Genomic DNA, 144179 nt, shown 5'->3' with positions numbered 1-144179 from the left:
GCTATCTGAATAAACATGGAAATATCTACACCGCTATCTGTATAAACATGGAAATATCAGCACCGCTCTCTGTATGAACATGGAAATATCAGCCCCTCTATCTGTATGAACATGGAAGTATCTACACCGCTATCTCTATGAACATGGAAATATCTACACCGCAATCTGTTTGAACATGGAAACATCTAAACCGCTATCTGCATGAAAATGGAAATATATACACAGCTATATGCATATACTTGGAAATATCTACACAGCTATCTCTTTACATATGGAAATAACTACACCGCTCTCTGTATGAACATGGAAATATCTTCACCGCCATCTGTATGAACATGGATATATCTACACATTCATCTGGATGAACATGGAAATATCTACACCGCTATCTTTATGAACATGGAAATATCTACACCGCTATCTGTGTTAACATGCATACATCTTCACCGCTATCTGTATAAACATGGAAATATCTACAACGCTATCTCTATGAACATGGAAATATCTTCACCGCTATCTGCACGAACATGGAAATATCTAAACCGCTATCAGCATGAAAATAGAAATATCTACACTGCTATCTGCATATACTTGGAAATATCTACAAAGCTATCTCTTTACACATGGAAATAACTACATCGCTATCTCTATAAGCACGGAAATATCTAACCGCCATCTGTATGAACATGGAAATATCTGCACCACCATCTGTATAAACATATAAATATCTACACCGCCTTCTGTATTAAGATGGAGATATCTACACCGCTATCTGTATAAACATGGAAATACTTACACCGCTATCTGTAGGAACATGGAAATATCTACACCGCTATCTGTATGAACATGGATATATCTACACTGCCATCTGGATGAACATGGAAATATCTACACCGCTATCTGCATGAACATGAAAATATCTACACCGCTATTAGTGTAAACATGCATACATCTTCACCGCAATCTGTATAAGTATGGAAATATCAACACCGCTATCTGTATGAACTTGGAAATATCTACACCGCTATCTGTTTGAACATGAAAATATCTAAACCGCTATCAGCATGAAAATGTGAATATCTACACAGCTATCTGCATATACATGGAAATATCTACACATCTATCTCTTTACACATGGAAATAACTACACCGCTATCTGTAGGAACATGGAAATGTCTGCACCGCCATCTGTATGAACATATAAATATCTACACCGCCATCTGTATTAAGATGGAGATATATACACCTCTATCTGAATAAACATGGAAATATCTACACCGCTATCTGGATGAACATGGAAATATCTACAAAGCTATCTGAATGAACATGGAAAAATCTACACCGATATCTGTTTGAACATGGAAATATCTACACCGCTATCTGCATGAAAATGGAAATATCTACAAAGCTATCTGCATATACATGGAAATATCTACACAGCTATCTCTTTACACATGGAAATAACTACACCGCTATATCTATAAACATGGAAATATCTACACCGCCATCTGTATGAACATGGAAATATCTGCACCGCCATCTGTATGAACATATAAATATCTACACCGCCATCTGTATTAAGAAGGAAATATCTAAACCGCTGTTTAAACATGGAAATATCTACACCGCTGCCTGTATAAACATGGATATATCAGCACCGCTCTCTGTAAGAGAATGGAAATATCTACACCGCTATCAGTATGAACATGGAAATATCTACACTGCTGTCTGTATGAACATGGAAATAGCTACACCGTTATCTGTATGAACATGGAAATACCTACACCGCTATCTGTATGAACATGGAAATATCTACACCGCTATCTGTATGAACATGGAAATAGCTACACCGTTATCTGTATCAACATGGAAATAGCTACACCACTATCTGTATGAACATGGAAGTATCTACACCGCTATCTGTATTAACATGGATATATCTACACAGCCATCTGGATGAACATGGAAATATCTACACCGCTATCTGTATGAACATGGAAATATCTACACCGCTATCTGTTTGAACATGGATATATCTACACAGCCATCTGGATGAACATGGAAATATCTACACCGCTATCTGTGTAAACATGCATACATCTTCACCGCTATCTGTAAAAACATGGAAATATCTAAACCGCTATCTGTATGAACATGGAAGTATCTACACCGCTATCTGTATGAAGATGGAAATACCTACACCGCTATCTGTTTGAACATGGAAATATCTACACCGCTATCTGCATGTAAATGGAAATATCTACACAGCTATCTGCATATACATGGAAATATCTACACAGCTATCTCTTTACACATGGAAATAACTACACCGCTATCTGTATGAACATGGAAATATCTACACGGCCATCTGAATGAACATGGAAATATCTGCACCGCCTTCTGTATGAACATATAAATATCTACACCGCCATCTGTATTAAGATGGAGATATCTACACCGCTATCTGTATAAACATGGAAATATCTACACCGCTATCTGTATAAACAGGGAAATATCTACAACACTATCTGTATAAACATGGAAATATCAGCACCGCTATCTTTATGAACATGGGAATATCAGCCCCTCTATCTGTAAGAACATGGAAGTATCTACACGGCTATCAGTATGAACATGGAAATATCTACACCGCTATCTGTATGAACGTGGAAATACCTTCACCGCCATCTGTATGAACATGGATATATCTACACAGCCATCTGGATGAACATGGAAATATCTACACCGCTATCTGTATGAACATGGAAATATCTACACCGCTATCTGTATGAACATGGAAATATCTACAACACTATCTTAATGAACATGGAAATATCTACACCGCTATCTGTATGAACATGGAAATATCTTCACTGCTATCAGTATGAACATGGATATATCTACACAGCCATCTGGATGAACATGGAAATATCTACACCGCCATCTGTATGAACATGGAAATAGCTACACCGCTATCTGTATAAACATGGAAATATCTACACCGCTATCTGTATAAACATGGAAATATCTACACCACTACCTGTATAAACATTGAAATATCAGCACCGCTCTCTGTATGAACATGGAAAAACCTACACCGCTATCTGTATGAACATGGAAATATCTACACCGCTATCTGTATAAACATGGAAATATCTACAGCGCTATCTGTATAAACATGGAAATATCTACACCGCTACCTGTATAAACATTGAAATATCAGCCCCGCTATCTGTATGAACATGGAAATATCTACACCGCTATCTGTATGAACATGGAAATATCTACACCGCTATCTATATGAACATGGAAATATCTACACTGCTACCTGTATAAACATTGAAATATCAGCACCGCTATCTGTTTGAACATGGAAATATCTACACCGCTATCTGAATGAAAATGGAAATATCTACAAAGCTATCTGCATATACATGGAAATATCTACACAGCTATCTCTTTACACATGGAAATAACTACACCGCTATATCTATAAACATGGAAATATCTACACCGCCATCTGTATGAACATGGAAATATCTGCACTGCCATCTGTATGAACATATAAATATCTACACCGCCATCTGTATTAAGAAGGAAATATCTAAACCACTGTTTAAACATGGAAATATCTACACCGCTGCCTGTATAAACATGGAAATATCAGCACCGCTCTCTGTAAGAGAATGGAAATATCTACACCGCTATCTGTATGAACATGGAAATATCTACACTGCTATCTGTATGAACATGGAAATAGCTACACCGTTATCTTTATGAACATGGAAATATCTACACGGCTATCTGTATGAACATGGAAATATCTACAAAGCTATCTGAATGAACATGGAAATATCTACACCGCTATCTGTTTGAACATGTAAATATCTACACCGCTATCTGCATGAAAATGGAAATATCTACAAAGCTATCTGCATACACATGGAAATATCTACACCGCTATCTCTTTACACATGGAAATAACTACACCGCTATATCTATAAACATGGAAATATCTACACCGCTATCTGTATAAACATGGAAATATCTACACCGCTATCTGTATAAAAATGGAAATATCTACACCACTACCTGTATAAACATGTAAATATCTACACCGCTATCTGCATGAAAATGGAAATATCTACAAAGCTATCTGCATACACATGGAAATATCTACACAGCTATCTCTTAACACATGGAAATAAGTACACCGCTATCTCTATAAACATGGAAATATCTACACCGCCACCTGTATGAAGATGGAAATATCTGCACCGCCATCTGTATAAACATATAGGTATCTACACCGCCATCTGTATTTAGATGGAGATATCTACACCGCTATCTGTATAAACTTGGAAATATCTACAACGCTATCTGTTTGAACATGGAAATATCTACACCGCTATCTGTATGAACATGGAAATATCTACACCGCTATCTGTATGAACATGGAAATATCTACACCGCTTTCTGTTTGAACATGGAAATATCTACACCGCTATCTCTATGAACATGGAAATATCTACAATGCTATCTGTATGAACATGGAAATAGCTACACTGCAATCTGTATGAACATGGAAATATCTACACCGCTATCTGTATGAACATGGATATATCTACACAGCCATCTGGATGAACATGGAAATATCTGCACCGCTATCTGTGTAAACCTGCATACATCTTCACCGCTATCTATATAAACATGGAAATATCTACACCACTATCTGTATGAACATGCAAATATCTACACCGCTACCTGTATAAACATGGAAATATCAGCACCTCTATCTGTATGAACATGGAAATAGCTACACCGCTATCTGTATGAACATGCAAATATCTACACCACTATCTGTATGTACATGGAAATATCTACACCACTATCTGTATGAACATGGATATATCTACACAGCCATCTGGATGAACATGGAAATATCTACACACTATCTGTATGAACATGGAAATATCTACACCGCTATCTGTGTAAACATGCATACATCTTCACCGCTATCAGTATAAACATGGAAATATCAGCACCGCTATCTGAATGAACCTGGAACTATCTACACCGCTATCTGTATGAACATGGAAATATCTACACCGCTATCTGTATGAACATGGAAATATCCACAAAGCTATCTGAATGAACATGGAAATATCTACACCGCTATCTGTTTGAACATGGAAATATCTACACCGCTATCTGAATGAAAATGGAAATATCTGCAAAGCTATCTGCATATACATGGAAATATCTACACAGCTATCTCTTTACACATGGAAATAACTACACCGCTATATCTATAAACATGGAAATATCTACACCACCATCTGTATGAACATGGAAATATCTGCACAGCCATCTGTATGAACATATAAATATCTACACCGCCATCTATATTAAGAAGGAAATATATAAACCGCTATCTGTATAAACATGGAAATATCTACACCGCTGCCTGTGTAAACATGGAAATATCAGCACCGCTCTCTGTATGAAAATGGAAATATCTACACCGCTATCTGTATGAACATGGAAATATCTACACTGCTATCTGTATGAACATGGAAATAGCTACACCGTTATCTGTATGAATATGGAAATAGCTACACCGCTATCTGTATGAACATGGAAACATCTACACCGCTATCTGTATGAACTTGGATATATCTACACAGCCATCTGGATGAACATGGAAATATCTACACCGCTATCTGTATGAACATGGAAACATCAACACCGCTTTCTGTATGAACATGGATATATCTACACAGACATCTGGATGAACATGGAAATATCTACACCTCTATCTGTGTAAAAAAGCATACATCTTCACCACTATCTGTATAAACATGGAAATATCTGCACCGCTATCGGTATGAACATGGAAATATCCACACCGCTATCTGTATGAACATGGAAATACCTACACCGCTATCTGTTTGGACATGGAAATATCTACACTGCAATCTGCATGAAAATGGAAATATCTACACTGCTATCTGCATATACATTTAAATATCTACACAGCTGTCTCTTTACACATGGAAATAACTACACCACTATGTGTATGAACATGGAAATATCTACACCGCCATCTGTATGAACATGGAAATATCTGCACCGCCATCTGTCTGAACATATAAATATCTACACCGCCATCTGTACTAAGAAGGAAATATCTAAACCGCTATCTGTATAAACATGGAAATATCTACACCGCTGCCTGCATGAAAATGGAAATAGCTACACCGCTATCAGTATGAACATGGAAATATCTACACCGCTGCCTGTATAAACATGGAAATATCAGCACCGCTATCTGTTTGAACATGGAAATATCTACACCGCTATCTGTAGGAACATAGAAATAGCTACACCGCTGCCTGTATAAACATGGATATATCAGCACCGCTATCTGAATGAACATGGAAATATCTACACCACTATCTGTATGAACATGGATATATCTACACAGCCATCTGGATGAACATGGAAATATCTACACCATTATCTGTATGAACATGGAAATATCTACACCGCTATCTGTGTAAACATGCATACATATTCACCGCTATCAGTATAAACATGGAAATATCTACACTGCTATCTGTATGAACATGGAAATAGCTACACCGCTATCTGTATGAACATGGATATATCTACACAGCCATCTGGATGAACATGGAAATATCTACACCGCTATCTGTGTAAACATGCATACATCTTCACCGCTATCTGTATAAACATGGAAATATCTACACCGCTATCTGTATGAACATGGAAATATCTACACCGCTATCCGTATGAACATGGAAATATCTACACCGCTATCTGTTTGAACATGGAAATATCTACACCGCTATCTGCATGAAAATGGAAATATCTACACTGCTATCTGCATATACATGGAAATATCTACACAGCAATCTCTTTACACATGGAAATAACTACACCGCTATCTGTATGAACATGGAAATATCCACACCGCCATCTCTATGAACATGGAAATATCTGCACCGCCATCTGTATGAACATATAAATATCTACACCGCCATCTGTATTAAGATGGAGATATCTACACCGCTATCTGTATAAACATGGAAATATCTACACCGCTATCTGTATAAACATGGAAATATCTACACCAATGTCTGTATAAACATGGAAATATCTACACCGCTACCAGTACAAACATGGAAATATCAGCACCGCTATCTGTATGAACATGGAAATATCTACACCGCTATCTGTATGAACATGGTAATATCTACACCGCTATCTGTATGAACATGGAAATATCTACACCGCTATCAGTATGAACAAGGAAATATCTACACCGCTATCTGTATGAACATGGATATATCTACACAGCCCTCTGGATGAACATGGAAATATCCACACCGCTATCTGTGTAAACATGCATACATCTTCACCGCTATCTGTATAAACATGGAAATATCTACACCGCTATCTGTATGAACATGGAAATATCTACACCGCTATCTGTTTGAAGATGGAAATATATACACCGCTAACTGCATGAAAATGGAAATATCTACACAGCTATCAGCATATACATGGAAATATCTACACAGCTATCTCTTTACACATGGAAATAACTACACCGCTATCTGTATGAACATGGAAATATCTACACCGCCATCTGTATGTACATGGAAATATCTGCACCGCCATCTGTATGAACATATAAATATCTACACCGCCATCTGTATTAAGATGGAGATATCTACACCGCTATCTGAATAAACATGGAAATATCTACACCGCTATCTGGATGAACATGGAAATATCTACAAAGCTATCTGAATGAACATGGAAAAATCTACACCGATATCTGTTTGAACATGTAAATATCTACACCGCTATCTGCATGAAAATGGAAATATCTACAAAGCTATCTGCATATACATGGAAATATCTACACAGCTATCTCTTTACACATGGAAATAACTACACCGCTATATCTATAAACATGGAAATATCTACACCGCCATCTGTATGAACATGGGAATATCTGCACCGCCATCTGTATGAACATATAAATATCTAAACCGCCATCTGTATTAAGAAGGTAATATCTAAACCGCTATCTGTATAATCATGGAAATATCTACACCGCTGCCTGTATAACCATTGAAATATCAGCACCGCTATCTGTATGAACATGGAAATATCTACACCGCTATCTGTATTAACATGGAAATATCTACACTGCTATCTGTATGAACATGGAAATATCTACACCGTTCTCCGTATGAACATGGAAATATCTACACCACTATCTGTATGAACATGAAAATATCTACAAAGCTATCTGAATGAACATGGAAATATCTACACCACTATCTGTTTGAACATGTAAATATCTACACCGCTATCTGTATGAACATGGAAATATCTACAAAGCTATCTGAATGAACATGGAAATATCTACACCACTATCTGTTTGAACATGTAAATATCTACACCGCTATCTGCATGAAAATGGAAATATCTACAAAGCTATCTGCATATTCATGGAAATATCTACACAGCTATCTCTTTACACATGGAAATAACTACACCGCTATATCTATAAACATGGAAATATCTACACCGCCATCTGTATGAACATGGAAATATCTGCACCGCCATCTGTATGAACATATAAATATCTACACCGCCATCTGTATTAAGAAGGAAATATCTAAACCGCTGTTTAAACATGGAAATATCTACACTGCTGCCTGTATAAACATGGATATATCAGCACCGCTCTCTGTAAGAGAATGGAAATATCTACACCGCTATCTGTATGAACATGGAAATATCTACACTGCTGTCTGTATGAACATGGAAATAGCTACACCGTTATCTGTATGAACATGGAAATAGCTACACCGCTATCTGTATGAACATGGAAATATATACACCGCGATCTGTATGAACATGGAAATAGCTACACCGTTATCTGTATCAACATGGAAATAGCTACACCACTATCTGTATGAACATGGAAGTATCTACACCGCTATCTGTATTAACATGGATATATCTACACATCCATCTGGATGAACATGGAAATATCTACACCGCTATCTGTATGAACATGGAAATAACTACACCGCTATCTGTGTGAACATGGATATATCTACACAGCCATCTGGATGAACATGGAAATATCTACACCGCTATCTGTGTAAACATGCATACATCTTCACCGCTATCTGTAAAAACATGGAAATATCTAAACCGCTATCTGTATGAACATGGAAATATCTACACCGCTATCTGTATGAAGATGGAAATACCTACACCGCTATCTGTTTGAACATGGAAATATCTACACCGCTATCTGCATGTAAATGGAAATATCTACACAGCTATCTGCATATACATGGAAATATCTACACAGCTATCTCTTTACACATGGAAATAACTACACCGCTATATCTATAAACATGGAAATATCTACACCACCATCTGTATGAACATGGAAATATCTGCACAGCCATCTGTATGAACATATAAATATCTACACCGCCATCTATATTAAGAAGGAAATATATAAACGGCTATCAGTATAAACATGGAAATATCTACACCGCTGCCTGTGTAAACATGGAAATATCAGCACCGCTATCTGTATGAACATGGAAATATCTACACCGCTATCTGTATGAACATGGAAATATCTACACCGCTATCTGTATGAACATGGAAATAGCTACACCGTTATCTGTATGAATATGGAAATAGCTACACCGCTATCTGTATGAGCATGGAAACATCTACACCGCTATCTGTATGAACTTGGATATATCTACACAGCCATCTGGATGAACATGGAAATATCTACACCGCTATCTGTATTAACATGGAAATATCAACACCGCTATCTGTATGAACATGGATATATCTACACAGCCATCTGGATGAACATGGAAATATCTACACCTCTATCTGTGTAAAAAAGCATACATCTTCACCACTATCTGTATAAACATGGAAATATCTGCACCGCTATCGGTATGAACATGGAAATATCCACACCGCTATCTGTATGAACATGGAAATACCTACACCGCTATCTGTTTGGACATGGAAATATCTACACTGCTATCTGCATGAAAATGGAAATATCTACACTGCTATCTGCATATACATTTAAATATCTACACAGCTGTCTCTTTACACATGGAAATAACTACACCACTATGTGTATGAACATGGAAATATCTACACCGCCATCTGTATGAACATGGAAATATCTGCACCGCCATCTGTATGAACATATAAATATCTACACCGCCATCTGTATTAAGATGGAGATATCTACACTGCTATCTGTATAAACATGGTAATATCTACACCGCCATCTGTCTGAACATATAAATATCTACACCGCCATCTGTACTAAGAAGGAAATATCTAAACCGCTATCTGTATAAACATGGAAATATCTACACCGCTGCCTGCATGAAAATGGAAATAGCTACACCGCTATCAGTATGAACATGGAAATATCTACACCGCTATCTGAATGAACATGGATATATCTACACAGCCATCTGGATGAACATGGAAATATCTACACCGCTATCTGTGTAAACATGCATATATCTTCACCGCTATCTGTATAAACATGGAAATATCTACACCGCTATCTGTATGAACATGGAAATATCTACACCGCTATCTGTATGAACATGGAAATATCTACACCGCTATCTGTTTGAACATGGAAATATCTACACCGCTATCTGCATGAAAATGGAAATATCTACACTGCTATCTGCATATACATTTAAATATCTACACAGCTATCTCTTTACACATGGAAATAACTACACCACTATCTGTATGAACATGGAAATATCTACACTGCCATCTGTATGAACATGGAAATATCTGCACCGCCATCTGCATGAACATATAAATATCTACACCGCTATCTGTATTAAGATGGAGATATCTACACTGCTATCTGTATAAACATGGAAATATCAACACCGCCATCTGTATGAACATATAAATATCTACACCGCCATCTGTATTAAGAAGGAAATATCTAAACCGCTATCTGTATAAACATGGAAATATCTACACCGCTGCCTGTATAAACATGGAAATATCAGCACCGCTATCTGTTTGAACATGGAAATATCTACACCGCTATCTGTAGGAACATAGAAATAGCTACACCGCTGCCTGTATAAACATGGATATATCAGCACCGCTATCTGTATGAACATGGAAATATCTACACCACTATCTGTATGAACATGGATATATCTACACAGCCATCTGGATTAACATGGAAATATCTACACCATTATCTGTATGAACATGGAAATATCTACACCGCTATCTGTGTAAACATGCATACATATTCACCGCTATCAGTATAAACATGGAAATATCTACACCGCTATCTGTATGAACATGGAAATAGCTACACCGCTATCTGTATGAACATGGAAATATCTGCACCGCTATCTGTATGAACATGGATATATCTACACAGCCATCTGGATGAACATAGAAATATCTACACCGCTATCTGTGTAAACATGCATACATCTTCACCGCTATCTGTATAAACATGGAAATATCTACACCGCTATCTGTATGAACATGGAAATATCTACACCGCTATCTGTATGAACATGGAAATATCTACACAGCTCTCTGTTTGAACATGGAAATATCTACACCGCTATCTGCATAAAAATGGAAATATCTACACTGCTATCTGCATATACATGGAAATATCTACACAGCTATCTCTTTACACATGGAAATAACTACACCGCTATCTGTATGAACATGGAAATATCCACACCGCCATCTCTATGAACATGGAAATATCTGCACCGCCATCTGTATGAACATATAAATATCTACACCGCCATCTGTATTAAGATGGAGATATCTACACCGCTATCTGTATAAACATGGAAATATCTACACCGCTATCTGTATAAACATGGAAATATCTACACCAATATCTGTATAAACATGGAAATATCTACACCGCTACCAGTACAAACATGGAAATATCAGCACCGCTATCTGTATGAACATGGAAATATCTACACCGCTATCTGTATGAACATGGTAATATCTACACCGCTATCTGTATGAACATGGAAATATCTACACCGCTATCAGTATGAACAAGGAAATATCTACACCGCTATCTGTATGAACATGGATATATCTACACAGCCCTCTGGATGAACATGGGAATATCCACACGGCTATCTGTGTAAACATGCATACAGCTTCACCGCTATCTGTATAAACATGGAAATATCTACACCGCTATCTGTATGAACATGGAAATATCTACACCGCTATCTGTTTGAAGATGGAAATATATACACCGCTATCTGCATGAAAATGGAAATATCTACACAGCTATCAGCATATACATGGAAATATCTACACAGCTATCTCTTTACACATGGAAATAACTACACCGCTATCTGTATGAACATGGAAATATCTACACCGCCATCTGTATGAACATGGAAATATCTGCACCGCCATCTGTATGAACATATAAATATCTACACCGCCATCTATATTAAGATGGAGATATCTACACCGCTATCTGAATAAACATGGAAATATCTACACCGCTATCTGGACGAACATGGAAATATCTACAAAGCTATCTGAATGAACATGGAAAAATCTACACCGGTATCTGTTTGAACATGTAAATATCTACACCGCTATCTGCATGAAAATGGAAATATCTACAAAGCTATCTGCATATTCATGGAAATATCTACACAGCTATCTCTTTACACATGAAAATAACTACACCGCTATATCTATAAACATGGAAATATCTACACCGCCATCTGTATGAACATGGGAATATCTGCACCGCCATCTGTATGAACATATAAATATCTACACCGCCATCTGTATTAAGAAGGAAATATCTAAACCGCTGTTTAAACATGGAAATATCTACATCGCTGCCTGTATAAACATGGATATATCAGCACCGCTCTCTGTAAGAGAATGGAAATATCTACACCGCTATCTGTATGAACATGGAAATATCTACACTGCTGTCTGTATGAACATGGAAATAGCTACACCGTTATCTGTATGAACATGGAAATAGCTACACCGCTATCTGTATGAACATGGAAATATCTACACCGCTATCTGTATGAACATGGAAATAGCTACACCGTTATCTGTATCAACATGGAAATAGCTACACCACTATCTGTATGAACATGGAAGTATCTACACCGCTATCTGTATTAACATGGATATATCTACACAGCCATCTGGATGAACATGGAAATATCTACACTGCTATCTGTATGAACATGGAAATATCTACACCGCTATCTGTGTGAACATGGATATATCTACACAGCCATCTGGATGAACATGGAAATATCTACACCGCTATCTGTGTAAACATGCATACATCTTAACCGCTATCTGTAAAAACATGGAAATATCTAAACCGCTATCTGTATGAACATGGAAGTATCTACACCGCTATCTGTATGAAGATGGAAATACCTACACCGCTATCTGTTTGAACATGGAAATATCTACACCGCTATCTGCATGTAAATGGAAATATCTACACAGCTATCTGCATATACATGGAAATATCTACACAGATATCTCTTTACACATGGAAATAACTACACCGCTATATCTATAAACATGGAAATATCTACACCACCATCTGTATGAACATGGAAATATCTGCACAGCCATCTGTATGAACATATAAATATCTACACCGCCATCTATATTAAGAAGGAAATATATAAACCGCTATCTGTATAAACATGGAAATATCTACACCGCTGCCTGTGTAAACATGGAAATATCAGCACCGCTATCTGTATGAACATGGAAATATCTACACCGCTATCTGTATGAACATGGAAATATCTACACTGCTATCTGTATGAACATGGAAATAGCTACACCGTTATCTGTATGAATATGGAAATAGCTACACCGCTATCTGTATGAACATGGAAACATCTACACCGCTATGTGTATGAACTTGGATATATCTACACAGCCATCTGGATGAACATGGAAATATCTACACCGCTATCTGTATTAACATGGAAATATCAACACCGCTATCTGTATGAACATGGATATATCTACACAGCCATCTGGATGAACATGGAAATATCTACACCTCTATCTGTGTAAAAAAGCATACATCTTCACCACTATCTGTATAAACATGGAAATATCTGCACCGCTATCGGTATGAACATGGAAATACCCACACCGCTATCTGTATGAACATGGAAATACCTACACCGCTATCTGTTTGGACATGGAAATATCTACACTGCTATCTGCATGAAAATGGAAATATCTACACTGCTATCTGCATATACATTTAAATATCTACACAGCTGTCTCTTTACACATGGAAATAACTACACCACTATGTGTATGAACATGGAAATATCTACACCGCCATCTGTATGAACATGGAAATATCTGCACCGCCATCTGTATGAACATATAAATATCTACACCGCCATCTGTATTAAGATGGAGATATCTATACTGCTATCTGTATAAACATGGTAATATCTACACCGCCATCTGTCTGAACATATAAATATCTACACCGCCATCTGTACTAAGAAGGAAATATCTAAACCGCTATCTGTATAAACATGGAAATATCTACACAGCTGCCTGCATGAAATTGGAAATAGCTACACCGCTATCAGTATGAACATGGAAATATCTACACCGCTATCTGAATGAACATGGATATATCTACACAGCCATCTGGATGAACATGGAAATATCTACACCGCTATCTGTGTAAACATGCATACATCTTCACCGCTATCTGTATAAACATGGAAATATCTACACTGCTATCTGTATGAACATGGAAATATCTACACCGCTATCTGTATGAACATGGAAATATCTACACCGCTATCTGTTTGAACATGGAAATATCTACACCGCTATCTGCATGAAAATGGAAATATCTACACTGCTATCTGCATATACATTTAAATATCTACACAGCTATCTCTTTACACATGGAAATAAATACACCACTATCTGTATAAACATGGAAATATCTACACTGCCATCTGTATGAACATGGAAATATCTGCACCGCCATCTGTATGAACATATAAATATCTACACCGCTATCTGTATTAAGATGGAGATATCTACACTGCTATCTGTATAAACATGGAAATAACACCGCCATCTGTATGAACATATAAATATCTACACCGCCATCTGTATTAAGAAGGAAATATCTAAACCGCTATCTGTATAAACATGGAAATATCTACACCGCTGCCTGTATAAACATGGAAATATCAGCACCGCTATCTGTTTGAACATGGAAATATCTACACCGCTATCTGTAGGAACATAGAAATAGCTACACCGCTGCCTGTATAAACATGGATATATCAGCACCGCTATCAGTATGAACATGGAAATATCTACACCACTATCTGTATGAACATGGATATATCTACACAGCCATCTGGATGAACATGGAAATACCTACACCATTATCTGTATGAACATGGAAATATCTACACCGCTATCTGTGTAAACATGCATACATATTCACCGCTATCAGTATAAACATGGATATATCTACACCGCTATCTGTATGAACATGGAAATAGCTACACCGCTATCTGTATGAACATGGAAATATCTACACCGCTATCTGTATGAACATGGATATATCTACACAGCCATCTGGATGAACATGAAAATATCTACACCGCTATCTGTGTAAACATGCATAGATCTTCACCGCTATCTGTATAAACATGGAAATATCTACACCGCTATCTGTATGAACATGGAAATATCTACACCGCTATCTGTATGAACATGGAAATATCTACACCGCTATCTGTTTGAACATGGAAATATCTACACCGCTATCTGCATGAAAATGGAAATATCTACACTGCTATCTGCATATACATGGAAATATCTACACAGCTATCTCTTTACACATGGAAATAACTGCACCGCTATCTGTATGAACATGGAAATATCCACACCGCCATCTCTATGAACATGGAAATATCTGCACCGCCATCTGTATGAACATATAAATATCTACACCGCCATCTGTATTAAGATGGAGATATCTACACCGCTATCTGTATAAACATGGAAATATCTACACCGCTATCTGGATGAACATGGAAATATCTACAAAGCTATCTGAATGAACATGGAAAAATCTACACCGATATCTGTTTGAACATTTAAATATCTACACCGCTATCTGCATGAAAATCGAAATATCTACAAAGCTATCTGCATATACATGGAAATATCTACACAGCTATCTCTTTACACATGAAAATAACTACACCGCTATATCTATAAACATGGAAATATCTACACCGCCATCTGTATGAACATGGGAATATCTGCACCGCCATCTGTATGAACATATAAATATCTACACCGCCATCTGTATTAAGAAGAAATATCTAAACCGCTGTTTAAACATGGAAATATCTACACCGCTGCCTGTATAAACATGGATATATCAGCACCGCTCTCTGTAAGAGAATGGAAATATCTACACCGCTATCTGTATGAACATGGAAATATCTACACTACTTTCTGTATGAACATGGAAATAGCTACACCGTTATCTGTATGAACATGGAAATAGCTACACCGCTATCTGTATGAACATGGAAATATCTACACCGCTATCTGTATGAACATGGAAATAGCTACACCGTTATCTGTATCAACATGGAAATAGCTACACCACTATCTGTATGAACATGGAAGTATCTACACCGCTATCTGTATTAACATGGATATATCTACACAGCCATCTGGATGAACATGGAAATATCTACACCGCTATCTGTATGAACATGGAAATATCTACACCGCTATCTGTTTGAACATGGATATATCTACACAGCCATCTGGATGAACATGGAAATATCTACACCGCTATCTGTGTAAACATGCATACATCTTCACCGCTATCTGTAAAAACATGGAAATATCTAAACCGCTATCTGTATGAACATGGAAGTATCTACACCGCTATCTGTATGAAGATGGAAATACCTACACCGCTATCTGTTTGAACATGGAAATATCTACACCGCTATCTGCATGTAAATGGAAATATCTACACAGCTATCTGCATATACATGGAAATATCTACACAGCTATCTCTTTACACATGGAAATAACTACACCGCTATCTGTATGAACATGGAAATATCTACACGGCCATCTGAATGAACATGGAAATATCTGCACCGCCATCTGTATGAACATATAAATATCTACACCGCCATCTGTATTAAGATGGAGATATCTACACCGCTATCTGTATGAACATGGAAATATCTACACCGCTATCTGTATAAACATGGAAATATCTGCACCGCTGCCTGTATAAACATGGAAATATCAGCACCGCTATCTGTATGAACATGGAAATATCTACACCGCTATCTGTATGAACATGGAAATATCTACACCGCTATCTGTATAAACGTGGAAATATCTACACCTCTATCTGTATAAACATGGAAATATCTACACCGCTACCTGTATAAACAGGGAAATATCAGCACCGCTATCTGTATCAACATGGAAATATCTACACCGCTATCTGTATGAACATGGAAATATCTACACCGCTATCTACATGAACATGGAAATATCTACACCGCTACCTGTATAAACATGGAAATATCAGCACCGCTATCTGTATGAACATGGAAATATCTACACCGCTATCTGTATGAACATGGAAATATCTACACCGCTATCTGTATGAACATGGAAATATCTACAAAGCTATCTGAATGAACATGGAAATATCTACACCGCTATGTTTGAACATGTAAATATCTACACCGCTATCTACATGAAAATGGAGATATCTACAAAGCTATCTGCATATACATGGAAATATCTACACAGCTATCTCTTTACACATGGAAATAACTACACCGCTATATCTATAAACATGGAAATATCTACACCGCCATCTGTATGAACATGGAAATATCTGCACCGCCATCTGTATGAACATATAAATATCTACACCGCCATCTGTATTAAGAAGGAAATATCTAAACCGCTATCTGTATAAACATGGAAATATCTACACCGCTGACTGTATAAACATGGAAATATCAGCACCGCTATCTGTATGAACATGGAAGTATCTACACCGCTATCTGTATCAACATGGAAATATCTACACTGCTATCTGTATGAACATGGAAATAGCTACACCGTTATCTGTATGAACATGGAAATAGCTACACCACTATCTGTATGAACATGCAAATATCTACACCGCTATCTGTATGAACATGGATATATCTTCACAGCCATCTGGATGAACATGGAAATATCTACACTGCTATCTGTATGAACATGGAAATATCTACACCGCTATCTGTATGAACATGGAAATATCTACACCGCTATCTGTATGAACATGGATATATCTACACAGCCATCTGGATGAACATGGAAATATCTACACCGCTATCTGTGTAAACATGCATAGATCTTCACCGCTATCTGTATAAACATGGAAATATCTACACCGCTATCTGTATGAACATGGAAATATCTACACCGCTATCTGTATGAACATGGAAATATCTGCACCACTATCTGTTTGAACATGGAAATATCTACACCGCCATCTGCTTGAAAATGGAAATATCTACACTGCCACCTGCATATACATGGAAATATCTACACAGCTATCACTTTACACATGGAAATAACTACACCGCTATCTGTATGAACATGGAAATATCCACACCGCCATCTGTATGAACATGGAAATATCTGCACAGCCATCTGTATGAACATATAAATATCTGCACCGCCATCTGTATTAAGATGGAGATATCTACACCGCTATCTGCATAAACATGGAAATATCTACACCGCTATCTGTATGAACATGGAAATGTATACACCGCTATCTGTATAAACATGGAAATATCTACACCGCTACCTGTATAAGCATGGAAATATCAGCACCGCTATCTGTATGAACATGGAATTATCTATACCGCTATCTGTATGAACATGGAAATATCTACACCGCTATCTGTATGAACATGGATATATCTACACAGCCATCTGGATGAACATGGAAATATCTGCACCGCTATCTGTGTAAACATGCATACATCTTCACCGCTATCTGTATAAACATGGAAATATCTACACCACTATCTGTATGAACATGCAAACATCTACACCGCTACCTGTATAAACATGGAAATATCAGCACCTCTATCTGTATGAACATGGAAATAGCTACACCGCTATCTGTATGAACATGCAAATATCTACACCACTATCTGTATGAACATGCAAATATCTACACCACTATCTGTATGAACATGGATATATCTACACAGCCATCTGGATGAACATGGAAATATCTACACCACTATCTGTATGAACATGGAAATATCTACACCGCTATCTGTGTAAACATGCATACATCTTCACCGCTATCAGTATAAACATGGAAATATCTACACCGCTATCTGTATGAACATGGAAATAGCTACACCGCTATCTGTATGAACATGGAAATATCTACACCGCTATCTGTTTGAACATGGATATATCTACACAGCCATCTGGATGAACAAGGAAATATCTACACCGCAATCTGTGTAAACATTGATACATCTTCACCGCTATCTGTATAAACATGGAAATATCTACACCGCTATCTGTATGAACATTGAAATATCTACACCGCTATCTGTATGAACATGGAAATACCTACACCGCTATCTGTTTGAACATAGAAATATCTACACCGCTATCTGCATGAAAATGGAAATATCTACACTGCTATCTGCATATACATGGAAATATCTACACAGCTATCCCTTTACACACGGAAATAACTACACCGCTATCTGTATGAACATGGAAATATCCACACCGCCATCTGTATGAACATGGAAATATCTGCACCGCCATCTGTATGAACATATAAATATCTACACCGTCATCTGTATTAAGATGGAGATATCTACACCGCTATCTGTATAAACATGGAAATATCTACACCGCTATCTGTATAAACATGGAAATATCTACACCGCTATCTGTATAAACATGGAAATATCTACACCACTACCTGTATAAACATGGAAATATCAGCACCGCTATCTGTATGAACATGGAAATATCTACACCGCTATCTGTATGAACATGGAAATATCTACACCGCTATCTGTATAAACATGGAAATATCTACACCTCTATCTGTATAAACATGGAAATATCTACACCGCTACCTGTATAAACAGGGAAATATCAGCACCGCTATCTGTATCAACATGGAAATATCTACACCGCTATCTGTATGAACATGGAAATATCTACACCGCTATCTACATGAACATGGAAATATCTACACCGCTACCTGTATAAACATGGAAATATAAGCACCGCTATCTGTATGAACATGGAAATATCTACACCGCTATCTGTATGAACATGGAAATATCTACACCGCTATCTGTATGAACATGGAAATATCTACAAAGCTATCTGAATGAACATGGAAATATCTACACCGCTATGTTTGAACATGTAAATATCTACACCGCTATCTACATGAAAATGGAGATATCTACAAAGCTATCTGCATATACATGGAAATATCTACACAGCTATCTCTTTACACATGGAAATAACTACACCGCTATATCTATAAACATGGAAATATCTACACCGCCATCTGTATGAACATGGAAATATCTGCACCACCATCAGTATGAACATATAAATATCTACACCGCCATATGTATTAAGAAGGAAATATCTAAACGGCTATCTGTATAAACATGGAAATATCTACACCGCTATCTGTATGAACATGGAAGTATCTACACCGCTATCTGTATCAACATGGAAATATCTACACTGCTATCTGTATGAACATGGAAATAGCTACACCGTTATCTGTATGAACATGGAAATAGCTACACCACTATCTGTATGAACATGGAAATATCTACACCGCTATCTGTATGAACATGGATATATCTTCACAGCCATCTGGATGAACATGGAAATATCTATACTGCTATCTGTATGAACATGGAAATATCTACACCGCTATCTGTATGAACATGGAAATATCTACACCGCTATCTGTATGAACATGGATATATCTACACAGCCATCTGGATGAACATGGAAATATATACACCGCTATCTGTGTAAACATGCATAGATCTTCACCGCTATCTGTATAAACATGGAAATATCCACACCGCTATCTGTATGAACATGGAAATATCTACACCGCTATCTGTATGAACATGGAAATATCTGCACCACTATCTGTTTGAACATGGAAATATCTACACCGCCATCTGCTTGAAAATGGAAATATCTACACTGCCATCTGCATATACATGGAAATATCTACACAGCTATCACTTTACACATGGAAATAACTACACCGCTATCAGTATGAACATGGAAATATCCACACCGCCATCTGTATGAACATGGAAATATCTGCACCGCCATCTGTATGAACATATAAATATCTGCACCGCCATCTGTATTAAGATGGAGATATCTACACCGCTATCTGCATAAACATGGAAATATCTACACCGCTATCTGTATGAACATGGAAATGTATACACCGCTATCTGTATAAACATGGAAATATCTACACCTCTACCTGTATAAGCATGGAAATATCAGCACCGCTATCTGTATGAACATGGAATTATCTATACCGCTATCTGTATGAACATGGAAATATCTACACCGCTATCTGTATGAACATGGATATATCTACACAGCCATCTGGATGAACATGGAAATATCTGCACCGCTATCTGTGTAAACATGCATACATCTTCACCGCTATCTATATAAACATGGAAATATCTACACCACTATCTGTATGAACATGCAAACATCTACACCGCTACCTGTATAAACATGGAAATATCAGCACCTCTATCTGTATGAACATGGAAAAAGCTACACCGCTATCTGTATGAACATGCAAATATCTACACCACTATCTGTATGAACATGCAAATATCTACACCACTATCTGTATGAACATGGATATATCTACACAGCCATCTGGATGAACATGGAAATATCTACACCACTATCTGTATGAACATGGAAATATCTACACCGCTATCTGTGTAAACATGCATACATCTTCACCGCTATCAGTATAAACATGGAAATATCTACACCGCTATCTGTATGAACATGGAAATAGCTACACCGCTATCTGTATGAACATGGAAATATCTACACCGCTATCTGTTTGAACATGGATATATCTACACAGCCATCTGGATGAACATGGAAATATCTACACCGCAATCTGTGTAAACATGCATACATCTTCACCGCTATCTGTATAAACATGGAAATATCTACACCGCTATCTGTATGAACATTGAAATATCTACACCGCTATCTGTATGAACATGGAAATACCTACACCGCTATCTGTTTGAACATGGAAATATCTACACCGCTATCTGCATGTAAATGGAAATATCTACACAGCTATCTGCATATACATGGAAATATCTACACAGCTATCTCTTTACACATGGAAATAACTACACCGCTATCTGTATGAACATGGAAATATCTACACGGCCATCTGAATGAACATGGAAATATCTGCACCGCCATCTGTATGAACATATAAATATCTACACCGCCATCTGTATTAAGATGGAGATATCTACACCGCTATCTGTATGAACATGGAAATATCTACACCGCTATCTGTATAAACATGGAAATATCTGCACCGCTGCCTGTATAAACATGGAAATATCAGCACCGCTATCTGTATGAACATGGAAATATCTACACCGCTATCTGTATGAACATGGAAATATCTACACCGCTATCTGTATAAACGTGGAAATATCTACACCTCTATCTGTATAAACATGGAAATATCTACACCGCTACCTGTATAAACAGGGAAATATCAGCACCGCTATCTGTATCAACATGGAAATATCTACACCGCTATCTGTATGAACATGGAAATATCTACACCGCTATCTACATGAACATGGAAATATCTACACCGCTACCTGTATAAACATGGAAATATCAGCACCGCTATCTGTATGAACATGGAAATATCTACACCGCTATCTGTATGAACATGGAAATATCTACACCGCTATCTGTATGAACATGGAAATATCTACAAAGCTATCTGAATGAACATGGAAATATCTACACCGCTATGTTTGAACATGTAAATATCTACACCGCTATCTACATGAAAATGGAGATATCTACAAAGCTATCTGCATATACATGGAAATATCTACACAGCTATCTCTTTACACATGGAAATAACTACACCGCTATATCTATAAACATGGAAATATCTACACCGCCATCTGTATGAACATGGAAATATCTGCACCGCCATCTGTATGAACATATAAATATCTACACCGCCATCTGTATTAAGAAGGAAATATCTAAACCGCTATCTGTATAAACATGGAAATATCTACACCGCTGACTGTATAAACATGGAAATATCAGCACCGCTATCTGTATGAACATGGAAGTATCTACACCGCTATCTGTATCAACATGGAAATATCTACACTGCTATCTGTATGAACATGGAAATAGCTACACCGTTATCTGTATGAACATGGAAATAGCTACACCACTATCTGTATGAACATGCAAATATCTACACCGCTATCTGTATGAACATGGATATATCTTCACAGCCATCTGGATGAACATGGAAATATCTACACCGCTATCTGTATGAACATGGAAATATCTACACCGCTATCTGTATGAACATGGAAATATCTACACCGCTATCTGTATGAACATGGATATATCTACACAGCCATCTGGATGAACATGGAAATATCTACACCGCTATCTGTGTAAACATGCATAGATCTTCACCGCTATCTGTATAAACATGGAAATATCTACACCGCTATCTGTATGAACATGGAAATATCTACACCGCTATCTGTATGAACATGGAAATATCTGCACCACTATCTGTTTGAACATGGAAATATCTACACCGCCATCTGCTTGAAAATGGAAATATCTACACTGCCACCTGCATATACATGGAAATATCTACACAGCTATCACTTTACACATGGAAATAACTACACCGCTATCTGTATGAACATGGAAATATCCACACCGCCATCTGTATGAACATGGAAATATCTGCACAGCCATCTGTATGAACATATAAATATCTGCACCGCCATCTGTATTAAGATGGAGATATCTACACCGCTATCTGCATAAACATGGAAATATCTACACCGCTATCTGTATGAACATGGAAATGTATACACCGCTATCTGTATAAACATGGAAATATCTACACCGCTACCTGTATAAGCATGGAAATATCAGCACCGCTATCTGTATGAACATGGAATTATCTATACCGCTATCTGTATGAACATGGAAATATCTACACCGCTATCTGTATGAACATGGATATATCTACACAGCCATCTGGATGAACATGGAAATATCTGCACCGCTATCTGTGTAAACATGCATACATCTTCACCGCTATCTGTATAAACATGGAAATATCTACACCACTATCTGTATGAACATGCAAACATCTACACCGCTACCTGTATAAACATGGAAATATCAGCACCTCTATCTGTATGAACATGGAAATAGCTACACCGCTATCTGTATGAACATGCAAATATCTACACCACTATCTGTATGAACATGCAAATATCTACACCACTATCTGTATGAACATGGATATATCTACACAGCCATCTGGATGAACATGGAAATATCTACACCACTATCTGTATGAACATGGAAATATCTACACCGCTATCTGTGTAAACATGCATACATCTTCACCGCTATCAGTATAAACATGGAAATATCTACACCGCTATCTGTATGAACATGGAAATAGCTACACCGCTATCTGTATGAACATGGAAATATCTACACCGCTATCTGTTTGAACATGGATATATCTACACAGCCATCTGGATGAACAAGGAAATATCTACACCGCAATCTGTGTAAACATTGATACATCTTCACCGCTATCTGTATAAACATGGAAATATCTACACCGCTATCTGTATGAACATTGAAATATCTACACCGCTATCTGTATGAACATGGAAATACCTACACCGCTATCTGTTTGAACATAGAAATATCTACACCGCTATCTGCATGAAAATGGAAATATCTACACTGCTATCTGCATATACATGGAAATATCTACACAGCTATCCCTTTACACACGGAAATAACTACACCGCTATCTGTATGAACATGGAAATATCCACACCGCCATCTGTATGAACATGGAAATATCTGCACCGCCATCTGTATGAACATATAAATATCTACACCGTCATCTGTATTAAGATGGAGATATCTACACCGCTATCTGTATAAACATGGAAATATCTACACCGCTATCTGTATAAACATGGAAATATCTACACCGCTATCTGTATAAACATGGAAATATCTACACCACTACCTGTATAAACATGGAAATATCAGCACCGCTATCTGTATGAACATGGAAATATCTACACCGCTATCTGTATGAACATGGAAATATCTACACCGCTATCTGTATAAACATGGAAATATCTACACCTCTATCTGTATAAACATGGAAATATCTACACCGCTACCTGTATAAACAGGGAAATATCAGCACCGCTATCTGTATCAACATGGAAATATCTACACCGCTATCTGTATGAACATGGAAATATCTACACCGCTATCTACATGAACATGGAAATATCTACACCGCTACCTGTATAAACATGGAAATATAAGCACCGCTATCTGTATGAACATGGAAATATCTACACCGCTATCTGTATGAACATGGAAATATCTACACCGCTATCTGTATGAACATGGAAATATCTACAAAGCTATCTGAATGAACATGGAAATATCTACACCGCTATGTTTGAACATGTAAATATCTACACCGCTATCTACATGAAAATGGAGATATCTACAAAGCTATCTGCATATACATGGAAATATCTACACAGCTATCTCTTTACACATGGAAATAACTACACCGCTATATCTATAAACATGGAAATATCTACACCGCCATCTGTATGAACATGGAAATATCTGCACCACCATCAGTATGAACATATAAATATCTACACCGCCATATGTATTAAGAAGGAAATATCTAAACGGCTATCTGTATAAACATGGAAATATCTACACCGCTATCTGTATGAACATGGAAGTATCTACACCGCTATCTGTATCAACATGGAAATATCTACACTGCTATCTGTATGAACATGGAAATAGCTACACCGTTATCTGTATGAACATGGAAATAGCTACACCACTATCTGTATGAACATGGAAATATCTACACCGCTATCTGTATGAACATGGATATATCTTCACAGCCATCTGGATGAACATGGAAATATCTATACTGCTATCTGTATGAACATGGAAATATCTACACCGCTATCTGTATGAACATGGAAATATCTACACCGCTATCTGTATGAACATGGATATATCTACACAGCCATCTGGATGAACATGGAAATATATACACCGCTATCTGTGTAAACATGCATAGATCTTCACCGCTATCTGTATAAACATGGAAATATCCACACCGCTATCTGTATGAACATGGAAATATCTACACCGCTATCTGTATGAACATGGAAATATCTGCACCACTATCTGTTTGAACATGGAAATATCTACACCGCCATCTGCTTGAAAATGGAAATATCTACACTGCCATCTGCATATACATGGAAATATCTACACAGCTATCACTTTACACATGGAAATAACTACACCGCTATCAGTATGAACATGGAAATATCCACACCGCCATCTGTATGAACATGGAAATATCTGCACCGCCATCTGTATGAACATATAAATATCTGCACCGCCATCTGTATTAAGATGGAGATATCTACACCGCTATCTGCATAAACATGGAAATATCTACACCGCTATCTGTATGAACATGGAAATGTATACACCGCTATCTGTATAAACATGGAAATATCTACACCTCTACCTGTATAAGCATGGAAATATCAGCACCGCTATCTGTATGAACATGGAATTATCTATACCGCTATCTGTATGAACATGGAAATATCTACACCGCTATCTGTATGAACATGGATATATCTACACAGCCATCTGGATGAACATGGAAATATCTGCACCGCTATCTGTGTAAACATGCATACATCTTCACCGCTATCTATATAAACATGGAAATATCTACACCACTATCTGTATGAACATGCAAACATCTACACCGCTACCTGTATAAACATGGAAATATCAGCACCTCTATCTGTATGAACATGGAAAAAGCTACACCGCTATCTGTATGAACATGCAAATATCTACACCACTATCTGTATGAACATGCAAATATCTACACCACTATCTGTATGAACATGGATATATCTACACAGCCATCTGGATGAACATGGAAATATCTACACCACTATCTGTATGAACATGGAAATATCTACACCGCTATCTGTGTAAACATGCATACATCTTCACCGCTATCAGTATAAACATGGAAATATCTACACCGCTATCTGTATGAACATGGAAATAGCTACACCGCTATCTGTATGAACATGGAAATATCTACACCGCTATCTGTTTGAACATGGATATATCTACACAGCCATCTGGATGAACATGGAAATATCTACACCGCAATCTGTGTAAACATGCATACATCTTCACCGCTATCTGTATAAACATGGAAATATCTACACCGCTATCTGTATGAACATTGAAATATCTACACCGCTATCTGTATGAACATGGAAATACCTACACCGCTATCTGTTTGAACATAGAAATATCTACACCGCTATCTGCATGAAAATGGAAATATCTACACTGCTATCTGCATATACATGGAAATATCTACACAGCTATCCCTTTACACATGGAAATAACTACACCGCTATCTGTATGAACATGGAAATATCCACACCGACATCTGTATGAACATGGAAATATCTGCACCGCCATCTGTATGAACATATAAATATCTACACCGCCATCTGTATTAAGATGGAGATATCTACACCGCTATCTGTATAAACATGGAAATATCTACACCGCTATCTGTATAAACATGGAAATATCTACACCGCTATCTGTATAAACATGGAAATATCTACACCACTACCTGTATAAACATGGAAATATCAGCACCGCTATCTGTATGAACATGGAAATATCTACACCGCTATCTGTATGAACATGGAAATATCTACACCGCTATCTGTATAAACATGGAAATATCTACACCTCTATCTGTATAAACATGGAAATATCTACACCGCTACCTGTATAAACAGGGAAATATCAGCACCGCTATCTGTATCAACATGGAAATATCTACACCGCTATCTGTATGAACATGGAAATATCTACACCGCTATCTACATGAAAAAGGAAATATCTACACCGCTACCTGAATAAACATGGAAATATAAGCACCGCTATCTGTATGAACATGGAAATATCTACACCGCTATCTGTATGAACATGGAAATATCTACACCGCTATCTGTATGAACATGGAAATATCTACAAAGCTATCTGAATGAACATGGAAATATCTACACCGCTATGTTTGAACATGTAAATATCTACACCGCTATCTACATGAAAATGGAGATATCTACAAAGCTATCTGCATATACATGGAAATATCTACACAGCTATCTCTTTACACATGGAAATAACTACACCGCTATATCTTTAAACATGGAAATATCTACACCGCCATCTGTATGAACATGGAAATATCTGCACTGCCATCTGTATGAACATATAAATATCTACACCGCCATCTGTATTAAGAAGGAAATATCTAAACGGCTATCTGTATAAACATGGAAATATCTACACCGCTGCCTGTATAAACATGGAAATATCAGCACCGCTATCTGTATGAACATGGAAGTATCTACACCGCTATCTGTATCAACATGGAAATATCTACACTGCTATCTGTATGAACATGGAAATAGCTACACCGTTATCTGTATGAACATGGAAATAGCTACACCACTATCTGTATGAACATGGAAATATCTACACCGCTATCTGTAGGAACATGGATATATCTTCACAGCCATCTGGATGAACATGGAAATATCTACACCGCTATCTGTATGAACATGGAAATATCTACACCGCTATCTGTATGAACATGGAAATATCTACACCGCTATCTGTATGAACATGGATATATCTACACAGCCATCTGGATGAACATGGAAATATCTACACCGCTATCTGTGTAAACATGCATAGATCTTCACCGCTATCTGTATAAACATGGAAATATCTACACCGCTATCTGTATGAACATGGTAATATCTACACCGCTATCTGTATGAACATGGAAATATCTACAACGCTATCAGTATGAACAAGGAAATATATTCACCGCTATCTGCATGAAAATGGAAATATCTACACAGCTATCAGCATATACATGGAAATATCTACACAGCTATCTCTTTACACATGGAAATAACTACACCGCAATCTGTATGAACATGGAAATATCTACACCGCCATCTGTATGAACATGGAAATATCTGCACCGCCATCTGTATGAACATATAAATATCTACACCGCCATCTGTATTAAGATGGAGATATCTACACCGCTATCTGAATAAACATGGAAATATCTACACCGCTATCTGTATGAACATGGAAATAGCTACACCGTTATCTGTATCAACATGGAAATAGCTACACCACTATCTGTATGAACATGGAAGTATCTACACCGCTATCTGTATTAACATGGATATATCTACACAGCCATCTGGATGAACATGGAAATATCTACACTGCTATCTGTATGAACATGGAAATATCTACACCGCTATCTGTGTGAACATGGATATATCTACACAGCCATCTGGATGAACATGGAAATATCTACACCGCTATCTGTATTAACATGGAAATATCAACACCGCTATCTGTATGAACATGGATATATCTACACAGCCATCTGGATGAACATGGAAATATCTACACCTCTATCTGTGTAAAAAAGCATACATCTTCACCACTATCTGTATAAACATGGAAATATCTGCACCGCTATCGGTATGAACATGGAAATATCCACACCGCTATCTGTATGAACATGGAAATACCTACACTGCTATCTGTTTGGACATGGAAATATCTACACTGCTATCTGCATATACATTTAAATATCTACACAGCTGTCTCTTTACACATGGAAATAACTACACCACTATGTGTATGAACATGGAAATATCTACACCGCCATCTGTATGAACATGGAAATATCTGCACCGCCATCTGTATGAACATATAAATATCTACACCGCCATCTGTATTAAGATGGAGATATCTACACTGCTATCTGTATAAACATGGTAATATCTACACCGCCATCTGTCTGAACATATAAATATCTACACCGCCATCTGTACTAAGAAGGAAATATCTAAACCGCTATCTGTATAAACATGGAAATATCTACACCGCTGCCTGCATGAAATTGGAAATAGCTACACCGCTATCAGTATGAACATGGAAATATCTACACCGCTATCTGAATGAACATGGATATATCTACACAGCCATCTGGATGAACATAGAAATATCTACACCGCTATCTGTGTAAACATGCATACATCTTCACCGCTATCTGTATAAACATGGAAATATCTACACCGCTATCTGTATGAACATGGAAATATCTACTCCGCTATCTGTATGAACATGGAAATATCTACACCGCTATCTGTATGAACATGGAAATATCTACACCGCTATCTGCATGAAAATGGAAATATCTACACTGCTATCTGCATATACATTTAAATATCTACACAGCTATCCCTTTACACATGGAAATAACTACACCACTATCTGTATGAACATGGAAATATCTACACTGCCATCTGTATGAACATGGAAATATCTGCACCGCCATCTGTATGAACATATAAATATCTACACCGCTATCTGTATTAAGATGGAGATATCTACACTGCTATCTGTATAAACATGGAAATAACACCGCCATCTGTATGAACATATAAATATCTACACCGCCATCTGTATTAAGAAGGAAATATCTAAACCGCTATCTGTATAAACATGGAAATATCTACACCGCTGCCTGTATAAACATGGAAATATCAGCACCGCTATCTGTTTGAACATGGAAATATCTACACCGCTATCTGTAGGAACATAGAAATAGCTACACCGCTGCCTGTATAAACATGGATATATCAGCACCGCTATCTGTATGAACATGGAAATATCTACACCACTATCTGTATGAACATGGATATATCTACACAGCCATCTGGATGAACATGGAAATATCTACACCATTATCTGTATGAACATGGAAATATCTACACCGCTATCTGTGTAAACATGCATACATATTCACCGCTATCAGTATAAACATGGAAATATCTACACCACTATCTGTATGAACATGGAAATAGCTACACCGCTATCTGTATGAACATGGAAATATCTACACCGCTATCTGTATAAACATGGAAATATCTACACCGCTATCTGTATAAACATGGAAATATCTACACCACTACCTGTATAAACATGGAAATATCAGCACCGCTATCTGTATGAACATGGAAATATCTACACCGCTATCTGTATGAACATGGAAATATCTACACCGCTATCTGTATAAACATGGAAATATCTACACCTCTATCTGTATAAACATGGAAATATCTACACCGCTACCTGTATAAACAGGGAAATATCAGCACCGCTATCTGTATCAACATGGAAATATCTACACCGCTATCTGTATGAACATGGAAATATCTACACAGCTATCAACATGAACATGGAAATATCTACACCGCTACCTGTATAAACATGGAAATATAAGCACCGCTATCTGTATGAACATGGAAATATCTACACCGCTATCTGTATGAACATGGAAATATCTACACCGCTATCTGTATGAACATGGAAATATCTACAAAGCTATCTGAATGAACATGGAAATATCTACACCGCTATGTTTGAACATGTAAATATCTACACCGCTATCTACATGAAAATGGAGATATCTACAAAGCTATCTGCATATACATGGAAATATCTACACAGCTATCTCTTTACACATGGAAATAACTACACCGCTATATCTTTAAACATGGAAATATCTACACCGCCATCTGTATGAACATGGAAATATCTGCACTGCCATCTGTATGAACATATAAATATCTACACCGCCATCTGTATTAAGAAGGAAATATCTAAACGGCTATCTGTATAAACATGGAAATATCTACACCGCTGCCTGTATAAACATGGAAATATCAGCACCGCTATCTGTATGAACATGGAAGTATCTACACCGCTATCTGTATCAACATGGAAATATCTACACTGCTATCTGTATGAACATGGAAATAGCTACACCGTTATCTGTATGAACATGGAAATAGCTACACCACTATCTGTATGAACATGGAAATATCTACACCGCTATCTGTATGAACATGGATATATCTTCACAGCCATCTGGATGAACATGGAAATATCTACACCGCTATCTGTATGAACATGGAAATATCTACACCGCTATCTGTATGAACATGGAAATATCTACACCGCTATCTGTATGAACATGGATATATCTACACAGCCATCTGGATGAACATGGAAATATCTACACCGCTATCTGTGTAAACATGCATAGATCTTCACCGCTATCTGTATAAACATGGAAATATCTACACCGCTATCTGTATGAACATGGAAATATCTACACCGCTATCTGTATGAACATGGAAATATCTGCACCACTATCTGTTTGAACATGGAAATATCTACACCGCCATCTGCTTGAAAATGGAAATATCTACACTGCCATCTGCATATACATGGAAATATCTACACAGCTATCACTTTACACATGGAAATAACTACACCGCTATCAGTATGAACATGGAAATATCCACACCGCCATCTGTATGAACATGGAAATATCTGCACCACCATCTGTATGAACATATAAATATCTGCACCGCCATCTGTATTAAGATGGAGATATCTACACCGCTATCTGCATAAACATGGAAATATCTACACCGCTATCTGTATGAACATGGAAATGTATACACCGCTATCTGTATAAACATGGAAATATCTACACCGCTACCTGTATAAGCATGGAAATATCAGCACCGCTATCTGTATGAACATGGAATTATCTATACCGCTATCTGTATGAACATGGAAATATCTACACCGCTATCTGTATGAACATGGAAATGTCTACACCGCTATCAGTATGAACATGGAAATATCTACACCGCTATCTGTATGAACATGGATATATCTACACAGCCCTCTGGATGAACATGGAAATATCCACACCGCTATCTGTGTAAACATGCATACATCTTCACCGCTATCTGTATAAACATGGAAATATCTGCATTGCTATCTGTATGAACATGGAAATATCTACACCGCTATCTGTTTGAAGATGGAAATATATACACCGCTATCTGCATGAAAATGGAAATATCTACACAGCTATCTGCATATACAAGGAAATATCTACACAGCTATCTCTTTACACATGGAAATAACTACACCGCTATCTGTATGAACATGGAAATATCTACACCGCCATCTGTATGAACATGGAAATATCTGCACCGCCATCTGTATGAACATATAAATATCTACACCGCCATCTGTATTAAGATGGAGATATCTACACCGCTATCTGAATAAACATGGAAATATCTACACCGCTATCTGTATAAACATGGAAATATCTACACCGCTATCTGTATAAACATGGAAATATCTACACTGCTACCTGTATAAACATGGAAATATCAGCACCGCTATCTGTATGAACATGGAAATATGTACACCGCTATCTGTATGAACATGGAAATATCTACACCGCTATCTGTATGAACATGGAAATATCTACAAAGCTCTCTGAATGAACATGGAAATATCTACACCGCTATCTGTTTGAACACGTAAATATCTACACTGCTATCTGCATGAAAATGGAAATATCTACAAAGCTATCTGCATATACATGGAATTATCTACACAGCTATCTCTTTACACATGGAAATAACTACACTGCTATATCTATAAACATAGAAATATCTACACCGCTATCTGTATAAACATGGAAATATCTACACCGCTATCTGTATACACATGGAAATATCTACACCACTACCTGTATAAACATGGAAATATCAGCACCGCTATCGGTATGAAGATGGAAATATCTACACCGCTATCTGTATGAACATGGAAATATCAACACCGCTATCTGTATGAACATGGAAATATCTACAAAGCTATCTGAATGAACATGGAAATATCTACACCGCTATCTGTTTGAACATGTCAATATCTACACCGCTATCTGCATGAAAATGGAAATATCTACAAAGCTATCTGCATATACATGGAAATATCTACACAGCTATCTCTTTACACATGGAAATAACTACACCGCTATATCTATAAACATGGAAATATCTACACCGCCATCTGTATGAACATGGAAATATCTGCACCGCCATCTGTTTGAACATATAAATATCTACACCGCCATCTGTATTAAGAAGGAAATATATAAACCGCTATCTGTATAAACATGGAAATATCTACACCGCTGCCTGTATAAACATGGAAATATCAGCACCGCTATCTGTATGAACATGGAAGTATCTACACCGCTATCTGTATAAACATGGAAATATCTACACTGCTATCTGTATGAACATTTAAATAGAAACACCGTTATCTGTATGAACATGGAAATAGCTACACCACTATCTGTATGAACATGGAAATATCTACACCGCTATCTATATGAACATGGATATATCTACACAGCCATCTGGATGAACATGGAAATATCTACACCGCTATCTGTGTAAACATGCATAGATCTTCACCGCTATCTGTATAAACATGGAAATATCTACACCGCTATCTGTAGGAACATGGAAATATCTACACTGCTATCTGTATGAACATGGAAATATCTACACCACTATCTGTTTGAACATGGAAATATCTACACCGCTATCTGCATGAAAATGGAAATATCTACACTGCTATCTGCATATACATGGAAATATCTACACAGCTATCTCTTTACACATGGAAATAACTACACCGCTATCTGTATGAACATGGAAATATCCACACCGCCATCTTTATGAACATGGAAATATCTGCACCGCCATCTGTATGAACATATAAATATCTGCACCGCCATCTGTATTAACATGGAGACATCTACACCGCTATCTTCATAAACATGGAAATATCTACACCGCTATCTGTGTAAACATGGAAATGTATACACCGCTATCTGTATAAACATGGAAATATCTACACCGCTACCTCTATAAGCATGAAAATATCAGCACCGCTATCTGTATGAACATGGAAATATCTACACCACTATCTGTATGAACATGGAAATATCTACACCGCTATCTGTATGAACATGGAAATGTCTACACCGCTATCAGTATGAACATGGAAATATATACACCGCTATCTGTTTGAACATGGATATATCTACACAGCCCTCTGGATGAACATGGAAATATCCACACCGCTATCTGTGTAAACATGCATACATCTTCACCGCTATCTTTATAAACATGGAAATATCTACATTGCTATCTGTATGAACATGGAAATATCTACACCGCTATCTGTTTGAAGATGGAAATATATACACCGCTATCTGAATGAAAATGGAAATATCTACACAGCTATCTGCATATACATGGAAATATCTACACAGCTATCTCTTTACACATGGAAATAACTACACCGCTATCTGTATGAACATGGAAATGTCTACACCGCCATCTGTATGAACATGGAAATATCTGCACCGCCATCTGTATGAACATATAAATATCTACACCGCCATCTGTATTAAGATGGAGATATCAACACCGCTATCTGAATAAACATGGAAATATCTACACCGCTATCTGTATAAACATGGAAATATCTACACCGCTATCTGTATAAACATGGAAATATCTACACTGCTACCTGTATAAACATGGAAATATCAGCAACGCTATCTGTATGAACATGGAAATATCTACAACGCTATCTGTATGAACATGGAAATATCTACACCGCTATCTGTATGAACATGGAAATATCTACAAAGCTATCTGTATGAACATGGAAATATCTACACCGCTATCTGTTTGAACATGTAAATATCTACACCGCTATCTGCATGAAAATGGAAATATCTTCAAAGCTATCTGCATACACATGGAAATATCTACACAGCTATCTCTTTACACATGGAAATAACTACACCGCTATATCCATAAACATGGAAATATCTACACCGCTATCTGTATAAACATGGAAATATCTACACCGCTATCTGTATAAACATGGAAATATCTACACCGCTATCTGTATAAACATGGAAATATCTACACCGCTATCTGTATAAACATGGAAATATCTACACCGCTATCTGTATAAACATGGAAATATCTACACCACTACCTGTATAAACATGGAAATATCAGCACCGCTATCTGTATGAACATGGAAATATCTACACCGCTATCTGTATGAACATGGAAATATCTACACCGCTATCTGTATAAACATGGAAATATCTACACCTCTATCTGTATAAACATGGAAATATCTACACCGCTACCTGTATAAACAGGGAAATATCAGCACCGCTATCTGTATCAACATGGAAATATCTACACCGCTATCTGTATGAACATGGAAATATCTACACCGCTATCTACATGAACATGGAAATATCTACACCGCTACCTGTATAAACATGGAAATATAAGCACCGCTATCTGTATGAACATGGAAATATCTACACCGCTATCTGTATGAACATGGAAATATCTACACCGCTATCTGTATGAACATGGAAATATCTACAAAGCTATCTGAATGAACATGGAAATATCTACACCGCTATGTTTGAACATGTAAATATCTACACCGCTATCTACATGAAAATGGAGATATCTACAAAGCTATCTGCATATACATGGAAATATCTACACAGCTATCTCTTTACACATGGAAATAACTACACCGCTATATCTTTAAACATGGAAATATCTACACCGCCATCTGTATGAACATGGAAATATCTGCACTGCCATCTGTATGAACATATAAATATCTACACCGCCATCTGTATTAAGAAGGAAATATCTAAACGGCTATCTGTATAAACATGGAAATATCTACACCGCTGCCTGTATAAACATGGAAATATCAGCACCGCTATCTGTATGAACATGGAAGTATCTACAGCGCTATCTGTATCAACATGGAAATATCTACACTGCTATCTGTATGAACATGGAAATAGCTACACCGTTATCTGTATGAACATGGAAATAGCTACACCACTATCTGTATGAACATGGAAATATCTACACCGCTATCTGTATGAACATGGATATATCTTCACAGCCATCTGGATGAACATGGAAATATCTACACCGCTATCTGTATGAACATGGAAATATCTACACCGCTATCTGTATGAACATGGAAATATCTACACCGCTATCTGTATGAACATGGATATATCTACACAGCCATCTGGATGAACATGGAAATATCTACACCGCTATCTGTGTAAACATGCATAGATCTTCACCGCTATCTGTATAAACATGGAAATATCTACACCGCTATCTGTATGAACATGGAAATATCTACACCGCTATCTGTATGAACATGGAAATATCTGCACCACTATCTGTTTGAACATGGAAATATCTACACCGCCATCTGCTTGAAAATGGAAATATCTACACTGCCATCTGCATATACATGGAAATATCTACACAGCTATCACTTTACACATGGAAATAACTACACCGCTATCAGTATGAACATGGAAATATCCACACCGCCATCTGTATGAACATGGAAATATCTGCACCGCCATCTGTACGAACATATAAATATCTGCACCGCCATCTGTATTAAGATGGAGATATCTACACCGCTATCTGCATAAACATGGAAATATCTACACCGCTATCTGTATGAACATGGAAATGTATACACCGCTATCTGTATAAACATGGAAATATCTACACCGCTACCTGTATAAGCATGGAAATATCAGCACCGCTATCTGTATGAACATGGAATTATCTATACCGCTATCTGTATGAACATGGAAATATCTACACCGCTATCTGTATGAACATGGAAATGTCTACACCGCTATCTGTATCAACATGGAAATATCTACACTGCTATCTGTATGAACATGGAAATAGCTACACCGTTATCTGTATGAACATGGAAATAGCTACACCACTATCTGTATGAACATGGAAATATCTACACCGCTATCTGTATGAACATGGATATATCTTCACAGCCATCTGGATGAACATGGAAATATCTACACCGCTATCTGTATGAACATGGAAATATCTACACCGCTATCTGTATGAACATGGAAATATCTACACCGCTATCTGTATGAACATGGATATATCTACACAGCCATCTGGATGAACATGGAAATATCTACACCGCTATCTGTGTAAACATGCATAGATCTTCACCGCTATCTGTATAAACATGGAAATATCTACACCGCTATCTGTATGAACATGGAAATATCTACACCGCTATCTGTATGAACATGGAAATATCTGCACCACTATCTGTTTGAACATGGAAATATCTACACCGCCATCTGCTTGAAAATGGAAATATCTACACTGCCATCTGCATATACATGGAAATATCTACACAGCTATCACTTTACACATGGAAATAACTACACCGCTATCAGTATGAACATGGAAATATCCACACCGCCATCTGTATGAACATGGAAATATCTGCACCACCATCTGTATGAACATATAAATATCTGCACCGCCATCTGTATTAAGATGGAGATATCTACACCGCTATCTGCATAAACATGGAAATATCTACACCGCTATCTGTATGAACATGGAAATGTATACACCGCTATCTGTATAAACATGGAAATATCTACACCGCTACCTGTATAAGCATGGAAATATCAGCACCGCTATCTGTATGAACATGGAATTATCTATACCGCTATCTGTATGAACATGGAAATATCTACACCGCTATCTGTATGAACATGGAAATGTCTACACCGCTATCAGTATGAACATGGAAATATCTACACCGCTATCTGTATGAACATGGATATATCTACACAGCCCTCTGGATGAACATGGAAATATCCACACCGCTATCTGTGTAAACATGCATACATCTTCACCGCTATCTGTATAAACATGGAAATATCTGCATTGCTATCTGTATGAACATGGAAATATCTACACCGCTATCTGTTTGAAGATGGAAATATATACACCGCTATCTGCATGAAAATGGAAATATCTACACAGCTATCTGCATATACAAGGAAATATCTACACAGCTATCTCTTTACACATGGAAATAACTACACCGCTATCTGTATGAACATGGAAATATCTACACCGCCATCTGTATGAACATGGAAATATCTGCACCGCCATCTGTATGAACATATAAATATCTACACCGCCATCTGTATTAAGATGGAGATATCTACACCGCTATCTGAATAAACATGGAAATATCTACACCGCTATCTGTATAAACATGGAAATATCTACACCGCTATCTGTATAAACATGGAAATATCTACACTGCTACCTGTATAAACATGGAAATATCAGCACCGCTATCTGTATGAACATGGAAATATGTACACCGCTATCTGTATGAACATGGAAATATCTACACCGCTATCTGTATGAACATGGAAATATCTACAAAGCTCTCTGAATGAACATGGAAATATCTACACCGCTATCTGTTTGAACACGTAAATATCTACACTGCTATCTGCATGAAAATGGAAATATCTACAAAGCTATCTGCATATACATGGAATTATCTACACAGCTATCTCTTTACACATGGAAATAACTACACTGCTATATCTATAAACATAGAAATATCTACACCGCTATCTGTATAAACATGGAAATATCTACACCGCTATCTGTATACACATGGAAATATCTACACCACTACCTGTATAAACATGGAAATATCAGCACCGCTATCGGTATGAAGATGGAAATATCTACACCGCTATCTGTATGAACATGGAAATATCAACACCGCTATCTGTATGAACATGGAAATATCTACAAAGCTATCTGAATGAACATGGAAATATCTACACCGCTATCTGTTTGAACATGTCAATATCTACACCGCTATCTGCATGAAAATGGAAATATCTACAAAGCTATCTGCATATACATGGAAATATCTACACAGCTATCTCTTTACACATGGAAATAACTACACCGCTATATCTATAAACATGGAAATATCTACACCGCCATCTGTATGAACATGGAAATATCTGCACCGCCATCTGTTTGAACATATAAATATCTACACCGCCATCTGTATTAAGAAGGAAATATATAAACCGCTATCTGTATAAACATGGAAATATCTACACCGCTGCCTGTATAAACATGGAAATATCAGCACCGCTATCTGTATGAACATGGAAGTATCTACACCGCTATCTGTATAAACATGGAAATATCTACACTGCTATCTGTATGAACATTTAAATAGAAACACCGTTATCTGTATGAACATGGAAATAGCTACACCACTATCTGTATGAACATGGAAATATCTACACCGCTATCTATATGAACATGGATATATCTACACAGCCATCTGGATGAACATGGAAATATCTACACCGCTATCTGTGTAAACATGCATAGATCTTCACCGCTATCTGTATAAACATGGAAATATCTACACCGCTATCTGTAGGAACATGGAAATATCTACACTGCTATCTGTATGAACATGGAAATATCTACACCACTATCTGTTTGAACATGGAAATATCTACACCGCTATCTGCATGAAAATGGAAATATCTACACTGCTATCTGCATATACATGGAAATATCTACACAGCTATCTCTTTACACATGGAAATAACTACACCGCTATCTGTATGAACATGGAAATATCCACACCGCCATCTTTATGAACATGGAAATATCTGCACCGCCATCTGTATGAACATATAAATATCTGCACCGCCATCTGTATTAACATGGAGACATCTACACCGCTATCTTCATAAACATGGAAATATCTACACCGCTATCTGTGTAAACATGGAAATGTATACACCGCTATCTGTATAAACATGGAAATATCTACACCGCTACCTCTATAAGCATGAAAATATCAGCACCGCTATCTGTATGAACATGGAAATATCTACACCACTATCTGTATGAACATGGAAATATCTACACCGCTATCTGTATGAACATGGAAATGTCTACACCGCTATCAGTATGAACATGGAAATATATACACCGCTATCTGTTTGAACATGGATATATCTACACAGCCCTCTGGATGAACATGGAAATATCCACACCGCTATCTGTGTAAACATGCATACATCTTCACCGCTATCTTTATAAACATGGAAATATCTACATTGCTATCTGTATGAACATGGAAATATCTACACCGCTATCTGTTTGAAGATGGAAATATATACACCGCTATCTGAATGAAAATGGAAATATCTACACAGCTATCTGCATATACATGGAAATATCTACACAGCTATCTCTTTACACATGGAAATAACTACACCGCTATCTGTATGAACATGGAAATGTCTACACCGCCATCTGTATGAACATGGAAATATCTGCACCGCCATCTGTATGAACATATAAATATCTACACCGCCATCTGTATTAAGATGGAGATATCAACACCGCTATCTGAATAAACATGGAAATATCTACACCGCTATCTGTATAAACATGGAAATATCTACACCGCTATCTGTATAAACATGGAAATATCTACACTGCTACCTGTATAAACATGGAAATATCAGCAACGCTATCTGTATGAACATGGAAATATCTACAACGCTATCTGTATGAACATGGAAATATCTACACCGCTATCTGTATGAACATGGAAATATCTACAAAGCTATCTGTATGAACATGGAAATATCTACACCGCTATCTGTTTGAACATGTAAATATCTACACCGCTATCTGCATGAAAATGGAAATATCTTCAAAGCTATCTGCATACACATGGAAATATCTACACAGCTATCTCTTTACACATGGAAATAACTACACCGCTATATCCATAAACATGGAAATATCTACACCGCTATCTGTATAAACATGGAAATATCTACACCGCTATCTGTATAAACATGGAAATATCTACACCGCTATCTGTATAAACATGGAAATATCTACACCGCTATCTGTATAAACATGGAAATATCTACACCGCTATCTGTATAAACATGGAAATATCTACACCACTACCTGTATAAACATGGAAATATCAGCACCGCTATCTGTATGAACATGGAAATATCTACACCGCTATCTGTATGAACATGGAAATATCTACACCGCTATCTGTATAAACATGGAAATATCTACACCTCTATCTGTATAAACATGGAAATATCTACACCGCTACCTGTATAAACAGGGAAATATCAGCACCGCTATCTGTATCAACATGGAAATATCTACACCGCTATCTGTATGAACATGGAAATATCTACACCGCTATCTACATGAACATGGAAATATCTACACCGCTACCTGTATAAACATGGAAATATAAGCACCGCTATCTGTATGAACATGGAAATATCTACACCGCTATCTGTATGAACATGGAAATATCTACACCGCTATCTGTATGAACATGGAAATATCTACAAAGCTATCTGAATGAACATGGAAATATCTACACCGCTATGTTTGAACATGTAAATATCTACACCGCTATCTACATGAAAATGGAGATATCTACAAAGCTATCTGCATATACATGGAAATATCTACACAGCTATCTCTTTACACATGGAAATAACTACACCGCTATATCTTTAAACATGGAAATATCTACACCGCCATCTGTATGAACATGGAAATATCTGCACTGCCATCTGTATGAACATATAAATATCTACACCGCCATCTGTATTAAGAAGGAAATATCTAAACGGCTATCTGTATAAACATGGAAATATCTACACCGCTGCCTGTATAAACATGGAAATATCAGCACCGCTATCTGTATGAACATGGAAGTATCTACAGCGCTATCTGTATCAACATGGAAATATCTACACTGCTATCTGTATGAACATGGAAATAGCTACACCGTTATCTGTATGAACATGGAAATAGCTACACCACTATCTGTATGAACATGGAAATATCTACACCGCTATCTGTATGAACATGGATATATCTTCACAGCCATCTGGATGAACATGGAAATATCTACACCGCTATCTGTATGAACATGGAAATATCTACACCGCTATCTGTATGAACATGGAAATATCTACACCGCTATCTGTATGAACATGGATATATCTACACAGCCATCTGGATGAACATGGAAATATCTACACCGCTATCTGTGTAAACATGCATAGATCTTCACCGCTATCTGTATAAACATGGAAATATCTACACCGCTATCTGTATGAACATGGAAATATCTACACCGCTATCTGTATGAACATGGAAATATCTGCACCACTATCTGTTTGAACATGGAAATATCTACACCGCCATCTGCTTGAAAATGGAAATATCTACACTGCCATCTGCATATACATGGAAATATCTACACAGCTATCACTTTACACATGGAAATAACTACACCGCTATCAGTATGAACATGGAAATATCCACACCGCCATCTGTATGAACATGGAAATATCTGCACCGCCATCTGTACGAACATATAAATATCTGCACCGCCATCTGTATTAAGATGGAGATATCTACACCGCTATCTGCATAAACATGGAAATATCTACACCGCTATCTGTATGAACATGGAAATGTATACACCGCTATCTGTATAAACATGGAAATATCTACACCGCTACCTGTATAAGCATGGAAATATCAGCACCGCTATCTGTATGAACATGGAATTATCTATACCGCTATCTGTATGAACATGGAAATATCTACACCGCTATCTGTATGAACATGGAAATGTCTACACCGCTATCAGTATGAACATGGAAATATCTACACCGCTATCAGTATGAACATGGATATATCTACACAGCCCTCTGGATGAACATGGAAATATCCACACCGCTATCTGTGTAAACATGCATACATCTTCACCGCTATCTGTATAAACATGGAAATATCTGCATTGCTATCTGTATGAACATGGAAATATCTACACCGCTATCTGTTTGAAGATGGAAATATATACACCGCTATCTGCATGAAAATGGAAATATCTACACAGCTATCTGCATATACAAGGAAATATCTACACAGCTATCTCTTTACACATGGAAATAACTACACCGCTATCTGTATGAACATGGAAATATCTACACCGCCATCTGTATGAACATGGAAATATCTGCACCGCCATCTGTATGAACATATAAATATCTACACCGCCATCTGTATTAAGATGGAGATATCTACACCGCTATCTGAATAAACATGGAAATATCTACACCGCTATCTGTATAAACATGGAAATATCTACACCGCTATCTGTATAAACATGGAAATATCTACACTGCTACCTGTATAAACATGGAAATATCAGCACCGCTATCTGTATGAACATGGAAATATGTACACCGCTATCTGTATGAACATGGAAATATCTACACCGCTATCTGTATGAACATGGAAATATCTACAAAGCTATCTGTATGAACATGGAAATATCTACACCGCTATCTGTTTGAACATGTAAATATCTACACCGCTATCTGCATGAAAATGGAAATATCTACAAAGCTATCTGCATACACATGGAAATATCTACACAGCTATCTCTTTACACATGGAAATAACTACACCGCTATATCCATAAACATGGAAATATCTACACCGCTATCTGTATAAACATGGAAATATCTACACCGCTATCTGTATAAACATGGAAATATCTACACCAATACCTGTATAAACATGGAAATATCAGCACCGCTATATGTATGAACATGCAATTATCTACACCGCTATCTGTATAAACATGGAAATATCTACACCGCTATCTGTATGAACATGGAAATATCTACACCGCTATCTGTATGAACATGGAAATATCTACATCGCTATCTGTTTGAACATGGAAATATCTACAACGCTGTCTGCATGAAAATGGAAATATCTACACAGCTATCTGCATACACTTGGAAATATCTACACAGCTATCTCTTAACACATGGAAATAAGTACTCCGCTATCTCTATAAACATGGAAATATCTACACCGCAATCTGTATGAAGATGGAAATATCTGCACGGCCATCTTTATAAACATATAAATATCTACACCGCCATCCGTATTTAGATGGAGATATCTACACCGCTATCTGTATAAACTTGGAAATATCTACACCGCTATCTGTTTGAACATGGAAATATCTACACCGCTATCTGTATGAACATGGAAATATCTACACCGCTATCTGTATGAACATGGAAATATCTACACCGCTATCTGTTTGAACATGGAAATATCTACACCGCTATCTCTATGAACATGGAAATATCTACACTGCTATCTCTATGAACATGGAAATAGCTACACCGCTATCTGTATGAAGATGGAAATATCTACACCACTATCTGTATGAACATGGAAATATATACACCGCTATCTGTATGAACATGGATATATCTACCCAGCCATCTGGATGAACATGGAAATATCTACACCGCTATCTGTGTAAACATGCATACATCTTCACCACTATCTGTATAAACATGGAAATATCTTCAGTGCTATCTGTATGAACATGGAAATATCTACACCGCTATCTGTTTGAACATGGAAATATCTACACCGCTATCTGCATGAAAATGGAAATATCTACAAAGCTATCTGCATATACATGGAAATATCTACACAGCTATCTCTTTACACATGGAAATAACTACACCGCTATATCTATAAACATGGAAATATCTACACCGCCATCTGTATGAACATGGAAATATCTGCACCACCATCAGTATGAACATATAAATATCTACACCGCCATCTGTATTAAGAAGGAAATATCTAAACCGCTATCTGTATGAACATTGAAATATCTACAACGCTATCTGTATGAACATGGAAATAGCTACACCGCTATCTGTGTAAACATGCATACATCTTCACCGCTATCTGTATAAACATGGAAATATCTACAACGCTATCTGTATGAACATGGAAATATCTACACCGCTTTCTGTACGAACATGGAAATATCTAAACTGCTATCTGCATGAAAATAGAAATATCTACACAGCTATCTGCATATACATGGAAATATCTACACAGCTATCTCTTTACACATGGAAATAACTATACCGCCATCTTTATGAACATGGAAATATCTGCACCACCATCTGTATGAACATATAAATATCTACACCGCCATCTGTATTTTGAAGGAAATATCTAAACCGCTATCTGTATGAACATTGAAATATCTACTCCGCTATCTGTATGAACATGGAAATATCTACACCGCTATCTGTGTAAACATGCATACATCTTCACCGCTATCTGTATAAACATGGAAATATCTACAACGCTATCTGTATCAACATGGAAATATCTACACCGCTATCTGTACGAACATGGAAATATCTAAACCGCTATCTGCATGAAAATAGAAATATCTACACAGCTATCTGCATATACATGGAAATATCTAAAAGCTTTCTCTTTACACATGGAAATAACTACACCGCTATCTCTATAAACACGGAAATATCTACACCGCCGTCTGTATGAACATGGAAATATCTGCACCGCCGTCTGTATAAACATATAAATATCTACACCGCCATCTGTATTAAGATGGAGATATCTACACCGCTATCTGTATAAACTTGGAAATATCTACACCGCTATCTGTATAAACATGGAAATACCTACACCGCTATCTGTATAAACATGGAAATACCTACACCGCTACCTGTATAAACATGGAAATAGCAGCACCGCTATCTGTATGAAAATGGAAATATCTACACCGCTATCTCTATGAACATGGAAATATCTACAACGCTATCTGTATGAACATGGAAATAGCTACACTGCTATCTGTATGAACATGGAAATATCTACACCAATATCTGTTGGAACATGGAAATATCTACACCGCTATCTCTATGAACATGGATATATCTACACAGCCATCTGCGTGAACATGGAAATATCTACACCGCTATCTGTGTAAACATGCATACATCTTCACCGCAATCTGTATAAACATGGAAATATCAACACCGCTATCTGTATGAACTTGGAAATATCTACACCGCTATCTGTTTGAACATGGAAATATCTAAACCGCTATCTGTATGAACATGGAAATATCTACACCGCTATCTGTATGAACATGGAGATATCTACACCGCTATCTGTATGAACATGGAAATACCTTCACCGCCATCTGTATGAACATGGATATATCTACACAGCCATCTGGATGAACATGGATATATCGACACAGCCGTCTGGATGAACATGGAAATATCCACACCGCTATCTGTGTAAACATGCATACCTCTTCACCGCTATCTGTATAAACATGGAAATATCTGCACCGATATCTGTAGGAACATGGAAATATCTACACCGCTATCTGTTTGAAGATGGAAATATATACACCGCTATCTGCATGAAAATGGAAATATCTACACAGCTATCTGCATGAAAATGGAAATACCTACACAGCTATCTGCATATACATGGAAATATCTACACAGCTATCTCTTTACACATGGAAATAACTACACCGCTATCTGTATGAACATGGAAATATCTACACCGCCATCTGCATGAACATGGAAATATCTGCACTGCCATCTGTATGAACATATAAATATCTACACTGCCATCTGTATTAAGATGGAGATATCTACACCGCTATCTGAATAAACATGGAAATATCTACACCTCTATCTGTATAAACATGGAAATATCAGCACCGCTATCTGTATGAACATGGAAATATCAGCCCCTCTATCTGTATGAACATGGAGATATCTACACCGCCATCTGTATGAACATGGATATATCTACACAGCCATCTGGAGGAACATGGAAATATCTACACCGCTATCTGTATGAACATGGGAATATCTACACCGCTATCTGTATGAACATGGAAATACCTACACCGCTATCTGTATGAACAAGGAAATATCTTCACCGCTATCTGTATGAACATGGATATATCTACAGAGCCATCTGGATGAACATGGAAATATCTACACCGCCATCTGTATGAACATATAAATATCTACACCGCCATCTGTTTTAAGATGGAGATATCTACACCGCTATCTGTATAAACCTGGAAATATCTACACCGCTATCTGTTTAAACATGGAAATATCTACACCGCTATCTGGATTAACATGGAAATTTCTACACCGCTACCTGTATAAACATGGAAATATCAGCACCGCTATCTGTAGGAACATGGAAATATCTACACCGCTATCTGTACGAACATGGAAATACCTACACCGCTATCTGTATGAACATGGAAATAGCTACACCTCTATCTGTATGAACATGGAAATATCTACACTGCTATCTGAATGAACATGGATATATCTACACAGCCATCTGGATGAACATGGAAATATCTACACTGCTATCTGTGTAAACATGCATACATCTTCACCGCTATCTGTATAAACATGGAAATATCTACACCGCTATCTGTATGAACATGGAAATATCTGCACCGCTATCTGTATGAACATGGAAATATCTACACCGCTATCTGTTTGAACATGGAAATATCTACACCGCTATCTGCATGAAAATGGAAATATCTACACCGCCATCTGCATATACATGGAAATATCTAGACAGCTATCTCTTTACACATGGAAATAACTACACCGCTATCTGTATGAACATGGAAATATCTACACCGCCATCTGTATGAACATGGAAATATCTGCACTGCCATCTGAATGAACATGTACATATCTACACCACCATCTGTATTAAGATGGAGATATCTACACCGCTATCTGTTTAAACATGGAAATACCTACACCGCTATCTGTATAAACATGGAAATACCTACACCGCTACCTGTATAAACATGGAAATAGCAGCACCGCTATCTGTATGAAAATGGAAATATCTACACCGCTATCTCTATGAACATGGAAATATCTACAACGCTATCTGTATGAACATGGAATTAGCTACACTGCTATCTGTATGAACATGGAAATATCTACACCAATATCTGTTGGAACATGGAAATATCTACACCGCTATCTCTATGAACATGGATATATCTACACAGACATCTGCGTGAACATGGAAATATCTACACCGCTATCTGTGTAAACATGCATACATCTTCACCGCAATCTGTATAAACATGGAAATATCAACACCGCTATCTGTATGAACTTGGAAATATCTACACCGCTATCTGTTTGAACATGGAAATATCTAAACCGCTATCTGTATGAACATGGAAATATCTACACCGCTATCTGTATGAACATGGAGATATCTACACCGCTATCTGTATGAACATGGAAATACCTTCACCGCCATCTGTATGAACATGGATATATCTACACAGCCATCTGGATGAACATGGATATATCGACACAGCCGTCTGGATGAACATGGAAATATCCACACCGCTATCTGTGTAAACATGCATACATCTTCACCGCTATCTGTATAAACATGGAAATATCTGCACCGATATCTGTAGGAACATGGAAATATCTACACCGCTATCTGTTTGAAGATGGAAATATATACACCGCTATCTGCATGAAAATGGATATATCTACACAGCTATCTGCATGAAAATGGAAATACCTACACAGCTATCTGCATATACATGGAAATATCTACACAGCTATCTCTTTACACATGGAAATAACTACACCGCTATCTGTATGAACATGGAAATATCTACACCGCCATCTATATGAACATGGAAATATCTGCACTGCCATCTGTATGAACATATAAATATCTACACTGCCATCTGTATTAAGATGGAGATATCTACACCGCTATCTGAATAAACATGGAAATATCTACACCTCTATCTGTATAAACATGGAAATATCAGCACCGCTATCTGTATGAACATGGAAATATCAGCCCCTCTATCTGTATGAACATGGAGATATCTACACCGCCATCTGTATGAAAATGGATATATCTACACAGCCATCTGGAGGAACATGGAAATATCTACACCGCTATCTGTATGAACATGGGAATATCTACACCGCTATCTGTATGAACATGGAAATACCTACACCGCTATCTGTATGAACAAGGAAATATCTTCACCGCTATCTGTATGAACATGGATATATCTACAGAGCCATCTGGATGAACATGGAAATATCTACACCGCCATCTGTATGAACATATAAATATCTACACCGCCATCTGTTTTAAGATGGAGATATCTACACCGCTATCTGTATAAACCTGGAAATATCTACACCGCTATCTGTTTAAACATGGAAATATCTACACCGCTATCTGGATTAACATGGAAATTTCTACACCGCTACCTGTATAAACATGGAAATATCAGCACCGCTATCTGTTGGAACATGGAAATATCTACACCGCTATCTGTACGAACATGGAAATACCTACACCGCTATCTGTATGAACATGGAAATAGCTACACCTCTATCTGTATGAACATGGAAATATCTACACCGCTATCTGAATGAACATGGATATATCTACACAGCCATCTGGATGAACATGGAAATATCTACACTGCTATCTGTGTAAACATGCATACATCTTCACCGCTATCTGTATAAACATGGAAATATCTACACCGCTATCTGTATGAACATGGAAATATCTGCACCGCTATCTGTATGAACATGGAAATATCTACACCGCTATCTGTTTGAACATGGAAATATCTACACCGCTATCTGCATGAAAATGGAAATATCTAAACCGCCATCTGCATATACATGGAAATATCTAGACAGCTATCTCTTTACACATGGAAATAACTACACCGCTATCTGTATGAACATGGAAATATCTACACCGCCATCTGTATGAACATGGAAATATCTGCACTGCCATCTGAATGAACATGTACATATCTACACCACCATCTGTATTAAGATGGAGATATCTACACCGCTATCTGTATAAACATGGAAATACCTACACCGCTATCTGTATAAACATGGAAATACCTACACCGCTACCTGTATAAACATGGAAATAGCAGCACCGCTATCTGTATGAAAATGGAAATATCTACACCGCTATCTCTATGAACATGGAAATATCTACAACGCTATCTGTATGAACATGGAATTAGCTACACTGCTATCTGTATGAACATGGAAATATCTACACCAATATCTGTTGGAACATGGAAATATCTACACCGCTATCTCTATGAACATGGATATATCTACACAGACATCTGCGTGAACATGGAAATATCTACACCGCTATCTGTGTAAACATGCATACATCTTCACCGCAATCTGTATAAACATGGAAATATCAACACCGCTATCTGTATGAACTTGGAAATATCTACACCGCTATGTGTTTGAACATGGAAATATCTAAACCGCTATCTGTATGAACATGGAAATATCTACACCGCTATCTGTATGAACATGGAGATATCTACACCGCTATCTGTATGAACATGGAAATACCTTCACCGCCATCTGTATGAACATGGATATATCTACACAGCCATCTGGATGAACATGGATATATCGACACAGCCGTCTGGATGAACATGGAAATATCCACACCGCTATCTGTGTAAACATGCATACATCTTCACCGCTATCTGTATAAACATGGAAATATCTGCACCGATATCTGTAGGAACATGGAAATATCTACACCGCTATCTGTTTGAAGATGGAAATATATACACCGCTATCTGCATGAAAATGGATATATCTACACAGCTATCTGCATGAAAATGGAAATACCTACACAGCTATCTGCATATACATGGAAATATCTACACAGCTATCTCTTTACACATGGAAATAACTACACCGCTATCTGTATGAACATGGAAATATCTACACCGCCATCTATATGAACATGGAAATATCTGCACTGCCATCTGTATGAACATATAAATATCTACACTGCCATCTGTATTAAGATGGAGATATCTACACCGCTATCTGAATAAACATGGAAATATCTACACCTCTATCTGTATAAACATGGAAATATCAGCACCGCTATCTGTATGAACATGGAAATATCAGCCCCTCTATCTGTATGAACATGGAGATATCTACACCGCCATCTGTATGAAAATGGATATATCTACACAGCCATCTGGAGGAACATGGAAATATCTACACCGCTATCTGTATGAACATGGGAATATCTACACCGCTATCTGTATGAACATGGAAATACCTACACCGCTATCTGTATGAACAAGGAAATATCTTCACCGCTATCTGTATGAACATGGATATATCTACAGAGCCATCTGGATGAACATGGAAATATCTACACCGCCATCTGTATGAACATATAAATATCTACACCGCCATCTGTTTTAAGATGGAGATATCTACACCGCTATCTGTATAAACCTGGAAATATCTACACCGCTATCTGTTTAAACATGGAAATATCTACACCGCTATCTGGATTAACATGGAAATTTCTACACCGCTACCTGTATAAACATGGAAATATCAGCACCGCTATCTGTTGGAACATGGAAATATCTACACCGCTATCTGTACGAACATGGAAATACCTACACCGCTATCTGTATGAACATGGAAATAGCTACACCTCTATCTGTATGAACATGGAAATATCTACACCGCTATCTGAATGAACATGGATAAATCTACACAGCCATCTGGATGAACATGGAAATATCTACACTGCTATCTGTGTAAACATGCATACATCTTCACCGCTATCTGTATAAACATGGAAATATCTACACCGCTATCTGTATGAACATGGAAATATCCACACCGCCATCTGTATGAACATGGAAATATCTGCACCGCCATCTGTATGAACATATAAATATCTACACCGCCATCTGTATTAAGATGGAGATATCTACACCGCTATCTGTATAAACATGGAAATATCTACACCGCTATCTGTATAAACATGGAAATATCTACACCGCTATCTGTATAAACATGGAAATATCTACACCACTACCTGTATAAACATGGAAATATCAGCACCGCTATCTGTATGAACATGGAAATATCTACACCGCTATCTGTATGAACATGGAAATATCTACACCACTATCTGTATAAACATGGAAATATCTACACCTCTATCTGTATAAACATGGAAATATCTACACCGCTACCTGTATAAACAGGGAAATATCAGCACCGCTATCTGTATCAACATGGAAATATCTACACCGCTATCTGTATGAACATGGAAATATCTACACCGCTATCTACATGAACATGGAAATATCTACACCGCTACCTGTATAAACATGGAAATATCAGCACCGCTATCTGTATGAACATGGAAATATCTACACCGCTATCTGTATGAACATGGAAATATCTACACCGCTATCTGTATGAACATGGAAATATCTACAAAGCTATCTGAATGAACATGGAAATATCTACACCGCTATGTTTGAACATGTAAATATCTACACCGCTATCTACATGAAAATGGAGATATCTACAAAGCTATCTGCATATACATGGAAATATCTACACAGCTATCTCTTTACACATGGAAATAACTACACCGCTATATCTATAAACATGGAAATATCTACACCGCCATCTGTATGAACATGGAAATATCTGCACCGCCATCTGTATGAACATAAAATATCTACACCGCCATCTGTATTAAGAAGGAAATATCTAAACCGCTATCTGTATAAACATGGAAATATCTACACCGCTGACTGTATAAACATGGAAATATAAGCACCGCTATCTGTATGAACATGGAAGTATCTACACCGCTATCTGTATCAACATGGAAATATCTACACTGCTATCTGTATGAACATGGAAATAGCTACACCGTTATCTGTATGAACATGGAAATAGCTACACCACTATCTGTATGAACATGGAAATATCTACACCGCTATCTGTATGAACATGGATATAACTTCACAGCCATCTGGATGAACATGGAAATATCTACACCGCTATCTGTATGAACATGGAAATATCTACACCGCTATCTGTATGAACATGGAAATATCTACACCGCTATCTGTATGAACATGGATATATATACACAGCCATCTGGATGAACATGGAAATATCTACACCGCTATCTGTGTAAACATGCATAGATCTTCACCGCTATCTGTATAAACATGGAAATATCTACACCGCTATCTGTATGAACATGGAAATATCTACACCGCTATCTGTATGAACATGGAAATATCTGCACCACTATCTGTTTGAACATGGAAATATCTACACCGCCATCTGCTTGAAAATGGAAATATCTACACTGCCATCTGCATATACATGGAAATATCTACACAGCTATCACTTTACACATGGAAATAACTACACCGCTATCAGTATGAACATGGAAATATCCACACCGCCATCTGTATGAACATGGAAATATCTGCACCGCCATCTGTATGAACATATAAATATCTGCAACGCCATCTGTATTAAGATGGAGATATCTACACCGCTATCTCCATAAACATGGAAATATCTACACCGCTATCTGTATGAACATGGAAATGTATACACCGCTAACTGTATAAACATTGAAATATCTACACCGCTACCTGTATAAGCATGGAAATATCAGCACCGCTATCTGTATGAACATGGAATTATCTATACCGCTATCTGTATGAACATGGAAATATCTACACCGCTATCTGTATGAACATGGATATATCTACACAGCCATCTTGATGAACATGGAAATATCTGCACCGCTATCTGTGTAAACATGCATACATCTTCACCGCTATCTATATAAACATGGAAATATCTACACCACTATCTGTATGAACATGCAAACATCTACACCGCTACCTGTATAAACATGGAAATATCAGCACCTCTATCTGTATGAACATGGAAATAGCTACACCGCTATCTGTATGAACATGCAAATATCTACACCACTATCTGTATGAACATGCAAATATCTACACCACTATCTGTATGAACATGGATATATCTACACAGCTATCTGGATGAACATGGAAATATCTACACCACCATCTGTATGAACATGGAAATATCTACACCGCTATCTGTGTAAACATGCATACATCTTCACCGCTATCAGTATAAACATGGAAATATCTACACCGCTATCTGTATGAACATGGAAATAGCTACACCGCTGTCTGTATGAACATGGAAATATCTACACCGCTATCTGTTTCAACATGGATATATCTACACAGCCATCTGGATGAACATGGAAATATCTACACCGCTATCTGTGTAAACATTGATACATCTTCACCGCTATCTGTATAAACATGGAAATATCTACACCGCTATCTGTATGAACATTGAAATATCTAAACCGCTATCTGTATGAACATGGAAATACCTACACCGCTATCTGTTTGAACATAGAAATATCTACACCGCTATCTGCATGAAAATGGAAATATCTACACTGCTATCTACATATACATGGAAATATCTACACAGCTATCCCTTTACACATGGAAATAACTACACCGCTATCTGTATGAACATGGAAATATCCACACCGCCATCTGTATGAACATGGAAATATCTGCACCGCCATCTGTATGAACATATAAATATCTACACCGCCATCTGTATTAAGATGGAGATATCTACACCGCTATCTGTATAAACATGGAAATATCTACACCGCTATCTGTATAAACATGGAAATATCTACACCGCTATCTGTATAAACATGGAAATATCTACACCACTACCTGTATAAACATGGAAATATCAGCACCGCTATCTGTATGAACATGGAAATATCTACACCGCTATCTGTATAAACATGGAAATATCTACACCTCTATCTGTATAAACATGGAAATATCTACACCGCTACCTGTATAAACAGGGAAATGTCAGCACCGCTATCTGTATCAACATGGAAATATCTACACTGCTATCTGTATGAACATGGAAATATCTACACCGCTATCTACATGAACATGGAAATATCTACACCGCTACCTGTATAAACATGGAAATATCAGCACCGCTATCTGTATGAACATGGAAATATCTTCACCGCTATCTGTATGAACATGGAAATACCTACACCGCTATCTGTATGAAAATGGAAATATCTACAAAGCTATCTGAATGAACATGGAAATATCTACACCGCTATGTTTGAACATGTAAATATCTACACCGCTATCTACATGAAAATGGAGATATCTACAAACCTATCTGCATATACATGGAAATATCTACACAGCTATCTCTTTACACATGGAAATAACTACACCGCTATATCTATAAACATGGAAATATCTACACCGCCATCTGTACGAACATGGAAATATCTGCACCGCCATCTGTATGAACATATAAATATCTACACCGCCATCTGTATTAAGAAGGAAATATCTAAACCGCTATCTGTATAAACATGGAAATATCTACACCGCTGCCTGTATAAACATGGAAGTATCAGCACCGCTATCTGTATGAACATGGAAGTATCTACACCGCTATCTGTATCAACATGGAAATATCTACACTGCTATCTGTATGAACATGGAAATAGCTACACCGTTATCTGTATGAACATGGAAATAGCTACACCACTATCTGTATGAACATGGAAATATCTACACCGCTATCTGTATGAACATGGATATAACTTCACAGCCATCTGGATGAACATGGAAATATCTACACCGCTATCTGTATGAACATGGAAATATCTACACCGCTATCTGTATGAACATGGAAATATTGACACCGCTATCTGTATGAACATGGATATATCTACACAGCCATCTGGATGAACATGGAAATATCTACACCGCTATCTGTGTAAACATGCATAGATCTTCACCGCTATCTGTATAAACATGGAAATATCTACACCGCTATCTGTATGAACATGGAAATATCTACACCGCTATCTGTATGAACATTGAAATATCTGCACCACTATCTGTTTGAACATGGAAATATCGACACCGCCATCTGCTTGAAAATGGAAATATCTACACTGCCATCTGCATATACATGGAAATATCTACACAGCTATCACTTTACACATGGAAATAACTACACCGCTATCTGTATGAACATGGAAATATCCACACCGCCATCTGTATGAACATGGAAATATCTGCACCGCCATCTGTATGAACATATAAATATCTGCACAGCCATCTGTATTAAGATGGAGATATCTACACCGCTATCTGCATAAACATGGAAATATCGACACCGCTATCTGTATGAACATGGAAATGTATACACCGCTATCTGTATAAACATGGAAATATCTACACCGCTACCTGTATAAGCATGGAAATATCAGCACCGCTATCTGTATGAACATGGAATTATCTATACCGCTATCTGTATGAACATGGAAATATCTACACCGCTATCTGTATGAACATGGAAATGTCTACACCGCTATCAGTATGAACATGGAAATATCTACACCGCTATCTGTATGAACATGGATATATCTACACAGCCCTCTGGATGAACATGGAAATATCCACACCGCTATCTGTGTAAACATGCATACATCTTCACCGCTATCTGTATAAACATGGAAATATCTGCATTGCTATCTGTATGAACATGGAAATATCTACACCGCTATCTGTTTGAAGATGGAAATATATACACCGCTATCTGCATGAAAATGGAAATATCTACACAGCTATCTGCATATACAAGGAAATATCTACACAGCTATCTCTTTACACATGGAAATAACTACACCGCTATCTGTATGAACATGGAAATATCTACACCGCCATCTGTATGAACATGGAAATATCTGCACCGCCATCTGTATGAACATATAAATATCTACACCGCCATCTGTATTAAGATGGAGATATCTACACCGCTATCTGAATAAACATGGAAATATCTACACCGCTATCTGCATAAACATGGAAATATCTACACCGCTATCTGTATAAACATGGAAATATCTACACTGCTACCTGTATAAACATGGAAATATCAGCACCGCTATCTGTATGAACATGGAAATATCTACAACGCTATCTGTATGAACATGGAAATATCTACACCGCTATCTGTATGAACATGGAAATATCTACAAAGCTATCTGTATGAACATGGAAATATCTGCACCGCTATCTGTTTGAACATGTAAATATCTACACCGCTATCTGCATGAAAATGGAAATATCTACAAAGCTATCTGCATACACATGGAAATATCTACACAGCTATCTCTTTACACATGGAAATAACTACACCGCTATATCCATAAACATGGAAATATCTACACCGCTATCTGTATAAACATGGAAATATCTACACCGCTATCTGTATAAACATGGAAATATCTACACCACTACCTGTATAAACATGGAAATATCAGCACCGCTATATGTATAAACATGGAAATATCTACACCGCTATCTGTATGAACATGGAAATATCTGCACCGCTATCTGTATGAACATGGAAATATCTACACCGCTATCTGTTTGAACATGGAAATATCTACACCGCTATCTGCATGAAAATGGAAATATCTACACCGCCATCTGCATATACATGGAAATATCTACACAGCTATCTCTTTACACATGGAAATAACTACACCGCTATCTGTATGAACATGGAAATATCTACACCGCCATCTGTATGAACATGGAAATATCTGCACTGCCATCTGTATGAACATGTACATATCTACACCACCATCTGTATTAAGATGGAGATATCTACACCGCTATCTGTATAAACATGGAAATATCTACACCGCTATCTGTATAAACACGGAAATATCTACACCGCTATCTGTATAAACATGGAAATATCTACACCGCTACCTGTATAAACATGGAAATATCAGCACCGCTATCTGTATGAACATGGAAATATCTACACCGCTATCTGTTTGAACATGGAAATATCTACACCGCCATCTGTATGAACATGGAAATATCTGCACCGCCATCTGAATGAACATATAAATATCTACACCGCCATCTGTATTAAAATGGAGATATCTACACCGCTATCTGAATAAACATGTAAATATCTACACCGCTATCTGTATAAACATGGAAATATCAGCACCGCTCTCTGTATGAACATGGAAATATCAGCCTCTCTATCTGTATGAACATGGAAGTATCTACACCGCTATCTCTATGAACATGGAAATATCTACACCGCTATCTGTTTGAACATGGAAATATCTACACCGCTATCTGCATGAAAATGGAAATATGTACAAAGCTATCTGCATATAAATGGAATTATCTACACAGCTATCTCTTTACACATGGAAATAACTACACTGATATATCTATAAACATGGAAATATCTACACCGCTATCTGTATGAACATGGAAATAGCTACACCGCTATCTGTATGAACATGGAAATATCTAAACCGCTATCTGTTTGAACATGGATATATCTACACAGCCATCTGGATGAACATGGAAATATCTACACCGCTATCTGTGTAAACATTGATACATCTTCACCGCTATCTGTATAAACATGGAAATATCTACACCGCTATCTGTATGAACATTGAAATATCTACACCGCTATTTGTATGAACATGGAAATACCTACACCGCTATCTGTTTGAACATAGAAATATCTACACCGCTATCTGCATGAAAATGGAAATATCTACACTGCTATCTGCATATACATGGAAATATCTACACAGCTATCCCTTTACACATGGAAATAACTACACCGCTATCTGTATGAACATGGAAATATCCACACCGCCATCTGTATGAACATGGAAATATCTGCACCGCCATCTGTATGAACATATAAATATCTACACCGCCATCTGTATTAAGATGGAGATATCTACACCGCTATCTGTATAAACATGGAAATATCTACACCGCTATCTGTATAAACATGGAAATATCTACACCGCTATCTGTATAAACATGGAAATATCTACACCACTACCTGTATAAACATGGAAATATCAGCACCGCTATCTGTATGAACATGGAAATATCTACACCGCTATCTGTATGAACATGGAAATATCTACACCGCTATCTGTATAAACATGGAAATATCTACACCTCTATCTGTATAAACATGGAAATATCTACACCGCTACCTGTATAAACAGGGAAATATCAGCACCGCTATCTGTATCAACATGGAAATATCTACACCGCTATCTGTATGAACATGGAAATATCTACACCGCTATCTACATGAACATGGAAATATCTACACCGCTACCTGTATAAACATGGAAATATCAGCACCGCTATCTGTATGAACATGGAAATATCTACACCGCTATCTGTATGAACATGGAAATATCTACACCGCTATCTGTATGAACATGGAAATATCTACAAAGCTATCTGAATGAACATGGAAATATCTACACCGCTATGTTTGAACATGTAAATATCTACACCGCTATCTACATGAAAATGGAGATATCTACAAAGCTATCTGCATATACATGGAAATATCTACACAGCTATCTCTTTACACATGGAAATAACTACACCGCTATATCTATAAACATGGAAATATCTACACCGCCATCTGTATGAACATGGAAATATCTGCACCGCCATCTGTATGAACATAAAATATCTACACCGCCATCTGTATTAAGAAGGAAATATCTAAACCGCTATCTGTATAAACATGGAAATATCTACACCGCTGACTGTATAAACATGGAAATATCAGCACCGCTATCTGTATGAACATGGAAGTATCTACACCGCTATCTGTATCAACATGGAAATATCTACACTGCTATCTGTATGAACATGGAAATAGCTACACCGTTATCTGTATGAACATGGAAATAGCTACACCACTATCTGTATGAACATGCAAATATCTACACCGCTATCTATATGAACATGGATATATCTTCACAGCCATCTGGATGAACATGGAAATATCTACACCGCTATCTGTATGAACATGGAAATATCTACACCGCTATCTGTATGAACATGGAAATATCTACACCGCTATCTGTATGAACATGGATATATCTACACAGCCATCTGGATGAACATGGAAATATCTACACCGCTATCTGTGTAAACATGCATAGATCTTCACCGCTATCTGTATAAACATGGAAATATCTACACCGCTATCTGTATGAACATGGAAATACCTACACCGCTATCTGTATGAACATGGAAATATCTGCACCACTATCTGTTTGAACATGGAAATATCTACACCGCCATCTGCTTGAAAATGGAAATATCTACACTGCTATCTGCATATACATGGAAATATCTACACAGCTATCACTTTACACATGGAAATAACTACACCGCTATCTGTATGAACATGGAAATATCCACACCGCCATCTGTATGAACATGGAAATATCTGCACCGCCATCTGTATGAACATATAAATATCTGCACCGCCATCTGTATTAAGATGGAGATATCTACACCGCTATCTGCATAAACATGGAAATATCTACACCGCTATCTGTATGAACATGGAAATGTATACACCGCTATCTGTATAAACATGGAAATATCTACACCGCTACCTGTATAAGCATGGAAATATCAGCACTGCTATCTGTATGAACATGGAATTATCTATACCGCTATCTGTATGAACATGGAAATATCTACACCGCTATCTGTATGAACATGGATATATCTAAACAGCCATCTGGATGAACATGGAAATATCTGCACCGCTATCTGTGTAAACATGCATACATCTTCACCGCTATCTATATAAACATGGAAATATCTACACCACTATCTGTATGAACATGCAAACATCTACACCGCTACCTGTATAAACATGGAAATATCAGCACCTCTATCTGTATGAACATGGAAATAGCTACACCGCTATCTGTATGAACATGCAAATATCTACACCACTATCTGTATGAACATGCAAATATCTACACCACTATCTGTATGAACATGGATATATCTACACAGCCATCTGGATGAACATGGAAATATCTACACCACTATCTGTATGAACATGGAAATATCTACACAGCTATCTGTGTAAACATGCATACATCTTCACCGCTATCAGTATAAACATGGAAATATCTACACCGCTATCTGTATGAACATGGAAATAGCTACACCGCTATCTGTATGAACATGGAAATATCTACACCGCTATCTGTTTGAACATGGATATATCTACACAGCCATCTGGATGAACATGGAAATATCTACACCGCAATCTGTGTAAACATTGATACATCTTCACAGCTATCTGTATAAACATGGAAATATCTACACCGCTATCTGTATGAACATTGAAATATCTACACCGCTATCTGTATGAACATGGAAATACCTACACCGCTATCTGTTTGAACATAGAAATATCTACACCGCTATCTGCATGAAAATGGAAATATCTACACTGCTATCTGCATATACATGGAAATATCTACACAGCTATCCCTTTACACATGGAAATAACTACACCGCTATCTGTATGAACATGGAAATATCCACACCGCCATCTGTATGAACATGGAAATATCTGCACCGCCATCTGTATGAACATATAAATATCTACACACCATCTGTATTAAGATGGAGATATCTACACCGCTATCTGTATAAACATGGAAATATCTACACCGCTATCTGTATAAACATGGAAATATCTACACCGCTACCTGTATAAACATGGAAATATAAGCACCGCTATCTGTATGAACATGGAAATATCTACACCGCTATCTGTATGAACATGGAAATATCTACACCGCTATCTGTATGAACATGGAAATATCTACAAAGCTATCTGAATGAACATGGAAATATCTACACCGCTATGTTTGAACATGTAAATATCTACACCGCTATCTACATGAAAATGGAGATATCTACAAAGCTATCTGCATATACATGGAAATATCTACACAGCTATCTCTTTACACATGGAAATAACTACACCGCTATATCTATAAACATGGAAATATCTACACCGCCATCTGTATGAACAAGGAAATATCTGCACCGCCATCTGTATGAACATATAAATATCTACACCGCCATCTGTATTAAGAAGGAAATATCTAAACCGCTATCTGTATAAACATGGAAATATCTACACCGCTGCCTGTATAAACATGGAAATATCAGCACCGCTATCTGTATGAACATGGAAGTATCTACACCGCTATCTGTATCAACATGGAAATATCTACACTGCTATCTGTATGAACATGGAAATAGCTACACCGTTATCTGTATGAACATGGAAATAGCTACACCACTATCTGTATGAACATGGAAATATCTACACCGCTATCTGTATGAACATGGATATAACTTCACAGCCATCTGGATGAACATGGAAATATCTACACCGCTATCTGTATGAACATGGAAATATCTACACCGCTGTCTGTATGAACATGGAAATATCTACACCGCTATCTGTATGAACATGGATATATCTACACAGCCATCTGGATGAACATGGAAATATCTACACCGCTATCTGTGTAAACATGCATAGATCTTCACCGCTATCTGTATAAACATGGAAATATCTACACCGCTATCTGTATGAACATGGAAATATCTACACCGCTATCTGTATGAACATGGAAATATCTGCACCACTATCTGTTTGAACATGGAAATATCTACACCGCCATCTGCTTGAAAATGGAAATATCTACACTGCCATCTGCATATACATGGAAATATCTACACAGCTATCACTTTACACATGGAAATAACTACACCGCTATCAGTATGAACATGGAAATATCCACACCGCCATCTGTATGAACATGGAAATATCTGCACCGCCATCTGTATGAACATATAAATATCTGCAACGCCATCTGTATTAAGATGGAGATATCTACACCGCTATCTCCATAAACATGGAAATATCTACACCGCTATCTGTATGAACATGGAAATGTATACACCGCTAACTGTATAAACATTGAAATATCTACACCGCTACCTGTATAAGCATGGAAATATCAGCACCGCTATCTGTATGAACATGGAATTATCTATACCGCTATCTGTATGAACATGGAAATATCTACACCGCTATCTGTATGAACATGGATATATCTACACAGCCATCTTGATGAACATGGAAATATCTGCACCGCTATCTGTGTAAACATGCATACATCTTCACCGCTATCTATATAAACATGGAAATATCTACACCACTATCTGTATGAACATGCAAACATCTACACCGCTACCTGTATAAACATGGAAATATCAGCACCTCTATCTGTATGAACATGGAAATAGCTACACCGCTATCTGTATGAACATGCAAATATCTACACCTCTATCTGTATGAACATGCAAATACCTACACCACTATCTGTATGAACATGGATATATCTACACAGCCATCTGGATGAACATGGAAATATCTACACCACTATCTGTATGAACATGGAAATATCTACACCGCTATCTGTGTAAACATGCATACATCTTCACCGCTATCTGTAAAAACATGGAAATATCTAAACCGCTATCTGTATGAACATGGAAATATCTACACCGCTATCTGCATGAAAATGGAAATATCTACAAATCTATCTGCATACACATGGAAATATCTACACAGCTATCTCTTTACACATGGAAATAACTACACCGCTATATCCATAAACATGGAAATATCTGCACCGCTATCTGTATAAACATGGAAATATCTACACCGCTATCTGTATAAACATGGAAATATCTACACCACTACCTGTATAAACATGGAAATATCAGCACCGCTATATGTATGAACATGGAATTATCTACACCGCTATCTGTATGAACATGGAAATATCTACACCGCTATCTGTATGAACATGGAAATATCTACACCGCTATCTGTATGAACATGGAAATATCTACACCGCTATCTGTTTGAACATGGAAATATCTACAACGCTGTCTGCATGAAAATGGAAATATCTACACAGCTATCTGCATACACATGGAAATATCTACACAGCTATCTCTTAACACATGGAAATAAGTACTCCGCTATCTCTATAAACATGGAAATATCTACACCGCAATCTGTATGAAGATGGAAATATCTGCACGGCCATCTTTATAAACATATAAATATCTACACCGCCATCCGTAATTAGATGGAGATATCTACACCGCTATCTGTATAAACTTGGAAATATCTACACCGCTATCTGTTTGAACATGGAAATATCTACACCGCTATCTGTATGAACATGGAAATATCTACACCGCTATCTGTATGAACATGGAAATATCTACACCGCTATCTGTTTGAACATGGAAATATCTACACCGCTATCTCTATGAACATGGAAATATCTACACTGCTATCTGTATGAACATGGAAATAGCTACACCGCTATCTGTATGAAGATGGAAATATCTACACCACTATCTGTATGAACACGGAAATATCTACACCGCTATCTGTATGAACATGGATATATCTACCCAGCCATCTGGATGAACATGGAAATATCTACACCGCTATCAGTTTGAACATGGAAATATCTAAACCGCTATCTGCATGAAAATGGAAATATATACACAGCTATCTGCATATACATGGAAATATCTACACAGCTATCTCTTTACACATGGAAATAACTATACCGCTATCTGTATGAACATGCAAATATCTTCACCGCCATCTGTAGGAACATGGATATATCTACACAGCCATCTGGATGAACATGGAAATATCTACACCGCTATCTGTATGAACATGGAAATATCTACACCGCTATCTGTGTAAACATGCATACATCTTCACCACTATCTGTATAAACATGGAAATATCTTCAGTGCTATCTGTATGAACATGGAAATATCTACACCGCTATCTGTTTGAACATGGAAATATCTACACCGCTATCTGCATGAAAATGGAAATATCTACAAAGCTATCTGCATATACATGGAAATATCTACACAGCTATCTCTTTACACATGGAAATAACTACACCGCTATATCTATAAACATGGAAATATCTACACCGCCATCTGTATGAACATGGAAATATCTGCACCACCATCAGTATGAACATATAAATATCTACACCGCCATCTGTATTAAGAAGGAAATATCTAAACCGCTATCTGTATGAACATTGAAATATCTACAACGCTATCTGTATGAACATGGAAATAGCTACACCGCTATCTGTGTAAACATGCATACATCTTCACCGCTATCTGTATAAACATGGAAATATCTACAACGCTATCTGTATGAACATGGAAATATCTACACCGCTTTCTGTACGAACATGGAAATATCTAAACTGCTATCTGCATGAAAATAGAAATATCTACACAGCTATCTGCATATACATGGAAATATCTACACAGCTATCTCTTTACACATGGAAATAACTATACCGCCATCTTATGAACATGGAAATATCTGCACCACCATCTGTATGAACATATAAATATCTACACCGCCATCTGTATTTTGAAGGAAATATCTAAACCGCTATCTGTATGAACATTGAAATATCTACTCCGCTATCTGTATGAACATGGAAATATCTACACCGCTATCTGTGTAAACATGCATACATCTTCACCGCTATCTGTATAAACATGGAAATATCTACAACGCTATCTGTATCAACATGGAAATATCTACACCGCTATCTGTACGAACATGGAAATATCTAAACCGCTATCTGCATGAAAATAGAAATATCTACACAGCTATCTGCATATACATGGAAATATCTAAAAGCTTTCTCTTTACACATGGAAATAACTACACCGCTATCTCTATAAACACGGAAATATCTACACCGCCGTCTGTATGAACATGGAAATATCTGCACCGCCGTCTGTATAAACATATAAATATCTACACCGCCATCTGTATTAAGATGGAGATATCTACACCGCTATCTGTATAAACTTGGAAATATCTACACCGCTATCTGTATAAACATGGAAATACCTACACCGCTATCTGTATAAACATGGAAATACCTACACCGCTACCTGTATAAACATGGAAATAGCAGCACCGCTATCTGTATGAAAATGGAAATATCTACACCGCTATCTCTATGAACATGGAAATATCTACAACGCTATCTGTATGAACATGGAAATAGCTACACTGCTATCTGTATGAACATGGAAATATCTACACCAATATCTGTTGGAACATGGAAATATCTACACCGCTATCTCTATGAACATGGATATATCTACACAGCCATCTGCGTGAACATGGAAATATCTACACCGCTATCTGTGTAAACATGCATACATCTTCACCGCAATCTGTATAAACATGGAAATATCAACACCGCTATCTGTATGAACTTGGAAATATCTACACCGCTATCTGTTTGAACATGGAAATATCTAAACCGCTATCTGAATGAACATGGAAATATCTACACCGCTATCTGTATGAACATGGAGATATCTACACCGCTATCTGTATGAACATGGAAATACCTTCACCGCCATCTGTATGAACATGGATATATCTACACAGCCATCTGGATGAACATGGATATATCGACACATCCCTCTGGATGAACATGGAAATATCCACACCGCTATCTGTGTAAACATGCATACATCTTCACCGCTATCTGTATAAACATGGAAATATCTGCACCGATATCTGTAGGAACATGGAAATATCTACACCGCTATCTGTTTGAAGATGGAAATATATACACCGCTATCTGCATGAAAATGGAAATATCTACACAGCTATCTGCATGAAAATGGAAATACCTACACAGCTATCTGCATATACATGGAAATATCTACACAGCTATCTCTTTACACATGGAAATAACTACACCGCTATCTGTATGAACATGGAAATATCTACACCGCCATCTGTATGAACATGGAAATATCTGCACTGCCATCTGTATGAACATATAAATATCTACACTGCCATCTGTATTAAGATGCAGATATCTACACCGCTATCTGAATAAACATGGAAATATCTACACCTCTATCTGTATAAACATGGAAATATCAGCACCGCTATCTGTATGAACATGGAAATATCAGCCCCTCTATCTGTATGAACATGGAGATATCTACACCGCCATCTGTATGAACATGGATATATCTACACAGCCATCTGGAGGAACATGGAAATATCTACACCGCTATCTGTATGAACATGGGAATATCTACACCGCTATCTGTATGAACATGGAAATACCTACACCGCTATCTGTATGAACAAGGAAATATCTTCACCGCTATCTGTATGAACATGGATATATCTACAGAGCCATCTGGATGAACATGGAAATATCTACACCGCCATCTGTATGAACATATAAATATCTACACCGCCATCTGTTTTAAGATGGAGATATCTACACCGCTATCTGTATAAACCTGGAAATATCTACACCGCTATCTGTTTAAACATGGAAATATCTACACCGCTATCTGGATTAACATGGAAATTTCTACACCGCTACCTGTATAAACATGGAAATATCAGCACCGCTATCTGTAGGAACATGGAAATATCTACACCGCTATCTGTACGAACATGGAAATACCTACACCGCTATCTGTATGAACATGGAAATAGCTACACCTCTATCTGTATGAACATGGAAATATCTACACCGCTATCTGAATGAACATGGATATATCTACACAGCCATCTGGATGAACATGGAAATATCTACACTGCTATCTGTGTAAACATGCATACATCTTCACCGCTATCTGTATAAACTTGGAAATATCTACACCGCTATCTGTATGAACATGGAAATATCTGCACCGCTATCTGTATGAACATGGAAATATCTACACCGCTATCTGTTTGAACATGGAAATATCTACACCGCTATCTGCATGAAAATGGAAATATCTACACCGCCATCTGCATATACACGGAAATATCTACACAGCTATCTCTTTACACATGGAAATAACTACACCGCTATCTGTATGAACATGGAAATATCTACACCGCCATCTGTATGAACATGGAAATATCTGCACTGCCATCTGTATGAACATGTACATATCTACACCACCATCTGTATTAAGATGGAGATATCTACACCGCTATCTGTATAAACATGGAAATACCTACACCGCTATCTGTATAAACATGGAAATACCTACACCGCTACCTGTATAAACATGGAAATAGCAGCACCGCTATCTGTATGAAAATGGAAATATCTACACCGCTATCTCTATGAACATGGAAATATCTACAACGCTATCTGTATGAACATGGAATTAGCTACACTGCTATCTGTATGAACATGGAAATATCTACACCAATATCTGTTGGAACATGGAAATATCTACACCGCTATCTCTATGAACATGGATATATCTACACAGCCATCTGCGTGAACATGGAAATATCTACACCGCTATCTGTGTAAACATGCATACATCTTCACCGCAATCTGTATAAACATGGAAATATCAACACCGCTATCTGTATGAACTTGGAAATATCTACACCGCTATCTGTTTGAACATGGAAATATCTAAACCGCTATCTGTATGAACATGGAAATATCTACACCGCTATCTGTATGAACATGGAGATATCTACACCGCTATCTGTATGAACATGGAAATACCTTCACCGCCATCTGTATGAACATGGATATATCTACACAGCCATCTGGATGAACATGGATATATCGACACAGCCGTCTGGATGAACATGGAAATATCCACACCGCTATCTGTGTAAACATGCATACATCTTCACCGCTATCTGTATAAACATGGAAATATCTGCACCGATATCTGTAGGAACATGGAAATATCTACACCGCTATCTGTTTGAAGATGGAAATATATACACCTCTATCTGCATGAAAATGGAAATATCTACACAGCTATCTGCATGAAAATGGAAATACCTACACAGCTACCTGCATATACATGGAAATATCTACACAGCTATCTCTTTACACATGGAAATAACTACACCGCTATCTGTATGAACATGGAAATATCTACACCGCCATCTGTATGAACATGGAAATATCTGCACTGCCATCTGTATGAACATATAAATATCTACACTGCCATCTGTATTAAGATGGAGATATCTACACCGCTATCTGAATAAACATGGAAATATCTACACCTCTATCTGTATAAACATGGAAATATCAGCACCGCTATCTGTATGAACATGGAAATATCAGCCCCTCTATCTGTATGAACATGGAGATATCTACACCGCCATCTGTATGAACATGGATATATCTACACAGCCATCTGGAGGAACATGGAAATATCTACACCGCTATCTATATGAACATGGGAATATCTACACCGCTATCTGTATGAACATGGAAATACCTACACCGCTATCTGTATGAACAAGGAAATATCTTCACCGCTATCTGTATGAACATGGATATATCTACAGAGCCATCTGGATGAACATGGAAATATCTACACCGCCATCTGTATGAACATATACATATCTACACCGCCATCTGTTTTAAGATGGAGATATCTACACCGCTATCTGTATAAACCTGGAAATATCTACACCGCTATCTGTTTAAACATGGAAATATCTACACCGCTATCTGGATTAACATGGAAATTTCTACACCGCTACCTGTATAAACATGGAAATATCAGCACCGCTATCTGTAGGAACATGGAAATATCTACACCGCTATCTGTACGAACATGGAAATACCTACACCGCTATCTGTATGAACATGGAAATAGCTACACCTCTATCTGTATGAACATGGAAATATCTACACCGCTATCTGAATGAACATGGATATATCTACACAGCCATCTGGATGAACATGGAAATATCTACACTGCTATCTGTGTAAACATGCATACATCTTCACCGCTATCTGTATAAACATGGAAACATCTACACCGCTATCTGTATGAACATGGAAATATCTGCACAGCTATCTGTATGAACATGGAAATATCTACACCGCTATCTGTTTGAACATGGAAATATCTACACCGCTATCTGCATGAAAATGGAAATATCTACACCGCCATCTGCATATACATGGAAATATCTACACAGCTATCTCTTTACACATGGAAATAACTACACCGCTATCTGTATGAACATGGAAATATCTACACCGCCATCTGTATGAACATGGAAATATCTGCACTGCCATCTTTATGAACATGTACATATCTACACCACCATCTGTATTAAGATGGAGATATCTACACCGCTATCTGTATAAACATGGAAATATCTACACCGCTATCTGTATAAACACGGAAATATCTACACCGCTATCTGTATAAACATGGAAATATCTACACCGCTACCTGTATAAACATGGAAATATCAGCACCGCTATCTGTATGAACATGGAAATATCTACACCGCTATCTGTTTGAACATGGAAATATCTACACCGCCATCTGTATGAACATGGAAATATCTGCACCGCCATCTGAATGAACATATAAATATCTACACCGCCATCTGTATTAAAATGGAGATATCTACACCGCTATCTGAATAAACATGGAAATATCTACACCGCTATCTGTATAAACATGGAAATATCAGCACCGCTCTCTGTATGAACATGGAAATATCAGCCTCTCTATCTGTATGAACATGGAAGTATCTACACAGCTATCTCTATGAACATGGAAATATCTACACCGCTATCTGTTTGAACATGGAAATATCTACACCGCTATCTGCATGAAAATGGAAATATGTACAAAGCTATCTGCATATAAATGGAATTATCTACACAGCTATCTCCATACACATGGAAATAACTACACTGCTATATCTATAAACATGGAAATATCTACACCGCTATCTGTATGAACATGGAAATAGCTACACCGCTATCTGTATGAACATGGAAATATCTAAACCGCTATCTGTTTGAACATGGATATATCTACACAGCCATCTGGATGAACATGGAAATATCTTCACCGCTATCTGTGTAAACATTGATACATCTTCACCGCTATCTGTATAAACATGGAAATATCTACACCGCTATCTGTATGAACATTGAAATATCTACACCGCTATTTGTATGAACATGGAAATACCTACACCGCTATCTGTTTGAACATAGAAATATCTACACCGCTATCTGCATGAAAATGGAAATATCTACACTGCTATCTGCATATACATGGAAATATCTACACAGCTATCCCTTTACACATGGAAATAACTACACCGCTATCTGTATGAACATGGAAATATCCACACCGCCATCTGTATGAACATGGAAATATCTGCACCGCCATCTGTATGAACATATAAATATCTACACCGCCATCTGTATTAAGATGGAGATATCTACACCGCTATCTGTATAAACATGGAAATATCTACACCGCTATCTGTATAAACATGGAAATATCTACACCACTATCTGTATAAACATGGAAATATCTACACCACTACCTGTATAAACATGGAAATATCAGCACCGCTATCTGTATGAACATGGAAATATCTACACCGCTATCTGTATGAACATGGAAATATCTACACCGCTATCTGTATAAACATGGAAATATCTACACCTCTATATGTATAAACATGGAAATATCTACACCGCTACCTGTATAAACAGGGAAATATCAGCACCGCTATCTGTATCAACATGGAAATATCTACACCGCTATCTGTATGAACATGGAAATATCTACACCGCTATCTGTATGAACATGGAAATATCTACAAAGCTATCTGAATGAACATGGAAATATCTACACCGCTATGTTTGAACATGTAAATATCTACACCGCTATCTACATGAAAATGGAGATATCTACAAAGCTATCTGCATATACATGGAAATATCTACACAGCTATCTCTTTACACATGGAAATAACTACACCGCTATATCTATAAACATGGAAATATCTACACCGCCATCTGTATGAACATGGAAATATCTGCACCGCCATCTGTATGAACATAAAATATCTACACCGCCATCTGTATTAAGAAGGAAATATCTAAACCGCTATCTGTATAAACATGGAAATATCTACACCGCTGACTGTATAAACATGGAAATATCAGCACCGCTATCTGTATGAACATGGAAGTATCTACACCGCTATCTGTATCAACATGGAAATATCTACACTGCTATCTGTATGAACATGGAAATAGCTACACCGTTATCTGTATGAACATGGAAATAGCTACACCACTATCTGTATGAACATGCAAATATCTACACCGCTATCTATATGAACATGGATATATCTTCACAGCCATCTGGATGAACATGGAAATATCTACACCGCTATCTGTATGAACATGGAAATATCTACACCGCTATCTGTATGAACATGGAAATATCTACACCGCTATCTGTATGAACATGGATATATCTACACAGCCATCTGGATGAACATGGAAATATCTACACCGCTATCTGTGTAAACATGCATAGATCTTCACCGCTATCTGTATAAACATGGAAATATCTACACCGCTATCTGTATGAACATGGAAATATCTACACCGCTATCTGTATGAACATGGAAATATCTGCACCACTATCTGTTTGAACATGGAAATATCTACACCGCCATCTGCTTGAAAATGGAAATATCTACACTGCCATCTGCATATACATGGAAATATCTACACAGCTATCACTTTACACATGGAAATAACTACACCGCTATCTGTATGAACATGGAAATATCCACACCGCCATCTGTATGAACATATAAATATCTGCACCGCCATCTGTATTAAGATGGAGATATCTACACCGCTATCTGCATAAACATGGAAATATCTACACCGCTATCTGTATGAACATGGAAATGTATACACCTCTATCTGTATAAACATGGAAATATCTACACCGCTACCTGTATAAGCATGGAAATATCAGCACCGCTATCTGTATGAACATGGAATTATCTATACCGCTATCTGTATGAACATGGAAATATCTACACCGCTATCTGTATGAACATGGATATATCTAAACAGCCATCTGGATGAACATGGAAATATCTGCACCGCTATCTGTGTAAACATGCATACATCTTCACCGCTATCTATATAAACATGGAAATATCTACACCACTATCTGTATGAACATGCAAACATCTACACCGCTACCTGTATAAACATGGAAATATCAGCACCTCTATCTGTATGAACATGGAAATAGCTACACCGCTATCTGTATGAACATGCAAATATCTACACCACTATCTGTATGAACATGCAAATATCTACACCACTATCTGTATGAACATGGAAATATCTACACAGCCATCTGGATGAACATGGAAATATCTACACCACTACCTGTATGAACATGGAAATATATACACAGCTATCTGTGTAAACATGCATACATCTTCACCGCTATCAGTATAAACATGGAAATATCTACACCGCTATCTGTATGAACATGGAAATAGCTACACCGCTATCTGTATGAACATGGAAATATCTACACCGCTATCTGTTTGAACATGGATATATCTACACAGCCATCTGGATGAACATGGAAATATCTACACCGCAATCTGTGTAAACATTGATACATCTTCACCGCTATCTGTATAAACATGGAAATATCTACACCGCTATCTGTATGAACATTGAAATATCTACACCGCTATCTGTATGAACATGGAAATACCTACACCGCTATCTGTTTGAACATAGAAATATCTACACCGCTATCTGCATGAAAATGGAAATGTCTACACTGCTATCTGCATATACATGGAAATATCTACACAGCTATCCCTTTACACATGGAAATAACTACACCGCTATCTGTATGAACATGGAAATATCCACACCGCCATCTGTATGAACATGGAAATATCTGCACCGCCATCTGTATGAACATATAAATATCTACACCGCCATCTGTATTAAGATGGAGATATCTACACCGCTATCTGTATAAACATGGAAATATCTACACCGCTATCTGTATAAACATGGAAATATCTACACCGCTATCTGTATAAACATGGAAATATCTACACCACTACCTGTATAAACATGGAAATATCAGCACCGCTATCTGTATGAACATGGAAATATCTACACCGCTATCTGTATGAACATGGAAATATCTACACCGCTATCTGTATAAACATGGAAATATCTACACCTCTATCTGTATTAACATGGAAATATCTACACCGCTACCTGTATAAACAGGGAAATATCAGCACCGCTATCTGTATCAACATGGAAATATCTACACCGCTATCTGTATAAACATGGAAATATCTAAACCGCTATCTACATGAACATGGAAATATCTACACCGCTACCTGTATAAACATGGAAATATAAGCACCGCTATCTGTATGAACATGGAAATATCTACACCGCTATCTGTATGAACATGGAAATATCTACACCGCTATCTGTATGAACATGGAAATATCTACAAAGCTATCTGAATGAACATGGAAATATCTACACCGCTATGTTTGAGCATGTAAATATCTACACCGCTATCTACATGAAAATGGAGATATCTACAAAGCTATCTGCATATACATGGAAATATCTACACAGCTATCTCTTTACACATGGAAATAACTACACCGCTATATCTATAAACATGGAAATATCTACACCGCCATCTGTATGAACATGGAAATATCTGCACCGCCATCTGTATGAACATATAAATATCTACACCGCCATCTGTATTAAGAAGGAAATATCTAAACCGCTATCTGTATAAACATGGAAATATCTACACCGCTGCCTGTATAAACATGGAAATATCAGCACCGCTATCTGTATGAACATGGAAGTATCTACACCGCTATCTGTATCAACATGGAAATATCTACACTGCTATCTGTATGAACATGGAAATAGCTACACCGTTATCTGTATGAACATGGAAATAGCTACACCACTATCTGTATGAACATGGAAATATCTACACCGCTATCTGTATGAACATGGATATAACTTCACAGCCATCTGGATGAACATGGAAATATCTACACCACTATCTGTATGAACATGGAAATATCTACACCGCTATCTGTATGAACATGGAAATATCTACACCGCTATCTGTATGAACATGGAAATATCTGCACCACTATCTGTTTGAACATGGAAATATCGACACCGCCATCTGCTTGAAAATGGAAATATCTACACTGCCATCTGCATATACATGGAAATATCTACACAGCTATCACTTTACACATGGAAATAACTACACCGCTATCTGTATGAACATGGAAATATCCACACCGCCATCTGTATGAACATGGAAATATCTGCACCGCCATCTGTATGAACATATAAATATCTGCACAGCCATCTGTATTAAGATGGAGATATCTACACCGCTATCTGCATAAACATGGAAATATCTACACCGCTATCTGTATGAACATGGAAATGTATACACCGCTATCTGTATAAACATGGAAATATCTACACCGCTACCTGTATAAGCATGGAAATATCAGCACCGCTATCTGTATGAACATGGAAATGTCTACACCGCTATCAGTATGAACATGGAAATATCTACACCGCTATCTGTATGAACATGGATATATCTACACAGCCCTCTGGATGAACATGGAAATATCCACACCGCTATCTGTGTAAACATGCATACATCTTCACCGCTATCTGTATAAACATGGAAATATCTGCATTGCTATCTGTATGAACATGGAAATATCTACACCGCTATCTGTTTGAAGATGGAAATATATACACCGCTATCTGCATGAAAATGGAAATATCTACACAGCTATCTGCATATACAAGGAAATATCTACACAGCTATCTCTTTACACATGGAAATAACTACACCGCTATCTGTATGAACATGGAAATATCTACACCGCCATCTGTATGAACATGGAAATATCTGCACCGCCATCTGTATGAACATATAAATATCTACACCGCCATCTGTATTAAGATGGAGATATCTACACCGCTATCTGAATAAACATGGAAATATCTACACCGCTATCTGTATAAACATGGAAATATCTACACCGCTATCTGTATAAACATGGAAATATCTACACTGCTACCTGTATAAACATGGAAATATCAGCACCGCTATCTGTATGAACATGGAAATATGTACACCGCTATCTGTATGAACATGGAAATATCTACACCGCTATCTGTATGAACATGGAAATATCTACAAAGCTCTCTGAATGAACATGGAAATATCTACACCGCTATCTGTTTGAACACGTAAATATCTACACTGCTATCTGCATGAAAATGGAAATATCTACAAAGCTATCTGCATATACATGGAAATATCTACACAGCTATCTCTTTACACATGGAAATAACTACACTGCTATATCTATAAACATGGAAACATCTACACCGCTATCTGTATAAACATGGAAATATCTACACTGCTACCTGTATAAACATGGAAATATCAGCACCGCTATCTGTATGAACATGGAAATATCTACAACGCTATCTGTATGAACATGGAAATATCTACACCGCTATCTGTATGAACATGGAAATATCTACAAAGCTATCTGTATGAACATGGAAATATCTGCACCGCTATCTGTTTGAACATGTAAATATCTACACCGCTATCTGCATGAAAATGGAAATATCTACAAAGCTATCTGCATACACATGGAAATATCTACACAGCTATCTCTTTACACATGGAAATAACTACACCGCTATATCCATAAACATGGAAATATCTACACCGCTATCTGTATAAACATGGAAATATCTACACCGCTATCTGTATAAACATGGAAATATCTACACCACTACCTGTATAAACATGGAAATATCAGCACCGCTATATGTATGAACATGGAATTATCTACACCGCTATCTGAATGAACATGGAAATATCTACACCGCTATCTGTATGAACATGGAAATATCTACACCGCTATCTGTATGAACATGGAAATATCTACACCGCTATCTGTTTGAACATGGAAATATCTACAACGCTGTCTGCATGAAAATGGAAATATCTACCCAGCTATCTGCATACACATGGAAATATCTACACAGCTATCTCTTAACACATGGAAATAAGTACTCCGCTATCTCTATAAACATGGAAATATCTACACCGCCATCTGTATGAAGATGGAAATATCTGCACCGCCATCTTTATAAACATATAAATATCTACACAGCCATCTGTATTTAGATGGAGATATCTACACCGCTATCTGTATAAACTTGGAAATATCTACACCGCTATCTGTTTGAACATGGAAATATCTACACCGCTATCTGTATGAACATGGAAATATCTACACCGCTATCTGTATGAACATGGAAATATCTACACCGCTATCTGTTTGAACATGGAAATATCTACACCGCTATCTCTATGAACATGGAAATACCTACACTGCTATCTGTATGAACATGGAAATAGCTACACCGCTATCTGTATGAAGATGGAAATATATACACCACTATCTGTATGAACATGGAAATATCTACACCGCTATCTGTATGAACATGGATATATCTACCCAGCCATCTGGATGAACATGGAAATATCTAAACCGCTATCAGTTTGAACATGGAAATATCTAAACCGCTATCTGCATGAAAATGGAAATATATACACAGCTATCTGCATGTACATGGAAATATCTACACAGCTATCTCTTTACACATGGAAATAACTATGCCGCTATCTGTATGAACATGCAAATATCTTCACCGCCATCTGCAGGAACATGGATATATCTACACAGCCATCTGGATGAACATGGAAATATCTACACCGCTATCTGTATGAACATGGAAATATCTACACCGCTATCTGTGTAAACATGCATACATCTTCACCGCTATCTGTATAAACATGTAAATATCTTCAGTGCTATCTGTATGAACATGGAAATATCTACACCGCTATCTGTTTGAACATGGAAATATCTACACCGCTATCTGCATGAAAATGGAAATATCTACAAAGCTATCTGCATATACATGGAAATATCTACACAGCTATCTCTTTACACATGGAAATAACTACACCGCTATATCTATAAACATGGAAATATCTACACCGCCATCTGTATGAACATGGAAATATCTGCACCACCATCAGTATGAACATATAAATATCTACACCGCCATCTGTATTAAGAAGGAAATATCTAAACCGCTATCTGTATGAACATTGAAATATCTACACCGCTATCTGTATGAACATGGAAATATCTACACCGCTATCTGTGTAAACATGCATACATCTTCACCGCTATCTGTATAAACATGGAAATATCTACAACGCTATCTGTATGAACATGGAAATATCTACATCGCTATCTGTACGAACATGGAAATATCTAAACCGCTATCTGCATGAAAATAGAAATATCTACACAGCTATCTGCATATACATGGAAATATCTACACAGCTATCTCTTTACACATGGAAATAACTATACCGTCATCTTTATGAACATGGAAATATCTGCACCACCATCTGTATGAACATATAAATATCTACACCGCCATCTGTATTTTGAAGGAAATATCTAAACCGCTATCTGTATGAACATTGAAATATCTACTCCGCTATCTGTATGAACATGGAAATATCTACACCGCTATCTGTGTAAACATGCATACATCTTCACCGCTATCTGTATAAACATGGAAATATCTACAACGCTATCTGTATGAACATGGAAATATCTACACCGCTATCTGTACGAACATGGAAATATCTAAACCGCTATCTGCATGAAAATAGAAATATCTACACAGCTATCTGCATATACATGGAAATATCTACAAAGCTTTCTCTTTACACATGGAAATAACTTCACCGCTATCTCTATAAACACGGAAATATCTACACCGCCGTCTGTATGAACATGGAAACATCTGCACCGCCGTCTGTATAAACATATAAATATCCACACCGCCATCTGTATTAAGATGGAGATATCTACACCGCTATCTGTATAAACTTGGAAATATCTACACCGCTATCTGTAAAAACATGGAAATACCTACACCGCTATCTGTATAAACATGGAAATACCTACACCGCTACCTGTATAAACATGGAAATAGCAGCACCGCTATCTGTATGAAAATGGAAATATCTACACCTCTATCTCTATGAACATGGAAATATCTACAACGCTATCTGTATGAACATGGAAATAGCTACACTGCTATCTGTATGAACATGGAAATATCTACACCAATATCTGTAGGAACATGGAAATATCTACACCGCTATCTCTATGAACATGGATATATCTACACAGCCATCTGCATGAACATGGAAATATCTACACCGCTATCTGTGTAAACATGCATACATCTTCACCGCAATCTGTATAAGCATGGAAATATCAACACCGCTATCTGTATGAACTTGGAAATATCTACACCGCTATCTGTTTGAACATGGAAATATCTAAACCGCTATCTGTATGAACATGGAAATATCTACACCGCTATCTGTATGAACATGGAGATATCTACACCGCTATCTGTATGAACATGGAAATACCTTCACCGCCATCTGTATGAACATGGATATATCGACACAGCCATCTGGATGAACATGGATATATCGACACAGCCGTCTGGATGAACATGGAAATATCCACACCGCTATCTGTGTAAACATGCATACATCTTCACCGCTATCTGTATAAACATGGAAATATCTGCACCGATATCTGTAGGAACATGGAAATATCTACACCGCTATCTGTTTGAAGATGGAAATATATACACCGCTATCTGCATGAAAATGGAAATATCTACACAGCTATCTGCATGAAAATGGAAATACCTACACAGCTATCTGCATATACATGGAAATATCTACACAGCTATCTCTTTACACATGGAAATAACTAAACCGCTATCTGTATGAACATGGAAATATCTACACCGCCATCTGTATGAACATGGAAATATCTGCACTGCCATCTGTATGAACATATAAATATCTACACTGCCATCTGTATTAAGATGGAGATATCTACACCGCTATCTGAATAAACATGGAAATATCTACACCTCTATCTGTATAAACATGGAAATATCAGCACCGCTATCTGTATGAACATGGAAATATCAGCCCCTCTATCTGTATGAACATGGAGATATCTACACCGCCATCTGTATGAACATGGATATATCTACACAGCCATCTGGAGGAACATGGAAATATCTACACCGCTATCTGTATGAACATGGGAATATCTACACCGCTATCTGTATGAACATGGAAATACCTACACCGCTATCTGTATGAACAAGGAAATATCTTCACTGCTATCTGTATGAACATGGATATATCTACAGAGCCATCTGGATGAACATGGAAATATCTACACCGCCATCTGTATAAACATATAAATATCTACACCGCCAGCTGTTGTAAGATGGAGATATCTACACCGCTATCTGTATAAACCTGGAAATATCTACACCGCTATCTGTTTAAACATGGAAATATCTACACCGCTATCTGGATTAACATGGAAATTTCTACTCCGCTACCTGTATTAACATGGAAATATCAGCACCGCTATCTGTAGGAACATGGAAATATCTACACCGCTATCTGTACGAACATGGAAATACCTACACCGCTATCTGTATGAACATGGAAATAGCTACACCTCTATCTGTATGAACATGGAAATATCTACACCGCTATCTGAATGAACATGGATATATCTACACAGCCATCTGGATGAACATGGAAATATCTACACTGCTATCTGTGTAAACATGCATACATCTTCACCGCTATCTGTATAAACATGGAAATATCTACACCGCTATCTGTATGAACATGGAAATATCTGCACCGCTATCTGTATGAACATGGAAATATCTACACCGCTATCTGTTTGAACATGGAAATATCTACACCGCTATCTGCATGAAAATGGAAATATCTACACCGCCATCTGCATATACATGGAAATATCTACTCAGCTATCTCTTTACACATGGAAATAACTATACCGCCATCTTTATGAACATGGAAATATCTGCACCACCATCTGTATGAACATATAAATATCTACACCGCCATCTGTATTAAGAAGGAAATATCTAAACCGCTATCTGTATGAACATTGAAATATCTACTCCGCTATCTGTATGAACATGGAAATATCTACACCGCTATCTGTGTAAACATGCATACATCTTCACCGCTATCTGTATAGACATGGAAATATCTACAACGCTATCTGTATGAACATGGAAATATCTACACCGCTATCTGTACGAACATGGAAATATCTAAACCGCTATCTGCATGAAAATAGAAATATCTACACAGCTGTCTGCATATACATGGAAATATCTACAAAGCTTTCTCTTTACACATGGAAATAACTACACCGCTATCTCTATAAACACGGAAATATCTACACCGCCATCTGTATGAACATGGAAACATCTGCACCGCCGTCTGTATAAACATATAAATATCTACACCGCCATCTGTATTAAGATGGAGATATCTACACCGCTATCTGTATAAACTTGGAAATATCTACACCGCTATCTGTATAAACATGGAAATACCTACACCGCTATCTGTATAAACATGGAAATACCTACACCGCTACCTGTATAAACATGGAAATAGCAGCACCGCTATCTGTATGAAAATGGAAATATCTACACCGCTATCTCTATGAACATGGAAATATCTACAACGCTATCTGTATGAACATGGAAATAGCTACACTGCTATCTGTATGAACATGGAAATATCTACACCAATATCTGTAGGAACATGGAAATATCTACACCGCTATCTCTATGAACATGGATATATCTACACAGCCATCTGCATGAACATGGAAATATCTACACCGCTATCTGTGTAAACATGCATACATCTTCACCGCAATCTGTATAAGCATGGAAATATCAACACCGCTATCTGTATGAACTTGGAAATATCTACACCGCTATCTGTTTGAACATGGAAATATCTAAACCGCTATCTGTATGAACATGGAAATATCTACACCGCTATCTGTATGAACATGGAGATATCTACACCGCTATCTGTATGAACATGGAAATACCTTCACCGCCATCTGTATGAACATGGATATATCTACACAGCCATCTGGATGAACATGGATATATCGACACAGCCCTCTGGATGAACATGGAAATATCCACACCGCTATCTGTGTAAACATGCATACATCTTCACCGCTGTCTCTATAAACATGGAAATATCTGCACCGATATCTGTAGGAACATGGAAATATCTACACCGCTATCTGTTTGAAGATGGAAATATACACCGCTATCTGCATGAAAATGGAAATATCTACACAGCTATCTGCATGAAAATGGAAATACCTACACAGCAATCTGCATATACATGGAAATATCTACACAGCTATCTCTTTACACATGGAAATAACTACACCGCTATCTGTATGAACATGGAAATATCTACACCGCCATCTGTATGAACATGGAAATATCAGCACTGCCATCTGTATGAACATATAAATATCTACACTGCCATCTGTATTAAGATGGAGATATCTACACCGCTATCTGAATAAACATGGAAATATCTACACCTCTATCTGTATAAACATGGAAATATCAGCACCGCTATCTGTATGAACATGGAAATATCAGCCCCTCTATCTGTATGAACATGGAGATATCTACACCGCCATCTGTATGAACATGGATATATCTACACAGCCATCTGGAGGAACATGGAAATATCTACACCGCTATCTGTATGAACATGGGAATATCTACACCGCTATCTGTATGAACATGGAAATACCTACACGGCTATCTGTATGAACAAGGAAATATCTTCACCGCTATCTGTATGAACATGGATATATCTACAGAGCCATCTGGATGAACATGGAAATATCTACACCGCCATCTGTATGAACATATAAATATCTACACCGCCATCTGTTTTAAGATGGAGATATCTACACCGCTATCTGTATAAACCTGAAAATATCTACACCGCTATCTGTTTAAACATGGAAATATCTACACCGCTATCTGCATTAACATGGAAATTTCTACACCGCTACTTGTATAAACATGGAAATATCAGCACCGCTATCTGTAGGAACATGGAAATATCTACACCGCTATCTGTACGAACATGGAAATACCTACACCGCTATCTGTATGAACATGGAAATAGCTACACCTCTATCTGTATGAACATGGAAATATCTACACTGCTATCTGTGTAAACATGCATACATCTTCACCGCTATCTGTATAAACATGGAAATATCTACACCGCTATCTGTATGAACATGGAAATATCTGCACCGCTATCTGTATGAACATGGAAATATCTACACCGCTATCTGTTTGAACATGGAAATATCTACACCGCTATCTGCATGAAAATGGAAATATCTACACTGCTATCTGCATATACATGGAATTATCTACACAGCTATCTCTTTACACATGGAAATAACTACACCGCTATCTGTATGAACATGGAAATATCTACACCGCCATCTGTATGAACATGGAAATATCTGCACTGTCATCTGTATGAACATGTACATATCTACACCACCATCTGTATTAAGATGGAGATATCTACACCGCTATCTGTATAAACATGGAAATATCTACACCGCTATCTGTATAAACACGGAAATATCTACACCGCTATCTGTTTGAACATGGAAATATCTACACCGCTATCTCTATGAACATGGAAATATCTACACTGCTATCTGTATGAACATGGAAATAGCTACACCGCTATCTGTATGAAGATGGAAATATCTACACCACTATCTGTATGAACATGGAAATATCTACACCGCTATCTGTATGAACATGGAAATATCTTCACCGCGATCTGTATGAACATGGATATATCTACACAGCCATCTGGATGAACATGGAAATATCAACACCGCTATCTGTATAAACATGGAAATATCTACACAGCCATCTGTAGGAACATGTAAATATCTACACCACCATCTGTATGAACATGGAAATATCTGCACCGCCATCTGTATGAACATATACATATCTACACCGCCATCTGTATTAAGATGGAGATATCTACACCGCTATCTGTATAAACCTGGAAATAACTACACCGCTATCTGTATAAACATGGAAATATCCACACCGCTATCTGTATGAACATGGAAATATCAGCACCGCTATCTGTGTAAACATGGAAATATCTACATCGCTATCTCTAAAAACATGGAAAGACCTACACCATTATGTGTATAAAGACGGAAATATCTACACCGCTATCTGTATAAACATGGAAATATCTACACCGCCATTTGTATGAACGTGGAAATGTCTAAACCGCCATCTCTATAAACATGTAAATATCTACACCCCCCTCTGTAGGAACATGGAAATATCTACAACGCTATCTGCTTAAACATTGAAATATTTACACCGCTATCTGCCTAAAAGTGGAAATATCTACACTGCTATCTGCATAAACTTGGAAATATCTACACCGCTGTCTGTGTAAACATGGAAATATCTAAACCAAAAACTGTAGGAACATGGAAATATCTACACGACTATCTCCATAAACATGGAAATATCTACACCGCTATCTGTATAAACATGGAAATATCTACACAGCCATCTGTAGGAACATGTATATATCTACACCACTATCTCTATAAACATGGAAATATCTACACTGCTATCTGTATAAACATGGAAATATCTACACCGCTATCTGTGTAAACATGGAAAGATCTACACCGCTATCTCTGAAAACATGGAAAGATCTACACCATTATGTGTATAAAGACGTAAATGTCTACACCGCTATCTGTATAAACATGGAAATATCTACACAGCTATCTGTATGAACATGGAAATATCAACACCGCTATCTGTATAAACATGGAAATATCTACACAGCCATCTGTAGGAACATGTAAATATCTACACCACTATCTCTATAAACATGGAAATATCTACACTGCCATCTGTATAAATATGGAAATATCTACACCGCTATCTGTGTAAACATGGAAAGTTCTACACCGCTATCTCTGAAAACATGTAAAGATCTACAGCATTATGTGTATAAAGACGTAAATATCTACACTGCTATCTGTATAGACATGGAAATATCTACGCAGCCATCTGTAGGAACATGTAAATATCTACACAGTTATCTGTATACACATGGAATTATCTACACCGCTATCTGTATGAACATGGAAATATCTACACCGCTATCTGTGTAAACATGGAAATATCTACACCGCTATCTGTGTAAACATGGAGATATCTGCACGGCTATCTCTATAAACATGGAAATATCCACACAGCCATCTATATAAACATGGAAATATCTACACTACGCTCTGTATAAACCTGGAAATATCTACACTGATATCTCTATAAACATGGAAATATCTACACCGCTATCTGTGTAAACATGGAAATATCTACACCGCTGTCTGTATGAACATATAAACATCTACACCGCCATCTGTATTAAGAAGGAGATATCTACACCGCTATCTGTGTAAACATGGAAATATCTACACCGCTGTCTGTGTAAACATGGAAATACCTACACCGCTATATCTATAAACATGGAAATATCTACACCGCCATCTGTATGGGTATGGAAATATCTACACCGCCATCTGTATAAACATGGAAATATCTACACCGTTATCTGTGTACACATGGAATTATCTACACCGCTATCTGTATAAACATGGACATATCTACAATGCTATCTGTGTAAACATGGAAATATCCTCACCGCTATCTCTATATACATGCAAATATCTACACCGCTATCTGTGTAAACATGGAAATATCTACACCGATATCTCTGTAACCTTGGAAATATCTACACTGCTATCTCTGTAAACATGGAAATATCTACAGAGTCATCTGTATAAACATGGAAATATCTACACCGCTATCTGTGTAAACATGGAAATATCTACACCGCTATCTCTAAAAACATGGAAAGATCTACACCATTATGTGTATAAAGACGGAAATATCTACACCGCTATCTGTATAAACATGGAAATATCTACACCGCCATCTGTATGAACGTGGAAATGTCTAAACCGCCATCTCTATAAACATGTAAATATCTACACCGCCCTCTGTAGGAACATGGAAATATCTACAACGCTATCTGTTTAAACATTGAAATATCTACACCGCTATCTGCCTAAAAGTGGAAATATCTACACCGCTATCTGCATAAACTTGGAAATACCTACACCGCTATCTGTGTACACATGGAAATATCTACACCACCAACTGTAGGAACATGAAAATATCTACACCGCCAACTCTATAAACATTGAAATATCTACACCGCTATCTGTATAAACATGGAAATATCTACACCGCTATCTGTGTAAACATGGAAATATCTACACCGCCTTCTGTGTAAACATGGAAATATCTACACCGCCATATCTATAAACATGGAAATATCTTCAACTCCATCTGTATGAACATGGAATTATCTACACTGCCATCTGTATGAACATGGATACATCTACACCGCTATCTGTATAAACATGGAAATATCTACACTGTCATCGGTAGGAAAATGAAAATGTCTACACCGCCATCTGTATGAACAGGGAACTATGTACACCACCATCTGTATCAACATGAAAATGCCTACACCGCCATCTGTATCACAATGGAAATATCTGCACCGCCATCTTTATAACAATGGAAATATCTAAACCGCCGTCTCTATGGAAATGGAAAAATCTACACCACCATCTGTATAAAGGTGGAAATATCTACACCGCTATCTGTGTGAACATGGAAATATCTACAACGCTATCTGTAAAAACATGGAAATATCTACACCTCCATCTGTATAAACATGGAAATATCTACACCGCCATCTGTAGAAACATGGAAATATCTACACTGCCATCTCTATAAACATGGAAATATCTACACAGCTATCTGTATAAACATTTAAATATCTACACCGCCATCTCTCTAAACATAGAAATATCTACACCGCCATCTGTATGAACATGGAAATATGTACACCGCCATCTGTATAAATGTGGAAATATCTACACCGCTATCTGTATGAACATGGCAATATGTACACCGCTACCTGTATTAACATGGAAATATCTACACCGCTATCTGTATAAACATGGAAATATCTACACCGCTGTCTCTATAAACATGGAAATATGTGCGCCGCTATCTCTATATAGAAATATATACACCTCTGTCTCTATAAACATGGAAATATCTACAATGCTATCTGTATAAACATGGAAATATCTACACCGCTATCTGTATAAACATGGAAATATCTACACCGCTATCTGTATAAACATGGAAATATCTACACCGCTATCTCTATAAACATGGATATATCTACACCACTATCTCTATAAACATGGAAATATCTACACCACTATCTGTATGAACATGGAAATATCCACACCGCTATCTGTATAGACATGGAAGTATCTACACCGGTAACTGTATAAACATCAAAATATCTACACCGCTATCGGTATAAATGTCTGTATTTGCTCTTAATTTATACCCAAGGCTGGGATGTTTCATATGATAAAAAGACCAAATACAGAAATAGACTATGTTTGGTCTGGCAATTGATCTCTGCAATAATCAAACCTCAAAGACAATCAAACCTGAAATCTAAGCTACATATTAAATAGCTTGGTTTTTAGGTTGCACGTTGCTGTGTATGCTGGCTTCATAGAAAATGCAAGTAGCAATGGCCATTTTTTAATAGTCATTAGCCTTGAAGCTCTCCTACTTTTGAATCACATGGAAATAGAAATCAAATCTCACTAGATTTTTTTTTTTGAAACAGGGTCTGGCTTGGTTGCCCAGGCTGAAGAGCAGGGCATGATCTTGGCTCACACCTCTGCCTCTCGGACTCAAGCCATCCTCCCACCTCAGCCTTGGAGTAGCTGGGACCACAGGCATGTGCCACCATATCCAGCTAATATTTTTATTTTTGTACAAATGGGGTTTGTCATCTTTCCCAGGCAGGCCTCAAACTCCAAGACTCAAGCAATACACCTGCCTTGAATTCCCAAAGTACTGGGTTTACAGGCGTCAGCCACTACGCCCAGCAACTAAACTTCTAAAAATCAATTTTACATAAAATTATCTAAGCGTGCAAGGAAAGATAAGAAGCCTAAGGAACCAGTGAGTTGAAGAATAAATGCAGTTTAAATCATACATGTAAACAACATGATGTGATGTGGTAGGAATCATCTAACATGCTTTAAAGCATGAGTAAAAGGTCTTTACTTAGAAAACTGGATCTTAGTTTAGGATATCTTTAGATAAGAGTATGAAACGTCATATCATATTGATAAGTAAAGTGCTTCCTTTGGCTAATTTTAAGGATAGGACATTTACTTTCATATAATTCATAGGAATCTTAGACTTAAAAATAAAATTTCCCTTCTCAAATCCTTACTTTTATACTTTTTTGCATTTCTTTCACTTTTGTGTTAATGGCCTATGTCTCAACATATTCTATTAAGCCTTCTGGAAACACATACTTTGTTTCCAGCCTCTTCAGAGAACCATCACTCCAATTCCTAGGCTTCTGAAGAAGCAGACCCAAGCTTATAATTATTACATATTTCCAAATCTAGGTGACCAACAAAAATTGATACTTTTCCCATCATACCTTTAAGTTAATAATCAGGTGTATGCTGAGAGGTAAAGACCCAAGAGTGTTGGTTGTCTAATTGTGCAGCTGTATAAACAAATCTTAATGCTTGAAAATATTCAAAGGTTATTCTCACGTTGATTGTTGGTAACTATGTGTAACAACATGAAAAGAAAAAAAAAATCAAAGAATTACGTCTGAGGATAATACACAATCTCTAAGGGTAAGAAGAGCAACAAAAATTCTGCTTCAATTACCACTGAAATAATATATTTATCCTGTAAAATCTATGGTGGCTGGTTGTAAAAATTAGGCATTAGCAAACTGATAAAGACTTTTTAATGAAAACATTATGAAACATAGTTTTTAAAAAGTTAAATACACCCACACCAGTTTTTCACATTCTTTGGGCTGCTTAAATGCTGCCATTAAATAATTGATTTAGTTGTGACATAGATCCTATGTTCCATGGAGTCTACCATTCATAAAGATGCAATGTAAGGTAACAAAAATATAAATTGTGTGTGTGGGGAGGAGAAGTCAAGAGTATTTTTATGTGACAGAAGTTAAGTTGTTATCAGTGTAAAATAGTCTGTTACAAATACCGGACTCTGTATGTTAGTTTCACTAACCAGAAAGAAAGAAATTACAGCAGATACACACACACACACCAAAAAAGGGAAAAGAAACAAAGCTTAGCACCACAGAAAACCACCAAACTAGAGGGATAAACAATAAGAAAGGAAGAAGTGAACAAGTAATCTAAAAAACAACTAATGAAATGGTAGAAGGAAGTCCTAATTTATCAATAATAAACTTCAATAGAAGTGGATTAAACTCTACTTAAAAGATATAAAGTGGATGAATGGATTCGGATAGCAAAACCCACCTATATGCTGCCTACATGATACTTACCTCACTATTAAAGACAAATAGACTGAAAGTGAAGAGATGGAAAAATATATTTTATGCAAACAAATGAAAAGCAAGCAGGAGTAGCCACAGTCATGTCATATTTTAAAAGGCTTTAAATAAAAAAAAACTATATAAAAAAAGAATGTCACTGTATAATGAAATGATAAAAGGCCCAATTCAATAAGAGGACATAACATATATATTACTTAGGTGTAACTATATATGTACCCAACACCAGAACAACCAGATATATAAAGCAAATATTAGATTTAAAGGTAGAGATAGACTGCAATACAATATTAGTAGGAAATTTCAACACTCCACTTTAAAAATGGACAGATTCTATGAAGAGAAAATCAACCAAAAAATGACAGACTCAAACTATACCATAGACCAAATGGACCTAGCAGGTAAAGAAGATCTCACCTGATATGGTTTGGCTGTATATCCCCACCCAAATCTCATCTTGATTATAGCTCCCATAATTCATACATGTTGTGGGAGGGAACCAGTGGGAGATAATTGAATCATGGGGGCGGTTCCCCCATACTGTTCTTGTGGTAGTGAATACGTCTAACAAGATCTGAGGTTTTATAAGGGGGAACCCTTTCACTTGGTTCTCAATTCTATTTTGTTTGCTACCATGTAAGATGTGTCTTTCGCCTTCCATCATGATTGGGAGACCTCCCCAGCCACGTGGAACTATGAGTCCACTAAACCTCTTTTTCTCTGTAAATTACCCAGTCTCGGGTATGTCTTTATCAGCAGTATGAAAACAGACTAATACATCATCCAACAGCTGCAGAATACAAATTATTCTCAACTGTACACCAAACATTCTCTAGGACCAATCATACATTATGACACATAATAAGTCTTAACAAACTTAAGAAGACAGATATCATATGAAGTATCTTTTCTGATTCCAGGGATATAAAGCCAGAAATCAACAACAGGAAAGCCCTTGGAAATTTTATAAAAACATGGAAATTAAATAGCACGCACCCAAGAAATCAATAGGTCTCATTAAGACATTAATAGGAAAATTTCAAAAGTCACTGAGACAAGTAAGAATGAAAATCCTACATACCCAAACCTATGGAACGTAGCAAAAGCAGTTCTAAGAGGGAAATTTATAGCAATAAAAGCCTACACCAAAAAAGAAGAAAGATTTTCAAATCACAAAGCAAAATTATACACTTCAAGTAACTAGAACATCAAAAACAAACTAAACCCAAAATTGGTAGAAGGAAGGAAATAATAAAGCTCACAGCAGATATAAATGAAACAGACACTAAAAAATATTTCAAAAGATAAATAAGACAAAGTGTAAAGGTAAAACTGACAAACCTTTAGCTAAACTAAGACAAAAGGAGAGAAAATTCAAATAAATAAAAGATGAAAAAGGAGACATTACAACTGATACACCACAGAAATAGAAGGGATTGTAAGACATTACTCATAACTATATGCCAACAAATTTGATAGTGTAGAATAAAATGAATAAATTTCTGCACACATACAACTACCCAGATTAAATTGTGAGGAAATATAACATCTGAACACATCAATAATGAGTTTGGAAATTGAATCAATAATAAAACATCTTCCATCAAAACAACAACAACAACAACCAACACCCAGGACCTGATGTCTTCACTGCTGAATTCTACCAAACAGTTAAAGAATAACTACCAATTCTCCACAAACTTTTCCACAAAAGTAATGAGGAAGGAATACTTCCATACTCATCTTATGAGGCTCGCAATATCCTGATTCTAAAACCAGACAAAGACACGCACAAAATGAAAATAACAGGCCAATATTCCTGAAGAACATAGATACAAAAATTCTCAACAAGATACAAGTGAACTGACTTCGACAGCACACTAAAAAGAGTATTCACTATAATCAAGTGGGGTTCATCCCAGGGATGAAAGGATGGCTTAACATGCACAAATCAGTAAATATGATACACCACCACAATAGAAAGAAGAACAAAAACCATGTGATCATTTCAACAGATGCAAAAAGAACACTTGACAAAAGTCAACATTCCTTTATGATAAAAACTGTCAAGAAAGTAGGTATAGGAGTGTACCTCAACGCAGTAAAGGCCATAGGTGACAAACCCACAGCTAACATCTTATTTATGGTGAATAGTTAAATGCTTTTCCTCTTTGATGTGGAGGAAGACAAGGATGTCAACTTCTACCACTTCTATTTAGCATAGTACTGGAGGTCAGAGCCAGAGCAATTAGACAAAAGAAATAAATAAGAGGGATCCAAACTGGAAAGAAGGAAGTCAGATTGTTTCTGTTTGTAGAAAATGTGATCTCACATACATATGTATACATCTATATATATGATCATATAGATATATATGATCTCTCTCTCTTTAGGGTTCTTTCTATATATACTTATATAGAGTGAGAACCCTAAAGACTTGACCAAAAACTACTAGAAATCATAAATAAATTCAGTAAAGTTGTAGTATACAAAATCAACACAGAAAATTCAGTGGTGTTTCTATACACTAATAGTGAACTATCTGAAAAAGTCATCAAGAAAGGAATTCCATTTACAATAGCTACCAAGAAATCTGCAGATAAATTTAATCAAGGTCGTGAAAGATCTCTACAATGAAAACTATAACACACTGATGGAAAAATTTACGATCCACAAAAAATGGACACTATATACTCATGGAATGGAAGAACTGATACTATTGAAATGACCATACTAACAAAATGTCCTACAGATTCTATGCAATCCCTATCAAAATACCAATGAAATTCTTCACAGAAATAGAAAAAAATACCCTAAAATTTGTATGAAACCAGAAAAGACCCCAAATAACCAAAGCAATCCTGTGCAAAAATAACAAAGCTGGAGGCACCACACTACCTGACTTCAAAATATACTACAAAGCCATAGTAAGCAAAACAGCATGGCACTGCCATAAAGCAAACACATAGACCAATGGAAGAGAATATACAGCTCAGAAATAAATTCTCATACCTAAAGTCAACTGATTTTCCAAAAAGGAGTCAAGAGCACACACAGGGGTAAAGACAGTCTCTTCATTAAATGGTACTGAGAAGATTGGATATCTACATGTGGGATAATGAAATTAGACCCCTATCTTTTACCTTATACAAAAATCAACTCAAATGCGATTAAAGACCTAAAGGTAAGATTGAAAACTATGAAAAACTACTAGAAGATAACATGTGGGAAATTCTCTATAACTTTGGGTTCTACAAGGATTTTTTAAATGAGACGTCAAAAGCACAGGCAACAAAAGCAAAAATAGATAAATGGGGTTTCATCAAACTAAAATGCTTTTGCACAGCAAAGGAAACTTAACAGAGTGAAAAAACAACTTACAGAATGGGATACAATATTTGCAAACTATACATCTGCTAAGGAGTTAATGCCCAGATTATATAACAAACTTAAACAACTCAACAGCAAAAACATAAATAACTTATTTAAAAATGGGCAAAACTGGGAGGCTGAGGCAGGCGGATTGCCTGAGGTCAGGAGTTTGAGACCAGCCTGACCAATATGGTGAAATCATTTCTCTACTAAAAATACAAAAATTTAGCCAAACATGATGGCGTGTGCCTGTAACCCCAGCTACTCAGCAGGCTGAGGCAGGCGAATTGCTTGAACCAGGGAGATGGAGGTTGCCGTGAGCCCCAATTGCACCACTGCACTCCAGCTTGGGCAAGAGAGCAAGACTCCTTCGCAAAAAAAAAAAAAAAAAAAAGGACAAAATAAACTAAAAGAAATGCCACAAGAGAAAATATAGAAATTGTCAAGACGAATATATAATAAAATCATGTTCAACATCACTAACCATCAGGGAAATGCAAATCAAAACCGCAATGAGATACCAGTTCACCCATTAGAATGGCTATTAGCAAAAAGGTAAAAGATAACAAGAGTTGGCAAGGAAGTGGAGAAAACGGAACACTTACGCACTGTTGATGGGGTTGTAAACTAGTACAACCATTAAGCAAAACTTTATGGAAGTTTGCTAAAAAATAAAAAATAAAAAAAAAAAAACAATCATTCGATCACATAACCCAGCAATCCCACTACTGGGTATATATCCATAGGAAATGAAATCATTGTGTTTGAAAAATATCTGCACTCTTATGTTTACTGTAGCACTATTTCTAATAATCAGATATGGAATCAACCTATGTGTATAAAAACAAACAAGTGAATTATATATATATAATATATATTATGTATATTATATATAATACATATTATGTATATTATATATAATATATTATGTATAATATATAATATATTATATTAATATATTATTAATATTAATGTATTATATATTAATATCAATAATATTAATAAAAAATAATAATTATTAATTAATAATTATTAATAATTATTAATAATTATTAATAATTAATATTAATATGTTATTAATATATAATATATATTATATGTATAATATACATTATATATTATGTATATTTTATATATAATACATATTATGTATATTATATACATAATATATATTATGTGTATTATAATATATATAATGTATAATGTATATAATATACGTTATGTATATTATATATAATATACATTATGTATGTTATGTATATTATATATTACATATAATATATATATTATTATATATAATTATATATAATTATAATTATAATTATATATAATTTTATGTGTAATTATAATTATGCATAAAATTAATTATAATTATATATAATTTTATGTGTAATTATAATTACACATAAAATTATATATGTATATATATATATATATATGGACACACACACAATGAAATACTATTCAGCCATAAAAAAAGAATGAAATTCTGCCAGTTGCAACAACATGGATGACCCTGTAGGATACAATGTTAAGTGAAATAAGCCAGACACAGAAAGCAAATACCGCATGATCTCGCTCATATGTGGAATCTTAAAAAAAAAATGTTAATAGAGAAGTAGAGTAGAATAGTGGTTACCAAACAGTGAGGAAGAAGTGGGGAGGGCAAAATGGAGATAGATTGGTTAACAGTTATGAAATCACAATTATATAGGAAGAATAAGTTGTAGTGTTCTTTGCAAAGCAGGGTGACTATAGTTAAAAGTAAAGTATTGTATATTACAAAGTATCTAGAAGAAAGGATTTTGAAATTTCTTATTAAAAAGAAATGATGAATGCATGAGGTAATTAATACACTAACTAACCTTATTGGATCATTAGACAACATACATATTCATTGAAACATCAAATTGTATCCTATAAATCTATATAATTACAATGTGAAAATTTTTTAAAAATAAATTAATGAATTAAATAACAATTTTAAAATGTTCTCAATCACCAATGCAAAGTTTAGGAGCTTTGTTCTTGACTCAGCCTTAAGACTGAAAACTAATGTGTTAGAAATATTTGTAGATCCTCTCAATTTTGAAAGAATCCTAGCTAAACTACTGAAATATAAAATATATTCTATGTAATATGCTCTTAGGTATATTCTTAGGTGAACTCTGCTTTTAGATGAAGCTTATAAAAATGAAAAACGTATCTGAAATAAAATTTTAAAGTATTTGGAAAGTTACAGCTTAATCTCTTAAAGACAAATTTTCTATACAGTAACCTTTTTATGTGCTTTTGAAATGGGGTATACAATTATTTTCTCTGATGTGAGACAAAATATAGAATGTTGGCATTTTATCTAAGAAGTTAACTTAGGAAGAAAGAGTGAGAGGCAGAGGAATGAGGGAAGAAAGGAAGGCTGATGATGGGATACCTTATCAAGTTGCCTAATGCTGTATTGGAACCTAATAGGCCTTCTAAGGAGTTTTATTACATAATGCAAGACTCCTCAATCTGGGAGGAGGAAAGGGCTTTATTTTTGAGTGGTCACAGGTTGCCCCATGGGCATAAACTCTACCAAGCTGCTAGGTTACACCTACATGAGCATCCCACCTGCTTAAGTAAGAGCAGCCACAAACTGTGGGCCATTCCAGGTAAGTGTCATATCACACCTGCACCAACTAGTCAAAGCCTGGGTCAAAGCCTGTGCAGAACTGATCGCTACAGCAGAGGCTAAAATAAGAAATGGGGCTAAGAGAGTGAAAAGCAGTGCCCATATGTATCCAAAAACAGGTTGAAGATATCTTTAGGAAGGAACAGATAATTTTTTTTATTCATACAATAACAGATGCATATGAACTCCTCGACTAGTCACCCATTCCTGTCAGCCCTTGGGCTTCATAACTAAATCATTCTTCCTTTGTAATCCAGTCCCACATTTTCAGCGATCTCTATATGTTTATTATCTTAAATATTTCTTTGCTCTATACTCTTCCCCTAGTCTTCAACCAATTTCTTTCTTTATTGTCCCAACCCACAGACTGTTATTTCCACTTCGATGTCCCATAGAAGCTTCAAGGGTTTGAAATACCTAAAAAAACAACTCATCTTTCTCCCTAAAACTCCCTCTCCTTCTCCCACTTCAAAATTTCAACTAATGGCTCCCCCTGTTATTCCCACCAGAATCCTGAATGATCCCTGTTTCCCCTCATTCACTCCATACATGTAAATCTCATTAACGTTACTTTCTAGATATTTCATGAATCCTTTCCATTCATTCTGTACTAGAAAGTGTTCCCAGTTTAGACCCTGGTGGTTGGTGGCCTCTTACCTAGGCGCTCTCTCTCTCTCTCTCTCTCTCTCTCTCTGTGGGTGTGGGTGTGGGTGTGTGTGTCCTGAGAATTTATTTACTTCTGGTTTTTGTTTGTTTTTTAGTATCCAGAATCTACAGGGAACTTAAATCAATTAGAAAAAAAAATAACCCAATTAAAAAATGGGCAAAGGACATGAACAAACACTTCTCAAAAGAACACATACAAATGGCCAACAAATACACGAAAAAAAAATGCTTAGAATCACTAATCATCAGAAAAATGCAAATCAAAACACAATGAGATACCATTTCATACCGGTTGGAATGGCTATTATTAAAAAGTCAAAATACAACAGATGCCAGCAGGGCTGTAGACAAGAGGAAGTGTCTGTATATTTTTAGCTATAGCCCTACTTCAAACGTGTCCCCATTACAGCCAAAAGAGCGGCCTATCTAAAGGACTGTTCTGATCAGCTCACTTACCTGACTGAAACCTTCAGTGACTCCCATGGCCTGCAGGTCAATGCACTAATTCATGACTATAACATCTGAGATATCCTTGATCTGGCTACTGGTCTAGCCCTCTCTGACTCACGCTTTATAAACCATGCATTCTGGAACTTTTTAGTTGTTTCCCACATCAGCATGCTACTTCCCATCCATGTAGATTTGCAGAGACCTCCTCATCTTTTTAATTCCCAGTTCCCACTCTCAACATGGGCCATCTCCTACCCACACTTCAAAACCTAAGCAAAACAACACCTTCCGTGACACCTCCATGCTGAGTCAGATGCCATCCCCTTTGTATTGTAGTTCTTTGCTTGTGTGCCTTTGTCTCACTTTGTTCTCTTTAAAATAAACTCCATGAGGACAATGATCACCTGCTATTTGTGTTAATATCTGCACCTAGTGGCATAGTGTCTGGAGTATAGTAGGATCTATTTTCAAGGAAAAAAAGATTATATCTACACCAATAGACATGAATTAGCGCTTTTTTTTTTAAAGATAAGCTCCCTTTGAACTAAGTCAATGTTTACAAGAAGAGTTATACTAAAAAGTTCACTTTTGCTGCTTATGTTTCATTTATTTCAGGCAATTAATTCATTGTTATTGGTAAATCGATACTTTTTATTGATACTGAAAAGAGAGAAATAAACTAATGACTATCTCTGTTAGAGTAGATTTGTTCATATCTATCAGTAAAATGTTAATTATCTGAAAGTCAATAATAAAACATAAACTGTGATCTTAAATGTTTTTTAGGGGCTCAAAAATAACTAGAATTCATGTCAGCATATAAAAAAAGATCAGAGTATTTTTAAGATATGATAAAATTTTATTTTAGTTTCTTAATAGGGATTTTTGTGATTATAGAGTTCAACTAATTATAATTTTAAAAATAGGATTTATAGAGTTTTAGAATTAGAAACAATTTATAGATTATTTTATTTTTCTTTTGAGGAATCAGGTCATCAGAAGATCAAGGAACACCTATAATGTCACTAGATCCTAATTTAATTTAAATTTTAGAATCCAGGTATTCTAACTCCTGTCTTGATACTATTTCTACTTTATTATGTTGCTTCCCAGGGCTTTAAAAAATAAAAGCTGGGAAATTACATTTGCTTTGCATATACAGCACCAATTATCAGATTCAGCATAAAAGCATAACATGTATACATCAAAAAGAAAACATAAAAACTTCAAATTAAAAGCATCTCAAAACAATTGAATATAATAGGGAAACCTTATACAAATGCAACACTCACCCATTAATAAAAAGAAACCAATTGGAGAAAAAAGAAATTCAATATAAACATGTTGGAATATAACCTAATTCATTTTAATCCAATGCTTCAAATTGAAAAAAATTAGCACTAGTGTTATTTTCCTTTATCATTACAATCTTGCTTTTCATTACATTATGCTATGTTTTGTATTAAACATAAAATCAATTTTTCACCTTAACACATGCTAGAAATACAGAGTCACCATATTGGAAATCAGTAGAAAGTGTCTTTGTTTCTACTTTTTTTTCTTTGAAAAAGCTTTGGGAAAAAAAATCATTTACAATGTTTAATTTTAATAACTTAAAGAATGTAATTGATTTTTGTTTGTTTTTGACATGGAGTTTCACTCTTGTCACTCAGGCTGGAGTACAATGGCATGATCTCGGCTCACTGTAACCTCCACCTCCCAGGTTCAAATGATTCTCCTGTCTCAGCCTCCCGAGTAGCTGGGATGACAGGCACTCGCCACCACACCCGGCTAATTTTTGTATTTTTAGTAGAGATGGGGTTTCATCATGTTGGCCAGGCTGGTCTCAAACTCCTGACCTCAGGCGATCTGCCAACCTCGCCCTCCCAAAGAGCTGGGACTACAGGCGTGAGCCACCATGCCCAGCCAATTGAATAGTTTTTAACTCAGAGGATAAATGCTTGAGGGGATGGAAAGCCCATTCCTCATGACGTGATTATTTCACACTGCATGCCTGTATCAAAACATCTCATGTACCCCACAAATATATAAACCTCCTATGTACCCACAAAAATTTTATAAAATAATGAAAATATTTTAAAACTAAAAAAATTGTTTTTTAATTAAGCAACTTTATTTAAATAAAATCATTCTTCCTCATCCTCAGTCCTGGGATCTACCAGAAAGAATTAGCAACATCTTAAAGATGACAAAGTGTTAAAGATAAGCTGCTATTAAGTAAAAGTGTGAAGTGTGGAGGGGACAAGCTGGATGCCTGAACCATTTTGTTCTATCTTTAGGACAGTGAAAGAGCAAGAAGCAGGGTTGGGTGGGGGACACATATTCTGTTGAGCATTGTCACCACTATATTCACTGAAATTCATCTGCATGCTTGTATGTATACTTTTGATTCGCCTGATACACTGAAAATTATATGAAATTGTTCTCTATTCTTTAGATAATTATAATCTAAGTGCTAATATGAAGCTTAGAATGTATATGAAATATGTATGCCCACAACAAGACATTTCAGCTATTTCCTAGATAATAATCTCACTTCACCCTGCACAAAACAGGCACATGATCATGTCACTCTGACCTGGTTTGAGTCCAAGGAGGCTTTTGTTTTTAAAATAATTTAGGTTGGTAGTTAAAATATGAACTTTGGGCCAGGAGTGGGAGCTCATGCCTATAATCCCAGCACTTCGGGAGGCTGAGGCGGGCGGATGACTTGAAGTCAGGAGTAGGAGACTGGACTGGCCAACATGCTGAAACCCCATCTCTACTAAAAAAAAAAAAAATAGAAAACTTAGCTGGGTGTGGTGGCGGGCACCTATAATCCCAGCTACTTGGGAGACTGAGGCAGGAGAATTGCTTGAGCCTGGGAAGTGGAGGTTGCAGTGAGCAGAGATCTTACCACTACACTCCAAAACAAACAACAAACAAAAAAATTCTAGAGTCACACTGAAAATCTTAACAACCTGCTTCTACTACCCATTTTTTTAATTTTTATTTTGACCTGATTTTAGATTGATAGCAAAATGCACAAATAACACAAAGTGCCCCCTATGTCCCTCACCCTACTTCCCCTAATGCTAACATTTTCAGAGCCATCCTTATTTTCTCTATAAAAGAGCAGAGTTCTCCTTTTAGAGATTTGGAAAGATTATTAAAAGATAAGTTACAAAATACAGTACCTGACACGTATAAAATATTAAATAAATACTAGCCATGCTTAATTATTTTGTTTTAAGTCTATATGAGTCAAGTTTTAGTAGAAATATGGGCTAGAAAAAAAAAAACAGAAAGCGGGACTCTGTGATCCGACTTGGGCTTATAGAACAGACTGCACTAGTTTGTTCTCATGCTGCTAATAAAGTCATACCCAAGACCGGGTAATTTAGAAAGGAAAGAGGTTTAAGGAACTCACAATTCCACATGGCTGGGGAGGCCTCACAGTCACGGCAGAAGGCAAAAAAGAAGCAAAGGCACATCTTAAATGGTAGCAGAGAAGAAAGCTTGTGTAGGGAAGCTCCCATTTTAAAAGCATCAGATCTCGTGAGACTTATTCGCTACCAGGAGAACAGTAGGGGGAACCCGCCCCTATGATTCAATGATCTCCACCTGACTCCATCCTTGACATGCGGGGATAATTACAATCAAGGTGAGATTCGGATGGAGACACAGCCGAATCATATCAATGACTAATGAGAGTTACGTCCAGAACCTAATGAAAACCTGTCTGAGGCCACATTCCCTGTAAAGCAGATTTGAGATAGAGATTTGTGTAGAGAATATTTAACTGGGTAAAATCCTAGGAACCAACAACTGTGGCGAAAAAGCTGAATTGGATAAAGGGAGTTGAGATGTGAGGCAGTCACAACAAATACCTCAGCTAATCTCAAGGGGGAGCTGAGAAGCTGGGGCGACCCTTCAGAGTTGCCCTAAATTGAGGCAGGAGTATGGAGTTTTAATACCTTTCACTGGCCATTCTTCAGATACGAGTTGTCCCCAAGGATGGACATCAGCTTGACAAGTTATTAATTAGATCTCCTGAGAATAAATTCTAGAGAGAATCAGCTGAGAGGCATGATTTGCCAACACTCCCAATAGCTGGGCAAACTTCAGTTTTGAGGGAGGATTTGGGTCACACACAAAAGTCTCCACAACCAATTATTCATGGGAAATTCTATGTAGGCAGAGCTATTTCATGGCCAGTTAATCAAAACTACATAATCTATTTGGTTAAGCAAAAGAAATTAAAAAGATAAAATAAAATCTATGTATTAACACTCAAAAGTTTTTTAATGCATTTGCCTTGCATTTCGTATGTTTTGCCTTGCCTTTTATATGTTTTGCCTTGCATTTGCTTATTTGCTTTTAAGAACCTTTAGAGAACAATAATTACTAATATAATATGGAGTAGCACAGCATAGACGAGGGAAGCTAACTCTCTCCCTTTTCCCAGAACCTGGAACAGCTAAAGATCCTAAGCATTGTCAGCTTTGGTATCTGACATAGTTTGGATGTTTGTCCCCTTCAAATCTCACGTTAAAATGTGATCCCCAATGTTGGAGAGAGATGCCTCCTGAATGGCTTGGTGCTGTCCTCTTGGTAATGAATGAGTTCTTACCCTGTGAGTTCATGCGATATCTGGTTGTTTAAAAGAGACTGACACCTCCTCCCTGTCTCTCTTGCTTCCTCTCTCACCATGTGATATGCTGGTTTCCCTTCACCTTCCACCATGATTGGAAGGTTCCTGAGGCCCTCCCTGGAAGCAGGTGCCAGCACTATGCTTCACGTACAGCCTTCACAACAAGGAGCCAAATAAACCGCATTTCTTTATAAATTACCCAGCCTCAGGTATTTCTTTATAACAATGCAAATGGGCTAACAGAGTATCATTCATGGACAGTGAGTGTATTAGTCAATTTTCATGCTGCTGATAAAGACATACCCAAGACTGGGTCATTTATAAAGAAAAAGAGGTTTAATGAATTCACAGTTCCACATGGCTGAGGAGGCCTCACAGTTATGGCAGAAGGCGAAAGGCGCATCTTACATGGCAGCAGGCAAACAGCAAATGAGAACCAAGTGAAAGGCGAAAGGGGTTTCCCCTTATAAAACCATCAGATCTCATGAGACTTATTCACTACCACTAGAACAGTGTGGGGAAAACTGCCCCCATGATCCACTTACCTCTCACTGGGTCCCTCCCACAACATGTGAATTATGGGAGCTACAGTGCAAGATGAGATTTCAGTGGGGACACAGCCAAACCATATCAGACAGTAATAACTTTCAATTAAATATAGCTAGACTTTCTGTCAGTGGGTCACAGCAGTCTAGAGAACACATTGAAAAACTCTGGGAACAGCAGATATAGAGGTCAGATCTAGAGATTTTGAACAAAGTTTAGTGCTACAATGCATTGGTGACCACAGACAAAAGGTGTCTGTTGTTGTTATAGTTTGTTTTCTGTCTTGTTTTTCATCATGGGAGGACAAAAAGAAAAAATGGGGGCAATGGTGAAGGAGAAATGAAAAAGACCTGCTTTTCTATGGGTGGAAGCGACTAAACGAGAGAATAAATTTGGATCACACAACAAATGCAAATCAAGTTAGAAGCATGAAAGGCATGATTAAGGCCATGGTTCTAATAGAGATCAGCCAGCGGAACCAGGATCATGCCACACCGAGAGAGGCTGCAGAGCCATTGCCTTCTCTCCTGTCAAAGCTAAATTAATGAAATGGAACTCACAGAAGCACTATGTAATCAAATATTGGTGGGACACAAGCAAATTCTTAAAAAGTTTCATTGATCAGTGATAATATCTTTTGGTGTAAATATCTCCTCAAAACATTTCAGGAAAAAAAAATAAAGCTATAATTTTACTTTAGAAATATTTAACTTTGTTATACTAGTTTACTTATTTTTTACCTAATACTTCTGATATATTGTTATGTAGGTTAAAGATGCTCGATTCATGCCACTGTGGAAACCACACATAATTTAGGCAATAATGCAAATTCTTTTCAAATTCTTTTATCAGTGTATTCACTTTATTTTTATTTCAAACACAATACAAAATTACAGGATGCTATCAAAGTGATGCTACAAAACCCCACTAAAATTTTTTCAATTCTTCAAATCACACACTTACACACACACACACACACACACACACACACACCACATGCATTCCCCGTACAGACCTTTTTTTGGGGGGCCTGAGTAAATAATTGCATTTTATTTTCAATTTTTCATTTTGAAATAATTAAAGACTTACCAAAAATGTTGCAAAACTACGTGCCTTTTTGAAGTAAAGTCTTGAAAAAGTTGTTTGGTATATCCTTTATAGTAATAAAAGAAAACACGTGTATATTCTGTTGATTAAAGGCATGCTGAGATCGTCAGACATGTGATTTCATCAGAGACTCCAATATAGAGCGCAGCTGTAACGACATCCTAAGAGTGTTCTAACTGAAATGTGTTGGAAGAAGGTTCTAATTTTTTTCAACCCTTCTCAAGTTGGCACTCAGCAGATTTCCACTCTATAAAAGTAACTCCTGCTCTGCAACTAATGTTCACAGATAAGCTCCAAACATATTTACAGCTCCATTTAAGTATAATGTACACACAGTAAAATTCACCCTTTTCAATGTGCAATTTAATGGGTTATGGCAGATGAATATCATCATTTGACCACAATCATGATCAAGATACAGAAAATCTGCATCATCACAAAACGTTTTCTTTTGCTGTTTTGCATTTGATCTTTTCTCCATTCCTGAACACAGGCAACCACTAATCTGCTTCTGTTTCTACAGTTTGCATTTTCTAGAGTATCCTATTAGTGGAATGATACATTGGTGTCTTTCATGTCTAGCTTCTTTCACTGAGCATAATGCTTTTGATATTCATTTATATTGCTGTTGTATCAGTTTGCTCCTTTTTATTGTTGAGTGGTACTCCATCTACAACTGGTTTATCCATTTACAAGTTGATGGACACATCTGCTATGAACTTCAAGGATGAGGCTTGGTACGGATATGTTTTTATTTATTTTGAGTCGCAGTGGGATTATTTGGCTATATGATCAGTACTAAGTTTAACATTAAAAGAAACTGCCAAACTGCTTTCCAAAATGTCTGTACCATTTTGAAGTCCCACTAGCCAGGTGTGAATAGCAATTCTTCACATCATGTGGTATGGTCAGTTCTGCTCGTGTCAGCCACTCCAGTGGGTGTACAGTGGTACCTCAATGTGGTTTTAACTTGCATTTCCCTGATGACGGGTAATGTTAAGTATCTTTTCATTTGTGTATTGGACATCATCTCTTTTTAAATTAAAATATCTGTACAAATATTTGGCCCATTTAGGTCAAAATATTACGTTAAATGAGTTATTTGTGTTTTGTTATTTAGTTTTTTAGTTATGTGTACATTCTAGATGAAAGTTCTTTATCAGACATATTTAAAATTATTCTGTCCCAATCTGTGGTTTGCCTTTTCATTTTTTGATGCTATGTTTTAAGTTGCAAAAGTCTTAATTTCATGAAGTCCAACTTACTATTTTTTTCCATTTTCATCCATCCTTTTCTTATCTAAAAAGTTTTTAGCTATAGTAAGATTATTAAAAATTTTTCCTATTCAGTAAGCTTTATACATTTTATATTTACATTATGTATAAAATACATGTTGAGTTAATTTGAGGATATGGTGTGAGGTAATTCTGAAGTTCATATTCTCCATTTAATATCCAATTTTAATAGTACCATCTTTATAAAGACATTGATTTCCTTATTGAAATATTTTGGCAACTTTGGCCATGTAAGGCAGGATATATTTCTAAATTATTTATTCTGTTTCACTGATATATATGTCTTCTTCATGCCAGTAAGTTTACTGTACTGTTTAGTGTAGCTTTACAATATGTCTTGAAATTTGGAAAGTTTTCCAACTTTATTCTTCTTTCTAAAACAGGCTCTGGCTATTCTAGGACTTCTGCATTTAAAAAAAAAATTAGAATCAGCTTTGTAATTTCTCCAAAAAGGCCTATAGGTTTGACTGGGATTGTGCCAAATCTGGAGATCAGTTTCAGAAGAATTATCATCTAATAAGTATGACATGTATATTTACCAATGAACTTGATACATATTTCTACCTATTCAATCTCTCGTATTAGTGATTTAGAAATTTTGGATCAGCATACCTTTTATTAAATTTATTCTGAATTATTTTATTATTTTTGAGGCTATTATAAGTTAAATTGCTTACATAATTTTATTTTCTAATTGGTGTTGATTGTGTATAGAAACACAATTGATTTTATTTATTGATCTTTCATCCTACAACTTTGTTAAATTCACTTCATACCTCTAGCACACTTCTGCAGATGCCTAAGGATTTTCTATGTATATGTTTACATCACGTGAGAATAGTATTTTTCTTTCTTCCCAACTTGGGTGTCACTTATTTCTTATTTTCTTTTCTTTTCTCTTTATTTCTTTCTTCTTTCTGTCCATTCCTCCTTCCTTCCCTTCTTTCTTTCTCCCTGTTTTAGAATCAGTTTTGTAATTTATCCAAAAGGACCTATAAGGTTTCATGGGAATTCCACTGAATCTAGAGATCAATTTCAGGAGAATTATCATCTCATAAGTATTAAATATTTATCAATGAACTTGGTATATATTTCCACTTATTTAATATTGAATGCAATACTTTAAAGAACTAGGGAGAGAGGACATCATTGCATTTTTCATAATCTTATGTAGAAAGTATTAAGGCTTTCACCATTTTAAGTAAGATGTTTGCTATAGATTTTTTGTAAACACATAATCAGTTTGAAAATGTACTTTTCTATCCTCAGTTTGCTGGGAGTTTTTAATTTAAAAAATGTGTTACATTTTGTAAATTCCTTTTTTGCATCTATTGAGAGTGTCACGTGATTTTTCTTTTTTCTGTCAGCATGGTAGATTTTCAGTTGTTGAAACCAACTTGAGATAAACCCCACTTGGTTAAAACACATTATCATTTTTAAATATTCCTAGACTCAATTTGCTAATATTGTATTAAGAATGTTGCATCTAAGTTCATAATGGTTATCAGTCTGTCATTTTTGAGTTGTGATATCTGTATTTGTTTCTGATATCGAGAGAATCCACGTAAAACATCTACTTCTGTCATCAGTAATAATCTGACCAGGGATAACACCAACAGTTAGAGAGGAACCTGTCATTACCTGTGGCAGCAGAGATATCAGAGATTCCAAAAAGAAAAGCAAGGTTAAAATTTCAAATATAATCACATGAAATATCAGAAAGCCAGGGGATAGAAATATAGGAGAGCAAAATCTTAGAGGTCAAAACAAGTAGTTAAGTACTGCACATGATAATAAAAAGTAAAATCTTTTCCTAAGGCAGAGCCTGGCTGCTGCCTAGCTTCTTTGACAATTCTTGGTAGGCTTTCATGGCTTTATAAGGGCTTATACTTTAGGTAAAGTTATAGTCAGGGAAACGGTGGGTGTAGGTTGGCTCTGTAGAAATGAAGCATTACAGGAGCACTGCAGTGAGAAAGAAACTGATACTGATGATACTTCGGTCACACTAATAATACATGCTAATGATAATCATAGCAATCATGGTAATGACAGACAATATATATATAATATTAGCATGCTTCTATTTGCACATATACATATGTGAATAGAAACATTGATTTAAAGACATGAAAGTATAGAAATAGCCTACACCTGATAAAGATATGCTCATACACAATAACAAACCTCAGCATAAACAGAGATTTTGATGTATCACAGAATTCTCCAATAGATCACAATTTTGACACTATGGGAAGTGTCATTTTCAGAACTTTTCTTTATCTCCATTATCTCTATTCTCTATTTCCAACATTCCTGGAGACTGAACTCAAGGATCAGTAAATATTCTCAACCTTAACCATAGCAGACTTCATTCATCCCATATATGCTTGTTATTTTTCCCCATTGACAGAAGGCATTGTACCATGAAATATACAACATATCTCTGACACACCTGACGAAAACAAACAATGGGGAAAGATTGACTATTTAATAAATGGTGATGGGAAAACTGGCTAGCCATATGAAGAAAGCTGAAAGTGGACCCCTTCCTTACACCTTATAAAATAATTAACTCAAGATGGATTAAAGACTTAAACATAAGATCTAAAACCATAAAAACTCTAGAAGACAACCTAGCCAATACCATTCAGAACATAGGCATAGGCAAAGACTTCACGACTAAAACACCAAAAGCAGTGGCAACAAAAGCCAAAATTGAGAAATGGGATCTAATTAAACTAAAGATAGCTTCTGCACAGCAAAAGACACTATCATCGGAGTGAACACACAACCTACAGAGTGGGAGAAAATTTTTGCAATCTATCCATCTAACAAAGGGCTAATATCCAGAATCTACAAGGAACTTAAACAAATTTACAAGAAAAAAACAACCCCATCAAAAAGTGGGAAAAGGATATGAACAGACACTTCTCAAAAGAAGACATTTATGCGGCCAATAAACACATGAGAAAAAGCTCATCATAGGCTGGGCGTGGTGGCTCACGCCTGTAATCCCATCACTTTGGGAGGCCAAGGCGAGTGGATCACAAGGTCAGGAGTTTGAGACTTGCCTGGCCACTATGGTGAAACTCTGTCTCTACCAAAAACACACAAAAAAACTTTAGCCAGGCGTGGTGGTATATATCTGTAATCCCAGCTACTCAAGAGGCTAAGGCAGGAGAATTGCTTGAACCCATTAGGTGGAGGTTGCAGTGAGCCGAAATTGTGCCACTGCACTCCACCCTGGGTGACAGAGTGAGGCTGTCTCGAAGAAAAAAAAAAAAAGCTCATCACCCCTGGTCCAATGAGATACCATCTCGCGCCAGTTAGAATGGCAATCATTAAAAAGTCAGGAAACAACAGGTGCTAGAGAGGATGTGGAGAAATAGGAATGCTTTTACACTGTTGGTGGGAGTGTAAATTAGTTCAACCATTGTGGAAGACAGTGTAGCAATTCCTCAAGGATCCAGAACTAGAAATATCATTTGACCTAACAGTCTCATTACTAGGTACACATCCAAAGGATTATAAATCATTCTACTATAAAGACACATTCACACATATGTTTATTGCAGCACTATTCACAAGAGCAAAGACTAGGAACCAACCCAAATGCCCATCAATGATAGACTGGATAAAGAATATGTGGCACATATACACCATGGAATACCATGCAGCTATAAAAAAGGATGGATTAATGTCTTTTGCAGAGACATGGATGAAGCTGGAAACCATCATTCTCAGCAAACTGTCACAAGAACAGAAAACCAAACACCACATGTTCTCACTCATAAGTGGGAGTTGAACAATGAGAACACATAGACACAGGGAGGGGAACATCACACACTGGGGCCTGTCAGTGGGTAGGAAGGAAAGAGGAGGGATAGCATTAGGAGAAATACTTAATGTAGATGACGAGTTGATGGGTGCAGCAAACCACGACAGCACATGTATACCTATTTCACAAAACTGCAAGTTCTGCAAATGTATCCCAGAACTTAAAGTGTATGTATGTGTGTATATATATATACACACAAATGTAAATGTAAATGTAAATAAATTGAAAATGGTAAAAATAGAAATATGTTTCCTACACAAATAGTGACATAATAAAGCAAGATAGAATGTATGTTTGAGTTAAAAAAAATTGCTTAGAAGACAACTTGAATTCCATTCCAAGGAACTAGTTTTCAAAAGTTTACAACCAGATTTCAGTTTGGCAAAAGGCAACAATGCTGTTTTGAAAATAATTTCTGAAAAGAGCTTCCCCAGCAGTTCCAAATGGCAGTCCTGATACAAGGAAGTAGGGGCAATTTTGTTACCACCAGGAACACTGAATTTATTTTCAGACCTTGAAATTCTGGGAGGCCCTCGAATAATAATCAACTACAATATTTTACTTTACATAGAAATATTGTTTTAATGTTAATATAAAAGCTTGTATATGAACTAAAATTGTCAATCTGCCACTTTTAAGAAAGAAGAATCCATTATGTCCCTAATCTATAGTGAGTTGATATGTTCCATAAGCAGTTCTGGAAGGAGGCTACACTTAGAGCATAAATTGGTATAGATCGCTTTGCTCTCACAGATAGCGACACAATATTTTCTGCTGAATGGGAAAAAGTTTGAAGGCATAAATCAAGATAAAGCAATCATCTGACAAAGAATTACAAAGAGGCCCCATACCTTTTTCTTAGTGAACTCCATGTGACACATTGATTTTCCACTGAAGATAAAAGCCAAAATCATGTGTCATCAATAGAAAGCAAGCAAAACTATTTGGTTCAATATGTTATGGTACTTAACAAAAAAAACTTGCAGAGAAAAGACAAATCTAAAATGTTGCACATGATTCAAACAAGTCTGGATCAGAAGAGACATTTCAGAGGTCACTGCTAGAGAGTCAAGGATACATTAGAGAGAAATAAACTCCTGCTTTTTTGTTTATCTACTTACATACACAGATACTGTCTGATGAAGATGATTGATATCAGGTATGGTATTTGATGGTATAGTCATTTACAAAATAATTCATCCCTTATGATCTAATGCAATTTTCTTCATATTACACGTGTATATTTAAATACTTCCTTGTGAAGTGGAGGCTAGCCAGGCTGCTGTTAGCATATCCAGTACATTTCTGCAAATTCCAAAATGGCAAATCCCACAGTTGAAATTTCAACCTCTCTAGCGTCCCTCGGCTGGAGTGCATAATCACGGCAAAAGTCTGCAACATCAGAGGTGGCCGCCACAGACACAAAGTCTATGTTTCTCATTCCATTCTACCAAATCTAGTCAGCAGTCTGGGTGAGGGGGCTTGGCAGTATCTATGAGCAGAAAGCATTCAAATGGCTGGTATATGTGCTTCCGGGGAAACTAAGGGGAAAAAAGAGAGAGGGAGGGAGGGAGGGAACAAGAAAGAAGAAGGAAACTCAAGGAGAGAGGAAGGGAAGGAGGCTGGCAAGAAGGGATGGAGGGAGCAAGGGAGGGAGGAATAAAGGAAGGAAGTTACACCAAGTTTCAAAACTGGCCACGGACTGAGAAGGATTAAGAGACAAACGGAATTGAAAGCATTTATGTTCATACTCGGTATTTTTCTTACCCATTCTTGCAAATTAGTAATTTAAAAATTTTCATTTCCACAAATCCACGTGTTTTCTTGTTCCTCTCTCTCCGCTCTTTTTCCTTCTTTCCTTCCTGCCTTTCTTCTTTCTTTTCAACATAGGTTATATAAATGTGTGAGAGCTATCACTAGTCTACATTAATCATCAGGATTTTCCTGTATATTTCCAATTAAGATGACCCATAATAATATTCTACTGTAATTTTGGAGGGTCCAAAATACTAGATGGCATTTAGTGTTTTGGAAATCATGACAAGTCTAACAGGACTTTAAAAAACCTATCAAGACATCTGATGTGTTTTCTTGCCCATACACTCTTTAATGAGGTCTGCTTGACCCTTTCTTCTTCCCTTCTCTAGTCATGGGTTCTTCACACTGAAAACTAAGCTTTGCATCAGTGTTTGACGAACAGGTGACATAATAAACTGCAGTTACATTTTAAATTCAGCTCAAGATGGTAGATGAGAAATCTAAGATTGTGAAGTGAGATTTAGCATGCTGTTCAGTATGCAACAAATCTGAGTGTTGCTCACACAGGATTCATACCAACAGGCTCCTTCCAAAACCTTTCAATGCAAATTCTAGCAAATGCACACTTGAAAGAAAAATGTTCCATGAAGTTGTATATGTAAATTTATACTTTCAGCATTTATGTATATAATTTCAGGGGAAGTGGGATCAACTTAACATTATTAAACACAGTCCAATGATATTTACAACATAACTTCAGAAACATTTTATTACTAGAAGTATTTTAAAAAGGATGTACCATTTAGGATTTAAGACACACCCCACAAATGAAAAAACAAATGAGATTATAAACAACATTTTTAAAAAAATTATGCCATCCTTTCACTACAAAATCCTCCTGGGGGAAAAATATCTTTTCCTTCATTATTAAAGGATGTTATCAGAGCACAGTGGAATTCTTTCAGATTTAGTCAGAAGGTTCTCTGGAGTTGAGAGATCTATTGGAGAATATTTTCTTTGAAAGTCCATGTCCTTTCCCCAGGCCTACATCATATATAAATAAACATTTCAGAAAAGGGGCCATGTTAAGAAAAAGTGGGTTGAAGATTGTAAGACCTGGTTCCTGGGTGCCAAATAATTCACAAGTTGGAATAAGCTGGGTTTCTGTAACACTTCTCTATGACTGCCATTGATACTGAACTATGCCAAGGAACTAAGTCCTACCAAGGAAAAGCAGGAGGAAAACAGGTGTAAGAAAACATTTCCTGTCAGTGTGTCCAGAGATAGCATGAGTCAACAGCGGCTCCTCATGAAGCCATCGATTCGTAACACTGGAGTATCTAGAATGCATCTGGGTCGAATTATTAAAAAGAAAGTTCTTCTCAAGCTAGTTGTAATGGTAGCTAATTTAAAAAATTAATGTTCTGCGATTCTGATAAAAACCTATGTGGTGAACCAACAATAAAGGCGGCTGGAGATATTGGTATGAAATAGTTATTTTTCCTTATATACTTGGACGTTCATGTAAGAAATTATACTTTTGGAAGGTCTGTCATATTCTCAGTGTATAAGAGTTGAATCATTTTTAGAAGTTATTGTCAGAATTTTGCTTTAATAGTGCAGTAAAGTGTGCATTCTCTCTCCCTCATTTTCATTCAACAGCCTCTACAAATTGAGCCTGGCTCAAAGGTCTTTCCCTCTTGGAATATGACTCCTCCCCTGTCCCTCTACATAGGCTGTTCTATAACAAATTATTTTGCTGTCTTGATTTTTCAGAGACCTCATGCTAGTAGTAGAGAGTCAGGAGAAAGTGAGATGTCCTATATAAAAGGCCTGCTAGAAAAAGAAATCAGCACTGAGTTCTAAGGATACTGAACAACTTTTTAAAAAACAAGCAAGCCATATTAAACACATTAGTTACAACCAAATTAGATAAAACCATGAAAATTATCCAAGAAGAAAAAGTACATCACCTGTCTAGGTTTAAAATTGCTTAAGGCTGCCATCCAAGGACCATCTATGATAACAAATACAGTAGTCTGTATTGACACAAAGTTTTAGTGATAGACGTAATTACATTCTTCTGCTGGTGGTGTTCTAGAATAAATGGAATATCTGCTGATCAAATCTGAATGCATCCCATAATATTAGCATATAGGATCCCAGATCTGCAGGCACTATCTCTTTCTCAGATCTACACTTTGAATATTATGTTAGTTAAAATGAGAAGTATGTTAGAAAATGTCTTTTACAAAAGAAATATTGGCTGAGTATGGTGGCTCATGCCTGTAATCCCAACACTCTGGGAGGCCAAGGTGAGAAGATCTCTTGAGCTCAAGAATTTGAGACCAGCTTGGGCAACATATCTATAAAAAATTTTAAAACTTAGCCGGTGTGGTGGTGCACACCTATAGGCACAGCTACTTCAGAGGCTGAATCAAGAGGATCACTTGAGCTTGGGAGTTTGAGGTTGCAGTGAACTATGAACATGGCACTGAACTCCAGTCTGGGCAACAGAGTGAGAACTTGTCTTCAAAAAAATAAAAAAGAAGAAAAAAATAGGAAATATTGTGTTCACATCTGCTATGGTACTCTTTCTTATATAAACTATTTCTTTGCAGTATTCTAGAGGATTTAAGACAAATTTACCACTGAATAATTTCATATGGTATATTATTGCATTAGTATAGTATGTTATTATATAATTAGTATAAGTGACCAGTGCTGCAACAACCACATTCCAAAAAGTATTGTGATCCTCCAAAATTACAATGTCTAAATGACATTATTCTCCTTCATGAGACCATTATACCTTAATTTTTCAGCACCATGAAAATCTACAAATGCCCTCTAAAATATATTTAGAAAACGTGGGGAAAAAATAGATACAGTTTCAGAAGATACATATATTTTGAAAATTAGCCTTTTTGGAATAAATTATTCTTTATGACATATAAATAAACACATTTTTCAGACTGGCGGGGTAACATTTGCATCAGTCAAAATAATTAGATTACTAAAACCTGTAATCTTATTAGAAAAATGGTTTATTCAGAGAATCATTGGAATTATTAGCCTTCAAGCTGCTATAGATTGAATCTGATCAAAATAATTAAGATAATATTATTTCATTTTTCAGTATAATATCTCCTTAGTATTTTTGTTTCTTATTTAATATGTGATTATATTTACTTCTGTGAATAATATGGATGAAGATCGTTACAGTGTCAAGATCACTGGGTTCAGAGCACAGAAACCTCAAGTCTATTCTTTTTTCTTAAATACCTGTAAGACTTTAAAGAAGACAGAGTTTCTGGACTCTAATTTCTCTATCTGTAGAATAAATGGGTTAGACCAAATAACTCCTTTCTGCTTATAAATTTTCTAATTATATGACTGAGCTTACACCTGGAAAACAGTCTATCTCCTGTATAAATTAATGATAGAAATGAAAACCACCACGTTTCATGAAATTAACCACATAAATATCAACATCAACTGCTCAGAAGGACTTAAGTGCAAGTATCACAGGAATTCTGAAGCACAGAGAACTAAATATAAGAAATGTAACACTCTTCGTATTTTCAAAGAAGATTTTAATAATATATGTAAACACAGTAGCCTGTTCATAAGAAAAAAGAAAAGGGACGTCTTAGCATATTCAGGGTTCAACCAAAACTACTACTGGAATGTAAATCAAAGTAATATTCACCTAACTGTCATAATTGGCATGAATAATTTTAAGTAAAACACTTTTATTTGATATTAAATGTGAACAATAAGCCAAAACAGAGAAAATTAATAAATTGATCATTTATTGAAACTGAAATAAAATATATAATTATTGAAGCCTCTTATATACATAAACCAATCATTGCTTAAATGAGCTGACATACTAGCTCCATAGTTTTATGTCACTAAGGAACTCTTTTGAACACAATAAAGAAACCAGAATTGAGCACAAAGAATGATGAACTGGGAAGTTCATGGCTTTCTATCTACTAATTAGGAGTACAATCATTCAGTCAAACAGCCACTCAACAAACATTTAGCATACAGCTTCTGGATACCAGGTACTGGTGTAGGTGCTAGAGCAACAAGGAAATAGTCCCTGCATTCAGTGAGCTCACAGGCAAGTAAACAAGTAAGTATAAAGACTGCATGACTGATTGGGAGTGGTGGTTCATGCCTGTAATCCCAGCACTTTGGGAGGCCAACGTGGGCAGATCACGAGGTCAAGAGATCGAGACCATCCTGGCCAACATAGTGAAACCCCGTCTCTACTAAAAATACAAAAATTAGCTGGGCACGGTGGTGCACGCCTGTAGTTACTTGGGAGGCTGAGGCAAGAGAATCAGTTGAACCTGGAAGGTAAAGGTTGCAGTGAGCTGAGATCACACCACTGCACTCCAGCGGGGTGACAGAGTGAGACTCTGTCTCAAAAAAAAAAAAAAAAGACTCCATGATAAATGTGTATCTACAAAGGGCACAAAGGAATGAGTAGCTAATCCCCAAAGCCATATGGAGCAGTCAGTATAAGCTTCAGGAAAAGAAACTGAAGTAAAAAGCTAACCTGAATCTGAAAAAAATGAGTAGGTATTTTCCAAGCACGTTTCAGGGGAAAAGTTGCAGGATGCAGAAGTCCTCCCAAGTACAAAAAGAGAATGAACTCTGGACAACTGGCAATTTATGGCACACAGGAATCAGTAAATGTAGGGATGAGAGGCACACAGAAACATGGGCAAAAACAGGAATTTTGACTTTATTCCATAAATCATGGAAAGCCACCAATGGGTTTTAAGTAATAAAATACTAAGACCAGGTTTGCATTTTAGAAAGATCAATTTGATTTCAGTGAGGAGGTCCAAAAATGAGAGCAGCAAGGCCAGATAGAAGTCCTGCTGCAACTAGCTATGGTTAGAGATGCAGACCAAAACTAAGGTGAAATCATTTAGAAGAAAGAACGTGGATATAAGAGCCATTGGTTTGGCCTCTCCACATCATTTTTTTTATTTTATTTTCATTTATTTATTTATTTATTTATTGAGACAGAGTCTCGCTCTGTCACCCAGGCTGGAGTGCAGTGGCGTGATCTTGGGTCACTGCAAGTTCTGCCTCCCGGGTTCACACTATTCTCCTGCCTCAGCCTCCCGAGTAGCTGGGACTACAGGCACGCGCCACCACGCCCAGCTAATTTTTTCTATTTTTTAGTAGAGATGGGGTTTCACCGTGTTAGCCAGGATGGTCTCGATCTCCTGACCTCGTGATCCACCCACCTCGGCCTCCCAATGTGCTGGGATTACAGGCTTGAGCCACCATGCCCAGCTGGCCTCTCCACATCTTCACTGTTATACTGATAACATGGGGATGAAAATAAATATTATTTGTATTTAAACTATTATTGTTATGTGAAAATTAAACAAATAACATACTATGATAACATCGGAGGTTCAAGAAATATTAAGTCTTGAAAATAGGAAAGATGAAAGGAAGGAAACAGGGAGTGGGGAGGAAAGTAGGAGAAAGGAGAGAATATAGGAATGAGAGAGGAGGAAAATAATAAGAAAGAAGTAGAAAGCTAGGTACGGTGGCTCATGACTGTAATCCCAGCGCTTTGGGAGGCCGAGTCAGGCAGATCACAAGGTCAGGAGTTCAAGACCAGCCTGGCCAATATGGTGAAACCTTGTCTCCACTAAAAATACAAAAATTAGCTGGGTGTGGCGGCAGGCACCTATAGTCCCAGCTACTCGGGAGGCTGAGGCAGGAGAATCACTTGACCCTGGGAGGCAGAGGTTGCAGTGAGCTGAGATCACACCACTGCACTCCAGCCTGGGTGACAGAGAAAGATGCTGTCTCAAAAAAAAAAAAAAAGAAAAAAAAAAAGAAAGAAGTAGAAAAAGATATAGTATTTCTTAATCAGCAGAAGCTACTCTTATTTTTCAATACTCTACCTTTCTAATGTATCACTGACAAGGAAAGGTCTTGAATAATTGACTGAAGTCAGAATAGGTAAGGCACTCTACCTGTGGATACATGAGAGGCCTTAAAAAGTTCATGGAAAATGTATATTATGAAAAAAACTATGCAAAGGTTTCAATTTTGGCAGCAAAATAAACTCATACTAATTTATTATAGCATGTTTGAACAGGATCTAGTTTGAGACAGTAAGAAGGAGTAGACATTAGTTTGAAAAGAGCCCCTAGCAGAGCAATGTAAATTCTGCTAAAATTGAAGCAAGAACAAACATTAGATTATGATGAAGCTTGAGTGAAAGAATGGTGAAATCACTGATGCTTTACAAGAAGCTTGAGGGGACAATGCACCAAAGAAATCAGTAGTTCACAAGCGGACAGCTTTTTTAAAGAAGAAACGAGATGATGTGGAAGATGAAGTCCACAGGGACAGATCATCCATATCAATTTGCAGGGAAAAAAATTAATCTTGTTTGTGCCCTAATTGAAGAGGACTGATAATCAACAGCACAAACAATAGCCAACATCATAGACATCTTAATTGGTTCAGCTTACACAGTTCTGACTAAAAAATTAAAGTTGAACCAACTTTCCACTGCATGGGTGCCAAAAGTGTTGTGCTCAGATCAGCTGCAGACAAGAGGAGAGCTCTCAATGGAAATTTTAAAGAACTAGGGTCAAGATCCTGAAGGATTTCTTTGAAGAATTGTAACAGAAGATAAAACATGGCTTTCCCAGTATGATCCTGAGGGCAAAACACAATCAAAGCAATGGCTACCAAAGGTGGAAGTGGTCCAGTCAAAGCTAAAGGGGATCACTCAAGAGCAAAGGTCACGGCAACAGTTTTTTGGGGACATTCCAGGCATTTTGCTTGTTGACTTTGTGGAAGGTCAAAGAACAATAATATCTGCATATCATGAGAGTGTTTTGAATAAGTTAGCCAAAGTTTTAGGGCAAAATACCTGGGAAAGCTTTAGCAGACAGTCCTCTAACACCACAATGTTTCTGCTCATTCCTGTCATCAAGCAAAGGCAATTTTGTGAGAGTCTCAATGGGAAATTGTCAGGCATCCACCTTACAGCTCTGATTTGGCTCCTTCTGACTTCTTTTTGTTTCCCAATCTCAACAAATGTGGAAAGGGCACCCATTTTTCTTAAGTTAATAATGTATAAGAGACTGCATTGACATTGTTAAGTTCCCAGGACCATCAGTTCTTTAGGGATGAAAACCGAAGATCACATTTTCAATGTTTATCTTTTAACTTCATTTTTCCACAAACTTTTTGAAGTTTCTCCATACAAATGTCTCCATACAAATGAGCACTTGCAAAATAAGCAGAGAGTCTCATTCAATGGACAGAAAGTTCTGTGCCATCTAAAAATTATCTTAAGCAAGTTCAATGTGTAGCAACAGACTGTATTGATAAATATCAGTTAGTTTGACTTCTGCAATGACCATGATGGAGTAACAAGAAATAGACTTTCTCTCCCTCCTGAAACAACCAAAAAAATGGCCAAAATGTATGCCACAAAAGTTTGCAAGACCCTGTAAAGTCAGTCTCAAACAAGGTGAGCCTATCAACGGCCCTAATTTATGCCTGGAGAAAGTTTTCCAGCCCACTACTCCAGGAGAAAAGCCCAAGAGGAGCCCATTGTTCTCCCTGAGCTGAGGGGACAGAGCTGAGAGTCCACAGAAACCATGTTGACATGAGCTCTCAGGACAAGGTTTCCGAGAAGAAGGGGCTGCACAGAAAGAGAACTCCAGAGCTCTGCAAAGGGTCCCCCTAAAGTACATAGCTAAGTAATTGTTAGGACAGGCCTAGAGAAAAGTACCTACGGTTGGGGAAACAACACCCAGATAAGATGAAAAGTAACAGTACACATGCTCACCAAGGTCCAGTAATAGTGCTTATTTTATCAGCCAAACCAGAAACACCTCAAGATTCCCAGGGATACCCAGAAGGATCTTGCCTCACTAGTTGGGAGTGATTAGCTCTAAAATGAGAACTGGTCTGATCCCACCTAATGAATTTTTAAAGCAAGACCAAAAAGAGTCAAACTCTTTCCAACTAAACTTAAATACATACCAATACAAAGATCAAGAATATTTATATATACTTCCAGCACTCAATAAGATAAAAGTCACCATATCTGACATCCAGACACAGTTTAGCAGAGACACAACAGTAACAACAAAAGACAGAAGAACGTGGCTCATAATAAGGAGAAAAATCACTGAGTCAGAACTGATCCAGAGTAAATCAAGGTGCCAGAGTTATCAGTTAAGAACATTCAAATGCTTATTGAAACAGTATTCTATATGTTCTAAAATAGAGACATGCAAGATACACTAAAGGAGGCTGGGCGCAGTGGCTCACGCCTGTAATCTCAGCATTTTGCGAGGCCGAGGCAGGTGGATCACGAAGTCAGGAGTTCAGGACCAGCCTGACCAATATGGTGAAATCCCATCTCTACTAAAAATACAAAAATTAGCGGGGCATAGTAGCATGCGGCTGTAGTCCCAGCTACATGGTAGGCTGATAGCACATTAGTCATTAAAGAAGAAAAGATAGACACCTCTCAAAATAAAATAGAGAGAGAAAATAAATTTTTAAAAAACATGAACAGAGCAATAGTAGACAGTAAATTTCAAGTAACTGAATTTACGTGTAATCTCAGTTCCCAAAGGAGAGGAGAGGGAAGATGTGAAAACATTTGGGACTTTGAGTCAGGCAAAGCTTTCTTTGATATGACCCCACAGCATGATTTATATAATAATATATTGATAAGAAGAACTCATCAAATTTAAAAAAAAGAATCTGCTCTTCAAAAGAATCTATTAAGAGACTGAAAAGACAAGCTGCAGGCTGGGAGAAAATATTTGCAATTCATATATCTGATGAAAGGCTTGCATCAAAAATATATTTTAAAAGCTCAAAATTTAATAATGAAAAACAAACAACCCCATTTAAAACTTGGGTGAAAGACTGGAACAGACATTTCAAAGTAGACATTTGTTTGGTAAATAAGCACATATGCTCAACATAATTAATGCTTAGGGCAATGCAAATTAAAACCAAAATGAGACGCCACTATCTATTTTTAAATAGCTAAGATTAGCATGACTGATAACAGCCAAGCACTGGCTTGGATGTGGAGAAGCTGAAACTCTCATACACTGCTGATGGGAATACAAAAAAGTGTAACCTTTGAAAAACAGTTTAAGAGTCCCTTAAAAAGTTAAACATACTTCTGCCGTAAGACTCAGCCATTGCACTCCTGGGTATTTACCCAAGAGAGATAAAAGTAGGTGTTCATATAATGATATCAACACAAATGTTCATAGCACATGTATTCATAATAGCCCAAACTAGAAACAGTCTAAATATCAATCAATACATTAATGAATTAACTTGCTTTCTCCGAATTAATTATGGATACATACTATAACATGAATGAATCTCAAAATAACTATACTAAGTGAAACAAGGCAGACTCTAGAGGTAAAACATGCAGAGAAAAAAACATAAAATGTCAGACAAAAAAGTGCATAGTGTAAAATTTTATTTATATACATTTTTTGACTGTATAAATTACTGTCCAGTGACAGAAAGCAGTTTGGTGGTTTTTAAGGGCCAGGAATGAGGGGCCAGAGAAATGTATTATAAAGAGGCATCAGGAAACTGGAGGTGAAGTATATTTCCATCACCTCGATTGCGTGCTGATGGTTTCTAAACTTTCAATATTTTTAGTTTATTATATGTTATACAAAATAAAGCTTGTAATAAAAATCAAAAGATTGAGCCATCCTTATTTTCTCTATAAAAGAGCAGAATTATCCTTTTAGAGATTTGGAAAGATTATTAAAAGATAAGTTACAAAATACAGTACCTGACACGTATAAAATATTAAATAAATACTAGCCATGCTTAATTATTTTGTTTTAAGTCTATATGAGTCAAGTTTTAGTAGAAATATGGGCTAGAAAAAAAAAACAGAAAGCGGGACTCTGTGATCCGACTTGGGCTTATAGAACAGACTGCACTAGTTTGTTCTCATGCTGCTAATAAAGTCATACCCAAGACCGGGTAATTTAGAAAGGAAAGAGGTTTAAGGAACTCACAATTCCACATGGCTGGGGAGGCCTCACAGTCACGGCAGAAGGCAAAAAAGAAGCAAAGGCACATCTTAAATGGTAGCAGAGAAGAAAGCTTGTGTAGGGAAACTCCCATTTTAAAAGCATCAGATCTCGTGAGACTTATTCGCTACCAGGAGAACAGTAGGGGGAACCCGCCCCTATGATTCAATGATCTCCACCTGACTCCATCCTTGACATGCGGGGATAATTACAATCAAGGTGAGATTCGGGTGGAGACACAGCCGAATCATATCAATGACTAATGAGAGTTACGTCCAGAACCTAATGAAAACCTGTCTGAGGCCACATTCCCTGTAAAGCAGATTTGAGATAGAGATTTGTGTAGAGAACATTTAACTGGGTAAAATCCTAGGAGCCAACAACTGTGGCGAAAAAGCTGAATTGGACAAAGGGATTTGAGATGTGAGGCAGTCACAACAAATACCTCAGCTAATCTCAAGGGGGAGCTGAGAAGCAGGGGTGACCCTTCAGAGTTGCCCTAAATTGAGGCAGGAGTATGGAGTTTTAATACCTTTCACTGGCCATTCTTCAGATACGAGTTGTCCCCAAGGATGGACATCAGCTTGACAAGTTATTAATTAGATCTCCTGAGAATAAATTCTAGAGAGAATCAGCTGAGAGGCATGATTTGCCAACACTCCCAATAGCTGGGCAAACTTCAGTTTTGAGGGAGGATTTGGGTCACACACAAAAGTCTCCACAACCAATTATTCATGGGAAATTCTATGTAGGCAGAGCTATTTCATGGCCAGTTAATCAAAACTACATAATCTATTTGGTTAAGCAAAAGAAATTAAAAAGATAAAATAAAACCTATATATTAACACTCAAAAGTTTTTAATGCATTTACCTTGCATTTCATATGTTATGCCTTGCATTTCATATGTTTTGCCTTGCATTTGTTTATTTGCTTTCAAGAACCTTTAGAGAACAATAATTACTAATATAATATGGAGTAGCACAGCATAGACGAGGGAAGCTAACTCTCTCCCTTTTCCCAGAACCTGGAACAGCTAAAGATCCTAAGCATTGTCAGCTTTGGTATCTGACATAGTTTGGATGTTTGTCCCCTTCAAATCTCACGTTAAAATGTGATCCCCAATGTTGGAGAGAGATGCCTCCTGAATGGCTTGGTGCTGTCCTCTTGGTAATGAATGAGTTCTTACCCTGTGAGTTCATGTGATATCTGGTTGTTTAAAAGAGACTGACACCTCCTCCCTGTCTCTCTTGCTTCCTCTCTCACCATGTGATATGCTGGTTTCCCTTCACCTTCCACCATGATTGGAAGGTTCCTGAGGCCCTCCCTGGAAGCAGGTGCCAGTACTATGCTTCATGTACAGCCTACAGAACAAGAAGCCAAATAAACCTCATTTCTTTATTAATTACCCCACCTCAGGTATTTCTTTATAACAATGCAAATGGGCTAACAGAGTATCATTCATGGACAGTGAGTGTATTAGTCAATTTTCATGCTGCTGATAAAGACATACCCAAGACTGGGTAATTTATAAAGAAAAAGAGGTTTAATGAATTCACATATCTGCACCGCTAGCTGTATAAATATGGAAATATCTTCACTGCTACCTGTACAAATATGGAAATATCTACAGCGCTACCTGTATAAACATGGAAATATCTACACCGCTATCTGTATAAACATAGAAATATCTACACCGCTATCTCTATAAACATGGAAATATCTACAGCGCTATCTGTATGAACATGGAAATATCTACACCGCTTTCTGTATAAATAAGGAAATAACTACACCGCCATCTCAATAAACATGGATATATCTACAGGGCCATCTGTATAAACATGGAAATAACTACACCGCTATCTGTATATACATGGAAATATATACACCGCTATCTCTATAAACATGGAAATATCTACACCATTATCTGTATAAACATGGAAATAACTACACCTCTATCTCTATAAACATGGAAATATCTACACTGCTATCTGCATAAACATCGAAATATCTAAACCGCTACCTGTAAAACAGGGAAATATCTACACCGCTATCTCTATAAACATTGAAACATCTACACTGCTATCTTTATAAACATTGAAATACCTACACTGCTATTTGTATAAACATGGAAATATCTACAACGCTATCTCTATAAACATGGAAATAACTACACCGCTATCTCTATAAACGTGGAAATATCTACACCACCATCTGTATGAACATGGAATTATCTACAACGCCATCTGTATGAACATTGAAATATCTTCACTGCTATCTGTATAAACATGGAAATATCTACACCGCTATCTGTATATACATGGAAATATCAACACCGCTATCTCTATCAACATGGAAATATCTACACCGCTATCTCTATAAACATGGAAATACCTACACCGCCATCTGTATCGACATGAAAATATCTACACCGCCATCTGTATAAACATGGAAATATCTACAATGCTATCTGTACTAAGATGGAAATATCTACACCGCCATCTATATAAACATGGAAATATCTACACCGCCATCTGTATGAACATGGAAATATCTACAGTGCAATTTCTATAAAGATGGAAATATCTACACCGCAATCTGTTTAAACATGGAAATATCTACACCTCTATCTGTATTAAGATGGAAATATCTACACCGCTATCTGTATGAACATGGAAATATCTACACTGCTATCTGTATAAACATGGAAATATCTACACCGCTACCTATATAAACATGGAAATATCAGCACCGCTATCTCTATGAACATGGAAATATCTACACCGCTATCTGTATGAACATGGAAATATCTACACCGCTATCTGTATGAACATGGAAGTATCTAAAAAGCTATCTGAATGAACATGGAAATATCTACACCGCTATTTGTTTGAACATGAAATATCTACACCGCTATCTGCATGAAAATGGAAATATCTACAAAGCTATCTGCATATACCTGGAAATATCTACACAGCTATCTCTTTACACATGGAAATAACAACACCGCTATATCTATAAACATGGAAATATCTACACCGCCATCTGTATGTACATGGAAATATCTGCACCGCCATCTGTATGAACATATAAATATCTACACCGCCATCTGTATTAAGAAGGAAATATCTAAACCGCTATCTGTATAAACATGGAAATATCTACACCGCTGCCTGTATAAACATGGAAATATCAGCACCGCTATCTGTATGAACATGGAAGTATCTAAAAAGCTATCTGAATGAACATGGAAATATCTACACTGCTATTTGTTTGAACATGAAATATCTACACCGCTATCTGCATGAAAATGGAAATATCTACAAAGCTATCTGCATATACATGGAAATATCTACACAGCTATCTCTTTACACATGGAAATAACTACACCGCTATATCTATAAACATGGAAATATCTACACCGCCATCTGTATGTACATGGAAATATCTGCACCGCCATCTGTATGAACATATAAATATCTACACCGCCATCTGTATTAAGAAGGAAATATCTAAACCGCTATCTGTATAAACATGGAAATATCTACACCGCTGCCTGTATAAACATGGAAATATCAGCACCGCTATCTGTATGAACATGGAAATATCTACACCGCTATCTGTATGAACATGGAAATATCTACACTGCTATCTGTATGAACATGGAAATAGCTATTCCGTTATCTGTATGAACATGGAAATAGCTACACCACTATATGTATGAACATGGAAATATCTGCACCGCTATCTGTATGAACATGGATATATCTACATAGCCATCTGGATGAACATGGAAATATCTACACCGCTATCTGTATGAACATGGAAATATCTACACCGCTATCTGTAAGAACATGGATATATCTACACAGCCATGTGGATGAACATGGAAATATCTACACCGCTATCTGTGTAAACATGCATAGATCTTCACCGCTATCTGTATAAACATGGAAATATCTACACCGCTATCTGTATGAACATGGAAATATCTACACCGCTATCTGTATGAACATGGAAATATCTACACCGCTATCTGTTTGAACATGGAAATATCTACACCGCTATCTGCATGAAAATGGAAATATCTACACTGCTATCTGCATATACATTTAAATATCTACACAGCTATCTCTTTACACATGGAAATAACTACACCGCTATCTGTATGAACATGGAAATATCTACACCGCCATCTGTATGAACATGGAAATATCTGCACCGCCATCTGCATGAACATATGAATATCTACACCGCCATCTGTATTAAGATGGAGATATCTACACTGCTATCTGTATAAACATGGAAATATCTATACCACCATCTGTATGAACATATAAATATCTACACCGCCATCTCTATTAAGAAGGAAATATCTAAACCGCTATCTGTATAAACTTGGAAATATCTACAACGCTGCCTGTATAAACATGGAAATATCAGCACCGCTATCTGTATGAACATGGAAATATCTACACCGCTATCTGTATGTACATGGAAATACCTACACCGCTATCTGTTTGAACATGGAAATATCTACACCGCTATCTGCATGAAAATGGAAACATCTACACTGCTATCTGCATATACATTTAAATATCTACACAGCTATCTCTTTTCACATGGAAATAACTACACCGCTATCTGTATGAACATGGAAATATCTACACCGCCATATGTATGAACATGGAAATATCTGCACCGCTATCTGTATGAACATGGAAATAGCTACACCGCTATCTGTATGAACATGGAAATATCTACACCACTATCTGTATAAACATGGAAATATCTACACCGCTATCTGTATAAACATGGAAATATCAGCACCGCTATCTGTATGAACATGGAAATATCAGCCCCTCTATCTGTATGAACATGGAAGTATCTACACCGCTATCTGTATGAACATGGAAATATATGCACCGCTATCTGTTTGAACATGGAAATATCTAAACTGCTATCTGCATGAAAATGGAAATAAATACACAGCTATGTGCATATACATGGAAATATCTACACAGCTATCTCTTTACACATGGAAATAACAACACAGCTATCTGTATGAACATGGAAATATCTTCACCGCCATCTGTATGAACATGGATATATCTACACAGCCATCTGGATGAACATGGAAATATCTACACCGCTATCTGTGTAAACATGCATAGATCTTCACCTCTATCTGTATAAACATGGAAATATCTACACCGCTATCGGCATGAACATGGAAATATCTACACCGCTATCTGTATGAACATGGAAATATCTACACCGCTATCTGTTTGAACATGGAAATATCTACACCGCTATCTGCATGAACATGGAAATATCTACCCTGCTATCTGCATATACATTTAAATATCTACACAGCTATCTCTTTACACATGGAAATAACTACACCGCCATCTGTATGAACATATAAATATCTACACCGCCATCTGTATTAAGATGGAGATATCTACACTGCTATCTGTATAAACATGGAAATACCTACACCGCCATCTCTATGAACATATAAATATCTACACCGCCATCTGTATTAAGAAGGAAATATCTAAACCGCTATCTGTATAAACATGGAAATATCTACACCGCAGCCTGTATAAACATGGAAATATCAGCACCGCTATCTGTATGAACATGGAAATATCTACACCGCTATCTGTATGAACATGGAAATATCTACACCGCTATCTGTATGAACATGGAAATAGCTTCACCGCTACCTGTATGAACATGGATATATCTACACAGCCCTCTGGATGAACATGGAAATATCTACACCGCTATCTGTGTAAACATGCATAGACCTTCGCCGCTATCTGTATAAACATGTAAATATCTACACCGCTATCTGTATGAACATGGAAATATCTACACCGCTATCTGTTTGAACATGGAAATATCTACACCGCTATCTGCATGAATGTGGAAATATCTACACTGCTATCTGCATATACATTTAAATATCTACACAGCTATCTCTTTACACATGGAAATAACTACACCGCTATCTGTATGAACATGGAAATATCTACACCGCCATCTGTATGAACGTGGAAATATCTGCACCGACATCTGTATGAACATATAAATATCTACACCGCCATATGTATTAAGATGGAGATACCTACACTGCTATCTGTATAAACATGGAAATATCTACACCGCCATCTCTACGAACATATAAATATCTACACCGCAATCTGTATTAAGAAGGAAATATCTAAACCGCTATCTGTATAAACATGGAAATATCTACACCGCTGCCTGTATAAACATGGAAATATCAGCACCGCTATCTGTATGAACATGGAAATATCTACACCGCTATCTGTATGAACATGGAAATATCTACACCGCTATCTGCATGAAAATGGAAATATCTACACTGCTATCTGCATATACATTTAAATATCTACACAGCTATCTCTTTACACATGGAAATAACTACACCGCTATCTGTATGAACATGGAAATATCTACACCGCCATCTGTATGAACATGGAAATATCTGCACCGCCATCTGTATGAACATATAAATATCTACACCGCCATATGTATTAAGATGGAGATACCTACACTGCTATCTGTATAAACATGGACATATCTACACCGCCATCTCTACGAACATATAAATATCTACACCGCAATCGGTATTAGGAAGGAAATATCTAAACCGCTATCTGTATAAACATGGAAATATCTACACCGCTGCCTGTATAAACATGGAAATATCAGCACCGCTATCTGTATGAACATGGAAATATCTACACCGCTATCTGTATGAACATGGAAATATCTAAACCGCTATCTGCATGAAAATGGAAATATCTACACTGCTATCTGCATATACATTTAAATATCTACACAGCTATCTCTTTACACATGGAAATAACTACACCGCTATCTGTATGAACATGGAAATATCTACACCGCCATCTGTATGAACATGGAAATATCTGCACCGCCATCTGTATGAACATATAAATATCTACACCGCCATCTGTATTAAGAAGGAGATATCTACACCGCTATCTGTATAAACATGGAAATATCTACACCGCTACCTGTATAAACATGGAAATATCTAAACCGCTATCTGTATAAACATGGAAATATCTACACCGCTACCTGTATAAACATGGAAATATCAGCACCGCTATCTGTATGAACATGGAAATATCTACACCACTATCTGTATGAACATGGAAATATCTACACTGTTATCTGTATGAACATGGAAATATCTACAAAGCTATCGGAATGAACATGGAAATATCTACACCGCTATCTGTTTGAACATGTAAATATCTACACCGCTATCTGCATGAAAATGGAAATATCTACAAAGCTATCTGATTATACATGGAAATATCTACACAGCTATCTCTTTACACATGGAAATAACTACACCGCTATCTCTATAAACACGGAAATATCTACACTGCCATCTGTATGAACGTGGAAATATCTGCACCGCCATCTGTATGAACATATAAATATCTACACCGCCATCTGTATTAAGATGGAGATATCTACATCGCTATCTGTATAAACTTGGAAGTATCTACACCGCTATCTGTATAAACATGGAAATACCTACACCGCTATCTGTATAAACATGGAAATATCTACACCGCTACCTGTATAAACATGGAAATATCAGCACCGCTATCTGTATGAACATGGAAATATCTACTCCGCTATCTCTATGAACATGGAAATATCTACACCGCTATCTGTATGAACATGGAAATAGCTACACCGCTATCTGTATGAACATGGAAATATCTACACCACTATCTGTATAAACATGGAAATATCTACACCGCTATCCGTATAAACATGGAAATATCAGCACCGCTATCTGTATGAACATGGAAATATCAGCCCCTCTATCTGTATGAACATGGAAGTATCTACACCGCTATCTGTATGAACATGGAAATATATGCACCGCTATCTGTTTGAACATGGAAATATCTAAACTGCTATCTGCATGAAAATGGAAATAAATACAGAGCTATGTGCATATACATGGAAATATCTACACAGCTATCTCTTTACACATGGAAATAACAACACAGCTATCTGTATGAACATGGAAATATCTTCACCGCCATCTATATGTACATGGATATATCTACACAGCCATCTGGATGATCATGGAAATATCTACACCGCTATCTGTGTAAACATGCATAGATCTTCACTGCTATCTGTATAAACATGGAAATATCTACACCGCTATCTGTAAGAACGTGGAAATATCTACACCGCTATCTGTATGAACATGGAAATATCTACACCGCTATCTGTTTGAACATGGAAATATCTACACCGATATCTGCATGAACATGGAAATATCTACCCTGCTATCTGCATATACATTTAAATATCTACACAGCTATCTCTTTACACATGGAAATAACTACACCGCCATCTGCATGAACATATAAATATCTACCCCACCATCTGTATTAAGATGGAGATATCTACACCGCTATCTGTATAAACATGGAAATATCTACACCGCTATCTGAATAAACATGGAAATATCTGCACCGCCATCTGTATGAACATATAAATATCTACCCCACCATCTGTATTAAGATGGAGATATCTACACCGCTATCTGTATAAACATGGAAATATCTACACCGCTATCTGAATAAACATGGAAATATCTACACCGCTATCTGTATAAACATGGAAATATCTACACCCCTGCCTGTATAAACATGGAAATATCAGCACCGCTATCTGTATGAACATGGAGATATCTACACCGCTATCTGTATGAACATGGAAATATCTCCATCGACATCTGTATGAACATGGAAATATCTGCACCGCCATCTGTATGAACATATAAATATCTAAACCGCCATCTGTGTTAAGTTGGAGATATCTACACCGCTATCTGAATAAACTTGGGAATATCTACACCGCTATCTGTATAAACATGGAAATATCAGCACCGCTATCTGTATGAACATGGAAATATCAGCCCCTCTATCTGTATGAACATGGAGATATCTACACCGCGATCTGTATGAACATGGATATATCTACACAGCCATCTGGTGGAACATGGAAATATCTACACCGCTATCTGTATGAACATGGAAATATCTGTACCGCCATCTGTATGAACATATAAATATCTACACCGCCATCTGTATTAAGATGGAGATATCTACACTGCTATCTGTATAAACATGGAAATATCTACACCGCCATCTGTATGAACATATAAATAAACCGCCATCTGTATTAAGAAGGAATTATCTAAACCGCTATCTGTATAAACATGGAAATATCTACACTGCTGCCTGTATAAACATGGAAATATCAGCACCGCTATCTGTATGAACATGGAAATATCTACACCGCTATCTGTAGGAACATGGAAATAGCTACACCGCTGCCTGTATAAACATGGAAATATCAGCACCGCTATCTGTATGAACATGGAAATATCTACACCACTATCTGTATGAACATGGATATATCTACACCGCTATCTGTATGAACATGGAAATATCTACACCACTATCTGTATGAACATGGAAATATCTACACCGCTATCTGTGTAAACATGCATACATCTTCACCGCTATCTGTATAAACATGGAAATATCTACACCGTTATCTGTATGAACATGGAAATATCTACACCGCTATCTGTATGAACATGGAAATATCTACACCGCTATCTGTTTCAACATGGAAATATCTAGACCGCTATCTGCATGAAAATGGAAATATCTACACTGCTATCTGCATATACATGGAAATATCTACACAGCTATCTCTTTACACATGGAAATAACTACACCGATATCTGTAAGAACATGGAAATATCCACACCGCCATCTGTATGAACATGGAAATATCTGCACCGCCATCTGTATGAACATATAAATATCTACACCGCCATCTCTATTAAGATGGAGATGTCTACACCGCTATCTGTATAAACATGGAGATATCTACACCGCTATCTGTATAAACATAGAAATATCTACACCGCTATCAGTATAAACATGGAAATATCTACACCGCTACCTGTATAAACATGGAAATATCAGCACCGCTATCTGTATGAACATGGAAATATGTACACCGCTATCTGTATGAACATGGAAATATCTACACCGCTATCTGTATGAACATGGAAATATCTACACCGCAATCTGTATGAACATGGATATATCTACACAGCTCTCTGGATGAACATGGATATATCCACACCGATATCTCTATAAACATGCATACATCTTCACCGCTATCTGTATAAACATGGAAATATCTAAACCGCTATCTGTATGAACATGGAAATATCTACACCGCTATCTGTTTGAAGATGGAAATATATACACCGCTATCTGCATGAAAATGGAAAAATCTACACAGCTATCTGCATATAGATGGAAATATCTACACAGCTATCTCTTTACACATGGAAATAACTACACCGCTATCTGTATGAACATGCAAATATCTACACCGCCATCTGTGTGAACATGGAAATATCTGCACCGCCATCTGTATGAACATATAAATATCTACACCGCCATCTCTATTAAGATGGAGATATCTACACCGCTATCTGAATAAACATGGAAATATCTACACCGCTATCTGTATAAACATGGAAATATCTACACCGCTATCTGTATAAACATGGAAATATCTACACCGCTACCTGTATAAACATGGAAATATCAGCACCGCTATCTGTATAAACCTGGAAATATCTACACCGCTATCTGTATGAACATGGAAATATCTTCACCGCTATCTGTATGAACATGGAAATATCTACAAAGCTATCTGAATGAACATGGAAATATCTACACCGCTATCTGTTTGAACATGTAAATATCTACACCGCTATCTGCATGAAAATGGAAATATCTACAAAGCTATCTGCATATACATGGAAATATCTACACAGCTATCTCTTTACACATGGAAATAACTACACCGCTATATCTATAAACATGGAAATATCTACACCACCATCTGTATGAACATGGAAATATCTGCACCGCCATCTGTTTGAACATATAAATATCTACACCGCCATCTGTATTAAGAAGGAAATATCTAAACCGCTATGTGTATAAAGATGGAAATATCAGCACCGCTCTCTGTATGAAAATGGAAATATCTTCACCGCTATCTGTATGAACATGGAAATATCTACACTGCTATCTGTATGAACATGGAAATAGCTACCCCGTAATGTGTATGAAAATGGAAATAGCTACACCGCTATCTGTATGAACATGGAAATATCTACACCGCTATCTGTATGAACATGGATATATCTACACAGCCATCTGGATGAACATGGAAATATCTACACCGCTATCTGTATGAACATGGAAATATCTACACCGTTATCTGTATGAACATGGATATATCTACACAGCCATCTGGATGAACATGGAAATATCTACACCGCTATCTCTGTAAACATGCATACATTTTCACCACTATCTGTATAAACATGGAAATATCTGCACCGCAATCGGTATGAACATGGAAATATCTACACCGCTATCGGTATGAACATGGAAATACCTACACCGCTATCTGTATGAACATGGAAATATCTACACCGCTATCTGTATGAACATGGAAATATCTACACCGCTATCTGTATGAACATGGAAATATCCACACCGCAATCTGTATGAACATGGATATATCTACACAGCCCTCTGGATGAACATGGATATATCCACACCGATATCTGTGTAAACATGCATACATCTTCACCGCTATTTGTATAAACATGGAAATATCTACACCGCTATCTGTATGAACATGGAAATATCTACACCGCTATCTGTTTGAAGATGGAAATACATACACTGCTATCTGCATGAAAATGGAAATATCTACACAGCTATCTGCATATACATGGAAATATCTACACAGCTATCTCTTTACACATGGAAATAACTACACCGCTATCTGTATGAACATGGAAATATCTACACCGCCATCTGTATGAACATGGAAATATCTGCCCCGCCATCTGTATGAACATATAAATATCTACACCGCCATCTGTATTAAGATGGAGATATCTACACCGCTATCTGTATAAACATGGAAATATCTACACCGCTATCTGTACGAAAATGGAAATATCTAAACCGCTATCTGCATGAAAATAGAAATATCTACACAGCTATCTGCATATTCATGGAAATATCTACAAAGCTATCCCTTTACACATGGAAATAACTACACCGCTATCTCTATAATCACGGAAATATCTACACCGCCATCTGTATGAACATGGAAATATCTGCACCGCCATCTGTATAAACATATAAGTATCTACACCGCCATCTGTATGATGATGGAGTTATCTACACCGCTATCTGTATAAACTTGGAAATATCTACACCGCTATCTGTATAAACATGGAAATACCTACACCGCTATCTGTATATACATGGAAATATCAGCACCGCTCTGTGTATGAACATGGAAATATCAGCCCCTCTATCTGTATGAACATGGAATTATCTACACCGCTATCTCTATGAACTTGGAAATATCTACACCGCTATCTGTTTGAACATGGAAATATCTATTCCGCTATCTGCATGAAAATGGAAATACATACACAGCTATCTGCATATACATGGAAATATCTACACAGCTATCTCTTTACACATGGAAATAACTACACCGCTATCTGTATGAACATGGAAATATCTTCACCGCCATCTGTAGGAACATGGATATATCTACACAGCCATCTGGATGAACATGGAAATATCTACACCGCTATCTGTTTGAACATGGAAATATCTACACCGCTATCTGTGTAAACATGCATACATCTTCACCGCTATCTCTATAAACATGGAAATATCTACACTGCTATCTGTATGAACATGGAAATATCTACACCGCTATCTGTATGAACATGGAAATATCTACACCGCTATCTGTTTGAACATGGAAATATCTACACCGCTATCTGCATGAAAATGGAAATATCTACACTGCTATCTGCATATACATTTAAATATCTACACAGCTATCTCTTTACACATGGAAATAACTACACCGCTATCTGTATGAACATGGAAATATCTACACCGCCATCTGTATGAACATGGAAATATCTGCACCGCCATCTGCATGAACATATGAATATCTACACCGCCATCTGTATTAAGATGGAGATATCTACACTGCTATCTGTATAAACATGGAAATATCTATACCACCATCTGTATGAACATATAAATATCTACACCGCCATCTCTATTAAGAAGGAAATATCTAAACCGCTATCTGTATAAACTTGGAAATATCTACAACGCTGCCTGTATAAACATGGAAATATCAGCACCGCTATCTGTATGAACATGGAAATATCTACACCGCTATCTGTATGTACATGGAAATACCTACACCGCTATCTGTTTGAACATGGAAATATCTACACCGCTATCTGCATGAAAATGGAAACATCTACACTGCTATCTGCATATACATTTAAATATCTACACAGCTATCTCTTTTCACATGGAAATAACTACACCGCTATCTGTATGAACATGGAAATATCTACACCGCCATATGTATGAACATGGAAATATCTGCACCGCTATCTGTATGAACATGGAAATAGCTACACCGCTATCTGTATGAACATGGAAATATCTACACCACTATCTGTATAAACATGGAAATATCTACACCGCTATCTGTATAAACATGGAAATATCAGCACCGCTATCTGTATGAACATGGAAATATCAGCCCCTCTATCTGTATGAACATGGAAGTATCTACACCGCTATCTGTATGAACATGGAAATATATGCACCGCTATCTGTTTGAACATGGAAATATCTAAACTGCTATCTGCATGAAAATGGAAATAAATACACAGCTATGTGCATATACATGGAAATATCTACACAGCTATCTCTTTACACATGGAAATAACAACACAGCTATCTGTATGAACATGGAAATATCTTCACCGCCATCTGTATGAACATGGATATATCTACACAGCCATCTGGATGAACATGGAAATATCTACACCGCTATCTGTGTAAACATGCATAGATCTTCACCTCTATCTGTATAAACATGGAAATATCTACACCGCTATCGGCATGAACATGGAAATATCTACACCGCTATCTGTATGAACATGGAAATATCTACACCGCTATCTGTTTGAACATGGAAATATCTACACCGCTATCTGCATGAACATGGAAATATCTACCCTGCTATCTGCATATACATTTAAATATCTACACAGCTATCTCTTTACACATGGAAATAACTACACCGCCATCTGTATGAACATATAAATATCTACACCGCCATCTGTATTAAGATGGAGATATCTACACTGCTATCTGTATAAACATGGAAATACCTACACCGCCATCTCTATGAACATATAAATATCTACACCGCCATCTGTATTAAGAAGGAAATATCTAAACCGCTATCTGTATAAACATGGAAATATCTACACCGCAGCCTGTATAAACATGGAAATATCAGCACCGCTATCTGTATGAACATGGAAATATCTACACCGCTATCTGTATGAACATGGAAATATCTACACCGCTATCTGTATGAACATGGAAATAGCTTCACCGCTACCTGTATGAACATGGATATATCTACACAGCCCTCTGGATGAACATGGAAATATCTACACCGCTATCTGTGTAAACATGCATAGACCTTCGCCGCTATCTGTATAAACATGTAAATATCTACACCGCTATCTGTATGAACATGGAAATATCTACACCGCTATCTGTTTGAACATGGAAATATCTACACCGCTATCTGCATGAATGTGGAAATATCTACACTGCTATCTGCATATACATTTAAATATCTACACAGCTATCTCTTTACACATGGAAATAACTACACCGCTATCTGTATGAACATGGAAATATCTACACCGCCATCTGTATGAACGTGGAAATATCTGCACCGACATCTGTATGAACATATAAATATCTACACCGCCATATGTATTAAGATGGAGATACCTACACTGCTATCTGTATAAACATGGAAATATCTACACCGCCATCTCTACGAACATATAAATATCTACACCGCAATCTGTATTAAGAAGGAAATATCTAAACCGCTATCTGTATAAACATGGAAATATCTACACCGCTGCCTGTATAAACATGGAAATATCAGCACCGCTATCTGTATGAACATGGAAATATCTACACCGCTATCTGTATGAACATGGAAATATCTACACCGCTATCTGCATGAAAATGGAAATATCTACACTGCTATCTGCATATACATTTAAATATCTACACAGCTATCTCTTTACACATGGAAATAACTACACCGCTATCTGTATGAACATGGAAATATCTACACCGCCATCTGTATGAACATGGAAATATCTGCACCGCCATCTGTATGAACATATAAATATCTACACCGCCATATGTATTAAGATGGAGATACCTACACTGCTATCTGTATAAACATGGACATATCTACACCGCCATCTCTACGAACATATAAATATCTACACCGCAATCGGTATTAGGAAGGAAATATCTAAACCGCTATCTGTATAAACATGGAAATATCTACACCGCTGCCTGTATAAACATGGAAATATCAGCACCGCTATCTGTATGAACATGGAAATATCTACACCGCTATCTGTATGAACATGGAAATATCTAAACCGCTATCTGCATGAAAATGGAAATATCTACACTGCTATCTGCATATACATTTAAATATCTACACAGCTATCTCTTTACACATGGAAATAACTACACCGCTATCTGTATGAACATGGAAATATCTACACCGCCATCTGTATGAACATGGAAATATCTGCACCGCCATCTGTATGAACATATAAATATCTACACCGCCATCTGTATTAAGAAGGAGATATCTACACCGCTATCTGTATAAACATGGAAATATCTACACCGCTACCTGTATAAACATGGAAATATCTAAACCGCTATCTGTATAAACATGGAAATATCTACACCGCTACCTGTATAAACATGGAAATATCAGCACCGCTATCTGTATGAACATGGAAATATCTACACCACTATCTGTATGAACATGGAAATATCTACACTGTTATCTGTATGAACATGGAAATATCTACAAAGCTATCGGAATGAACATGGAAATATCTACACCGCTATCTGTTTGAACATGTAAATATCTACACCGCTATCTGCTTGAAAATGGAAATATCTACAAAGCTATCTGATTATACATGGAAATATCTACACAGCTATCTCTTTACACATGGAAATAACTACACCGCTATCTCTATAAACACGGAAATATCTACACTGCCATCTGTATGAACGTGGAAATATCTGCACCGCCATCTGTATGAACATATAAATATCTACACCGCCATCTGTATTAAGATGGAGATATCTACATCGCTATCTGTATAAACTTGGAAGTATCTACACCGCTATCTGTATAAACATGGAAATACCTACACCGCTATCTGTATAAACATGGAAATATCTACACCGCTACCTGTATAAACATGGAAATATCAGCACCGCTATCTGTATGAACATGGAAATATCTACTCCGCTATCTCTATGAACATGGAAATATCTACACCGCTATCTGTATGAACATGGAAATAGCTACACCGCTATCTGTATGAACATGGAAATATCTACACCACTATCTGTATAAACATGGAAATATCTACACCGCTATCCGTATAAACATGGAAATATCAGCACCGCTATCTGTATGAACATGGAAATATCAGCCCCTCTATCTGTATGAACATGGAAGTATCTACACCGCTATCTGTATGAACATGGAAATATATGCACCGCTATCTGTTTGAACATGGAAATATCTAAACTGCTATCTGCATGAAAATGGAAATAAATACAGAGCTATGTGCATATACATGGAAATATCTACACAGCTATCTCTTTACACATGGAAATAACAACACAGCTATCTGTATGAACATGGAAATATCTTCACCGCCATCTATATGTACATGGATATATCTACACAGCCATCTGGATGATCATGGAAATATCTACACCGCTATCTGTGTAAACATGCATAGATCTTCACCGCTATCTGTATAAACATGGAAATATCTACACCGCTATCTGTAAGAACGTGGAAATATCTACACCGCTATCTGTATGAACATGGAAATATCTACACCGCTATCTGTTTGAACATGGAAATATCTACACCGCTATCTGCAAGAACATGGAAATATCTACCCTGCTATCTGCATATACATTTAAATATCTACACAGCTATCTCTTTACACATGGAAATAACTACACCGCCATCTGCATGAACATATAAATATCTACCCCACCATCTGTATTAAGATGGAGATATCTACACCGCTATCTGTATAAACATGGAAATATCTACACCGCTATCTGAATAAACATGGAAATATCTGCACCGCCATCTGTATGAACATATAAATATCTACCCCACCATCTGTATTAAGATGGAGATATCTACACCGCTATCTGTATAAACATGGAAATATCTACACCGCTATCTGAATAAACATGGAAATATCTACACCGCTATCTGTATAAACATGGAAATATCTACACCCCTGCCTGTATAAACATGGAAATATCAGCACCGCTATCTGTATGAACATGGAGATATCTACACCGCTATCTGTATGAACATGGAAATATCTCCATCGACATCTGTATGAACATGGAAATATCTGCACCGCCATCTGTATGAACATATAAATATCTAAACCGCCATCTGTGTTAAGTTGGAGATATCTACACCGCTATCTGAATAAACTTGGGAATATCTACACCGCTATCTGTATAAACATGGAAATATCAGCACCGCTATCTGTATGAACATGGAAATATCAGCCCCTCTATCTGTATGAACATGGAGATATCTACACCGCGATCTGTATGAACATGGATATATCTACACAGCCATCTGGTGGAACATGGAAATATCTACACCGCTATCTGTATGAACATGGAAATATCTGTACCGCCATCTGTATGAACATATAAATATCTACACCGCCATCTGTATTAAGATGGAGATATCTACACTGCTATCTGTATAAACATGGAAATATCTACACCGCCATCTGTATGAACATATAAATAAACCGCCATCTGTATTAAGAAGGAATTATCTAAACCGCTATCTGTATAAACATGGAAATATCTACACCGCTGCCTGTATAAACATGGAAATATCAGCACCGCTATCTGTATGAACATGGAAATATCTACACCGCTATCTGTAGGAACATGGAAATAGCTACACCGCTGCCTGTATAAACATGGAAATATCAGCACCGCTATCTGTATGAACATGGAAATATCTACACCACTATCTGTATGAACATGGATATATCTACACCGCTATGTGTATGAACATGGAAATATCTACACCACTATCTGTATGAACATGGAAATATCTACACCGCTATCTGTGTAAACATGCATACATCTTCACCGCTATCTGTATAAACATGGAAATATCTACACCGTTATCTGTATGAACATGGAAATATCTACACCGCTATCTGTATGAACATGGAAATATCTACACCGCTATCTGTTTCAACATGGAAATATCTAGACCGCTATCTGCATGAAAATGGAAATATCTACACTGCTATCTGCATATACATGGAAATATCTACACAGCTATCTCTTTACACATGGAAATAACTACACCGATATCTGTAAGAACATGGAAATATCCACACCGCCATCTGTATGAACATGGAAATATCTGCACCGCCATCTGTATGAACATATAAATATCTACACCGCCATCTCTATTAAGATGGAGATGTCTACACCGCTATCTGTATAAACATGGAGATATCTACACCGCTATCTGTATAAACATAGAAATATCTACACCGCTATCAGTATAAACATGGAAATATCTACACCGCTACCTGTATAAACATGGAAATATCAGCACCGCTATCTGTATGAACATGGAAATATCTACTCCGCTATCTGTATGAACATGGAAATATCTACACCACTATCTGTATGAACATGGAAATATCTACACCGCAGTCTGTATGAACATGGATATATCTACACAGCTCTCTGGATGAACATGGATATATCCACACCGATATCTCTATAAACATGCATACATCTTCACCGCTATCTGTATAAACATGGAAATATCTAAACCGCTATCTGTATGAACATGGAAATATCTACACCGCTATCTGTTTGAAGATGGAAATATATACACCGCTATCTGCATGAAAATGGAAAAATCTACACAGCTATCTGCATATAGATGGAAATATCTACACAGCTATCTCTTTACACATGGAAATAACTACACCGCTATCTGTATGAACATGCAAATATCTACACCGCCATCTGTGTGAACATGGAAATATCTGCACCGCCATCTGTATGAACATATAAATATCTACACCGCCATCTCTATTAAGATGGAGATATCTACACCGCTATCTGAATAAACATGGAAATATCTACACCGCTATCTGTATAAACATGGAAATATCTACACCGCTATCTGTATAAACATGGAAATATCTACACCGCTACCTGTATAAACATGGAAATATCAGCACCGCTATCTGTATAAACCTGGAAATATCTACACCGCTATCTGTATGAACATGGAAATATCTTCACCGCTATCTGTATGAACATGGAAATATCTACAAAGCTATCTGAATGAACATGGAAATATCTACACCGCTATCTGTTTGAACATGTAAATATCTACACCGCTATCTGCATGAAAATGGAAATATCTACAAACTATCTGCATATACATGGAAATATCTACACAGCTATCTCTTTACACATGGAAATAACTACACCGCTATATCTATAAACATGGAAATATCTACACCACCATCTGTATGAACATGGAAATATCTGCACCGCCATCTGTTTGAACATATAAATATCTACACCGCCATCTGTATTAAGAAGGAAATATCTAAACCGCTATGTGTATAAAGATGGAAATATCAGCACCGCTCTCTGTATGAAAATGGAAATATCTTCACCGCTATCTGTATGAACATGGAAATATCTACACTGCTATCTGTATGAACATGGAAATAGCTACCCCGTAATGTGTATGAAAATGGAAATAGCTACACCGCTATCTGTATGAACATGGAAATATCTACACCGCTATCTGTATGAACATGGATATATCTACACAGCCATCTGGATGAACATGGAAATATCTACACCGCTATCTGTATGAACATGGAAATATCTACACCGTTATCTGTATGAACATGGATATATCTACACAGCCATCTGGATGAACATGGAAATATCTACACCGCTATCTCTGTAAACATGCATACATTTTCACCACTATCTGTATAAACATGGAAATATCTGCACCGCAATCGGTATGAACATGGAAATATCTACACCGCTATCTGTATGAACATGGAAATACCTACACCGCTATCTGTATGAACATGGAAATATCTACACCGCTATCTGTATGAACATGGAAATATCTACACCGCTATCTGTATGAACATGGAAATATCCACACCGCAATCTGTATGAACATGGATATATCTACACAGCCCTCTGGATGAACATGGATATATCCACACCGATATCTGTGTAAACATGCATACATCTTCACCGCTATTTGTATAAACATGGAAATATCTACACCGCTATCTGTATGAACATGGAAATATCTACACCGCTATCTGTTTGAAGATGGAAATACATACACTGCTATCTGCATGAAAATGGAAATATCTACACAGCTATCTGCATATACATGGAAATATCTACACAGCTATCTCTTTACACATGGAAATAACTACACCGCTATCTGTATGAACATGGAAATATCTACACCGCCATCTGTATGAACATGGAAATATCTGCCCCGCCATCTGTATGAACATATAAATATCTACACCGCCATCTGTATTAAGATGGAGATATCTACACCGCTATCTGTATAAACATGGAAATATCTACACCGCTATCTGTACGAAAATGGAAATATCTAAACCGCTATCTGCATGAAAATAGAAATATCTACACAGCTATCTGCATATTCATGGAAATATCTACAAAGCTATCCCTTTACACATGGAAATAACTACACCGCTATCTCTATAATCACGGAAATATCTACACCGCCATCTGTATGAACATGGAAATATCTGCACCGCCATCTGTATAAACATATAAGTATCTACACCGCCATCTGTATGATGATGGAGTTATCTACACCGCTATCTGTATAAACTTGGAAATATCTACACCGCTATCTGTATAAACATGGAAATACCTACACCGCTATCTGTATATACATGGAAATATCAGCACCGCTCTGTGTATGAACATGGAAATATCAGCCCCTCTATCTGTATGAACATGGAAGTATCTACACCGCTATCTCTATGAACTTGGAAATATCTACACCGCTATCTGTTTGAACATGGAAATATCTATTCCGCTATCTGCATGAAAATGGAAATACATACACAGCTATCTGCATATACATGGAAATATCTACACAGCTATCTCTTTACACATGGAAATAACTACACCGCTATCTGTATGAACATGGAAATATCTTCACCGCCATCTGTAGGAACATGGATATATCTACACAGCCATCTGGATGAACATGGAAATATCTACACCGCTATCTGTTTGAACATGGAAATATCTACACCGCTATCTGTGTAAACATGCATACATCTTCACCGCTATCTCTATAAACATGGAAATATCTACACTGCTATCTGTATGAACATGGAAATATCTACACCGCTATCTGTATGAACATGGAAATACCTACACCGCTATCTCTTTGGACATGGAAATATCTACACCGCTATCTGCATGAAAATGGAAATATCTACACTGCTATCTGCATATACATTTAAATATCTACACAGCTATCTCTTTACACATGGAAATAACTACACCACTATCTGTATGAACATGGAAATAACTACACCGCCATCTGTATGAACATGGAAATATCTGCACCGCCATCTGTATAAACATATAAATATCTACACAGCCATCTGTATTAAGATGGAGATATCTACACTGCTATCTGTATAAACATGGAAATATCTACACCGCCATCTGTATGAACATATAAATACACCGACATCTGTATTAAGAAGGAAATATCTAAACCGCTATCTGTATAAACATGGAAATATCTACACCGCTGCCTGTATAAACA

This window comes from Gorilla gorilla, chromosome 21, assembly GCF_029281585.2.
Source record: "Gorilla gorilla gorilla isolate KB3781 chromosome 21, NHGRI_mGorGor1-v2.1_pri, whole genome shotgun sequence".
Taxonomy (NCBI): domain Eukaryota; kingdom Metazoa; phylum Chordata; class Mammalia; order Primates; family Hominidae; genus Gorilla; species Gorilla gorilla.
Note: the sequence above shows the minus strand (reverse complement) of the source record.